Below are 144,179 nucleotides of genomic sequence, written 5' to 3'. Positions count from 1 at the left end.
CAAATGCACTCCCTGTACACTTTTGAGCACAGAGTCTTCTCTCTGTTCATGATCATAGGCTCCGACTCTGTGGGTGCTCCACCCCTAGAGCATCCCTGGGATAAAAATAGTGGGTGCTCAGCATGCACTGGCAGCCCCACTGATCAGCTTCTCCCCTTTGTCCCCAGCGTCTCCAGGCTGCTGGAGGCCCAGCCAATCAGCGCCTCCTCCTCCCTTCCAGCATCTCCCACCCGCTGCGATCAGCGGGAGGTGCGATGGTGGGGTGTGCTCGGGGGAAGGGTGGAATGAGGGCGGGAAGAGGCAGGGTAGGTGTAAGGCCTTGAGGGAAGGGGTGGAGTGGAATGGGGGAAAAGCAGGGCCATGATCCCACTTCTCTACAGCACTGGCCACAAGAGCTGGCCATTGACGGAAGGAGCAAATGTTGCACCCTACAACCACCCTATTATACAGTGATGCAGCAGGCACAATCGCCTTGCACACCATGGAGCTGCAACAGTAGTCCATGCCCTTATAGAACAATCCTTCCCCTTAGTCAGCAACTGAGCTAAACTGTCAGATGGGTAAGTTCTTAAAAACCAGTTTATAATGACATTCAAACAAAAATATTGCCTTGTCTTCCATGGGCCCGAGCATAGCAAGAGGCATGAGTAGCATGTAGACTGTCATTGGGAGTGGATGATTTAAATAATACTCACCAGGTTAAGCATAGTAAAACGGGCACTCCTGGCATTAGAAATACCATGGGCTGATGGTATCGTCAGACTGAATTAGACTGCATGACTGCTGAGTCACTCTTCAAAGTTTCCATGTGTTCCCCCGCCAATGGAAAGAGGGAGGAAGGACAGAACAAGGGGCAACATTTACACAAGTGTTGAACCAGTAACACAGAAGCATCAGCACTGTTCTAGTCAGCCTGGTGCTTTCCACTAAAGGAATCTCAAAACAGTCTCATATGATGGCTCTGAGGAGACCTGGACTCCCAGGGTCACAGAAGGAAACAAAACTGTTTGACCAAAAATAAATACACAGACAAATAGAGGAGATGCTCTACCAGCTGCATTTATTTAGTAGTATGTATTTTTCCCTTTATTTTCCAAGCCCACTGGATGGTACTGTATTAACTTGCGGCACGGCACTACCTGGTCTGGCTTCAGGACCATCCACTGCCTCAGTTTCTCAGACTTGGGATCCCCATTAATTTCACTTTCATGTGTCAAATAAAATCCTTCTTGGGTCTGGTTTGTTAACATAAAGTTCAAATGGAAACAAACTCCCACTCACTCATAACTCCTGGTGAAGCTATCCTCCAGTTATACTCCTCACATTCTAGGTTCCTGCTCCCTGCGGGCTTGTACTCCCCAGGCCATCTGACTTTTGATGAATTTTGGAGAGTCTCTCTGAATTTTGAATCCCAATGAAAAAGAAGTATCTAATCTAGAGGAGGGGAAAGAGCAGCTGGTTAATTCAGTACCTTGGGAGTCTTGAGACAGAGGAGAAAAGAGTTTTATTTTTTGCTTACAGATCACGAAAGGGACTTCTTCTAAAAAAGGCAATGGATAAGCCTGCCTGTTAATAGATGGATTCCAACCAACCATGGTATATCAAACATAATGTCTAGTAAGATAATGTATAAGAGAAACTGAAAAGCAAGAGGGAAACATTTAGGCAAAGGCCAACTTGGCTATTGACTTAGGAAAAAGGAGTTCATAACTGGAACTGGGTGAAATATTTCAGTCAAGATTGGGGGGGAAAGGTAGATTCAGTAACACCAAAATGTTTGACAGTTTTGCAGAATTGTTCATGTCAACTCCCACCCTCCACCCCCAAAATTACATTTTGACCTTTTTGAAACAAAATGTTTGTTTTTGGGGTTCAAAAATGCCCTTTTTTGTTTCAACACCTTCAATTAATAGTCAAAATATTTTTTAAAAAATTGCTCAAAATCTAAATCTTATTTTATTTTGGCTCAGATAAAAGGATTTGCTCAACATGAAACATTTTTTTTTTTTTACTTTTTGATGCACTGAAAATTTTTTAAAAAATCATTTTTGTATTGTCATGAAAGAATCCCCCCCCCCCTTTTTAGAATTGCTAGTGAACTGAAAAATCCATTATTTGCACAACTCTAGTCAGGACAATCTATTGGATTCCTCTCATGCTGAAATCTATGAAGCCCATATGATTCTTGGGAAGACACTCCCTTCTGTAACAGACTAGCGTGACTGGCCAGGGAATAACAAGTTGTTGCAAGACATGCTTCTTCCCAAAAAGGAAATCATGAGATCCTTAAACTTTCCCAGTGGTTAATCTTTTATATGTAACTGAAGAATCAGGCAAGCGTGTAACTGGTTAGCGAGGCACATACACAGTATTGCAATCTATTTTACTATTTTATTTTGTTTGTATTTTCTCCATTATAATTTTACGCCTTCTTTATAGATTCTGCTTTTAGACAGCAATGGTGAAATTGCCTGTTGAACAGGATAGCTTTTGGAAAGTAGGAGATGAATGGTTGCCTCATGCCTAAAGCACTGGAGAAAGACTCAAGAGGGCTGGGGTTTCTTTTTTCGTTTTGCCAGACTCTATATGATCATAGCCAAGTGACTTAGCACCAGTTCTGCAAACCCTTATTCATGTAAGTAGTCTTCTTGACATCAGCGGATAAGTGAAGATAACCACTGAGAACAAGCTTTTGTAGGACATGGCATTTACTCTGTGTCCCCATTTGTAAAATGGTGATTATACTACTTACCTTACAGGAGTGTAATGAGGTTTAATTTGTTAATGTTTGCAGAGCACTTTGAGATCCTCTGAGGGAAGGTGCAAAATATTGTTGTTAACTTGAAGGGATGCTACAGCTTATGTCCACAAAAGGAAGAAGGTAAAATGTAAGTGGCATCCTGTTTACTGGTTTTCAGTAAGGAAGTGAAACGATGAGCCTCACCTTGGAGGGAACGTGAGGGTACAGTTTGTGAACACTGCAGCAAAAGGCTGCAAAGTAAAAAGATCCATCACATATACAGAGTCCTTGGGAAAATTACCTTATTTCGTCTCTCCAATCACACAATGTCTTCAGCTGATATAATTCTTGGTTTAGCACTGTGTGCAGCACAGAAGCTATTCTCTTCTTTCTCTGATGAGGATGCCTTCCTCTCCTTCCTCATTTTTTCCTTGATCTCAAAGCAGTCTTTCATGACATAGACTATCTTCCTGAAGCATCTTCAGAGCTGTGGAGGCAGGTCTGGTTTCCTCCCTATCATGGTTTTGCTTCGATCTTAATGCTTTCTCTGAATCTATACTTTCACGCCTCCCACAAGTCTTATGTGTCAGCCTTTTCTCTTTTCTGCTGATCTTTTCTCTTTCTCTCTGCCTTCTTACAGCATTTCTACATTACTTACCTGTCACTTTCAGGATAATGATAGTCAGCTGTGCAGATTTTTGACATCTTTTAATAACCTCCCTATTGCCCCTCTCTCTGCTTGTCTTCACTAAATAACCTTGTGGCTTAATCTCAACTTCCTTCTGCTAAATATCTCAACACCAGGCACAACTCTTGTGGATTTTGGTTCAAATTCTGCTCGTTGGAGCAACATTCCTGAACAGTTGTCCCTTGAACTCATTACCCTTTTGGGGTTTTTATTATAATAAGCCCAAACTAAAGGGGTGAAAAGGAAGGGGGGGAAATGAAAAAAAGGTGAAAAACTAAAAAGTAAACCCCTCTCTTCTACAGCAAAATAGCTGAGGTGGAGGGGGAGAGTTTTGCCAACTCACCAATGTACGTTAGTGCTTCGAACTGTCCTTTTAATTCCTTCAAGGAAAACAGCCACCTTCATGTGTCTTACTACTGTGCCCTATCCATACATAACCCTCCATCCCCATCATGTCTTTCCCCACCCTCTTTTTTTCTCCTCCTCCTGACACAGAAGAGCAGTTGGTGTAAACGCTGTGATTGTACCCAGTAGCTGTCAACTGCATTCTGACAGGTAACATAGTGCATCTCCAGCTGTGATCCAATTGCCAGCAGTGACTCCTGGAGCACTCCCTAGCAGTCCCTAGCAGCATTGGGGTGGTTCTATGATGAGGACAGCTCTGCTACAAAGTGGCCCAGAGAATGAGAAGCTCAGGCTACGTCTACACTACGGGGGGGGGGGGGGGATCGATTTCAGATATGCAAATTCAGCTATGGGAATAGCGTAGTTGAATTCGACGTATCTGATCCGACTTACCCCGCTGTGAGGACGGCGCCAAATAGACCGCCACGGCTCCCCCGTCGATGGCGCTTACTCCTACCTGGGCTGGTGGAGTACACGCGTCGATTCGGGGATCGATTATCGCGTCCCGACGAGACGCGATAAATCGATCCCCGAGAGATCGATTTCTACCCGCCGATCCGGGCGGGTAGTGAAGGCAAGCCCTTAGAGAGCATCAGGACAAAGGCTTAGAAAGCAGCATTGCAGTCTGCATCCTCCGATACCCTAGTAGCTGAGAACGTCATGCCTGCTCATGCCCTCAACCATCCCAAGACTAAGAAATCCCGTAGTAGCTTTGAAATCCAGGTTATCAGCATGGGATCACACAGAACTGTCAAGCAAACTATCAGGGTGGCCATAATATTAAAGTATTTTAAAGCATTGTAGTAGTATGGCTTATTTGATTATTATCTCCTGTGGTTACAATCACACTTTTACCCTCTGCGGATTGCCTTTTGTTATCTAGATTGCAAAGTGACAGCACTGTAGTTACACTGTGTCCCACTAGTTCTTAATGAACGCTCCAATGATATCCCTTATGTTTTAATAAAACAATCACATAGATATAATTTACTGTATTTTTCATAGAGGAGAAGCTATCCCTGGCCATCCGATAGAGAATTTTTTGAAACAGAAAGTTTGGCATCAGATGGAAATTGCTAACTATTTTTGAACATCAGGTGTTTGGATTAGTCTCCATAGTCTTAGAAGATGCAGGCTTAGTGGAAGATGAAAACAAAGAAAGGGCTAAAGTACATATTCATTTGTTATAAGTGAGGTTAATAAGTTTGGATACTGGGCTTCTGAATTTGCATCATTTGGACTATGTTCTGGACAGCTAGGCACTATGCGGTGTGCTACTTCATTAGCAAATACAATCTCACTTTCCCCTTGATGAGAAAGCGAGGCATTACATTCAGATGTCTGCAGTGTGGAAAGCAATGAACAACATGTTTCAAAATCTTAATGGGAGAAATGCCATATTTCCTGGGATCATTAATTCCTTATCTGGTGTATGCATGCCTGCTAACCAACCCCTTTTGTTTACTTCATATTCATCAATTCTGGTCTCTGTTGCACTCTGTACATGCAGATTAAAAATGCAGTGTTTATTGAAATCCAGGAAAAATGCATATTTTTAGTTAAGAAATGGAAAACAAAGCAGCCATATGATATTTACGTTTAGAGCTTAGTTTTTCACAGATGTCTGAACACAAACTTCAGCCCACAATTGCCAAGGCAGTCGTATTCTTCTTCTCTTGGCAATCACAGCTCTGCAGAAGAGTCTCTTCTTTGCTAATGTTCCTTAGTTTATAAACAGGAATGTTGCGGATGCTTTATCAGAGATGGGGCAATCCTAGAATAACCAACCCTCCAACGTGCCACAGGCATCCAGGGTTGCCAGCAAAGATGCCAATTAGTGCCAATTCTAGAGGCGATTTTTGTGATATCAGACCTGCCCACTAGGAACTGAACTGAGATCATGGATTAATTTTGTGTAAACAAGTGAACAGCTGTTTACTAGCAATGGCTTAGAGGATTTGATTGTGGACTCCAGATTCAGGCAACATTCCTGTTAACTTCAATAGTATGTTGCCAGAGCCAGGAGTTCAGTACTGGATTCTCAGTGGCTATAGCCACCCGTGTTACATTTGAGCCCACGTTCTGCAGACGAAAGACTCTGGGTGACATTAGCAATCCCTTGAACCATCCAATCAGCAACATATTTCTTAACCAGTATTTTTCCATATATTAGGAATATAGATGCTTTTTGTGGGCCTGTGAAGCCTATGTATGAGGGCTTCCTGATTTGAAGGAACTAGAAATAAGAATTTTGGTTGCCATTCAAAAAAACCCCAAAACACTAAATTTCTAGGGTGAAATCCTAACCCTACTCAAATCAGTGGCAAAACTCCCATTGATTGCAGTGGTGCCAAGATTTTATCCCTAGCCTCTTTCTTGTGGAGATAGCTTTGAGAATATAAACAGGTGTAAAATGATAACTGTTTGAAAGGAAAAAGCAGCCAGGCTCCACCTCTGTACCAGGATATTGGGGATGAGAAGTGTAAAGGGGACATAGCAAAACCTTTTTACTTGGTAGAATTGATTTTGGCCCTATGAGTTAGCTTTCTGACAGCAGATTCCCTCCTACCTTCAGGTATTTGGTATCTACCACAACAGCTATTATCAGCATACATTCAGCCACAACTTTACACTAAAGAGCAGCAGACAACATATTAGTTTATAGTCTCTTTGGCTGTTAATGCTCTCTGGTGGTAGGACTTTTCAAAATCTAATCAAGGCAATGTGGCTTGGCTTTTAGTCACTGACTCAGAGGTTGAGGCTGGGCTTTTCAAAGGAGTCTCAGCAAGTTAGATTCCCAAATCTCATTCAGTTTCAATGGGGTTTTGGCACCTAACCCCCTTAGGCTTCTTTTGAAAATCTCCACATCAATTAATATTTGATGGGGAGAGGAGGGCGGGGAAACATAATCATTAATGTAATGTTAAGGGTGAGAAGTCAAACACTCAAAAGCCAAGATATTCCAAAATGCAAGACTCAATTAGACCATTGTCTGAATGTTAGAGATTACAATAATCTTCTATATGGAAGTACTATAGTACCAGAGGAAAATTACAAATTTGGCTTATTAATTTATTTTTATTTATATATATTTGTCTTTTTATGTATTTGTACATTGCCTCATACAATAGTATACATGTATAAAATGCATTAAATGTATATAGGAGTGTGTGTGTGTGTGTGTGTGTGTGTGTGTATATATATTACATATTAGTAAAAGTCAGTGGGGCTCTGCAGTAGTCTGCCCAGGCACTGCATTGCAGGATTGTGACCCTGAGTCATACATGATTTATTTAACAGTAAATATTATCTATTTATATATTTTATATCTCCATATAGGTGTGTACACCATCTAGCACAATGGAGCCTCTTGGTATTAGTGCAATATAAATATAGATTGTGGGAGAGAAATAAGAATGGAATTGCAGAGTTCAATTAATTTATAACATTTTTTTAAAACCACTCAGAAAAAGATCAAATAAAATTAAGCCTGATAGTGTATAAATATATGAATTCTTCCACTTAATTCTTGAGAACTTTATTGCGTTTGTAAGAGTTACTGAAAACGGGCTCTGCTAATGTAATGGGAAGGATTGTTTCCTGAGAGCATATGCATCATTTCTAATGATGAAATGCAGCCAGGAAATGTATCTCTGTATTTCTGACAATCATCAAACATTGATCAGATAGATTGCTCCGCATCTTGGCCAATTTTTTTTAAAAGATTCATTTTCCACCCACTCTACGGTCGTTGTTTTATTAAAAGTTGATTTTAGTGTTGATTTTCCCCCCTGAATGTACAATTGTTACTGTAATTGAAGTTAATTAAAACTTGCATGATTGGAGATTTATTCAGACTCTAGCATTTCAACTGGATTGCCAATGTACTTGTAAAATAAATAAGCAAGTGTTATTAAAAACCCCAAACAAACAAACCCTGTCACCATCTTCTCATCTATCTTCTCTTTCCATTTTCATTCTGTCAGCACTCTTTTCTCCACTCTCTGGATTGCACCTACAGTGATTTTTTACACATCTTTCAAAGCTGTCTTGTTACCTTCGAGTTTAATGTATAGAGATATGAAGAATCCCTTGTAACCCATTTATACACCTTTAGTTTTCAGTCTCTCAATCTGCCTCCTGACAGCTTTGGATATTTCTTCCTAGTGCTGCTCATTAAATCAGGTTTTAATGTCTGCAAACTGATATTTCTTACATTTATGTTTCTGTATGTCGGGACTTTAAGCTCTTCTGAATCAAATTTGGCTCCCATGTACAGTGGTGTAAAGCCAGAATGTCATGTTTCAGGGTGAGATGTCCTTCTGTTCCCATTGTGATCTCTCCAAGTGCATCCTCTCACGTTAGGCCTCATGCCTGTTACCTCTCTGTGTGGAATCACCTGATTCTCTGGTTCCTCTCACACTTGGTATCTGGGCTTCAGTAGCCTGTGTACTGCCATTCTTACCCGACTGGTCTGAATGGGTGCAGATACCTGTGATTTTTGTTCTCCCCTGGAACTTCTGACCAGTGGGTTTCAGTGACCGGTGCAGCCTTCTTAAAACAAACATATTGTTTCTTGAGCAACAAATTATTTCAGAGAAAAATAATAAAAACAACAAGAGGTCCACATGCATGTCTAGCTTGCCTTGAGGTCTTCTAATGTAACTGACCAAGGCAGACCCACTTCTTCAGGCACCCCAGCAGGTCTCAGTTTCTCTTCATTTTAGCACTCAACTTTTGTCTGAGAACCCATGTCAATCTCCTACAAAACCTGTATCTCGCTGCATCAGGGAGTGTCCCTTTTAAAACAGGCCAAACCTTTTGTTCTCTGGATCCACAAACTTGTGTCTACTCACTTGACAAACTCATCTAACAAGCACACCGGGGGGTTGAGCTAATGCTCTGTCTCTTGAGTGCTGGTAGATGGATAGGTATCTGGATCCACCTTCTGTGTTTAGGGTGTGCATTTCTTTACAGTCCTATACTGGATTGACTCAAAACATGCACTCATTAAATATCTTTATAATACATAGACAAGCATACGATAGAGCACATAACATTTGTAGGCTGCAACAGCCAACTAAAAATCCATCATAAACTCCAATGAAGTAAATTAATTGACAGTGGATTTACACCAGTGTGAATAACAGCAGAATATAGACCTTTGGACGCTAGTAAGGATTATGTACTCAATGGGCCTGATTATCTGCTAATCATAATAATAGTAAATTATTAATTATTTGTATGGTGATGTGTCACAAAGACCTCAATGAGAGGCTGGGCCCCACTGGGCTAGCGTAGTGGGCCAGCTTACCTCTATTATATTCACTGCTTTGTATTATATTCTGCTTTATTTTTTCAGCAGTAATGCAAGGAACCTACAAGCCTGTATCCTATAAGTCATTGGCTTCAGCAGTTAGCATGAGGCTTGAGGCCTGTGAACTTTGGCATAGATAAACTGAGATAACCCATACGTTTTGGGGAACGGGAAGTAAAGTGTAGGGGGGAATTTTGTCCATAATGACATCAGCCAACCACAGAAACATGAACTAACACCAGCTTCCGGAAGGTTTTGGCTGGAACATATGACCGCAAGAATGCCATGGCAACAAAGTGATGTATGTGATAATGAGTTAAAATCATAAATATACTAATCTATAGAAAAAGGACACCTTTACGTTGGTAAGGGGAGGAAATACAAATAAGGAAGCAGGGAGAAACCCCTAATGAATATGCATTAGACATGGTATCATCAGTGTAACATTATAAAAGTGCTATCCCAGCCTGTGGGCAGGGGGAGAGAGAGATGTAGCCCTTGGGAGGGGCCAGAATGATGGTGAAGATGAGGAAGGTGATGGTGATGAGAAAGATAATGGGTAACATTTCAGGTTGTTCTGCAAGGGATGGTGTGAGTATGGATGTTCACATGTACTTTCTGTAGTAGCTCTATCTACCTTACTGAGTTAGGGTGTGAGTGACTTTGCTAAATGTATCAATACATTTATTTGTAAATATAAAAGAGTTCCTATAATATGAGTGTTACCTCTGTGCACATCAGAGTTCACAACTATATAATAATAATTTTAATAATACTGGGCCTGATCTTGGGACAAGAACCTGTCTACCCTTAAAGTGATAACTCAGAATTCTTATTCATAATCTATAGATCAGGCTACATTAGGCATGCCCTAAAAGCACAGAAAGACATGGTGCTTGCATTAAAGAGGTGTAGACAACAAACAAGTGAGTGTGACACATCATATTCAAGAAAGGGTGTAGTGGATGGGAACAGTAAAGCCCATCAGAAGTGATTCAAGTGAAGTCAGTGGCATTACACTGAGAGAGGAGAAGCAGGCCCTCTGACTAGGATTTCTGCAGGGTCCAAAGTGTCCGAAAAAACACTTTGGAAGTTCAAAATGTGCAGGGTCTCTCTGGGCTCTGCATTTTCACAGGACACTCCAGATCCTCACAAAGGAAGCTCCCCAGCGAGGTGGCTATGTAAGTTTACCTAAACTCCCCACTTCTACGATGTTGGCTCCCACAAATTAAACCTTTTGTCACTCTTCGATTCCATACGCGGAGTGGGGCTCTGCAGCACCCTGTGTACCAGCCATTCTTACTCTGGGTTTGGATACCTGTCTGGGTTTGGATATCTGCAGTTCCTGTTCCTTTATGGGACTTGTGACCAGCGGGTTTCAGTGACCAGCGCAGCCTTCTTACATAAATGTACGGGTTTTCGAGGAACAAATTATTTAAGAGAAAATGAATTAAAACAACAAAAGGCCTACACCCAAGTCTAACTTGCCCAGAGTCGTATTAATGTAGGTGACACTGTCCTACTAATATACCATACTGCATATTCTCCAATCAGACACTGGAGAATGATGTCACGGGAGGCACAATGCTTAGTGCTACTCGGATTTTGCAGAGGAGAGTAGGTTCCTGGAGGACTGGCTATGTGGCTCCAAAGACCCTTGTCCCAGCTGACGTCTCCAAAACGGAACTCAGCCAGGAAGTCATTGCAAGTGGCCTGTTGGTGAAAGATATTCTCTGGCCCTGTGGTAATCTGGGGCTAGAAAGGGGCAGGAAGACGCATTCAACCTATCTGCAAGATACCATTGATATTTTTATACCACGTAGTGGTCTCTTTCCCTGATCCATTTCTTTTCCTCTTCACTGCAGTTGCACTCACATATACATGTTACTGCAGCCATAAGGTTTTAGTAATTCTGCTTCTTGGATAGCCTCAGTAGAGGTTAGGGCAAAGAACAGTGTTTCTGAGGGACAGATAGATAATTTATATGAGCTGCTAACCCACAGGCAGCTCTGCAGCACACTCCTATACAGCAGGTGTGGCTTTCCCTCCTATTTCCTTATGCACCAAGCCAAGTTTCTCCAGAATAGACTGGTCTGCTGCTGATTAGCTGGCTGACCAGGAGCTTGCATGACACGTGTTCAGAATTGGGGCCTCAATCCAGAGATTAAGCAATCTGATATGCTTTTAATAAGAATGTCATCATTAAAATATCTGCTACACAGAACATTATAGAAGCCCCCTTTGGAGAGCTGATAGCAATATAGAAATCAGCCAAGGAGGAATGTGATTCCTGGCTTGGGTAACTTTAAGAACTCCCTCCACTGAACTAGAGTTTCAGCCGTCTTCTACAGCCCGTTTTTAAAAATTGCTTGACTGTCCGATAAAAAGCAGTTGCTGATGCACATCGAGCTCAATATCAAGATTTACCTCAAGGCAAAATATCTAGAGAGAGATCATAAAAGAAGCCAATAGAAGGGTTCTGTTCTATACATTTTATTATGAAAAGGAAAAAAAATATAAAAGATGAAGTTGCAAAGCAGTCCCAATGTCACTGCTATGAACTGCTACCGCACAAGTCAGAAATCAGATTAGATAATCAAATCTCATCACAGTCAATGAAGAAATCAATACGCCAGAAGGGAAAAAAATACATATTTCATTTGATACTGAATTTCTAAATGGTATTTCCAATCCCGTCAAACTTTCTGCTTGCTAGAGGGGAAGGCATTTGACATCAGAGGTGAGTAATAGCTCCACTTATTGACCTGTGATATCAAATGAGGTGAGCATTGAAACTTATTGAATCATTAGACGATGAATTCTCAGCCAGTGTGATATACGACTCAATACATGCACACAATAATTTTATTTTCAGATGCCTACCCTGGTATAACAATACGTCTAATGCTGACCCTACCAGAGCCTGCCTTATATTAATATATATCACTGGACGGTTGTGGAACAAGAAGATCACAGTATTCAAATATAAAGACTTTCTTTTTGGGGTGTTTTTCTACTGGAGTATCTTTGCCTTCATTGACGTGTGTAAAATGAGTGGGTGGTCAAAGTGCAGATCTGAGTCAGAAAACACCCACTCCACAAAACAACATTCCCCCTCCCTCTGGCACAACTAGCACCCGGGCTCGCAACCTCAGCAGAATCGTCAAGAATCCAATATAGATTGAGAGTAAGATATCTTTTCGACCTTGAAGGTGACCCCTCCAGGAAAAACTAGCAGGGCATTGTGGGAAGCTCACACTGCTAAGATCCATTCAGCACTAGTTGTGTGGCCATGGAGGATTTTTTCAGGACTATCATTACAGCACCGGGCATTAGCTCTAAATATACCTTTAAGTATTTTCTGTAGAGAATATTTTTCTATGGAAAAGACAGAAATGTATGTCTAGAGTGTGCAGAGGACTGGAGTATTCTGTGAGTTACAAATGATGCTTGGGGCCAGGGCTCATAATTTATAGCAGATAGACAGTGCAAAGTACTCTGCATAAGGCAAATGTCAGGGCAAAGCCCAGAGCTGACAGAGATTGTAGAAATGGTAGACCTGGTCATACAACAGATTACAAAGATGGACCTTGAGGGCAGATGACTCATAGGAGCAGATCCTTAGCTGGTGTCAATTTTTATAGCTCCATTGTGGAGCTTTGACAATTTACACTAGCTGAGGATCTGCTCCACAGATTCTAGGCACCAAATTCATGCCTGGCTTTGATGGGGTTATTATTATTTGTATGACGGTAGTATCTAGAGGCCCCAACTGAGATCAGGGCCCCATTGTGCTTGGTGAATGTACAGACACACAGGGATTGTCTACATGAACACTTAGTATGCGGCAAGATGGGATGTTACTCTCCCCACCCCTAGCCTGCAGCACAGTGCCACGCACCACAAGTTCTGTAGTCTGCTTTGAGCTCCCTCACTTCGAAACAGGAGTAGTCTAAGGCATGCTAGGGACCTTGTAGTGCGTGGGCAGCATATTCCCCATGGACATTTAGAGCGCAGCAGGCTAGGGTGGGAGATTAACAACCCAGCTTGCCACAGACTAAATGCTCCCATAGAGAAGCCCCTAGTAAGAGACAGACATTGCCCCAGGGATAAATTTGGGCTTTAAAGTTTGTAATTGGATCTTACATAGTGTCAAGTAACAATAATGATAGCAACCCACTCTTTTTACCCATAGATCTCAAAGTGTTTTACAAAGGAGTCAGTAACATTATCCTCGTTTTACTGATAGGGAAACTGAGGCATAGAGAGGTGACATGATATGCCCAAGATGACCCAGTGGTAGATACAGGAATTAAACCCAAGTCTTCTGAGTCCTAAGCTGGTACCTTCTCCACAAGGCTACACCACCTCTCTAGGTAGGCCATTCAATACTAGGCTCAAAGACTTTTTTTAGCTATAGGGAGTCCAAAGCAGCAACCCTTAAACACTGAAGCAGTCCCTATTCATGGGAGTTCTCCCACTGAGGTAAGAAAGGCTCCGATTCAGCAGGATGCTTAAGTAGGTCCTTCTTCTTTTACCAGGACTCTAAATTGAACCTCACTAGGATTCCACTCTCCCACACAGAATATGGGGAATTTGACACTGAGCAAGGATTTCAGGCATTTGGCATAGACATTGGATCAAAATGGGAGAAGAGAAGGTGATCTGCTTTCAGGCAACCAGGGTCCCTGGCCCAACTAAGGAATTCGACAAGAAAACATCACCCAAGGGAGCAGCTCCCTCAAACTGAGAGAGAGTTGAAACAAAGTCTAGAACAGATTTCCTCCCCGAGAGATGTTTGTTTTTCTTTCCACAAATGCCAGTCTCAGTAAACATTAAAACTATATGAAGAGGCAGGAGGGGTGTAAATGCGGGAGGTGGAGGTTACTCATCAGCTGTGGTTGATGTGAGATTTTATATTTTTCATGTGTTTTTATGTATTTCAAAATACCTTATTTTCATAGACACATAACATCTTTGTTTCCAGCTGTTTATGACCCAAATAATTTCCTGTGCCAGAGTATTGTCAGCAGGATGTTAAGATGGTATGTGCCGAGAAGTTACAACACACTGATTTTTGTGGCAATCCATCCATCCATCATACAAAATAAACTCCCCCAATTATTTCTTTCCCACCTGCCATAGACCAGTTTTGCAAAACATCATCTTACCTCCCTCATACAACAAAACAAAAACAACCCCCCGACCTACCCCACAAAAACACACATTTCAAAAATCAAATAGAAAAAGGACCTGACCTGCTCCCATGGAAGCCAGCAGAAAAAAAATCACATTTTCTTCAGTGGGAACAGGATTGCCCCCCCCAAATAAACATCTCCGTCTCAGCCCCTTCCATCCTGAATGCCAGGAATCATAAAGCAAAACTTTTTAAAGAAAAAGTTAACTTGCGCTTACCCTTTGACAACAGTTTGTATTACAGGGATTGAATTTTATTAAGAGAATTGTTTGCCTGCACAATTTGTCTTCCTTTTGGCAGCTCTGGCATAAATATTTAATTTAATTTATGTTCCAAATTAAAAAAAATGTCTCTATAAAAGCTGCACAATACCTGCCCACCATGAAAAAAATGATGCTTATATATTGCTGTGTGCCATTCCCTGTGAAACATCTCTATATGAAAGCTGACCGTTCTTTTATGGCCTGACATTTTAACCCTTTCTAAGACCCACTGGAGGAAGAAACCTCATGCACTAGAAATATGCCTGAACAGTGGAATAGATGCCTACCTTAGGGAAAGCGGCAGTTAACACAGGGATTTTTGCTTTTATAATGCTGTGCACCCAGGTACATTATATTACCTGAAGCCTGGAAAAAATTGATGGAGGAAAAGCATTTCAAAATCAATAACACTGGGCTAAATTCATCCCTGGCATAAACCAATTGGAGTCAGTACTGCTGTCCTCCTTCAGGTAAAACTCCTGTTGAAATCAATGACAGTTTTGCCTGGCCAAGACTGCAGGATTAGGCTCTCAGAAAGCTCCCTGCTTTACTTCACCTTTAGGAGCTCACGGCCATACTTGGTGGGGGCTCATCAAAGGATTTCAGTGCCCAAGTTCAACTGAATTACAACGGGAGCTGGGCACCTAACTGTCTTTGAAAACCTTGTTGTTTTCACAACTGTTATAGCTACTATACATATCCATGTGCTTAAATATGGGGCTCAAGAATCTTTGTTCTAGCACTCCAGCCACAACAAAAGGACACCAATTTTCCCGGGGAAGAATTTTTCATCCCTAAAGGGTTAACTTAACAACAGGGCACCATCAATATGCATGAAATCCTCAGAAGATAATTTTAATGTGTATAATGCACACAGGGTAATTCAAAACAAATTTTAGGACGTTTCGGACAATAAATTCCCTCAGCTAGATCAATGGTTCTGCTGTAAGAGTGCTTATTTTCAATTTAAATTGAGTTTAGCTGAAGAAGGATTTTATAGTCAGAAACGTCCTAAATTTTTTTGAATTAGCCTGTGCATATTTTAATAACAATTAAATTGTCATCTGGTGGCTTGCTATACAACTTATTTTGCACAGGTGAGTTGAGATAAGGTTATTACTGTGCTGTCAGTATACTTTGTCACCATTAAAGCTTTTCTTCTTCTATTGCAGATTCATTTTTACAGAGCTAGGATGAATCTAAGCTTTCGATTTAAATTCTGTAGCATACAAATCAAACAACACAGCTCTACCTTCATATAAGTTCTGAAAACTGGGACTGCATGCCAGATTGTGTGAGTGTGTGTGTGTGTGTGTATGTCAGAGAGAGAGAGAGAGAGAAGAGTATGGTGAAATTCATATCAAAGAAAGTTTTTAAATAAAGTAATTCAGCAATAAAATGCTGAGATAAAGAGGAATTCGTGGAATTTTTCCATGATAAATGACAGTGGTCCCCTTAAAGTTTCTGAAGGCTGCAGATGTGGTAAGTTTTTGCATCTGTGTTGCTGTACTATGTAGCCACACAAATGTAGAGGAGACCTGCCAGTCTTTCAGAATCAGCAGGTGGTAAGAAAGGAGGGGGCATCCTGACAGCAGCAAAAATCAGGACATTTCAGTTCCTGGTCTTCCATTCAAGTCTAATTCAGTCCTCTGGAGAAGTCTAATTCACTGCTTCGGTTTCGAAATGGTCTTTTGATCTCTGATGCATGCTGCAAAACCGGAGCTATTGTATTGCACTTTAGGAGTCTACATTAGCTCTTCAGGTGTTAAATGGGCTCGTGTACAATTCTGCAATGTAGATAATAATAGCCAGTTGCTGAATCTTGCTGAAATCTCATTTACAGCAGAACTTTTCAAGTGTCTAATGATATAGATGATTTTTTAAGTTTTATATCTCAATATTAATTCAGTAGAGCATCATAAATCAGGACTACTCATTCACCCTGAATAAGAACATAAGAACGGCCATACTGGGTCAGACCAATGGTCCATCTAGCTCAGTATCCTGTCTTCCAACAGTGGCCAGTGCCAGATGTTTCAGAGGGAATGAACAGAACGGGGCAATTTATTGAGTGATCCATCCCCTGCTGTCCAGTCCCAGTTTCTGGCAGTCAGAGGTTTAGGGACACCCAGAGCATGGGGTTGCGACCCTGACCATCTTGGCTAATAGCCATTGATGCACCTATCCTCCATGTTCTTAGCCTACATGAAAAGATACAAATTGTTCTAGTGATGTGACTGATTGGATTTAATCTGTAGAACCAGTTTGGTTAACACTGAGCAGGAGACAAAATCCACTTGCAGGTATTAAATGATTAGAAGTCTTAATGGTTAAGATCATGTCTAATATGACAAGTAGTAGGTACCACTGTTTAGAAATAGGGGATTTAATTTAAGGACATAGTTTACACCAGAGAAAAGCTGCCATACCCTGCAGTGGAGGAGGAGTGACATTCACCCCTCTGTTCCATGGCCAGTTATGTATGGCTGCAGCACAGCCCCTCTGTAGCTGCTGCTCCAGAATACGAGGTTTAATAGAAGGCGTGACCCCTAAGTTCTGGGTTCTGGGCCACTGGACCAGCACAGTTGTAGATCTAGCAACCACCACCCCAAATACCTCCTCCATGCCAGGCTGTCCATGCGCTGAGACCTCCCTCTGTGGTGTGCAGAGAGCTTCCCTGCATCACTACCCTCACAGCACATAAACAGCCACCCTGTGAAGCTTAAGTGGAGCAGAATTTCACCGGAGACAAATCTGAGAAGGTTGTGCTGTAGCCTGGCTGGGACGTCCATGCAGCTTTCACTCTCAGTCACCACGCTCCAGCAGATCAAAGCACTGTGAGGATTTGTTGGAAACCATTTGCTGTTTCTCTAGCTTTTCCTGGATGGGGGGAGGAAGTGGAAGGGAATCTAAACATCCACTGGCCTGTGAGGCTGCTGCAGGGCATCCAGCTCCGCTGTCTACAGAGACCTAGGAGTGGGCAATGAAAGGAGCTGATGATGGCTGTGTCGTCAATGCACTGTCATGCAGATTAAGTGAAGATGGATTTTGGTTTGTAATGTCTCTCTCCAGGACTGAGAGATTACGTTCATTTCAACCTTCTAAAGGGACACTCACAACTACTTTTTTAAAAATAGATTTTAACTTTGGGGTTTTTTTTTGTACTTTCCACACTTTTTAATAGCTCCTGAAAGGCTTGATAATAAAATTTCTTTCCCAGTTATGTTCTTGTCTGTTTTCCAGATGTTCTTTTAACCCAGTATTTTTAAGGAATGCAAGGCAGCATGGACCCAATTCATTGTTGCCCTGAACCTTGTGTTTCCATTTATGCCTGTGCAGAGTGAGTATAAAACACTACCATTCTGCGTTGATAGTGGTTTCCACTCACTTTGCACTTTGGTACAAATGGCTAGACTTAAGATGCAAGGTAAAGGTGAACTGAGCCCTGTGACTCTATTCATTTATATGGCCCCCGTCACCACAGTGTGTGAGGGCCCCACATCACCTCTGGGATTTAGGAAAGCATTATTCCCTATTTTACAGATGAGGAACTGAGGCACAGAGTTGTGATCCCATGGATGTTCCTGTCTTTGTTCGTGATGCTTTGCATCACTATGTCTTACACTGTATGCAAGCTCTGTGGGCCAGTTGGTGCCTACCATGCACTTTAAAACCCCTTGTGTCTGCTTTATTGTTTGCACTTCTGATGCCTTTACTGTGAGCCATTCCAGAAGAAAGCAACAGAGAGTCCTGTGGCACCTTTAAGACTAACAGATGTATTGGAGCATAAGCTTTCGTGGGTGAATGCCCACTTCGTCGGATGCATGTAATGGAAATTCCAGAAGAAGCATCCACCACTGCCTTGGTTCCTTTGACTTGCACTTCCATAGCCCATCTTTTCCAGCTTTGCAACTTAGCTTGCAGCAGCACTCAGTGTGGTGAGTTGGCCTGCAATCCGTGGGAAAGCGCAGGTACTGCAGTTACGCCTAGCACCGCAGAAGGGACAGAAAGGGGGGAAATTTAGTTGCACCTTCCTCCTGCCTTGTGCACCCACACAGGGGCCAGTCACAATCTGGCCCTTCGGTTGCAGACTGAACATCAAATAAAGTCTGGAAATGCATAAATTAACCTGCTACAGCAATGTAACTGTGGGTACGCAGCTCATACTCTGAATACTATTTTCTTTTTCTACTGTTCTTGTTATATGCATACCGTAAAATACTAGGTATGAAAAATGTGGCCCTGTGAATTTTGCCGTACAAGTCTCAACTCTTGCTTTTTCTGATTTGTTTTTAGATTTTTCAATAGAAATGTTATGTGGCATTAACAGTTTTCCCCCCCAGAAATCATGCATATGTTTACATATATGAAGAGAACTTAAATACTTCTGTAACTAGATAGTTGGATTAAGTCAAGGGCTCTCAAACCTTTCCCTATCACCCATATATTAATAGAAAGACTGACCAGTGAGCCACCTTCCTTTCCATTCCCAGTTGCTCTGGCCATCTCTGCTCCCATTTGCGATCACATAACATTTCTATTCTATATAGTTGTTATTCTGCCCTCCTTGGTGTGGCATCTGAGTGCCTTCCAGTAGTGCATTAAGTGCAACGATTACCCACAGTCAGGTGTAGTTCATTCTTTGTCTTATCCTCTCCCTCAGAGGGAGAATTGCATGTGCACAGTAGTGGTTTGTTTTGGGAGGGATTTGGGTGTTGTTTTTTAAATGTACATGTTGGTGTTTATGTTGGAGAGGGCAATACTGAAGAAGGGTCCTTGCGTTTGGACTGGAAGCTGGGGACGTGTATGGTGTTCTTAGTTTTTGCGTGAATTCGTTCCACAGGACTGGCCCCTAAGGAAGCTATGTCTCCTGCACAGATACATTTTCCTGTGTGGTAGAAAATTCCATTGTACCTGTTGACCATGATCCTTATTCAGGGTGCTTTAGGGTCTATGCCATTGACCACACTGAATAATGACAAAGACCTTGAAGTTGACTCTATATTTTGTGGGAAGCTAGTGTAGTGAGCCTGTGTTCTCTATGCAGAGAAGATGCAGTACTCTGTACTATCTTGAATTTTCTAAAGGCTGATGGCTTTGTGCCCATACTGCATTGCTGTAGTCCAGATAGAAGGTGACAACAGGCATGTGTAGCCAATGAATAACTTTCCTTTTCATAAAGCCCTGCTGAACACATATATCTGCATTCTTCTCACCCAACTAGTTGACTTTCACACAGCTGATCTTTGAAACACATTGCAGTTTGGCTCTGTGATGTAGTCTTAGTTCCAGCTCATGCAGTTATGGCACAATGAATTGTTAATATTCATCTCCGGTCACCCTGTAGTACCTGATAGGCGTATGTGTGCATTACCTATTGTGTAAGCATTGGAAATTCCATACAAACACATTTAGGAGACAGTATTGATGCATAGGAGACTTGAAAATCACTTTTTCAGTTGGCCCAGAATATTACTGGTGATTGCACATTGGTTATTAAATGATTTATAAACGTGCAAGATAAATCCATTTAAATTAGGAGAATAGCCAAATAAACTATACACAAGGGGCCAGATCCTCATCTGGTGTTGTAAATAAATGAAACTATGCCAGCTTATACCAGTTGAGGGTCTGGCTCAAAATCTGTGTGTACTCTAAAACTTCCAGGCTGATGTAAATGGCACAACACAGTGTTGAGAAAATATTTGACATTTTCTTTTAGCAGCGTAAATATTTTTAATGCTAGCATAAAATACCATTAGTTGTCTATGCACAATTTCCTAGAATCCTTGGATATGGTGTAGCCATTATTTCCATGATGGGACAAACACATACACTGGGCAACTATTGATTTCAGTGGGTTCACTTGGATGAGCTCTCTGGGTGAAATGCACCCCTCTGCTGTGGATCAGCATGAGGTCAATGCTCTACTTAAATCCTACTTACATCCTCGATATAGGACTTCAGTGGAACTCAAGTGGTTCATAAGCCTTGGGTTGACTCCCAGGTTGGGGGGGAATTTCACTTTCTGTGAGAAATGGAACAAATTGTCCTTTCAGTTACACCAGAGCTATTCAACTGAACACACCAGTATAGCTACGAGAGTGCTCTGGCTCAGTGTCCCCAAAATATCCAACACAAGCAGATGTTGGCATTTTTTACCACCCATTGTGTCCTAAACAAATATAATTAATATTACAAAAACAGAGAAAAAGCACATATGCCATTTATGCTTGACTTTGCCATGGTGTTTACGTAATATCCTAAGCTTATTCTCTGCCAGGATCCCAGAAGACACAATCTCTTTTTACTCAACTATGAAGGATTTCATTTCATAAACGTCAGGGCTGGAGAACACTCTTTCTCACTTATTAAGCGTGTGCAGTGGTATAGCTATCATTTTCCTTGGGACAAACTGATGTGTGCTTTTGTTCATTATCCAGATGCATACAGTGGCATGACAGCTGGGCATATACCACTTCGAGGGCATCAGAGGGACAGTATGAGCAAACTGTGCTGAGGCAGGTCTCTCTCCAGTTCACTCTGTGAGGGAGTCAACCTGTTCTCTGGTTTCTTACCATCTGTTTGTAGCAGGGATTTCCCAAACTGGTTGAGCCAACGGAAGAGCCCAAATGCTTTGCCCAAGCACAAATCTTTGCTGGAGCTTAGGAGAAAATCAGTTAACTCCTCTCTCTCTTTCTCCTTCTCATCACTTTACCTTTCGTTGGCACCTACTGTTTCTCTCTGGGTTTTCCCTGCTAACCATGCCCCAGAATACACAGCACCCCTGGGAAGAGCTGCACATGTCACATGCTCTAGGGTTCCTCTGGCACGTTGTGCATTCAAGGGGGAACCTTACCGGTGAGCCCCAGCGTGTCAGATTCAAAATAGCAGCAGCAAGAATGATCAGTTTGATCCTGCACAGTCCTGCATATTTGGAACTGCTCAGGCCCTTTGGGTGTATTCTAATACATTCTAATCTCCTTTGGAGATTTTCTTCTTCTTGTATTTAAAACGTTACATAAGATGTACCCGCTATCTAGTAGGTCAGAAATGTGATTTTAGATTTTAGCCAAGGCTGTGAGAACTGGTGTTAATGACACACAGGACATGTTAAAATAGACTCCTAGATGTGGCCTCCTGTTAAGAATATGATTACAGAAAATGGAGGCCGTTGCTTCCTCTCCCTGCACTGCGGGTAGTAAGGTTATTGCAATGAAAAACAATGCATTGCAATGCAGATTTCATGGATTTGCTTTGGGGTATTGTAAGGTAACAAGACTCTTTTCAATGATTTCTGCTCTGCGTAAGAGCTTTTGATTGTATCGAATGTACTGTACAGTAGCTGCAGAATTCATGAATATTTCACATCAGGAGATAAGCTAGCTGTACAACAAAATTTCTTTTCTTTTTTTAAGTTTTCTCCCCCCGATAGATGCATCTGGCGCCTGCTTAGAAAATGTTCCCTTTCTTTGTAAGTATCTTTAGATTTACAGACTCCGTTCCCAGGATCTAATGAAAATTAAGTTATCAGGAGGAGAAATCATCCCATCTGAAAGGACTTGAGAAAGCACTATAAAGATCCAAACACAGAGCTAGAATGGAGTCCTCTGGGAATTCACCCAGGGGAAGAGCAGAGAAATGGGCGGAAATTCTGAGTTCCTTCGTGTTTTAAGCTGCTTGCACTTGTCTTTCTTACATAACCATTTTCGTTTCAGAATATTCACAGCAGAGCTGGGAAAGGTAGACAGGAATACCAGCCAAATCTAAATATGCTGGAGAAGAGATAAAAATAAAATCTCAGCTATGTGGATGACCTTCACGTGATTAAAACCTTGAGCGGCTGCATGAAAGCATTTCCAATGCAAGTTTTCTTTCTCCTCCTCTCTCTGCCAATTGTAGACCGTTTCTTGCCTGGATCTAAACTGCTTTCCATTTCTTAAGGGGTGGAAGAGCGAGGAGACAGGGTCATTATTTTTGCATGAAGTGTTTAATGTCAACCATAAAAAGAGAGGGCACTTGAGCCCCAAAGGAGTCCATCTGGGAATTCATCCCATGGGGTCTGCTAATCTAGTGACTCTTATTAGTATTCTGTATATGTCAGAATTTTTTTGTCTTGACAGCTTGCATAAGGTGTTTGCTGATACTGTATATATAAAGTGGCTTCTTTAGATACTAAATCCATCCTTGCTACAAGTGGACACAAACAGTAACTGGGGTTGGAGCCAAAGAGAATAGGGAAGCCTTTTGAATCTAGTAGTTAAACTGGATAAATCTAGCCAAGGCAGATTTTTTCCCACTTGATCTGATATTTTTTCAAAGTGGCCACTGGGTTCTTCCATTGATGTGGGGAGGAGTTGAGATGAATGGAATTTTCAGGGGAGAGAGTAGACAGGAAGCCATTGCATTGGGAAAGGAAACTGCAAAGAGAGTGGTTGAGATTCAAAAACAAAACAAAACAAAACAACAACAAAAACCCAGCAATTCCAAACGAGCAACATACACACACACACACACATATCAGCCTTACAAAATTCTACTCACCTATTCACCCGGGGTGAGTACGTTACTTTGCTGGTGCGCATGTAAAATATTTATATTTTTTTCACTATGAGGAGCAGGGGAGTAAATCTTGTGCCTAAACTGGTAACTTTTCACTATCCCTTTGTGACCTGAACAGACAGCCAAAAACTGAGGGTCTAGGAGGTTCCAGTTAAAAGGAGAAATTGGTGATAGATATTTCTTTGCTTCAGTTGTGTTTATTTACAAAGAGTGTATAAAGATCTGTGTTTCTGAACAGAGAACAAATCAAACAGTAGTTAATAGCTTCTTTTGCTCACAGCACCAACAACACTCTTCTCAACCTGTACCCTGACCCAAAAATCTCTCCCAAGGTTTCTTCCAGGGTCAGGCCCTGTGCTTTCAGCTGCTTCTTCAGGCTTTTTGACTCTCTAGTCCTCTGTGTTCTGCCTTTTTATTCACACACCTTTACCCCAGTCAGTGCTCAGCAAAGCCCCTCCACTCACACAGTCTAAAACTCCTGGGCAGGGTCACATAACCCTTTTGTCCTAGGTTGGGGCTGGTGATTAATTTATCCCAACAGTTATGTTTATTGAAGGGTGAATTCACACCCATCAGTCCCAGAGGGGTTTTAACTCACCCCATAACAAAGCTTCACCCAGCTCATAATAAGTCACACATGCACACACAATTTATATACTATAAAACAAAAGACAGTGTCTGAAAAAAGTTATATTGTATTTTTATTCCAATTTATTTTTGCTTCTGCCTTCTGGAGATGGTAGTCACACAAACTGTTATAAGCAGTAGTATTGATCATGCACCAAAAGAAGATAATGTCAATACCCTTATGTGGTTCAGCAAATATCCTCCTATTCAGAGGTACAATACAATGATGGAATGGTGTGAGAGTACCTCAGGTGTGTACTTATGGCTGGGTCCTGATTGTGAGTTCTTCATTGTTGTTGTGCCCCACAAGATTTTTAGCCTAGAATTAATACACTAAGGCCAGGTCTACACTAACCCCCCCACTTCGGACTAAGGTACGCAAATTCAGCTACGTTAATAACGTAGCTGAATTCGAAGTACCTTAGTCCGAAGTTACCGCGGTCCAGACGCGGCAGGAAGGCTCCCCCGTCGATGCTGCGTACTCCGCTCGCCGAGCTGGAGTACCAGCGTCGAAGGCGAGCACTTCCGGGATCGATCCGGGGCACTTCCGGGATCGATCCGGGATCGATTTATCGCGTCTTAACCAGACGCGATAAATCGAACTCAGAAAGCCGATTGCTTACATCCGGACCCGGATGTAAGTGAAGACGTACCCTACCTATAGACTATCCTTCAGATGCAGTGTATGGATACTCTTGCATTCATGGCAGTCATGTGTGTGCATTTGCAAGCTCAATTTATCTCTAAGTCTTAGTACTATTAATATAAAGAATTGTATGCAACACTTACTCATGTGAACAATCTTGACTCATGCAAATACTCCCATTCATTTCAAGGAGTATTGATGGAATTCACACTACATAGAGGGCCAGGCCAAGGCCTTGTATGTCATTTATTTTTGTTTTCACTTTTTATGTAATATATATTATGTGAATATATATTTCCTGTAATACGTCTCACCATAGTATCTGTGCACTTCACAGACATTTACGAATGTATCCTTATGACATATCTTGATGGTAGGAAGCATTGTCCAATATTTACAGATGGGGAACTGAGGCACAGAAAGAATGTATTACTCAAAGTCTATGGCAGAGCTAAGTATAGAACCTGGATCTCCTCACTCTCAATCCAGTGCCTTAACTGTTACCCAAGGTTTTTTGAACCCGACACTAAGGTAATTTTTTTTAGGCAGTTTTAGGAATAAATTGATGGGGACACAGCTTTTTAGCTTGATAAATTATTGGCATAAAGTTTAATGCTTTTACTGACATTTTTTATGAGGTTTACAGCATGCATTTAAAATAGCAATAAAATAAGACGTTAGCATCTGAGCTTATAGAAAACTTCTTTGAATTTTTAAAATTTAATATTTTGACTTTTTTTTTATAGATTGCTTAAAACAAAGCACATAATTTATAGTAACCCCTTGCAAACTAACAATTTTCCTAACATCAATAAGCAGCTCCTAACATCAGCAAAAACTCATAATTAGGAACACTCAGATCCAAGGTCATCTATTTATATTTTTGCCCATTTTTATAGTTTTTATTTTTTTTTAATTTTTTTTTATATTTATTAACAAAACTGCAACTATTTCTTATGCCTATACAAAGCTCAAGATATTCCTGACTACATGGTGTTTTCGCTTCCAGTTAATGGTGGCTAAATGCACAAAATGGCAATGGTATTGTCAAGTCAATTCTCTCATAATACTACCACAAGACCTTCCTCTTCAAGGCCCTGATCTTGCACGAATGAAATCAATGGGAACTTTACCATTGACTTTAATGGATGTAGGGTCAGGCCCCGGATCACTTACATGGAGCATTCCTGGTGCAGAAGGTCTTGGAACAGCCCTCTGCACTAAAGTGAATAGTCAGCTTAGGCCTAGGCATACATGTGTTTTTTTGTAAGCAGTGCATAGTGCCTTATGTGTTATGAATTTTACTTGATAGGACTTAGTAGAGCTGGTTGAAATTTTTTATTGAACGTTTTTCAATGAAAAAACAAGCTGCTTTTTTCAAAACTGGAAAATTTAGTGAAAAGCTTTTTTATCTTTCCAAAAGTTTTCACTTTCCCCCTGAAAATAAAAATGCTGAAAATTCAATTTTTTCTCCTTCCCCATCCGCCTCCTTTTTTTTTTTTTCCATTGGATTTTTTGCCACTGGATTCAAGAGAATGAATTATGCCTATGGTTTTTGGAGTGGGTTTTTCTTATTTTTCATTTTTCTTTTTTCCTTTTTCCTTTTCCCATTGTCTACTTTTCAAACTTCCTCAACTTTGGAAAAGTTACAGAGTAGCAAGAAGAAAAATTTAACTTTGTGAATGTGATATGCTGTAGCTTATCAAAAGTTGAAGATGTTTGGGAAAGTTACGGATTAGTAAAAGGAAGCAATGAAAAGGTAGGAAACCACCTCCTGGCCCTACTTCATTTTAATACAGTCAGTGCGGAAAAAGAGGAATAAAGTGGAGAAAACACAAAGATTTCTAAATTTCAAAAATGTAAACAACCACAAAGAAATATTTTGCAAAATGTTTTATAACAAAAAAACAATTGTTCCACTTTGAAACTTGCAAACTGGAAACAACTTTAAAATTTTGAATTTTTAAATTCAATTATATTTTCATTTTTCAACCACCTCTACTACTTAAGGTGTTTAGGTTATGGTTTAATTGGATAAAGGTTACCGGGTTGGGTCCTGTTTGGATACATTTGGATTGACTGCCTATTTACACAGCATTAATTCAGCTCTCCAAAATATGCACTAATTCGTTTGTAACATCTGGTATGTGTTCTTTGTGCCTCAACTATACCTGTGATATCACTCATCAGAGTGATGTAACGCTCAGATATAACACATCACAGTAATCTCAGAACTTGTACAACCAGGTTAAGACAGAAGAGTTTTAGAGTTTTTTCTCAAAACTTTTCTAAATCAGAAGAATTTTTACACGCACACAAATGACAGGGCAAAATAACTCCTCTCTGAGCTCCATCTGACTGACATGAACTGTATCTACTTTTACAACAAGGAGTCTGGTGGCACCTTAAAGACTAACAGATTTATTTGGGCATAAGCTTTCGTGGGTAAAAACCTCACTTCTACCATGTTGCTTCCTGGCTTGTACTGCTGATCTCTGCATTAGTTCAAACTTTCCAGGAAAACTCTGTTCCTTACTGTAAAATTTCCTGCTATTTGACATAAATGTGTGCTTTACATTATGTTAGCTGAGTTCAGTAGTGTGCTAAATATTTCAAACTGTCTGGATTTCCCCGCTCATTTCAGTTACATGCTCCAAACTTGTCTGGCCACTTATTATGTGCACAATACGCTAAAGGATAGGAATTATGAAGTCAGACTCATTCACGAAGTATAGATGTGTTTTCAGGAGCCAGTTCAAAATTGCCTTTCTTGTTAAAACCTTCCATAACCTTGCTCTGGTCCATCTCATAGACCTTCTATTCTGCTCTCTTTATCAGTCCCTCTGCCTGCCTAGAACAAGTCTCCTTGCTCTGTGTGAAATTAACCCCTCTGCAGAGTACCAGCCTATGTGTCACTTAAGCCTTGTACTGGCCCTCTGCACAGGGGGAAGTTTCATCCTATATTTCCTATTATCCCACCAGTGTTGGGGCAAGAACATTTCCCCTCTGCAGCTCCTTTATCTGTATGTCTTATTGGCTATTTCTTTTCAAGGGTTATTTTGGCCGGTTTTGTTTTGTTTTTAAGTATTCATTCTTTTAAGTTCTTTTTGATTGATATTTTTTAAGTTATTAATGGACTGAGCTCAGCTCAGCATAAAGAATATCCTGAAAATATCCATTTTTACTAGCTGACTGCTCATATTCCTTTTTTAAAAGAAAGAAATGGAATGAATTGCATGCAGGGTAACAACTTGAGTGTCAAGTTTCAGTCCAATGACCCTTATGCTCACTGCTGCTCTATAGAGTGCAAATAAGTACACAACAAGTGGGGTTGAGGGGGCATGTACAGGGCCATGAAGAGCAGAACATCAGCTGTATAAGATGTATGATCCTCTTCTCTGGAAGGTTGCTTCTGAGCTCTCCACAAAATATCTACTTGGCCAGTTATCCATGTGGAGAAAGGAGGTATGGTCAGATGAGATAGCTCTGCACAATATGTTCCTTTAGGAAAGCTGTGTGTCTTACACATAAATTGCTGCCTGAAGAAGCACGATCTCTTCCTGTATGCTCTCCAACTCCCATCAGAGCACAGTCACAGAGTACAGCCATGGCATGGGGCATTCAATGGTTACAGAGTAATGCCATGGATTGAGTGGAGATGAAGATGGGCATAGACAGAGAAAGAGAGAGAGAGAGAGAGTCTCCACAGAAGTGACTGTGGATCTGTGAGACTGAAGCTTGTGAATCCTGGCCTCGGCAAGTTTTGTTTGCCCAGCTGGTCCCATGATCTTGTGGGAGAATGTGCCTCAAATATTGTGCTTACAGAGCCATAGAATTTTCTGATTAATTTGATTCCCTACTTGCATTTTTACTCAGGAGGAAAAAATAGGGACAAATATTATTTAGAACAGCTGAAATATCATCCTTTCTCCTTCCTCACTTATCCCATCAAATAGGGTGGTTGCATTGGAAACTCAGACAAATTTACGCATGGAATTTGCCATACTAGATCAAATCATTTGCCCATCTAGTCTGGTATGCTCTCTCCAATAGTGGCCAATGCCTGTTGTTCCAAAGGAAGAAAAAACACTCCAATTCTGAGCCAGTTAGCCAATGCTGTATGGGGGAGAATGGAACTTCCTTATTTCTGTGGCCAGGAGTTTACAACTTGAAGCATGAGATTAGATTACCTTTGCACACACAAATATCATTAATAATCATTCAGCATGCTTCCTCTTTTTCATCCTGTAGGCCACAGGTTTTTGACCCCTTCCACAGGGACAATAGACTCTGAACACTTCACTATATTTAATACATATATATCCTCACAACACCTCTGTGAAGTGGCAAAGTGCTGTTACCCCATTTTACTGATGCAGAACTGAGCCATGAAGAGGCTAAATGGGTCATACAGGAAGACTGTGGTGGAGCTGGGAATTAAACCTGGGTCTCTGACTAGCTCCCTAACATCATTCCTTTTCTCCTGAGCATCTTGAAGTGCCTTCTCAAGCTGGGTGCTATTATTCCTGTTTTATAGATGGTGAAACTAAGGCACCGAGAGATGAACGTCAGCATTTCAAAAGGAGAAAATGGCGGCTGGAGAGACAGCGGAGGATCTCAGTGTGAAGGGAGGGGTGCCGGGAATGGAATGAGCTACAGGTTAGGGGCTCTTTTTGTTGCGTATATTTTCCTAATTGTAACACTGGCTGATTTTTGCCGATAAAGAATTGCTTCTGCTGATTACTGCTGTGTTATTCCTGCCGAGTCACCCCCTTACTTGCACTTAAATCCATAATAAAGAATTTAAGGCTGCATCTACACTGCTCTGCTGTGAATAGCAGTGAGCCTCAAAGTGCTGCACTGTAACTCCACAGTATGGTGTTGACTAAAAGGTTCCTAGTTTGCATTAATATAGTCCCACTGCATTAACGTGAACTACAAACATTTAGTTGGTGGACGTGGCGTCCACTCAGAGGAAATACAGTGCAACACCTTAGTGCACACTCCCATAGTTCAAACTGCAGGGCAGTGTAGACAAGCCCTAAATGGTTGGCTGGATTTTTTAGAAGTGCTAAATCCCTACAGTTCTCAGTGACTTCAGATGCTCAAGTGAGCTATGAAAATCTCTTGCATTTGCAAAACTGGGCTGGAAATTTCATGAGCGCAGGCCTCTCGTGGGATTTCTGGCACTTCTGTCTCTAGACCTGGCCAGAAATAAGGGGTGGAAAACCTTTCTTGTGCTACATTGTCACCTCTGGATCCAGTCCTGTCTGAAACCCAGAAGAGGAGAGAGCACAAAAAATGTGTGTGGGGAGAAGTATGAAAACAATTCACTCTTTGCGGAAAGGGTCAGTTCAAGTTTGGTTTGAAAAATATGGGGGATTGTTCAGCAGATCCAGTGGTGGGTGTATTTATAGAAGGAAGGAGCCAGATTTTTAAAGGTATTTAGGCATTCTAAGGGACTTGGGCATAGGCAGTCTGGCCTAGCAGTGACAGCTGGGCTGGGTCCACATGTCAGAGATGTTAGTCAATTGGAGGAATTGCTAGAGCCATGTTCAATAAGCAAGAGCTGGAGTCAAATTCAGACCAGTGTCAGAGACCAGAGTCGGTACCAGGCTGGAGTCAAGAGGCGAAAGGCTGGGATCAGAGACAGGTGATGCGGTGAGGTCTGCAGTCTGGTGGTCGTCCAGACAACTTCCTGGGGCACCCTCAGGCTAATCACAGGACTGCAGGGTACTGCCACTCAGTCCTTTGGGCAGTACTTCCTGCAGTGCCTATTCTCCACAGTGCTCCCTGGCTGTGGCTGTAACGTGGTAGGAACGTCAGCTGGCCCAGGCACTCTAAACCCAGTTTCTAGTCCCCACCTCCTTACAGGCACCTAAAGTTATGCACCTAGTGGGATTTTTCAAATGTGTCTTGGTGACAAATGCCCATTGATTTCAAAGTTAGGTACCTTTAAAAATCTCACTGGGTGCCTATCTCTATCTCTAGGTGCTTAAATACCTTTACAAAAATGGTCCAATGTTCCTATTTTCAACTGGTTCACCCAATCGTTAGTTAGATTTTCATTTCTGGATCTCCCCTCTAAAAAGGAAGAGAGAAGAGAACTAGCCTTTTCTACACTTTTTTTTTCAGCAGTAGGGCTGTGCTGATATAAATTGTATGGTGAAACCCCCATACCCCAGTCCAGCAAGGAACTTAAGTACCTGCCTGGTTTTAAAGACAAGTTTGCAGATGACACTAAGCTGGGGGGAGAGGTAGATATGCTGGAGGGTAGAGATAGGGTCCAGAGTGACCTAAATAAATTGGAGGATTGGGCTAAAAGAAATCTGATGAGGTTCAACAAGGACAAGTGCAGAGTCCTGCACTTAGGACGGAAGAATCCCATGCACTGCTACAGGCTGGGGACCAACTGGCTAAGCGGCAGTTCTGCAGAAAAGGATTTGGGGATTACAGTGGACGAGAAGCTGGATAAGAGTCAGCAGTGTGCCCTTGTTGCCAAGAAGGCTAACGGCATATTGGGCTGCATTAGTAGGAGCATTGCCAGCAGATCCAGGGAAGTGATTATTCCCCTCTATTCGGCATTGGTGAGGCCACATCTGAAGTATTGCCTTCAGTTTTGCGCCCCCCCCCCCCCCCGAAAGGATGTGGACAAATTGGAGAGAGTCCAGCGGAGGGCAACAAAAATGATTAGAGGGCTGGGGCACATGACTTACGAGGAGAGGCTGAGGGAACTGGGCTTATTTAGTCTGCAGAAGAGAAGTGAGGGGAGATTTGATAGCAGCTTTCAACTACCTGAAGGGGGGGTTCAAAGAGGATGGAGCTCGGCTGTTCTTGGTGGTGGCAGATGACAGAACAAGGAGCAATGGCCTCAAATTGCAGTGGGGGAGGTCTAAGTTGGATATTAGGAAAAACTATTTCACTAGGAGGCTGGTGAAGCACTGGAATGGGTTACCTAGGGAGGTGGTGGAATCTCCATCCTTAGAGCTTTTTAAGGTCAGGCTTGACAAAGCCCTGACTGGGATGATTTAGTTGGTGTTGGTCCTGCTTTGAGCAGGGGGTTGGACTAGATGACCTCCTGAGGTCCCTTCCAACCCTAATCTGCTATGATTCTATGACATGAGTAGTAACACTGAAGTCAATAAAACTAACTCTGTCCTGTGAGATAGACATGTGGCAAAGTACTTGCTGTATCAAGGTTAGAGTGAAGATGCTCTGAACTGGTCTCTATCCAGAGTAAATTTATCAATGCAGCATGTCTGCACTAAGGGGTCACACTGGGAGTAACTGTTCTAGTACCAAAACAAAAGAAAACAGTGTAGACCCGCCCTTAGATTGTGAGAATATCAATAGGAAATGTTCCCCTGTGATTACTGTTCCCCGTTAGCTAAAAGAGCAAGTACTTCAGTAGCAGAAATTCAAGCAGCATCTTTTGACAAAACTGCAAAAAGCAGCCACATAATTAATCCAATAACCAAATCCCGCAAACTGGTTCAAAATTAAATTATTCCTATTACAGTCTTTTATCAGCTTTTTCACAAGCCTCTTTAAAGGCTGGCACATTTGTAATCACTATGGGCAAGTTTCTGCCATGTGGTCTGGTGTCCTCAGAACACAGCCTGTGAACTGCCATCCTAGTCTAGAAGTTGGCAATGAGTGAGTCTTGAGCGGTGTCTATATGCCATCTTTGCAGCTCTGCAATTTGGCAGCCTCCCGCCTTCATTGTCTTTTAAATAAATGTGAATGGTGCTGATGTCATTTCCCAGTTACTCCTGGGAATTGTAGTTGTGGTAGAATTCAGTTTTAGAGATCAGCGCTTGTAGGGATTATTCAGCTCAATGGATCAAAAACTCTTTTCCAAAAGCCATTTCCTATTGATGCAGTTTCATTTGTCCCTTTATCAATCAGGGATTTGACTGGCAATAACTTCTTTGATTGGCTTTGTCCCAGCTTGTTAAAACTTGTTTGTAACAATAAATGATAGTTTAGTTTTCATTCATATTGTTTGTTGTTGTCTGAAAGTGACGATTAGAATATAGGCTACCAGTATGTATAGTTTGGTGGGTGACTCTTTGCCTTCGCTGCGTTCCCTTGATAATAACACCTGGAGGCAGTAGGAAAAATTTGCTACTTCTTTAAGCTGGGCTACTTTGTTCATCGGGAGTCTCCATTTCCTTCACTGCAAATTTCCAGGTCTCTTTGGTAACATGGGAAGCATATTACCTGAAGTCCACTCTGTAAATCCTTGTGTGAATATTAGTGGCATAGTTCCACTTATAGAGCCCTATCACATGCCTCTCAATGAAGAGAGTAGAAGGTTCCCCACCACCCTGGGAACTTGCACTGTCATATGCAGGTGGAAGGTAAAATGTCACTTAGAGCCTGTTACCTATCTAACCTGTGTTGGTTTTAAAATGTCTTCCTGGATTTGCTCTGTCTTGGCAAGGTGGTCATTTTGCCTCACTGCACATCTTTGGTTTGGGAAGTTCCCACTGTTATGGATCTGGTTGCAGCTGTCATTTGCATGGAAATAACAAAAATAGGAAGTGCCCATATTGATCATTAGATCTGGATTCCCTTGTAACCCAATCCCAGGCAGACTGCAGATATGGGACTGGATACATCAAGGAAGGACCAAGTCTGGGTGTTTGTAAAAGCTGGGAAAAAGGTGATCCTAGGTCTCCCATGGAATTTTTTTTACTATGTATATATTTTGGGCCTAGACCTGTAAGGTCCCCAGGGATGCTTCTCAGCGTACCTAGGACTGTAGTTACCTCCTGCCTCCTGTGAGAGGGAATCTTTCTTGCGGTAGCTGGGTCTTAGCGCCTTTGCACTGCCAACTTTTCAATCCTCTCCTCTGGGCTTATGCCTGCTCTTCCTTGACCTTGCAGGTGAACAGTTCAATCCCCAAGTCCCTTTGCATCAGTCCCCTGTGATATCCAGCCCCTGACACTGGCTACTTACAGAACTTCCAGATCCTCTGCCCCCGAAGGAGCTGTCTACCCCAGTTTTACCTTACAGCACTTGTGAGGATTATTAATAAAACAAGAGAAGGTTTATTTAAGTATGAATAAAGACTTAATTAGAAATGAGGGAGTGGTGGAAAAAAGTGGTCACAATACAACACATAATCATAAAATAGGAACCGGGGTCTACACTTAATTAATGGTTGCCTTTCCAATATAATAAAGTAGATTTTCCACCAAACTCAGTCTTTTGCAGAGCTGGTGGTTTTGGACAAACCAGGATCTGACTGTTCATGAATGCCCCTGGGTCCTCAAGGGATTTCATCAGTGAATAGATGAAGAGTGTCTTTCTCTGGCCTCTGTCATGCTGAAAACAGACCCAAGGACCAACATGGCTACAACTGAAAACGGTCTTTTGTTTCTATTCACAGCCAGGGCAAAACTCCATTTGTTATAATGTTCCTTTTACACTTCTAAGTGGTTTCAACTGTCATTGCCTCCGATACTTTCCAGTTCAAAGTCTTAGGCCTAGTCTACACTGGAAAATTAGGTTGGGTTAATGGCATCGCTCAGGGGTGTGAAAAATCCACACCCCTGAGCAATGTAATTAAACTGATCCAAGGCTAGGTCTACACTACCCGCCTGAATCGGCGGGTAGAAATCGATCTCTCGGGGATCGAATTATCGCGTCTCGTCAGGACGCGACAATCGATCCCCAAATCGACGCTCTTACTCCACCAGCGGAGGTGGGAGTAAGCGCCGTCGACTGGGAGCCGCGGAGGTCGATTTTGCCGCCGTCCTTACAGCGGGGTAAGTCAGCTCCGATACATCGAATTCAGCTACGCTATTCGCGTAGCTGAATTTGCGTATCTTAAATCGACCCCCAACCCCCGTAGTGAAGACCTGCCCTAAGTCTCAGTGCAGACGGTGTTAGTTCAGTGGAAGAATTCTTCCATCCTAGATACTGCCTATTGAGGAGGTGGATTAGCTACACCATTGGTAGAATCCCTCCTGTCGGCGTAGGTAGTGTCTGCACTAAAGTGCTACAGCTGTGCCGCTGCAGCATTTTAAGTGTAGACAAGTGCTTAGTATTGCACTAGGTGCACTAGGCCAAACAACTGAGACTCGCATTGCATCATTGGCCAGACAGGATGGGGTGACAACTCCCTCTTGCCTGGATAGGACATTACAGAGACTAATCTTTACTTTTAACTCCAAGTCCATAAAGCATACTTTCAATACAAATATACTGTTCCTTAAATGTTACCCGTACATACATCTCACAATGATTATGAATCTTGACAAGTTATGAGCTTTCTGTAAATACCTCACATGTTACTCTTTATGAAAAAGTATCCTGCAAGACATGCGTTTAGTGTAACGAGTTTGTCAGGTCTGAGGTGAGAGCTGTTTGCAAAGAACAGGGAACTGTTTGCCACGGGGTGTCTGTGTCACACCCTCACTAGGTTGGACATGGAGATTTCCATGTAAGTTTTGTGTCTCTCATAAATCACAAGCATGTGAGTGTCTTATAGAGGGTTGAATTTGGTGTTATTGAATTCCACACCTAAATCCATTTTTCCTCCATGCACGGTCCTTGCTTGTTACTGCTTATACCAAAATATTAAAACATTTGATTCCCCTTCACTGAAATCTGCTGTTCTGGCTGTCTGCCTAGAGTGTGTACTGACATTACAAGGCAATTACTCTTACCCCCTCCCTGGTATGAGTTAGATAGTAGGCAGATTGTTGAATTTAAAGCTCTGCTGGCTCACTGATTCCCACTGGATTTTGCAGGTTGTCCAGTTACTCTGCCAAGCAGGCAAAGCGCTAGCAAACAAGAGTGAGGGGGAGTTCATCACACCAGTCCCACAGCAATCACTCTGTGAGAGGAGCAGTTGAATCAGACGGAGCATTCATAGGACTTTAGATCCTGCCTCATATTCGGCTTTAAATATTACTAGGCACAATTTTTATTTCAATGTCCCTGCTGGAAGAATCTTCCTTTAAAATATTGTAATGTGTTTGGGGTTTTGCTTTAAAAACAAACAAACAAAAAGACTTTCAGCAGTAAAAAGAACCTAATGCATACTCATGTGTTTGCTGCTTCAAATGTCCCCTTAATAAGTCAAAGACCCTTTTGTGTCTAAACGGTGTGGATAATTCAAACAAATTATCTCTATTTCAGAATCAAAAATTCTGCTTCATTGTACAGGAAATCTCTAAACAATGACCTCTGGACAGATTACGGTGCCTCATTTAAATAAAAAGAGCTTCTATGTAGAGATGCTTTATATACAGTTGCCCAGCAGTTCCTTTCTGCTGTTCCAATTCGGTGACTCAAATATGGGGGCTCTGTTTTCCCCTTTGTTAAACTCAGTGACCTTAAAAAAAAAAAAAAAATCAGCTTTGCAAAATTTGAACCTAATCCTACTTCCATTGAAGAGCATGGGAATGTGGTTATTGACAGCACTGTGAACAGAATCTGGCCCTGCTTGCAGGAAAGATACTTATCTTTGAACTGGATTTGGACTCTGTCCTCCACTGAAGTAAGGCAAGAAAAGATTAGGGCCAAAATGTTCCAAGCAGGTTCCCAGACATCTATAAAATGGTCTGATTTTCAGGAGTGCTGGCCACCCACAGATTCTACTGATGTCAGTGGAATCTGCAAATAGTCCACACTTCTGAAAATCAGGCCATTTCTGTTTAGGTGTATAATAAGCATGGATTCAGGAGTCACACATCTCTATTTGTGATTGCCTATGGGATTTCCCCTTTGTAGGAACTTTTGTTCACATGATTTTCTGATGTGGCCCTTTAAATTTGGCAAAGGCAACCAGCCTTAACATGATCATTCTGCAACTGGCTGTTGTTTGCAGCATCTTTCTCATTCAGCTGGTAAGTGTTTTCAATTCCTGTTGTGTTTTTCCTTAATTTTTCTTTCTGTATTTCTGAAGGGATAGTGCATCCTCACAACACGGAAGAGGGGAGAAGTGAGAATCTGGAGAGGGGAAATTACAGCCGGTCTGGAAAGATGCAGCCATGGCATGAACCAGGGGTTTTGCAATGGGGTTGGAGAAGAATGGGCCTGTGTTAGAAATGCTGTTGAAGAGGTTCATGTTGTTTGTGTGCCCTTGCTGCTGTAATGGAGTATAAAAATGGGCACACAAATGCATACAGACCTCACTCAGGCATTACTTTGTGAAAATTTGTTCCTAAATGACTTTTCCTACTCCCCCGGACCCTGGCTACTGACCCAAAATCCACCATCCTTTGAACAACGAACGCCTTCAAACTCCATCCTGTACCACACACCTGGGGTTGCAACCCCAGTGACAGTGCCTCCCCAAATGATTCCTCAGTTGACTCTCTCAAGTCTCTATCTGTAGATCTTCTCTTGATCTTTACCTTTAACTACGCTCAGTTGCTGCTTCTGTCCTCTGTTGCCTCCACCTTAGCCTGTATCCTCTGGTGCTCTAATCTGCCGTGTTTCCCCTTCTAGATGTACACCATGACAGGGAAATTGTTACCAGGAAGGGATACAGATGAAGAACAGCTGGGAGAAGGCAAGATATGGGATTTGGGTGAATCAGAGACTTAGGAATAGAATCATGGAGAAATATAGGGATGCCAGTGAATGTCGGGGGAGGAGTGTGCAGTATAGGAAATTAAAAAATGAAACCAAATCTTTTAGAACTTCATGGCCTCTTGAGGTTTATCCATCTGTACTAGTGATTTTGCATGGCTTGTGGATAATGCTGACACAAATGAGTGGTGAATGACTTGAAAACACAGCCAAAATTTCCTATTCCAGCTCTGGAGGTAAGAATACTCACTTTATATTAAAAAAACTGACAAACCTGATATTGATGTTATTACTAATCGTCTTTACATATTTCCTGGAAGTAGACAAGCCTGCAGAAAGCCAAACAATAAGAACATATGTGAAAGAGAGATATTTTCCTGTGCCTGTCATGCAACTAGCAATCCTTTGCATTTACAAAGAGCAGTGATCAGAGGTGAGAGATCATTTCAACATCAGCAGTCTGTGTTGAGCACCGTAGCAGATTATGTGAAAGTTCTTTATCTTCATTGGGCATTTTAACAAGGCAATGACTGCATCAAACAGAGTTGCAATAGAGCATGGGAATAGAAGCACTCATAACATAAAGCTTTTCCTCCAAGTCTATAGCAGTTCTGACAGCTGCTAAAAATGTAGGCATGCTCCATAACCCACCTTGGACCCTGCTTTCTGTGGAAGAACCATGTGACATTAACAGAATGGAAATGATCTTCCACCACTGGGTTTCCTTCTGTCTCTCTCTGCAGAGTTTCATCTCTAAAGATCTCCTCCGCTTGCCATGCTGTTCCGGTTTTTTGGACATATAGAGGATGTCATTTTCCAGCACTGTCAATCTTGTATTAAAAAGAAGAAAGTACCCATTTTCATTCTCGTACCTGAAAGGACCACCACTAGAATGAGAAGGTATGTATAGCTCACCCTGTATGCTCTTTCATCCTGCTGACATCGCCAACAATGAGTTCAAACTACAATGGATTTGATATCAGTCCACTGAGAACTGTGCTGAACCCACCATCTCATTTCACCTAGGCCACCAAACATCCTGCATGTGGCCTCTGGGAGCTACTACTTTATCATCAAATAGACAATTAATAGCAATAGTAATGAAACATTCTGTAAAAGGAGATTCCACATAGCATAGCCAGGTATATTAATATCTACCATCGTTTATGAGAAAACATGGAAATTTAGAATAAACTAGGTTTGAGAAAGTGAGATTATGCATTTGTTTCCCCCCCCCCCGCCCCGATGTTTAATTTTCAGTGGCTTGTTGCGAATAAGATATAATCTAGAGAGTGAGATCTGATCTTATGTAGTTTACCCAAAGCCTATTAAACTTGCAAGAAGAAATGACATTACCATCTGCTGTCCAAATAGAATTGATGTGGTTTTATATAGTTCAGATAAATGATGGAAAAAGCACCGAATATTCATTCCCTCTTCTACTGAGCAGCACGATAGATCCATGCACTTAATGTTCTCATTTATTTATTTGGTGACAAATTATCAAGTACTGTATCTGTTTTAGCTAAATGAAGGTCAATTGTGCGTAGTGTACGGTGTTGCTGCTGAAGTGTTTTTGAAAGTATCACATGCCATCGGTTATACTTTGAGTGTTGCAAACAGGATGAGGATGGGGCAAGTAGGCTGACACTGGTATTAATTTTAATCACATTTTTACAGTCTCAAGTATTATCCGGTACAAAGGGGGCATCATCTCTCCACAGTAAGCAGGGCCGGAAGCAGAATGATGATTGTGAAGTTTGTGCTGAGATAATTTTTTCCTATGCGCCATAAATTTAAGAAGTGTCATGTGCTGCCTGTACAGCAGCTTTCCAATTCTACTTTCATGCCAAAATACCGTTGCCTTATAAACTATCCCTTGACAAGTTAGCTCCGTGCCTTAGATACCGTGTGTTGTGATGCTGTGCAAAAGAGAGAGTGAAAAGAATGACCACAGAGGACTGCATTGTTGCTAAAATCTGGTCATACAGGGTAAAATTTTCAATGCATTGAATGGGGATTTAGCTGAACAATTCTCAGTAAGGTGCAAGAGTGTCACATTGATAAATCCCTGATCATATTGAAAATTTACCCCACTGTCTGCCCAGGTCAGGTTAATGCTGTTACAGCTTGGCATTCAATCTATTCTGACATGTCAGGAGACATTCTGATATCCCGACAGCTAAGGAGATACTTGTACTTGAAGTAATGTAAGACAAACTGAACTGTTCAGCCTATCAAGACCCAGATCCAGCTCTTGGGGGATCATTGGCCCAGTGAGATCTCAATAATAATAACATTTTTACAACCCTTTATGTAAAATTATTTTTCACGAGGGGTCAAATCCTGAACCCCTGGATGTTTTGCATTGACTTCAGTGGGATCAGGATTTTACCCAAGCTGTGGAGGAGGAATAGCCCCAAGGGGACAATGAAAACAGAGGAATAGGGCATGAGATTCTGTCTCGACATACACCTCATGCAATCCCACTGAAGCCAGGGATATTCCATGAGATGTTAATTGGAGCAGAATTTGGCTTAGGGCTCCATGTGGGAATGCTCAGCTGATTGTGGAGCAGATGCGTGTAGGTTTGCCAATTTTGGTTGGATGTATTCCTGGAGGTTTCATCACATGAGAATCTTTAATTCAATATTCATCTTTAATTCCTGGAGACTCCAGAACAATCCTAAAGGGTTGGCAACCCTAGATGCATGGGGTCGCACTGCTGCTCAGGTTTGGCCTGAGTACTCCATCGTCACAACGGTGGTGGAATTTGAGTGAGTGGCATTGCGACCTGGCACATGGGGTCACAGCTATAGGTAAAGTGGCCCCAGCGTGATGCAGGCTGCCAAAACTGAGGCATCTCTTTTCACGGATGAGCTGCAAAGCAAGACAGGCCCAATACCCAAGGGCAAAGTTCACCATCAGGGAGGGGTAAGGTAAGGAGCATGGTGGGGAGTCAGGGACTCTTAGGAAGAGATGGTAGGGGGCTCCCTTGAGGGCTGAGGCTCCTGGGGTAGGGTAAGTTTGGGGGATCATGGGACGGGGATCAGGCTAGTGAAGAGGGGGCACCTGAGAGGGGGGAGGGTCAGATGGGGGCAGGGCATCAGCAGAATAACACTAAGGCCCCTTCCCCACTTTAAATGGCACTCAGCACCCCCTGAATTGAGGAGAGTGGCGTGTGGTGGGAATAGACCTTTATTCCCCTTTGCTAGGACCAGTATTGCTCTAGCAATTATATCTACTTAGCTCCCCCTGCATGAGTCTGGACTTGAAACAACTAAAGGTTAAGAAAAAAAAAAGATGATGGTAATCTGACTGCAGTGATGACAGCAACGAGTTAAAAGGAGAGGAAAGAACAAGGATTCTGGCTCAAGAGAAAATCCAGTAGCAATTCTCCACAGGCAGCAAATAATTTGTTTGAGTGCATAATTAATAGATTTGTCAGAAAGTACTTAGATTGTGAAATATTGCAAGTAGACCTATTTCCAGATGGATTAAGATGAATGGGTCCTCCAGCAGAGTATGAAACCTCATTGCTCAGCGGCTGGAGAATTTGCTGCATCTAGATTTGTTTGAGTCTCTGCCTCTTTGCTCTCTTCTTTCTCTTTCTCCTTGGGCTTCTGGGGAGAGGGGGGAAAATGAATAGAATGCTTCTAATTCCAATACTGAACGGTGTCCTTTACCTAAAGGGCATCCAAGCAGACCAAACTAAATCAGATGCTCAATAGGAAACTATTCACTGCACAAGAATATAAAAAAGGGGGACTGTATTAACAAATGCAAAACAGTTAAATTAAGCTCTGCTGCATATCAGAGGTATTTGCTTGCCCATCATAGAATCATTGACAAAAAGCAATTTAAGTCTTTCAGCTTCTGTGCAAATGCTCCAATGTTGGGGGTAAGGAAGAGGAATGATTCCTTCATCATTTCTTACACTAAAGATGCTAGATTAATAATACTTTCTAACACTGTGGGGCAGAAAACAGAAACAAATGTTCACAAAATATTATTTTCATTAACATTTTCCGATTAGCTCTACTATCTAATTATTTCCAACATTATCTCAGTTGTCCTGATTACTTTCTCCCTAGGCCAAACTCCTCAAAGGTATTTAGTTCTAAGTATCTTTGAGGATCTGGACCCTAGCCTATATTTTTAACAACTTGTCAAACAATTCAAATTGTGAACAAGAATGAATTATACATCTAGGAGGTAGCATATATTTTTGTGTCATACCGATGGGGAAAAAAATTAGGGGCCGTGACCAAAATGTTCTAACATGGGTGTCTAGAGTAACATACTGAAGTCCATATTTAAGAACCTAAATAATTGGCATGATTGTCAGAGATGCTGAGCACTCATAATTCTCATGGTTGGCCTGTGGGGACTCAGAACTCAATAGGAATTTAGGTTTCTAAGTATGGATTTAAGTGCCTACCTTTAGACAACCAAGTTTGAAAACTTTTGCCCAGATATTCAAAGTTAATCTCACGATAGTGTCTATATATTTATATGTATTTAAATTATGCTTGCAGTGCCCTGATTTGAGTGTGCAAATTAGGCATTTATTCAAACACACAACCATTTAGGCCCCTAATGGGTCATGTGTGTGCACAAATACCTGATTGATGTGTTAGCATCAGGCACCCGTGCACAGAAATGAGGCACATGCAAATATATACTAAGTTTGGCCTGTAATGCCAAATGAGTTCTAATTATCACTGTTTTATATACCCACTTCTAAAGAATATTTTTATGACATAAAATGTTGAGCTAATCTCAATTTGTGCTTTTTTGACAAGTGTATTTAGCAGCTAAATATGGGCCAATTGCTTGTGATAAAGCCATGTACCATAAGTAGGGCCCTACCAAATTCACAGCCATGAAAAATGCGTCATAGACCGTGAAATCTGGTCTCCCTCCGTGAAATCTAGTCTTTTGTGTGCTTTTACCTTATACGATATAGATTCCACAGAGGAGAGCAGCGTTTTTCATGGGGGTCCTGACCCAAAAGGGAGTTGCAGGGGTTGTCACAAGGTTATTTTGGGAGGGGGGTCACCGTATTGCCATCCTTACTTCTGAACTGCCTTCAGAGCTGGGCAGCTGGAGAGCGGTGGCTGTTGGCCGGGGACCCAGCTCTGAAGGCAGTGCCCCGCCAGCAACAGCACAGAAGTAAGGGTGGCAATACCATACCATGCCACCCTTACTTTTGCGCTGCTGCCTTCAGAGTGGCGACTGCTGATTGAGGGCCCCGCTCTGCAGGCAGCAGCGCAGAACTAATAGTGGCAATACCATACCATGCCATCCTTACTGCTGTGCTGTTGCTCGTGGTGGCACTGCCTTCAGAGCTGGGCTCCCGGCCAGCAGCTGCCATTCTCCAGCGGCTGAGCTCTGAAGGCAGCGACACTGCCAGCAGCAGAAGTGCAGAAGTAAGGGTAGCAGTATCGCAACCCCACCTACAATAACTTTGCGACCCCCCCCCCAACTCCTTTTTGGGTCAGGACCAGTACAATTACAGCATCCTGAAATTTCAGATTTAAATAGCTGAAAACGATTTAATGATGTTGAAATTGACCAAAATGGACCGTGAATTTGGTAGGGCCCTAACCATATGTGTACAGAGCAGCTAAGCCAAGTGTGAATTTGCTTTGGAAAGCTTCAAGGACACAAGAAACCTTGGGAAAAAATCAATAAATGTCCAACAGTATATTAAATCCTTGCAGAGAGCATGGGCTGTTTTTTGTATGACAATAGCAAAAATTACAGTGCTGTAACTAATTTAGATGCAAATTATATGTCAAACAAGTGCTTATTGGCAAAAATAACAGGAGTACTTGTGGCACCTTAGAGACTAACGAATTTATTAGAGCATAAGCTTTCGTGGGCTACAACCCACTTCTTCGGATGCATTCAGACCCTGAGTCTTTGTTAGAGCAGACTGGAGTGTCTGGCTCAGCAAGACGGGGTGCTGGAGTCCAGAGCTGGCAGGGAAAACAGGAGCAGGGGTAGTCTTTGCACATTAGGTGGCAGCTCCCAAGGGGGTTTCTGTGATCCAACCCGTCACAGTGGCTTGTAAGTGGGTTGTAGCCCATGAAAGCTTATGCTCTAATAAATTTGTTAGTCTCTAAGGTGCCACAAGTACTCCTGTTATTTTTGCGGATACAGACTAACACGGCTGCTACTCTGAAAAAAGTGCTTATTGGTACTCCAGAAGCTAGGTATGCAATTCATACATATGTGCACATATACACTCTCTACTGTCCATAAATCCATTTTTTCCCATCAGCACATCAAATCTGTTATATTAGTCAGAGTGAAAATCCTGCCACATATTTTCCTAATCAGAGTCAGTCAATTCAACAATCCAACATAATGACTCAAACCTATAAAATCTCTCCTATAAGTCCACACAAACAACTGTCAATCAAAACAGACAGAATGAATTGATCCTGATGTTTTCCTTATTGGAAAAAAAAACATTCCTTCCTAACTTACTGAGCAAAATCTTTAAAAATAAAAACAAAAAGAGCTCAGCAATAGGTGCTGAATGCAATCACGGCCCAGTCCAAAGCCCATTGAAGGCAATGGAAATCTTACTATTGACATAATATACTTGTGTGGTGTGCAGCCCACTAACTTGTGCACTTTTAGCACTTGAGAGTAAACGGTGGGGAGAAAAATCCCTAGGTTCTGATCTCACTCACATGGGTAATCTATTTCTATTTTATGAGACCATTCATATGAGCAAGAGCTGTTGGACTGGTACTTTATTGTGCAGTGGGTAATTTTTGCTGCCGGGCCATGGGTCTGCATATGAAAGAAAGATTGCTTTTTTCCGATGCAGTTTTGTAAGGGTTTTTTGTTCGGTTGGATTTGGGGGGGGGGGGGGGGGGAAACAAAATGTGTATGTTACAATGAAACAAAGGCAGCAGAAGAAAGTGTCTAAAGTTTCACCTGCTAAGTCATGTTTTTGTGTGCAGAAGTTTACTATCATAATCAGTAGGCAATAAATTATAGCACAGAGACACTCCGGTGATCTGAGTCAAGTTAGGAAGGGGGGCACTACTATTTACTAATATACAGGACCAGAGTTGCATAGGCTGACCAGATAGCAAGTGTGAGCAATCAAGACGGCGGGGGGGAGGTAATAGGAGCCTATATAAGAAAAAGCCCCAAATATCAGGACTGTCCCTATAAAATGGGGACATCTGGTCACCCTAGAGTTGTGTGAAGTTTGGCAGTGTTATGCCACAATACTTCTGGGGTTCGCTGATGAATGTCAGACCCTCCACCAGACAGCTTCCCATAATACATTCCCCATCAGCCTCTCCTCCCACTGCCAAATGGGAAGCAGGGGAATGAAGAGAGACCCCTTGTGAGCCTCCCCTTGAGGAGAGAGAGAAAAGGGTGGGGGGGATTTTTCCAGGGAGCGAGTGACTTGCTGAAGATGCTGAAGGTGGCCACCCAGACAGTGGATGTCTTCCCAAGAAAATAATAACAGGTAGGAAGTCTTCTTTCCTATGCATTCCTAAATGGTTAGGGGAAGATTCAGATACTATGATGATGGGAGCATACACTGGAGAAAATGAGTTTTGGCTACACTCTGAGTGATTTGCTGTCTACTCCTATGTATGGAGCTGACCAACATTGATGATGGGATTTAGTGTGTCTGAGCAATGCTGAGGGTGTGCTTTGCTTGCTTTTATGTTCATGCCCATCATCGTTGTAGAAGCAGGCAGGAATAATATAAAGGCGATTATTTATTTTTAGCTACAGTCTCTGAGAAGCTCAGAAAACAATAAAATTAATGCTGTTCTTGGAGGATCTCAACACATATAATTATTATTTGTATTTTGGTAGCATCTAGGCAAACTAGACTCCCCATTCAAGGACCAGGAGCCCTTTGCGCTAGGCATTCTGTGCGCATGCACACACACAAAACAAAAATATTGTCACTGCCCCAAAGAGCTTACAATCTAAGAATAGGCAGTAAGACTATCGGTGAAAACAGGTGGATACCACAAAACAGGCAGGGGAGCACAAAGTAACAGTGAGACAGTTATGACTAGTATGATAAACAGCAGTCATGGCCCCGGGCATAGTCATTGTCAAGTGTTTTGTAGGCATCACGGTATGAGACTAAAATCAGGGATGGTGCTGGTTTGATTCTAGAAATGCGATTTAAGCCAATGGAAAGGCTTCCATTGACTCCAACAGGAGCTGGATTAAGCCCATGATCCTTTAGGGTCTTATCTGCTGAGTTGCTGAGCATTTGCAACTCCACTTGAAAACAATGGGAGTTGCGGGTGCTAACATCTCTGAAAATCAGGCTCTTTCTGACTGGCAATTGTCATATTGCAGGGTGTGTGCTTTCACACTATGGGAAAATGTTCTTTTATGGCTTAAGAGGGATGTAAAATCTGTCTAGGTTTTGTACTGGCCCTCTGCTCAAAGGTGAATTTCACCCAAAGTTAACATGGAAGGGTGCAAATGCAGTCATAGTGAATTCATTTAAAAATCCAAACAAATATTCAGCTCCATTATTCCTCCAGCTCTAGTTCCACTGGCTGTTAAATTTATTCTGAGCAACTTCAAGAAATTTATCAAATAAGACCTTTTTTTATATAAAGTGTTTTGGACCATAACACAGATTTTAGTGGGCTTTTTTCCCCATCTTTGAATCCCAATTCCTGGAAAGTTGCCTTAGAGCCAGCTAGGCTGTGGAGTTTGGTCCAGGCAGCACTCAGGAAACCCATTTCAGCTGCCGCAGTGAGTTACCAACTTTTACTTTTTAAATAAAAAATCATAACCCAGAGCAGTTGCTTTTTCTTTCTTTCTTTCTTTCTTTCTTTCTTTCTTTCTTTCTTTCTTTCTTTCTTTCTTTCTTTCTTTCTTTCTTTCAGTGAGACCAGAGAAGTTTGAATCTTGCAATAAGAATGAAAACATGGTTAAGCACAGGCTGCATTCATTACAGAAGTTGAGTTTAAACTATGAACATGCCTTGAACATTTAAAAAGGTATTAAACTAAAAGGGGGTTTGGGCACATATGCTTTGGTTGTGGCTCTGTCTTTGGTGAGTTGTGTTAAGGCTTAGGATACACAGGTGCTGGAGGTGTTATTAGTCTTTGGTGGAAAGCTTGCCCACCTCTGGCTCACACTATGCTACGCTCCTGCCAACTTATCTTTATGAAAATAGTCCTTAATATCAATGGGACCACTTTTGTCTAAGTAAGGACTACTCAGGTGAATTAGGGTTTTCAGAACTAACCCCTTAACCATCAACTTTAATCACCAGATTTACACACAATTCTGAAGATCAAAAAAGGCTGTAGGAGATCAGAATCTACAAGATATCTCTTAAAACTGTGCACTCCCTTCAATCCCTCAAACACTTTAAGGCAAATATGGTCCATATTTCAAATAGTGATTATATACATTCAAGCATTATTTATGGCATGTGGTTGCAGTCATGTCTTTTCCCTATAGACCAAAGAGAAATCAAATTTGAAAAATATTCATGGAACTCTTAAGAATGATCTTAGAATCTAGAGGATCTTGCTTATCAGATCTGGCAGGAACCTGTTTTTTTTTTTTTTTTTTGTCTACCTCTGCAGCAGGAGATCATCCGGGTATGTCTCACCTAACCAATTCCCTGCCACCGCAGGGGCCTGGAACATTGGTGGTGCCTTGGTCTCTCCAGTTTCTATAAGAGTTTAGTCTCCCTAGGACTGAATGTTCAGATATTCAAAGAGACAAGTTGGGTGAGGTAATATCTTTTTTTGGACCAATTTCTGTTGGTGAGAGAGCCAAGCTTTCAAGCTACACAGAGTTCTTCCTTGGGTCTTCCTCAGTGTAACTCAAAAGCTTGTCTCTCTCACCAACAGAAGATATTACCTCATCCACCTTGTCTCTCTCATATCCTGGGACTGACACAGCTACAACACCACCACCTACAGATCTTCAAAGGTATTTAGAAGCCTGATTTCAAGGGCAGTTAAGAGCCTAAATATCTTTGATGATTTGGGTCAAAATTTGTTAGTGTAACTCACCAGTTCTCAAACTGTGGGTCGGGCCCCCAAAGTGGGTCACGACCCCATTTTAATGGGGTCACCAGGGCTGCGGTTAGACTTGTTAGGGCCCAGGGCCGAAGCCCATGCCTCACTGCCCAGCGCTGAATCCCTTGGGCTTTGGCTTTGATCCCCCACCCGGGGTGGCGGGACTCAGGCGTGCTCAGACTTCGGCTCCTGCTCCTGAGGTTGTGTAACAATTTTTGTTGTCAGATGCGGGTCGCAGTGCAATGAAGTTTGAGAACCTCTGGCTAACTGAAGTAACTGAGCTCAATAGAGAGGTAACAGAGTGAAACTTAATGGCCTGTGATATACAGGAGCTTGGACTAGATGAGCCAATGGCCCCTTCTAGGTTTGAAATCTGTAGATCCCCGAGGATTAAGATCTGTGCAATCTTTCTTTTGCAAAGATTACACAAAAAAGGAAGTGGGGGAAATATTGTACCTTCCAAATGCATTCTTTCCAACAGTCTGACACAGATGATGTAGGTGGCTGTGTAGAGATCCACATGGAGCTTGTTGCAGACTCTAAATCAGAAAGGAAGGATGGCCTGGTGGTTGGGGCTCTAGCCTGGGGTGTGGGAGACCTGTATTCAATTCCTTGCTTTTCTGCAGACTTCTGGTATGACTGTGAGCAAGTCACTTAGTCTGTCTGTGCCTCAGTTCCCCCTCTGTAAAATGGGGACCACAACATTTCCCTACCTTATAGGGGTCTTGTCAGATGATCAGGTACTACAGTGATGAGGGCCATATGTCTAGTACCTTAAATAGATAAGGGGGCACTAGAACAGCTCTGGGAATAGAGGGTGGCAATTAATTTCTAACTAATAATATAGTTGAATTTTGCCACATTTTCCCCAACTTCTCCCCAAACAGAATTTTCTATTTTCTCAAAGGTAACTGATTTATCAAATAATCTCAATGCATAATTCTCTGCCTCTAGCTCATTTATGAGCAGTTTGTTGCAAGTGTTTGATCTTCAAAATTCAGGCTGTTTTGGTTGGCCGCTGTGATGGAGATACTACCCAGCCAAAGGCCTTGGACTGTGAGAAAGGAGGCTCAGATATTCCATGATAGAACTCTGTACTGGTAGGCAACAGTTAGTGGGTGGGGACCAAAGTCAGCTGGAGCCCATTAGCCTCCCCCGAAATTAGTTTGCCACTTGTAAAGGAGGGAGGAAGGAAGAAAGAAAGTAGGTTAATGAAAATGGCTGGAGAGAGTGCATGCCAGGGTGAGTCTGAGGAAGGTGGGCTGTTTGCAGAGAAGAACCTTCTCAACTGACTGTGAGTTATTTTTACTGTAATCTTGTAATAAGGGAGTCTGGGACATTTCTTGCCCCTGTTCCTGAAGGGGCAACAGCAGACTTGTTTTAGGAATTCTGTTTTCTCTTCACTCTCTTGGAAGAAAGAGAACCTGGACCATGGTTTGATATCTCCCTGCCCCAACTTTGGGCATTGGTTTATTTTAAAGCCTGTGGAGACTGGGTTTGGTTTCCCTTGCGGGCTGTAAAAGAAGCTTCTGTCTGTTTTCTTCACTTGCCTGGGCCCTTCTCTCTTGAAGGTCCACTTGCTCCCAGGCTAAACGTACTATTTCAAATCCCTTCCTGGATGATGCAAACGTGGGGTCAGGCTTCTACTGCAAAGGCTCACAACTATGAACTCAACTTGCTTTCCCCAAATGTTCCGTAGGCCTTGTTTACAATTCATTGTTCTGACCTCGCTAGCCAGAATGCTTAATTCTTATTCTGGGGTCTGATATGTGCCTGGTGTGGTTGCATAATCCTGTGTTGGCTCTCTGCTCAAGAGTGAATAGGTGGTGGTTCTGCCCCCGCCCCATCACTGTTGCAGCATGAAACAGAGGTGGTAGTGATAAAGATGGATGGCTGAGTTGGACTAAGGAGGTTGCTGAGCGGAATGGGGGGAATGGATGGGGGGAGGAGACCTCTGCTTAGGGCACTAATGCATTGCTCAAACTATCTCCAGATCATGGGAACACTCTTCTGTTCCCTTGGAACTGGTTATACTATATTCCCCTCAATATATACACATGCACACACAATCTGAAAAAAACAACTCCTATTAAAAGGTTATATTATCCCCCTTGCTGAGCACCCATAATGTTCTTTAGCACTGAGGTTTGCATGTGTGTACATCCTGGAGAGAGGTGTGTGTACCCCTATGTTAAGAATGGCAAAAATCAATTCCCCAAAATTATAAAAACATATTGGTGCCTTTCATTTGAAGGATCTCCAAGGGCTCTACAAACAGCCAGCCAGTATATACAGTACCACTGAAGTGCAGTCATCTGCATGTTAAACAGAGAAGAGAGGGGAAGACCTGAACAGGACTGCCATGGGCTCCTTGATGTCCACCCAGAGCAGAGAGAACTTGCCTCTGAAAGACATCACTTGCCAATATTAAACTATGGAATTCACCCTACTGCAAAAAGCTGATGGGCTGAGTTCATCATGCCGTGAGTCTCGTTTATATTGTACTCTCCTGCCTTATTCCAGTGCAATTGAATTTATGGAAATTCGATGCCCCTGGAGGTGGAAAGTGAACACCCTCCTTGCTCCATCTTTAACTTGGAAATATCATGTTCTGTCTCCTACAATTTTAATGAACTCTTTTGATTAATAATAAATAATAGGCAAAGTAAATACTTATCTTTATCCCCTGGAATGGTCTCTAGCCACAACCTGCAGTGAGAAGAGTTTGTTCTGACTTTGCTAAACTGTATTATCAATGCCAAAGCCTCTGTTTTAACCCTCCTGAATCTTAAGCCTGTTTTGTCATACATTAGCAACAGGCTAGCTAGGATATTTAACTGCCTCCTGGCAAGCAAAAGAGGCATGAATCACTAGACTGGCTTTTCAGACCGAACTATCCATGGTCTGGCTAGTAGAGGCTGGCTTTGGGGCTTTTTAAATGTATGTCAAGGCTCAATTGTGAGGGAGCACAGAGTGTGCTCCCTTGCCCTGAATTTATCTCAGCAAACAGTCCTCACACAATCTTATGTAAGTTCACCACGGTGTCCTTCATTTACAATGTCTAAGGCAGCTTCCTGTCTCATCACTGTAGGGCTTTTCCCAAGCTTCAATGTACCCCATTGGTATGGGGGGAAGAAGTGGAAGAGGCCTTGCATCTCTGAGATTTTTGTCCTTCTTCTTTTCCTTTCCTGTCTCCCATGTAACAGTCCCCAGCTCATAAGTTGAGTTCTCGCGTTAACTGGCTAATCACCCAGTCCCATCAAGTATCTCCCAATTTGGCCCAGGCAGAGGCATTTAGAAAGTGCACAGCAGTGAGCCAGCCTTAGGCTATTCCCATGCTGTGCAACTGTGGCTTAGAGTGGAGTTGCACAGTCCCAGCAGCCCCATGTTACAGGGAGCCACAGCCTCCCCTTGCTTCCATCCCACATCCTTTGGTGTGACTTGCACCCTAGAGGACCCTAGTGAGAACCAACATTGGCCCTTGGAGTGCCAGGCCCTCTATGGAGTTCCAAGAAGGGAAAGGCTCCTTGTGTACATTCACTCTGCACCTATGCAGGAGCCAGTGAGCAATGAGACTAAATCAAGATTTTGGGGGTGTGTGTGTTGGGGGGAGGAGGAGAATGTTCCAAAAACTTTGTTTAGATATCCTTTAAAAATAACTCCCCCATCCTTCCTCATGGTGAGTAGTAGCTTATTGTGCACATAACTACATCCAAACCAAGGTACTAAAGGAGTGAGGGTAGCAGAATTTACCCCCAAAAGGGGGTTATTTTGTACTTATTCAGCATCCTATCCAACGACTTCACAGCACGTTAGAAACATACTTTAATTGCAAGGGTACAGTTGGCAAGTACTGTTGTACCCATTTAATAGATGGGTAAACTGAGGAATAGAGAAATTAAGGTCATCATTCTCAAAAGCAACCACTCACTTGGAGTGCTTCCTACCAGGCCCCTAGGGAAGTCTTACTTGAAACAAGTGGGGATGGGTTTTTTGGCAGAGTCAAGCAACTCCAACTATAGTTGCTTGGTACCTCTGGCTCAAGTTAAGCCATAAAAAGTGGAGATACCCAATTGGATCAGTGGAGTAGTCACTCTGGAAAATGTGACTTGCCCAAAGCAGCACAGCTGGGAATGGAACCTAGGAATAGAGCTGGCTAGATAGCAAGGAAAAACATTCATGTGCTTCTTTAATAAAATCTGAATCTCCATTCGGAGGGAATGTATTCCTGCTGCTACCCTTCTGTGACCAGCTATACAACTGCGTTTGTTAACCCAGACATCTGGGGAAGAGCTCTTATGACTACATTGCCTACTAAATTCTACCCTCCTCCACTCTTCTGCAGGGGGACCCTCTCCAGCCCATGAAGTGGGGAGCGGAGGGAAGGATTTCCCCCTAGGAAAGAGTTTGAATGCAACACAATGAATTCCGTGGACCAAATTCTGTCCTACCTTAAAGCAGGATTGAGCCAAAAGTTTTTCCACTCACCAGTTCTAGTGGTTATTCCTACTAACAATTAAATCAGCTATCAGCAGTAAAACAAAGGAGATGGATTACCGGTTTGCTGTGTTTACCCCACTCCCACACGCTGACATTTAAGGTGGTTCTATTTCTTGCCATGCTCTAGCATTTTTCAAAATAACAACAAAATAGATGGTCCTCTAGGTTACCTGCTGCTGCTGCTTCCCATGCTGTTGTAAAGAGTCAGCAGGGTTTACATTTTTAAGAAAAGAACAGTCCCCTGAATCTAACATATTTAATAGTTTTCTTGATCACTCTCTACTGGAGAGCATGTATTTCAAGCAAGTCCACATTTTTTCTTTTGCTCTTCATGTCTTGTATTTGAATGCTACTGTGGGTCAGATTCTCAGCGGATGTAAACTGATGAATCTCTGGACTTTGGAGCAAATGGAGCTTCACTGACTTATGCCAGCTGGGGATCTGATGTGTGGACTATCAGGTTATATTTAAAACTTATTCTAAACACAAGGTACTAGAATGATGCAGCAGGACAAAGGGGAAAATGGTGATGTTCTATGAAAAGATTTTGAAGAAAATATTATGTACATTATGCAGAATAACATGCAAATCTCTTAATTCTCTGGATCTCCTTTTGTTATAAAAGAAGAATATTTGAGGCCTGCTTCTTCACTGAGTGCACAAGGTGCAAAGTGGGTGGAAATGCTGCCATCAGAGAGCTCTGTTTGTAGTTTTGCCATAAGCACCGCCCCCTGGAGCAGACTGTAGATCTGCCTCCTTGTTCTGTGGAGCAATACCTTGCGCATGGCCTATACCTGGTACGTTGGTGAAGTTACCCAGCATGTTGACAGGTGGTGCCAATGTTCCAGCAACTTCCCACCCCATCCTCTCTGTGTGAAATGGATTAGCAGCCCTACAGAAGCTGCTCTTCTCCCTGTGCTCTGACTCACTTCCTTGCATATGCTATCCAGGACATATGGGGATGCCTGAAGCCCCCTCACTCCCCTGCTGCTGCACAAGCTGGGCCATGCTCTGTCCCAGGATGAATGGAGAATGCTGCTAGAGTAGCATTTTAATACTCTATACGTGTGTAAGTAACTACACAAGGTAAAAAGCCATGGGAGTCAGTGACTTCACTAAAATGTGGAAAACATTTATAAGATTCTTCAAAATAAGGGGTATGTATAAATAAAGCACTAAGCACTTGAGACAGATACACGGTGATCCATTTATGAAACCAATAGTAAGAAAAAATTATTTTTGTGTTTTAAGACTAAAGGAAGAAACAAATGATTTATGTGCTGGCTGTTGGAAATGTCAGTAAAGATTTAAAAACAGGCAGCAGTATGTCTAAAGTAAGATATTGGGTTTTTTTTTCCTCTTTAAATTACAATAAAACAGGCTCTCTTTGAAATATTCTTCATCTGGATAAAAGTTTCCTGTTAAACACCTGTTAGTGTGGAAGATGGGTGGATTTCTCTTATGGCTTCTTGTTGCTTCTATTCACTATTGGGGAATGGCACCTCCCATAGACTGGTAACAGAATGCTTTACATCTGGAGGAAAAGACTGGAACCTGACAGTATTTTAATGCTTCTAAACTGTTTATTCCTGAAGATAAATGTCTGTGAACTTGACTGTAAATTTCTAGGGGGATCACTCCCTTCTCACACTGTTGTTACCTCAGTGATGTCCACACAAGTATTCAGGACTCACATCAGTGCAAGTGAGACCCTGGGGTCAAATGTGACTTGTACATGAGCTTTATTCTGTGCCAGTGAGTGGCTCTTGGGTGAGGTGGGGGTCTCTCTCTCTTCACACTAGACTTCTTCAGGAAATAAAGATTAGTTGATTAAGGCTGACACAGCCCTTCCCTACCCACCTCTTTGCCCATGAAATGACTAATGCAAAACAAACATCAAATGGGCGAGAGTAACTTATACACTAGTAAGATGCTTATTCCTATTTTTAGTGGGATCAAAATATGACTTTGACATCACACCAGTCTATGTTGTGTGTGTATTAAGGGACACACATGATGTGGTAGTTAACAGAACATAAATATTGCCATTCTGGGAAGAAGTGCACAGGATTCCATCCACCCATTAATTCTCAACCAATCTTCTCTTGGCTCTGATAGTTGAGGTTTCTCTTAGGAAAACAAAGACCAGGACTGAGGGCAGGTCTACACTACCCGCCTGAATCGGCGGGTAGAAATCGATCTCTCGGGGATCGAATTATCGCGTCTCGTCGGGACGCGACAATCGATCCCCGAATCGACGCTTCTACTCCACCAGCGGAGGTAGGAGTAAGCGCCGTCGACGGGGGAGCTGCGGAGGTCGATTTGCCGCCGTCCTCACAGCGGGGTAAGTCGGCTCCGATACGTCAAATTCAGCTATGCTATTCGCGTAGCTGAATTTGCGTATCTTAAATCGACCCCCCCCCCGTAGTGAGGACATAGCCTAAGATTCTCATGCTGTTCCAGGAGAAGTCACAAGGGGCACTAATGTTCCATTCTTTTCCCACACCAGCCTTCTCTTCCAGTAACTTGACTATGCTGTAAGCTCAAGACATACGTCTTAGGGTAGCATTTTAGTATTTGAGCCTCATGCTCGGCTAATGGGGTTCTCATTTAACCAGACTTTTTAGTGCTTCTTAGAACTCAGTTTTGCCTCATCTTATGATGTGCCTAAATTCCTGTTAATACTGTTTCAAAACCACACAGGCACAGGGCAAAATCATGCAGGGTCAAAGAGAGAGTCAAAGCCCCCTAGTCATGCCATAGAGGAGTTGAGTGGGATTCTAGTCTTGCACTGTCACTATTGCTAGCCTGAGGGAGTGGCTAACATGACAGTCAGTTACCACAATGCCAGAGTATTCATGGCCCGTTCGCTTGGGGGAAGGGATGCGCACTCCACAAGGGCAACCTTTCCCCTTGTGCAGACATACAGCATGGGTCTATGAATCACGTAAAAGCTCAGTTTGGGGGATTTAAATGGGACTTAAGACATATATTGTGCAGGCTGTCTGCTCAGCAGGGGAAATAGTGCTCTCCTAAGAGCATGTATGGAGTGCTACAAAGCACCTTCCTCTCGCACCCCAGTCTGGCCCGTGCCCCCAAAGGCTCAGAAGTCCTCCATGTCCCGAACACAGTTCTGCTCCCTGCTTCCCCTCAAAGCTCATTATATTAACAAGATATTGCCCATGCTGCATATTGGTCTGGGTTTGAAAAACAATCTGTATTAAAAGTTACATAAATATATAATATGTGAAAACAAACTTCCTGAATAATAAATGTATTTAAAGACTACAAACTGCTCCTCAGGAGTTTGTTCCAGTCACTTGGGTAAATAATGCATGTTTTATAACCTTCAATGAATGCTCTTTCTTTCTCTTTAGGAGAGCCATGGAAACTAAATACAAAATACTAGCTAAATGACATTCAAGGAATGGCACAAACTGAAAATGCCACACCGACTGACATTCTCCCTAACTTGCACTACTGAAAACAAGACTTATTCTGAAAGATTATTGCTTTAAGGATAGGATTTCAGCACAAACATTGAATTTCAGGTCTTGTCAGTTTTGCCAACCTTAATGCCACTTGAACAAAGATATATATTCTTTAAAAAATTGTACATATTTTAAGAGCTAATTGTGGGCCAGATCCTCAGTCTAAACAGCTCTAAATAGACTTCAATGAAGTAGCATATCTTGCCGTGAGGAAGAATGGTCCAAGTGGTTAGCACGGTTGCTGGGGACTCTGAAGCCCTTGGTCCAAGGCCTTGTTCTGCCACAGATTTGTCTAAGGTCACACAGGAAGTGGCTTAGCCTCACTGCCTTCAATTCCTGTCTGTTAAATTGGGATGACTGCACTTATTACCTCCCAGGGGTGTAGTGAGGATAAACACATTGAGAAGGGTGGATTAAACTAATGGAGGCCATTAGTTTAGAAGTTATTTACATATTAAATCAGAAGTAATTTACATGTTAGATGGGTACCACATCATTCCCAGAAGTTGCCCTAAGAGGCATGGACTCAGTCACCATGCTGCACCACAACTGCTTCCTCCTCCCTCCTGGGAGGGTGGTAGCACACAGCTGGCCTTTACCAGAGGTAAACTACCACTTCATGCTCTGGCTAATGAATGTGTGGAGCCAAACTTCTGCCAGTTTCTTGTTTCTCCCCAACCAGATGCTCTGTGGAAGTGAAGCAAGGCTACACACAGAAGCCCCAAACCCAAGGAGGCTATGTAAGAGAGTACTTTAGGCCTGGTCTAAACTAAAAAGTTAGGTCGACCCAACTATGTTGCTCAAAGGTGTGAACAATCCACATACACCTCCTCCCTCCCCACCCCCCGAGCGAAATAGTTAAGCTGACCTAACCGACAGTGCCGACAGCAACACGTCAGTGGAAGAATACTTGTCAACTTAGCTACTGTCTGTCAGGGGTGGTGGATCACCTGCACTGACTGGAGAACCCATTCCTTCAGTGTAGGTAGCATCCACACTGAAGCACTACAGAGGCAATAGTGTTTCAAGTGTAAACAAGCCTTTACTCCCTTACAGGGCTGTACAGACTGGGTGAGAATCTAGCCTTGTATGAGAGAATACCTGTTATACTGTTGGGTGCCCTTGCTCCAATTAGGGAGGACCTACATTACCGCAGTTACACAAATCACCTCTTCATTTGTATCCCATCCTATTACTTCTCAGTTGGGAATCCACTAAGTGTACCACCTAGGTCTCAAGTCTTTCCAGGTGACTGGAAGGAAAGCTTTTGAATCAGATGGAAGACTCAAAAATAAATAAATTAATAATAATTAAAAAAAATCAAGCCTTCAAGCGTCAAGTTGGACTATTGCAAGAATGACATTTCTGCAGAATTCTTCCTGTTTGCACATTCATCGCATATGGGTGTGTGTGTGTGTGTGTGTGTGTATATATATATATATACTCATCTTGTTCTGATTAATAGTCATGCTAAATTAGCATGACATGATAATGAAGTGGATTGGTATGAGTCAAGGGGTGTGGGTGAAGAAATACTTCAATGGGACTATTAATCAGAACAAGATGAGTTTCTAATTTGTAACCCCCAAATACCAACTCCAATACACTGTCTATCCCCTAGTAATGAACTTGTGTCTGGCTTGCCTTTGTTTTTTTCCAAATTTTAGCTCCCCTTGTCTGCTTGATAGAAGTGGAGAGAGAATTGATGTTCACTGGTAATCTGTAGACACTGGCTCCTTCCTGCCTGTTTTTGTTCTCCCTTCTTTGGTGTACTTTGTAAACTAATTAAGTTTCACAACATCCTTGTGAGGTAAGCAAAAAATCCCCTCATTTTACAGATGAGGAAACCTGAGGTTTCCTCATCTGGCATAGGCACAGACCTTTCAACTTTCTTTAGCAGGTGCAGACTTCTGTAATTTAAGCCATATTCTGTAATTTTATTAAGTCAACGAAAAATAAAAAACCCACAACCAAAACTTAGGTTAATATCTACTTATCCCTTATTAAGAAAGTTACCTGTCCTGTCCCTCCAACTGATGTGGAACATTCATTTGCAAGTAAACATTCATTTGCAACTCCATTAGAACGCTAACAAGGTGGTGGTTTTTGTTGGTTGGCGGCAGCCTCAGGCCTGTGCCACAAGTATGACTGCATTGTATTGGTCAGCTACAATGTAACTGAATTAAATACTGCAGGTTATGGAGTCCCCACCCAGCACCAAATGAAACCTATGTAACGTGCTGTGCATGAAACAAGTTACATTAGTCCTACAAAGTATAGGAATTATGCTTCATATTGTCAAACGCCATCAACTGACAGTCTAACTAGCAACTTCACACTTGTAGACATAGAGTACCCTTGCAGCAACAGCTCTTTGGGTCTGGTTTTATTAGTAAAATAGAGTAGCCACTCTAAAAGTTTCTCTGGCTTAGACAGATTCTACCAGTGTGAGACAGTCCCCTACACTTAAAAAAAAATAATGACTGCTGGAACCAGTGACCCTAAGTGTGATTCCCCTAGTTCCAAAAACAACCTGATATGAACTGTGGCTGATCCTGGAAACCCATCTGCTCTTTCCCCTAGATGTCTAATCCCAGCTCCCTTTTTTTCAAGATGGACTCTAGTGAGCCACACCTGCTGCACAATGAGTTATCATTCATTAATTTAGTAGTGCTCTCTGCAGGGTTCCAGACCTGCTAACGAGCTGTGGTAATGGGAGACTGTGCCACTGTCAGCAAAGAATAATAGCCACTGGCAGCCCCACAAATTGGATTGCCTGCTTTTCATCACTCTTCAGATATTGTCCCTGTTCATCTGCTGTTTCTCCATGGTGTGGCACCAACACCATTGACAGAACACTTTTCTGTCAACCCCTCCCTAGCTGTCAGTTCCACTCCCAGTGTGCTAATTGCTTGCGTACATCTTAGGTTTGTTTGTGCTCATTTCATAGTCTGTGTATCTGATTAAAAGTGGATTTTGGGTGAGGAGGGGAAGGGAGTAGAATAGAGCTTTCCACATTTTATTTCAAAATGAGCCCTAGAAAACCCAAATTTGACCTTGCTTACTGCCCCTATCTTGGGAGGGAAACACTCGAGACATGCCCAGATCATCAGACTTGGTTCCAACTTCACAACAATACTCCAATGAAATGGCAAAGACCAAACACAAGTTCATGGTTCTCTAAAGCTCGTATGCAGATCCTCTCAACTGAAACACTCAGTTTTGTGCAGCAGAAGCGTTGATGCTTTGGCACTGCAAACAGGTGCATGTCTTACCTGTGAGAGTTAACCTATGGCAGTTTTGATCTCCTGTGGGGAAGCTTGCCTTAGCATTTCTAGGGCCCTGTTTTTCAGTCTGCATGGCAGAACCCCAGATGAGGAAAAATACCCTACAACTGTGGTTTTAAGTGTATGTTGGGATTGTGAAACCTTGACCCCCTTTGAAGTCAGTGCCCAAGCTCCCATTGCCCTCAACAGGAGCAGGATTTCACCAGGTGTTTGCATTCATAACTATGCCATGATACACATTGTGTAATCAAAACTTTGCATTATTGGGACCAGAACTCTCCATCAACCACCTACCCTGCTGCAGGGTGCTGCTGTGCTCCTCCGTCCACTGTCCAGGAGATGGCTCTCCACCTTTCATCAGCTGCCTGTATTTTGGGGTGCAATAGGGTTTCCCATTCCCTTCCCCCCCTGGTCCCATTGGCCAAGCAGGGGAGGTACTCTAGGGATCCCTGTTTCATTGTCTGTGAGGAGTAGAAGGCTCCTTTCCTTCCCTTCCCCTCCTTCCTCCATTATCTCTAGTGTTTCACACTGAGGGGAGGGGAGAGATGGATCAGACAGGGACAACCACTCCTTGGCCTCCTTACTGCTTTGTTGTTCTCCATTTCTGACTGCATGCTTTATTTCTCTCTCTCTTTTAAAGCATGTTTGATTCTAAACTTTTTAGAGCAGGGACTATAGCTCTTTGTTTGTACAGCCTCTAGTGCATCACTGGAGACAAATATTGAATATGCTAGAATCAAACTTCTTCAATTTTCTCAATACCTTGTGGGCTCATCCCTTCCTCCTTTCCAGACTTTGTTTTCTTCTCCTCGAGAGATTTTTATCCCCTAACATTGCTCTGTCATTCTTTTCTTTAAAACAACCAAAACACTTGTTATAAACAAGCTAGGGAAATTATCTTGCTTCTCGGCCTGTGTGTTCAGATCCATCACTTTCTGCAGCATTTTGTACTGTCTATTTTGCCTTCCGCATTCATTGGGGATACTAACTGTCTTAGCACAGAGGCCGTAATAGCAAGAGGCATGTTAGATGTGTCCATCTATTCTCTGTTCTTCCAGAAGGGCATAAAGAAGAGCCCATTTTGCATCTCATTTTGGAGGTAGAACAAGTTGTACCATGAACTTAGAAAAAGGAAGCAGAGGTTGGGGAAATGCTGAAAGATGACAGCCCTCCAGGGCTGGGGATTTGGGTCAGAGAGAGTCTTGATTTAATCTACTCTAGAAATTGCTAGACAATTGTAGCATAACCAAGGGCAGCTGATGCAATGGGAGCACATTTTCAGAGTTCAAATTATGAGGTTGTTTATTCTGCAGTGGTTGAGATCTGGGTTAGGCTGATTGTGCTCCTAGAGTTTTAAATCAACCAGCAGACATTTGTGGCCTCGAGGTAAGAGACATAAACACTTGCCAACTTACCAACTTGACACAATTGCTCTGCCTGAAAGGGTAGCCTCACGGAGAAGCAATGGTAAGCATTCTCTCGGCTTTTTCAGGAACGCACAGGCAAGCACACACTCCTCCAAGTGCTAGGAGAGCTGCCCCTTCCTTTAACTCCCTTATGAGCATCACACGCAGGGGGGCGAATAGGCTAAGCTCCAGAGAATCACAGCTCTTACCCCCCCCCCCCAGCGCAGCGGGAAGGCAGTAAGTTTCCAAGCTGTTCTCAGTTGGGAAGGGAAGTGTTCTTTACTCTCACATGTGCGAACAACAGGATGAAGGAGAGCACTACAGCAGTGCAGCAGCCATGTGTGCAGTCTGAAAGTATCTCCAGGCACACACAGCCTCTTGCGGCTCAAGTGCTACATTAATAAGGACCTTACATGAACCTAGGTAGAAAGGGAGAGGAATATCCCTAGAGAGCAATGCTAATGTCGGGGGAAAGGGCGTCTTTAGCTGATCATACGGTCTGGCACTTCATGTGGTAGTTGAGGAATAAGAGGCAAGGGAAATGTTTCACTTTGACATCTTGGTCTGGGCAAATCAGCATTTCAATTGCTGCAATGTTATTCCCAGGGGAACCTCGCCAGCACAGCAAAGGGTAATTAGTGCCACCAGGAGCAAAACAGGTGGCCCACAGGTCAATCAGTAATGCTCATATGTAATAGTACAGATCTTTAGAGATGTCATGGCTATTTCTGCAAACTTTACCCATCTTTGGAAGGTATCTCACTCAATTCTTCCCCAGGGAAAAACAAAGCAGAACTGGATCTGAAATACCCATTTTGACCTAGGGGGGGGAAAAATGCTCTCCTGCATTGCTTCTCAAATATCTGACATAAAAATCAAACATCACACACACAAAACACACATAAATTCAGGGACACCCACTAGAAAAAGGAATAATGAAGGCTGGAAAATGCTGTAAATTTTAGAGGTTGTGAAAGGAAGCAATTGTTATATCAAAATCTGTCATAACTTCACACTTTTCAGATCCTAGAGAGATCAATTATGGCAGAGAAAAAGGGAACTTTAACATGAAAAACCAAGGGCAGTTAGGAGGTTATGCCCACTTTTTAAAAGTGGAATTATAGTCAGAAAAGTGACTCTGTTCAAATGACATTGTGGGCTATAGATTTATTTTTTTTCTCAATCGCTGTCATAATAAATTTACTACTTTCTACAAGTGAACGAATGACTTGCTAGCTCTGCAAATTCTTCCGGAAAATTAAGCTGCATTCTCACTGTTAATAACACGGCGAATCTGAAATAGTCTGCTGTTGGAACCTAGCAAGCAATTTTGTTGCTACACAACCCAGAATTGAATCTGGCTTAACTCCCCAATAACTATATCTGTTATTCAGTAGTAACCTTTGGTTTTGTCAGTGAAGTAGATATGACGGCAAGAGAAAAATTTTATCAACATTATGATTATCAGGTTACTCTTACCTGCTTTTATCCTAATTATTGTCGTGTAAATATATAAATACCTGTAATAATGTGTTGTGTAAGTTTAAAATCAAAGGCTAAAACACATGAAACTTAGTTTCAGGTTTTTAAATCTAGAAACCACTCTAATCATGTTAGGTCTAGTTCCTCAGATCTCGTTACCCTTTCAATAAAAGGAAATTTGTCCTGACTTAGAACATACATGCTTTTTCTTTTCTTAAAAGGTGAAGTTTGTCATAACTACATGTTTGTAACTGTTAGAGAGTAGGCCTTCTCTTTTTTTTGGGAAAACCCTTGTGTGAATCTTTTTGGAAACGTAACACCTGGGAATGCTATCTCCAAATGAATCAGGACTGTACAATACACTACTTTGAAATGTTTCCACAAACTTAGATTCATCCCTTTCTATGCCCCCGAAACTTCCCATTTTCATAAAATTCTGCAGAAATAGAGACATTGTCACAAACAGGACAGATATGGATTTCCCAACAAAATGCTCAAGTTGTCGTTGTATTTTAATTTTTATTATGACTATTTTGCACACCTCTGTTTTGGGTATTGGCTCTGCCAGATGTGTTAAGACAAAATCTGTTCAAAACTCGTGGTTATGAAGCCATCTTCGAATGAAAACAAAATAATTTTAAATCATGCAGACTCAAACAGTCTTGCACAGATCTAAACAACTTTTGTAAAATAGAGGTGAGTAAACAACTAACCAGGGATTTATTGCATGAATTTTTAGATACTTTTCTGTCCTTGACACTTAAAATAGTGTTTGAGGGGGAAAATCTGCAAGATTGTACAGATTTTCACTGAAATTAGACTGGTTTTGTGAAATGGAAACAGTGAAAACTTCACTCTGCATTACCTGAATTTATTGCCAATAGCTCAGGCAGAACTCATTATTTGAGTTTCAATTGTGGAAAACATTCCTATTCAGGAAGGGGGCATTTGAAGGCAATAGGATTTAAACATATGCTTAAAACTACGCATGTGCTTAAGCACCCTTCCTTAGTAGGGATGCACATAAGTATGTGCTGAAGTGCCTTACTTATATGAAAGACACTAAGGTTGAGAGTTTTCAAAACTACCCCATTGAAATTCCACTGTATTTATATGATTACCCAATAAACTCCCCGCAGTACAGGGGACTTGGCCAGAGACTCACTCACACCTGGAAACTGTTTTATTCACTGTTGGACCCAATCAGGGCCGGCTCCAGGCACCAGCCTACCAAGCATGTGCTTGGGGCGGCGCTCAGGGTTGGTTTTTTGTTTTTTGTTAAACATACTGGGGCTGTTGGGGTGCCTGGCGGTGCTCCGGCCCGAGAGCGGGGCCGCGGCCGGGCTCGCCGCCCTCCTCCCGGTGCTCCGGCCAGCCGGGGGGAGCGGGGCCCCGGCCGGGCTCGCCGCCCTCCCCCCGGCGCTCCGGCCGGCCGGGGAGAGCGGGGCCGCGGCCGGGCTCGCCGCCCTCCCCCCGGCACTCCCCACCGGGGGGTGGGGGGCAGCAGGAGGCTTTTTTGCCTGGGGCGGCAAAAAAGCCAGAGCCGGCCCTGGACCCAATGAAAAAAGTTCTGTGAAAATTGCACAAAGCTAGAGGGAATTCACAAACTTCAGAGTTTGTGCAATTATAAATCTGATAGGTTGCAGCTGCTGTCAGTATGTTGATAGGTTGTGCTCATGAAACTGAGAGCTGTGCAGCAGAAGAGGACACTTGTAAAGGAACATGGAACTTAACTGAGCCATTTGGATGCTTGCCCACATTTGAACCTATTCAGGGATTCTTCTGAGTTCGCTTCCTTTCCATACCACCTCTCCTGAACAGTCCTTGGTATTTCTATTCCTTCACTCCCAAGGTGAATTCTTCCAGGAGAAGCCAGATAGTCTGTTCTCTGTGCTTCTACATGTCAATGATTGCCTGATTACATAATGCTGCTCTGTAGGAGGAGTTTGCTTATCTAATAAATAGTAACCCAAATGCTTCCTTTTATTTTCCTTAGATTCCAGGGCCAGAAGGGACCATTGTGATAATTTTTTCCATGGCCTCTGTTCCACAGGAGGTCAGAACTTCCCCCCAGATAATTCCTAGTGCTTTAGAAAAACAGTCAGTCTAATTTAAAAATTATCAGTGATGGATAGTCCACCACAACCATTAGTAAATTATTCTAATGGTTCATTACCCTGACTGTTAAACAATTTTGCCTTATTTCCAGTCTGAATTTGTCTAGCTTCAACTTCCGGCCATTGGATTCTGTTATACCTTTCTCTGCTAGATGGATGAGCCCATTAAATATGTATATCCCATGTAGATACTTAAAGACTGTAAGTACTGCATGTTGCCCCTTAACCTTTTCTTTGTTACACTTAATAGACTCAAAGAGCTCAGTCACCATAAGGCATGTTTTCTAATCCTCTAATCACTCTTCTGGGTCTTCTCAGAGCCCTCTCCAATTTATCAACATCCTTCTTGTTTGTGTGCACCAGAACTGGACACAATATTCCAGCTTTGGCTTGTACCAGTGCCGAATATAGAGATAAAATAACCTCTGTACTACTTGAGATTCCCCTGTTTATGTATTGCAGGATTGCATTTGCTTTTTTTGGCCACAGCGTTGCACTGGGAGCTAATGTTCAGCTCATTAACTACTGCCACCCTCAATTTTCTTTCCAGTCACTGCTTCCCAGGATATAATCCCCATCCTAGAAGCCTGGCCTACATTCTTTGTTCCTAGAGGTATACATTTACATTTAGCCTTGAGTCCTATATCAGCTGCTCCATTATCTTGCCTGGGATCAATGTTAGGCTGAAAAGCATATAATCACCCAGGTCATCCCTTTTACCCTTTTTAAAAATTGGCACAACATTAGCTTTCTTTGAGTCTTCTGGAATTTCCTCAGTGCGCCAAGACTTCTTGAAAATCAACACTGATGGTCCGGCAAGCTCCTCAGCCAGCTCTTATACAAGGGTCTAATGTAGTAGAAAAATGACACACACATATACAAAGAGGTAATATACAAAATATTGAATTTCGTAGAGCAAAACATGAATCTCTAGGATTGGGGTTATGAATAAGTAATGCTGCTGACTGCTGTAGAAATTACTGCTTTACTACAAGAAGGCCAGCAATCTGCATTTCCTTTCCGAAGAGGTTGAATGGTATTGTATTTCCACTGCATAGTGCCAAGAAGGGTTTAGGTATCTTATTTAACCATGTTATTTCCTTCACTGGGGTTTTTTTTTATCATGAGAGCTTCCATCTGAGTCAAAATGCTAAAGCTTTCCCTCAACTTCAGACAATGAACCTTACGTTTAATATAAACTTAAAATGGGATTTTCATACTATAGCAAACCTGAAATAACAGAACACTCAAACAATAGCGAGATGATCTTTGTCAGTAACTTTCTGTTGCAGAAAAACTAATCTATGCCCCAGCTCTCCTTCCCCGCCTTTTTTAAGAAGAAACATAATGTTAAGCATCTAGATTCAGGCACCTAAAAGCAATGATCATCCAGCAGCTCCTATTGGCCTTGAGTGTTAGTAAATTGACTTCAGCAGGAACTATTGGATGCTGAGCTCTCTTGAAAATCAGGCTGTTCGAGAACTTTGTTTAGTTCTGTTTGTGAACAACAGAACTCCCATATAGTGTTAGTTTCAAGCTCAAAACACTGTCTTCTTAGAGACATTACTTTGCTTGTGACTTTCCTGTAACCTCATTCACCATTCATCGGTGTACATTTGACATCATTCATATTTCACTGCGACAAGCTCTCTAAATTCTAATACAAAATACTTCTTTAAAATGTCCTTTTGTGTGATGGTTATCGAGTTTAGGCATCATCATCATTAAGTTACTGTAACTTAATTCATTATCATGAATAATACATACCTTTTTTGTGAATGACAATGAAATATGTAGTCTTTTTCCAGGCATTGATATTTTTTTAGGCACAATATATCTTTTGATGCATGCCACCTTTCTGTTCTTATTTATTTTCCTTAGAAATCAGTTCTACATGGCATGCTTGCATTTAACAACTTCCTGCTCACTCAGCTCTCTTGCATAGAAGGAATTGTATCTTACACTTTCGTTTTAAGTCTTTCCCAAAACCAAAGTTTGGGAAGATGTGCTTTCAAGGGCTTCCTTTCAAAGCTGGTCAACAGAGCCAAATTAAAACCAGAATGAACATAGCCAGCTCCCATGAGATGAGGTGTTCCTGTTGTCAGAAGAATGGGTGGCCACTGGGGAAGGCATTGTGATCAATTGCAGTGGTTCTCATCCCATCTCCCCCCCCCGCCCTTCCTTACCAAGACCCCATGTTGCAAGAGAATTTTGGGACACACATCCAATCCACCCTCTAATGACAATAGTGTTGAGAACCCATGATCTAGTGGCTTGAGCAGTGGACTGGGGACCAGGTACCCTTGCAAATCTAAACATATTCCTAGCAGTGATTCAGCAAAGTACTTAAGAACGTACCTTAAAGTTAGACACATACTTAAGTGTGTGGATGAAGTTCCTGCAGTTGATCCTTGCCTTTTTATGTTGTACCTGCATGTTGGTATAGCTATTGTTTTGTACTGAGGTAGCACCCAAAAGTTCCACTTTGGTTTGGGGCTGCATTGTGCTGTCTGCTGTACAAATGTATAAAAAGTAAGAGCCCAGACCTCATAGCTTATAATCAAAGACCCCAGTTCTGCAAGGTGCTGCATGTGACTAGACTTGCACATACATTGCTCCTGGGGCTCTGAGCAGGCATAGGGGTCTGACTGCACAGAGGATATTACAAGATCATTACTTAATTTTAAAGGGTTACAATGACCTCAGAAAGGAAACAAGTTTGATAACATTATTCAGAGTATCTGTCAGAAAGGGAGGCCAGTGGTCTTTTTGTGTGTCTAAAATCACTAACTAGAGAATCTCTCTGCAAAGCCCTTCTAAAAAGGGCTTCAAGTGTATGGTTTGAAGAAGTATTTCATTTGAAATGGGGTTACTGAATATGCTTTGAACCTAAAAAGTCTAGGTTAGTGAATCTGACTTTTTTCTATAAATTCTTCTATTTTACTGTGGGATATATAAAGTGCTACAAAATGCATCTCTTCATAAATCTAACAGTTCTCGACTTCAGACAAAAGGCCAAACTTTTCTCAGCCTAACTGTCTTATAAAATTCCAGTCTGTAAATGTGAGTTCCTGTGTGTGTGATGGACACCCCATCACATGACTGGAAAGGGTTAAGATGGCCAGGCAGGCCAATTAACCTCACAGGCTGCACCTGGAGGGGGAGCCAGGGCACAGGGAATTGCTTGAAAGCAGACTCAGCTGGGCAGGAACAGAAGGGGCCTATAAAGCCAGGAAGCTGGCAGAAGACAAAGGTTGCTGGGAACAGCTGTAGCTACTCTCTGGGAGGAGGGCTTGGAGCTGGTACACCCAGAGAAAGGAGGGGAACCAGGGTTTGTAGGAAGGAGTCCAAGGAAGTGGTGACAAGGGCTATGGGAAAGCAGGCCATAGTTGCAGGTATAGGGTCCCTGGACTGGAACCAGGAGTAGTGGGTGGGCCTGGGTTCTCTTACTGGCTACTGTGGAAGTGGCATCATCGTGTAGTGCTGGAGAAGACTGCCTGAGATGGTTTGCATTGAAGGACTTTGGGTAACCCACGTAGTGACCCAGCCAGAGGTCTGAGTCATGAAGAGGAGGCTACTGTTCCTCGAGTGAGGGGGGCTGCACTCCATTTTCCTCAAGAGACAGAATGCATATTTGATTTCTATAATGCTTTATCTCATCCATCACCACTAAAGTGTATCGTGTTATGGCACTAAAGATGGTTACTAGCACCATTACAAAACTGTTTACTAACTGAAATGGAGGCTTATCCAAAAGATGTTTTTTTGCTTAGGTGGGTGATCTATAATTTACCATAATGAAAATATGATCAGGGCACTGGGGCAGTTGTCCTCGCAAAACTTCCATAACAGCTGTAAAGACCAGAAGTTAAGACCTTGCTTTATATCTCAGCTGAAAAATGATACTTCCAACAATGCCTACCTCAAGTAGAGCCATTAATTCAATTTTAATTCAGAATGAAGAATGCCATCTACTGACTCACTAATACCACTTCTCTTGAGCCCCTGTTTCTTTTGGGAGGACTCTCCTCCAAGTACTGACTGGGCCCAACCCAATTCAGGCAGACACCTAAGCTCAAAGTGAAAGACCTGCTTAAGTGCCCTTCCTGAATAGAGATGCCTTTGTGAATCTGGGACCTTAGCTTGTAAGAGATAACAAGTTCATAGCCCTAGGTGGTATTGCTGCTTCCTATAAACTTATGTAATTATGTAAGTGTCTTATTAATAATTCAATTATTCCATTAGTTTTTATGTTAAGGTATAAATAGCACTAACTGAGTTAATGTATGCATATTTCAGTCTATAAACTCAATAGTTTAAAATGCAATGTTCAGACTTAACATGGTAATGGCTTATAAAATGTGATGTCTGTAATGGCTCTGGAGTAACCAGTACACTGATATGTCTCACAAGGTAGTGTATAGAAGATGCACTTATTCTCGTAGCTGTGAATAGTTTATCCAAAGACTCCATACTCAGGAAGTAAGAGGGTTCTGTCGGAGGGAGTGGGTAGGGGTAAGAGGCAGGTTCATCGTGGGCATCTGTCTAATGCCAAATAGCTACCACCCCCAGTGTTGTGTGTTGTCTGTTCTGAGATGGCAGTGCTGATGATAGTGGGTCTAAGAATGAGGAGGTAATACAGTTCCCTTTCGAGGTGGTGGGAGGTGGCTTTGCCAGGAACACCCAAAATAATCCTGAACTTCAAATGCAGTGTAACACTTGTACAGTGCTCTTGTCCTTGAGTGGATGACTTCCATCTCCATGCATTGTGCCTGTTGCTAATAGGGCTATAAGCTAGGAGTGTGATATTTCCCCCCCTTGCTTGTATATTCACACTAGTTCAACGAGTATAAACAGAAGTGTAGTCTTGGCATCATGGGCAATGGCTGAGGAGGCACGGCTTAGCTGTGCCAAGTAAGTATCCACTAAATTGTGCCTGGACTGCACTGTACCTATGCTACCATGACAAGACTGGTATTTTTATTCACACTAGCTTGATAAGAGCTAGTGCAAGTATGTGTACGTGAGTAGGGGAATAACAAACTTTCTTGGAAAATTTACTAGAATAGACTTCCAAGAGGAATTGTATATTAGCATTTCCAGTTTCAATCCTGATTAGAAACGGGGAGTGAAAAAAGAAAGCAAAAAACATTTCAGAATCATAGAGATTAGATTCAGGTTTGGTTGTATAGATAGGTCAATGAATTTTTATTTTTCCGTATCTATCCTTACATGATACCTTGCTATATCTCCCTTCAAACTTTTCTAGTTTGGTTTTGAATTCTATGTTTTGCTGCCTTTAGATATCTTTTTCTGTTTGGGTGTCTCCATTGACCTGAATTATGCTCTCACTTACCCACCTGGCTTGCCGACTTGTGAGTTATTCACTCTGACAATCCTTCCTAGAAACGATTCTGACACAGCTGGATGAGATGAAACAAAGCATTGCCTCTAAATATGTGTTAATGCATCTATATGATCATCTAAATACTTGAATGGAGAAATAAAATATGAAACAGCCAGTGCAGTACAAATGAAAGGCATTTACTTCCAGCTTACAAAGCTATTAGCAATAAATGATGTGAATTTTGCAATAGAAAAGTGACATGGACAGGAGAGGGTTACTTTCAAACAACTTACCAATGGCTCAAACAACATCCTACACTCTCACTAGCACATAGGTAATGGACAGATACTAGACTGCCTATGTCTCTTCCTCTTGATTTTTAAACAATATTGGCTTTCTCTAGGAGTCTTCTGTTAACATGAATAGTCATACCATGGGTATGACATACTGGGGAAAATCATCTGAAATTTTAGTGGTACCTGCCATTTCTGCTGCTTACAGCTCTCCAGTGTTGACATTGGCCCATCAAAGCATTTAATTAAACTTACATTTTAATACTGTAACTGTTGAATCAAGACTTATAGTAAAAAGAAAAGTTGCTTTACAAATAACAATGTAGAATTGGTGCTTTCAATTACTCCAAGTCCTTCTGCTTCCTTGGCTACATACAATTGTTTTCATTCCTATTACTCTGGGTCAGTGATGGCAGAACCCAGAGGAGCTGTGGTGCTGATAAAAGGCCAGCTCTTGATTAAAAATTTCCCACTGTATCTGCTCTTACAGAATGAAAGATGATAGAAATTATTTTAGTATAAGAGGAATGATTAAAAATGAAAGTTAGCCACCAAAAATGTCTACCACCACCTATAGCACAACAATCTATTTTTTTCATATGCTCTGAAACCTAAAAATACACTTCCATTTTTAGGCTATTATGTCTGAGCGTGGAGCTTGGAAATGATTAGTTGACCAAATGTGACAAGCATTACATGTATAAAGCCACAGGGGAGAGATAGGCCTTACTTGTAAGTAGCTATAACATATCAGGTAAGTTTGGATTGTGAGGTTTTTTTTTATTTTTTTGGTCCTTTTGCCCTGCTCTGTGCTGGGTAACATAACTTATTGTGTCTGCTTTCTTCGGTGTCACTACTTCAAGGAAATATGTCCAAGCTAGTGAATTTCTCAAGTGTGTGTGCCCCCACTCTCTCCCCCCCCCCCAAAAAAAGTGAGTAGAAGCCGTGTAAAAGCTAATTTTGCTGCATATTGACTTTCCTTGAGGAGATGATTTTATTACACCCACATATAACCCATGCTTGTCCTCTCAGGCCTTGTCTTCATTAGAAGAACAGATATTTTCGGCACATGGTAAATACCTAGTACTGGCATTTTATCTTAACCAGTCGACAAGCTGTAGTGTTAACATATCTTGTCTGCAATATGACTTTAAGAAAAATAGATTTTTTTTCTCCTCCTAGTGTAGACATTATGGTGTTCAGTAATTGCTCTGGGCCCAGGGTGTTTGAAAGAGATCTTCTTCACTGATGCAGTTCCCCAACTGCCTTGGTATAACTCAACATGAGCTTCTGCAGCACCCCTTCACCAGACTTCCTGGGAAGCTAAACCACTTAAAGTACTGTTCCCAGTACCTCAGACATGTCCTAAGAGCGGTTATTGGCCAAGCACAGACCGGTCCCAGTTAAGCATGGAACAGAGGAATTCTAGGAATGTAGTTTCCAAAGGGAATCTAGGCATTGTTGGCTGCTTCTAGGCCTCCCGGGAAAGAGTTCTAGGGTATATAAGAAGAAGCTTTATCTTGGGAGAGGCCAGACCAGGTGTAAAGCTCTCCACCCAGAGGAGTTCAGAACAGGCTGTGGGAGAAGGCAGGATCTAGAAGTATTGGGGGAGGGTGAAACAAGTGAAAGAAGCCTTGGGGAATGCAGTACAGATGTGGGTTTAATGCTTGAACTTTGTTTAGGGATACAGGTGGGCATTTTGAGAGCGGGAAGACCCTTCACTTCCCTATACCCAGGGGAGAGACCCTGGTAAAAAGACTTCTCAGTCTGGGGTGTGCTGTAGGAATGTGTCTTTTGTTTTGACCCTGTTGTTTGTTCCTGGGAGAGGCAGAATTATGGCTTGGCCAGTGGGCTAAACCCCATCTACTCAAAAGCAAGGGGAAACTGAGGGACGTTAGATGGGGAAACTGAGCATGTTGTGACAGTGGGTAAATCATTCTGTTGGTAAATCATTTTTGGAAAACTGGGTCCCAAAGCAGATCTTGCATAACCGTGTGAGTTATAGATGTTACATGAAGCATGTGAGTTGCAGATAGGTATTCAGCTTGCACTTAAGACTATATCAGCATTTTTATCATGACCCAGTATAATGCCTTAAATTTCCCCGCTCTGAGGAATTGAGAGCACACTGTACTGTGTCACTATTGATTTATCTATAGTCCCATGTAGCATTCTCTTTGATACTCATCCAACCTACCACATGCAAACAGAAAGTTCTCAATACCAACTGGAAAGTGAACTTTATCAGTCAGTATTGCCAATGTAACACTGGATTAAAACTGAGTAATAGGTCTCAAAATGTAATTGTAAATGTGGAATGGTCATTGAGTAGATGTGTTTCCAGTGGGTTCTCACAGCGATCAGTTCATGGCCCTATGCTATTTAATATTTTTATCAGTGGCTTGGAGGAAAACATAAAATCATCACTGAATGTTTGCAGATGACACAAATTGGACTGGTCAATAATGAAGAGGACAAGTCACGGATTCAGAATGATCTGGATCACTGGGTGCAAGCGAACAATATACATTTTAATACAGCTAAATGTAAGTGTATACATCTAAGAACAAAGAATGTAGCCATACTTACAGGATGAGGGGTTATATCTTGGGAAGCAGTGACTCTGGAAAAGAGTTAGTGATGGATAATGAGCTGAACATTAACTCCTAGTGTGACACTGTGGCCAAAAGAGCTAAAGCTATTCTGGGATGCATACCCAGGGAATCTCAAGTAGGACTAGAGAGGTTATTTTGCATCTGGCACTGTTGTAACTGCAGCTGGAATACTGTGCAGTTCTGGTGCCCACAATTCAAGGAGGCTGCTGATAAATTGGAGGTGGTTCCAAAAAGTCACAAGAATGTTTTCTAATTCTTTAAACATGTCTTTATAGTGGTTGAGCTCTTTGTTAACCTGCTCTTTGAGTCTGTTTAGCTTAAGGGGTGACTTAATTACAGTCTATAAGTATCTACATGCAGAACAAATATTTAATAATTGGCTCTTCAGTCTAGCAGAGAAAGGTATAACACAATACAATGGCTGGAAGCTAAAGCTAGACAAACTCAGACTGGAAATAAGGTGTACATTTTTTAATGGTGAGAGTAGTTAACCATTGCAGCAATTTACCAAAGGTTCTGGTGGACTGTCCATCACTGGCAATTTTAAAATCAAGATAGGATCTTTTCCTAAAGATATGTTCTAATAATTATTTGGGGAAAGTTCTCTGGTCTGTGTTCTACAGGAGGTCAGACTAGATGATCACAGTGGTCTCGTCTGGCCTTGGACTCTAGGAATCTATGGAAAACACACTGTGCAATAAGGTATTGGATAATGCCAGTGTCTATACACACACACACACTTGGATTAGTGATGGGCAAGTATCTTCTTATTTGGATTCTGATATTCATGCTGAAGGACTGTACTATTTGGAAGCTATTCAGATCCCAAGCCTGAATATGAATTAACCTGTCCCTCCCTACATAGGTCCATCGGAACCTTTTTCACAAAGATCCCATTTCCCCCCAACAGGCTCACTATGATAACCAAGTCTATTGATGCCTGTTAGGTAGGGCTGAATCTGTGCTGGTAGTTGCCCATGTGCTATTTGTCAGCAGCAGATCAAGTGGATGAAGGAATAGCTGTGATCTGAATACTACACCTCTGTCATATAGTGTGAATAACTCAGCTATCCATAAAGTGTAGGCTGCTTAAGCTTTCTCCTCCATGACTAATATGAGAATGGAATATTGAAAACACTCTCCGTGACGTCATAGCTAACTGGAAGAAAAGTGTGTTCTGAGAAAAATCTACAGGTCTTGTGTAATTGTTTAGTGCTGGGCAGAGAAAGATGTATCCACTTCAGTGAGGATTTTGATATTTTTGAAACTTGATTTCATTTCTATTTGGATCAAAACTTCAAAATTCTCCACAAAAAGCAGTGGACATCTGACTCCAGAGATGTTCACCACCCACGCTGCCCCAGAGCCATAGACCCTGGAAACTCTGGGATTCTTGACTGTGAGGGGGTCTACCTAGTGGGTTGCCCTTGAACTGTGAAATCTAGGTTCCTAAGGATCCGGGAGCTCAGGTTGCTGGAGAGCTGGGCAGGTGAGTTGGCAGAAACTAGGTCAAGTTCCATGGGGTTTTGCTGTTGCTTCATTTTTAAATGGAAATGTCTCTGGAATATTTTGATTTTAACAAATTGGCAAATTCCAATGAAAAAATACAGTAGAATGTTGATTATCTGGCTCTTCGTATTAACCAAACAACCAGTGCACACATAGGATCATTACAACGCTTTAAAACATAGCCCCCTTCTTTATTTATGGTGTACGCGAACTGTTCTTTCTAGTAAAGAGTACAGTACCAATTTTTAAAAATGCAGAAATAATAAACTCAAGCAACTCAAAAATAGTAAAGGATTGCTGCTGTTGCAACTTAAAAGGATCACTTTATTTTTAAAAACTGGTACTCTTTACTAGAAGTAATGCTTCTTGTGCACTGTAAATAAAGAAGGGGGTTATGTGTTAATGTTTTTCTGGGAGAGGTCAGCTAATTTAAAAGCAACTCTGAATTTTAAAATAACAGATAGAAAACTCTTTGCTGGATTATCTGAGCTGGCATTGGTCCCAATTAAATGGGATAAATGGGGCTCTGCTGTACTTCACAGAAATTTTTCCAGTCAGGTCTAGTTTTCATCCCGCCCCCTTCCATTCAGTTAACCTTAGAAGGTCCAGGAGATCTTAATTATCTCACATCGCATGGGAAAGGTATTTTAAAACACAACGTAGTCACTAGACCAGGGGTCGGCAACGTTTGGCACGCGGCTCGCCAGGGTAAGCACCCTGGCGGGCCGGGCCAGGCCAGTTTTATTTACCTGCTGACACGGCAGGTTCGGCCGATCGCGGCCCCCACTGGCCGCGGTTCGCCGTCCCGGGCCAATGGGGGCGGCGAGAAGCCGCGGCCAGCACATCGCTCGCCAGTGGGGGCCGCGATCGGCCGAACCTGCCGTGTCAGCAGGTAAATAAAACTGGCCTGGCCCGGCCCGCCAGGGTGCTTACCCTGGCGAGCCGCGTGCCGAACGTTGCCGACCCCTGCACTAGACCCACCTTTCATGTGATTTCCTGGCATTTCCAGTGATGTTCTCAACCAGAACCAGGAAGTGCAGATGCGATGGCTGCTATCTTGGTCAACACAGCGGACCTCCAGAGCTGAAAGTGTGAACTGCTACAGCTTGAGTTAGAGTAATATGACTGATAGATCCCTGGCTTGGGAGCCTTGACTCTAACAGTAAAACACACTAACCTAATGGGTACCGTGGACGTCTCTGAAAATGAGAGTGGGAGAGGGTAGGGAGACAAAGAAAGCTAACCACTCTAACTGAACAAAAAAAGTTTCAATTTGAGATCTGAGTGACCTGGAGCTCTAAATCAGCTTGCTAATTGGGTGAAGGAAGGTGTCAGAATAGTGTATCTGTAAACTAACTTTAGAATACATTAAGCCCCTAAAGCAAAGAATATGTGCTGCTTTTTAATGGAATGTTGAAAGCAAACAGAAACCCCTAGTATAAGCTTAATTGAAAATCAGAGAGTTTTGGCATACACAGGTTTGACTGGTATATCCATGAGCTGACATGGATATTACAACATCCTGTATTTAAATTATCATTGAGCTAACAGAGTAATTCATAAACAGGGTCTCTATCTGCCTATGGGTTCTGACCCAGATTTGTTGATACATTTTTTTAAATTTCTGCTTGTTCACACTAAGTCTCCAGAAATGTCTAGTGCAGAAGACACTTAAGTTTTTAGAAATGCATAGTGAAGGTTGCCCTCTCCTTCAGGATATGTCTTTAGGCTGGGCAATGTTATTTCCCATAAAAGTAGCAATTTTTATGTTCTTTTCTTGGAAACTCATCTTTGATAGCAGTTCAATAAAAAACATCATTACTGAGACCAATAAACCTAAAAGAGTAAAGATCCGAGTTCAGATGTTCCCATTTCCCTGCTGCCTCTTGCACTTTCTCAAGTAATCAATTGGAAAGACATGTCATGGCCAGGTTCTCAAAAGCATTTACAACTTTTTATTTAAAAAACCCAACTCCTAGTCATTTAAAATAAGACAGACATAATAAGGGAGAATATCATAGGTATTTTCACTGAAGAGCTGGGAAGTTTTGGGACCTATTTCTCTTCTTACTTACACTGGTACAGCCTTAATTGAATAAAGGGGAGCGGACAGATTTTTGGTCCTGTGGGATCTGAGTCCACTCTGATACTTTAGTTGAGCTACTGCTGATTTACAACTTTGTAATTAGACCAGATGTTCAGTTGGGGTAAATGAAATTTGCCCATTTATACTAGCTGAGTATCTGAATAGCATTGATTTGAAGATCTTCTGTCAAAACGGTCTTTTGATGGAAATCTCTGTTTTTGACTAAATGAAATTCTTGAAAAAGTCTCTGAGGAAAATTTCAACTTGATCACTGTAATTTTGTTTAAAACCTTTTTTTACTATCTCAGGTACTTTCTCCCCTCTCTAGCCATTGAACATGGCATAAGGTTAAATCACTGATTACTTTGATCAATTGGTCCTTCAGCCCTCATATAGATTGCACCAATCACAACATGTCTTCCATTCTGCTCTTATCCTGGCCTTCCTGCTCCATGTGCGGCCATGTCTTTTCACAATAAAATCTTCCTATCTCTTTGGAGGTCGGCCGAGTGGTCGTTTCAGTTCCCGTGGTTACCACTCGGCGACAGCTGCAGTCAATCAGTTATCAGTGAGCTTAGCTATATGCCCGGACTATCGCATTTTATTATACCTGCTTTCAGCAATGATGTCTTGCACTCCACTTTGCTGTCTGATCGCTTCACTAGGGACTCGGTTGTGGATTGAAATCCCCAGTCCTCAAAGTGGCGCAGCAGTGACCCTGGCTTGTCTGACAGCGATGATTGCGGAGTATATTCTCCAGTAGGTCCTACCATGCTATTAAGGTGTCAGGCTGCCAACCCAGGGAGGGGACCGTTGTCGTTCTTCTCGAGGTTTGGTGCTAGTTAAGCTGGGGAGGTAAATGTGCCACTGACAGCATAGCCAGCAGGTGATTGAAGAAATGGTTAAAACAACACAAATAACATTAAATAAAGGCCCAAAATCAAACTTTCTTTTTTTGTTTTTGTTTTTCTTTGCAAAAGTTAAAATTTTCCACTAAAAGTCCACCCATTTCCTGACCACCTTTAGATCTGATTTAATTAGAAATAGGGTGATGTAAAACTGGTCTGGCTGAGATCACCAAAATAGATTTAGGGCTAGACCTGGGTAAAATGACTATCCTCACTTGCAGAAATCATGGGTTTTGTGGCCAGGTGACACTTCCCATTTGATTGGGGCGGGTGGATGTGTTTTGATTCTGCATTTACTATGAAAAATAGTTTGCACAGGCAAACAAACGCCTTCCATGTTGGGTTTGGAGGGAAAAAGTTGCCAAAATGGTGGTCTTATCCTGAGATAAAATCATCTTCAGTGGTAACCATGGAAAAACCATGTGCATTGGCAGAAATAGTGAAATTCTGCGTGAACAGAAGTTGCAAATTGTGACCAGTACAATATCTATGATGTGAAAAAGATAGCACTTTACACAGCTATACTAAAGTCTCTACCAGTGTTTGACACTTATATTGCCTGTTCAAGTATATTTGACTACTGTGTTACAATTAGAGCAGGCCAAATAATATTCATAGAACTCATTATATAACTAATGTTGCCATTTAGCTAGGGTGACCAGACAGCAAATGTGAAAAATTGGGACGGGGGTGGGGGGTAATAGGAGTCTATATAAGAAAAAGACCCCAAAATCGGGACTGTCCCTATAAAATCGGGACATCTGGTCACCCTACATTTAGCAGCAAATAACTTTCAAATATCTGCCCCCTCTCCCACCACTGGTATTTGACTAGGAGGCTGCCTCCTTAAGAGAAAATGGCTTCACCTGAGAAGTAAGACTGCACGATATATTATGGCAAGCTTGTTGTTTTGTGGTTCACCATCACTTGTATTTGTTTAAATCTGGTTAGATGATTACCAAAAAAACCCATCTAGCCTGGATGTGTGTGGGCGGTGTGTACGTACAGCTAGATTTTCCATTGAGCTTTGTCTGCTTATGCTAGTTTATGATCTGTTCCATAATATGAATGTCTCTCTCTCTTTTTTTTTTTTTCATTGTCTCATTGTTTTTAGATTCCTTCTCTGCAGGAATAATGACCAATCTACTAGACACATTTACAGGGTGGGATTCTGGTCCCTTGACTATTCAACAAATCTTACCCCACAGGCAGTCCTGTCAAAATGAAAAAGACTCTGCATAGAGGTAGATACTGCTCAGCATGAGCAGATTACTGGAATCAGGCACATAAGTTGCAGTTTTAATTATTTTTTTCCCTTTTTATTATGTAGCTAATAGAATCTTTTGTGAGCCTTGGGTGGGGTTCTATGTACTCCACTGAGTTACCTGCTTTTTGACTGTTTGCTTATCTGCACATTGTGATTTTTGTCAGCTAGTGTCTTTCTGCTAAATCTTGTAAGTATCAGGATAAAGTTTTCCTAATTTTCTTTACCTCATAGTTCAGACATACTTTCTAGAGCTGGTTAGAAAACATTTCCCATGAAAATACATTCAATTTTTTCCTCTCTTTTTGTCATCTTCATTCTGAGGGTGTTTTTTTTTAAACCACCTCTTAGTGGCCATTTTTGTGTTATGTACTTGAATATTTTCCCTTAAATTCCTTATTTCCACCATGGGACTCTTGGTAAGAACATGAGTATTACAATTTGTCCAAATTCTGGCTTTGCTAGTTCAGTTCCACCTGCTACCGTTTCAGTTGGAATCAATATGTAGAGATGCTTTAGTCAAGCACAAGTTATTGGGCCCAGTACAGGAGTAACCGGATGACAATCTATGGTCTACGTTGGACAGAAGTTCAGACTATAAAGTCTAATGGTCTCTCCTGGCCTTGATATTTGTGAAGCTAGGAATGTTCCTCACTTCCTGCTCTAGGTGATTCTTTAGTGTTCTGGGCTGTTAGACAGCTGCTGTCTCATTGCAGAGAGATCATTGCAGTAGTTTGACATAATTCTTTCGTATACAAAAGTCTTACTCATGCTGAATCGTATCTTATTCCACAAGTAGTTTTACAGATTTCAGTGAGACTTCTCCTGGAGCAAAGGGACTACTAAGGATATTGGAATCTTGCTGATAAGGTTTTCGTAGTTTGTGAAGCGTTGTGACATCCTTTGGCATGAAAGATGGTATATGAATTAGATACCATTTGTTCTTCCTAGAGATGGATACTCTGTACCGTAATCCTCCGACGAGTTTTAGAACAAGTGCTGCTTTGCATCGCTGCTTTGGGTGTTCCATGGAGAAAAGGAGGGGAACTTTCCAACAGAATGGTGGTAGTAGTCCATCTGTATTCTGTTTAATTAGAGAGAGTCTTGAATAGCTCTTCCTTCTGCGGGGTGGGGAGATGGAGAGATGATCCCTGAAATTATTACAGCCTAAATCATAGAGAATTTCAAGAAGTCCACCAAAATAGTAAATATCAGGTTTCATCTGCAAATGAATTTAACTCAAAATGATGACTGACTGCATATTGCTTAATAAAACTTCCTTTATAACAAGAAGGGGAAACAGGGACAATTCTCTGAATATAGTATTCATTGGAAACTTTTTTTTTGTTCCTAGATTGTCCATGAGCAGATTTATTCCTTTATTTGAAGTTATTCATTGTATCACCTCTATGACCGACTTTTGGTCTGTCGTGGAGCCACTTGACATTTCAGTCGAAATATTTTCCTGCTAAAAAATGGGGTTTGTCAGATGACATTTCTGGATTTTAATGGGAAATTTCAGAAACTGAATTTGTTTTGTTTTGAATCAGAATTGTCATTTTGGATTTTTTTTAAAGACATTTTGAACTTTCATTCCCTCCACCTTTTTTCCTTGTTGCCACAGGGTGCAATAAGGTGAATATCTTCTCTTCTTTTTTCACTCTGTAACTTCCCATAAATTTGGGAAGCTTTGAAATTTTAGAACAGAAAAAGAGGACGGAGGAGTAAAAAGCTGTGTATGTGATATATAGATATAATAAACCTAGACCTACTTTGTATTGCACTCACTGTCAAAAAGCAGGAAAAAAGGGGTGGGTGGATGAATTTGAATTTTGGTTTTCAAAAACAAAATCTAAATTCTATCTCGAACTTTTTTTAAAATTTAAAATTTGTCCCAGTGGAGGGACATCACTGGTTTACAGCTGTTGAACTTGCAAATATTTAGTATTTGAGCTGTATGGTTCCTTACCTAAGTCACATTGTATGCTTGTTGCCAGGCAAACATAACTCTTAAAATCAGGTATCCAATATGAATGTTTGGAAGTGAATTTTAAACTCCCTCTACAGAGAATAAACTCCAATAGTGAATGTGTTTGTCAGTTTTGTGGGAAGCAAGCACAGAAGAGGGAGCAAATATAAATGGGACCAATTTTATAAAAATGTTACTCTTTTATTGAAACTCTTGTACTTGCCCTCCTCTGTTCCATCAACTGTGACAAAAGATTGTATCCCTTATTTCTTGGTCTAAATGGGCAGTTCAATTGAATTCAGTGGAGCTTTGTCCACTTCCAGCAGCAGAGAATATGACTCGGGAATGTCTTCATGGCCTAAGCCTCTGTACTTAATTTGCACTGCTGTGGATTTGAGAAAGCAGATGCCATGCCTAGATGATATGGTGATGGAATCGCTTAGATTACACAGACATATGTTTTTTATAAATTTGTTTTATCACTTTAAAATAAAAAATACACAATTCTCCTTGCGTTTAAGAGCCAAATTCTCTGTTAAACCAAAATAAAAAGAGGAACTCCATTGAAACCAGATGTCTGGGCAGCTCATTGAACCATCAGCATTCTGCTGGGTTTCCATCAGCATAACACAGCAAAAAATGGCTGTGATACCCAGTATCAAGTTGACAGGGTAGCAAATCTTTTTCAACTAAGTGTTACCATTTGACAAACAGTACTTACAGAAGAAGTGCCAACAACCTTAAACTACACAGTAGTAGCATGAATGACAGCGCCAGCGCCATGTGCACTAAATGTTATGTGAAGAATAAAATAAGAATTCTGCATTAATCAGTGACCCATGTCCACCATTCATACTTCACATCAGTGAAAATGAAAATTTCTACCTTATGCTGAGGCCTGAACAAAGCTCAGATTTAAATGACTTGTGGGGGGGGGTTTTAGCCAGGGGAAATCATAATGGAGCCAAAACTGCAATACATCTAGGCCAAATCTTACAGACATCAGAACCCTTTGCATGCTCATTTTTTGTATTGTTCTCATTCCCTGTGTGGCAATGACTTGTGCTGACACTTGCCTGTTTGTATGGGCGCATTTCTTAGTACCAATGGAATTAAAAGTTGCTAAAGGGAGAGCTGAGGTCTGTGTCTTGAAAGCTTTGGAACTCTTTCTTATGCTGACCTCTGGAAAGTGACTGATAACATGGCAAGCTTATGTTTTCTACATGATTTAGAAAAAGCATCCAGTTGTGTCCTGCTGTTACATTTAACTCCTGTTCCCACTATTGTCATGCCACAACATGAGCCTTATTCTATTCCCAGAACTCAGTGGCACAACTCCCATTGTGTTCAGGGAAGCAAGATCCCCACCAATTTTTCTTGAATGAGTACATTTGGCATGGCCAGGCATACGTCTCGACCTGTCCAGGCCCAAATGTGTGGCAAAGTCCCAGAATGAGGGGAGAAAGAAATCATTTGTTCAGAATTTTTTTCTTAAAACTCATTCCTTCAGTATAAACGAATGTTACTTCACTTTCATGATTCTTTATTTCCAGTGTAAATTTTCAGTAATAAAAGTGCAGGGGATCATAAGTTTGTTTGAACTTTAGGATTTGTGTGGTGATCTTTGAAATGAGCATGTTATATTCTTGCATGTAATCCAGACCTGTCAACAGTTGTGTCACTGCCTGTCTTGTAACCCTGAGTGCCTCAAGACGCCCTGCTGTTGTGGTTCTCTTGTCTGGACACTTTTAGCCAGCATACAAGCATGCCGTATCTTGAATGTCAGGGCTGCATAGCGCACCAGTTCGCTGCTCTGACCCCAGCAGCCTGCCTACTACACAACTTCCCCACTCTAGTCTTTCACCCAGTTTCCTTATGCAGGGATGATCCCAACACACTCCCAATCCTGATTTTTCTCAAAACTGTGCACTCTGCAATGTCCAGCCCTCCCCTGGATCATTCAGAGAGACCTTAAGGTTTGTTTATTCCTTTGAAGGTACAATACTCAGCAGCTTGCCACAATAACTGGAGTTAACATTCACTTTAAATCAAACACAGCACAGAGTTGGTTTAAATTAAAAGTAAAACAATTTCAAAGGCCTATTTGATAACCATAACTCCACTTGTCTTGCTGGGCCCTTTCTGACACCTATATTATAAGCTCTGGGTCTGTCTTAGTTATCTTTCTATAGCACAATAGGGTCCTCAGTCATGACTAAGTTTCTTAACGACTGTTATACAAATTGGTTTTATCCCTATTAAATAATACTACTAGGTTCTACAGAAATTACATAATACTATTATATAGGTTCTACAGGAATTTCTCTTAACCCATAGCATTAAATAGACAATGATACCCTTATAGTGTGTTAAACCATCCTATGGAATTCAATAGCAGGAATATTTTTCTTTATTTAAATTCTATGGGGAAGATCCTTAGCTCATGTAAATTGTCATAGTTCCATTGATAGCCTATACCAGCTGAGGCTCTGCCCCCCATAAGACTTTTCCACATGGGAACCCTGGCCCATAGGATTAATCACTCTTCTCCATCTTAAAAGCACCTTTTCTCCTCTACCCTAACAGGAACACAAGACAACAGAACTGTAGCTGTTTGAAACTTAACAGTTTCACTGCCCAGAGGTTCATGCAAACACTTTCTTCAGTCTTGATCCATGTGAGTTTGCATTCACATTTCTTGAGGTTGTCTGTTTTGGATTAGAATTTACCCAAAATCTCAGGGGAAACCATCATTTTTTGTGGGGTGTTGCATAGAAATGGCACATGACTTCAGTGTAAAATACTGTAAATCCAATGTAGTTCACTCAAAACTAGTCTTGGGTACACTCAACAGACTTACGTCTTTTGTAAAACCTGGTCTGTGCTTCCATTTGTAGCTACATAGGTTTTAGGTCATTAAAAGCTTTTTGAGTTGTGTGTTTTGTTTTGTTTTTTAAATTGAAAAGGCATCTAACAAATGACAGAAGTGTGTGAATGAATGACAGAGAAGTGAGTGCTGATTATCTCAATATATAGCAAAATTTAAAACCTAGAACCAAAGTCCACCTTTGGAATAGTAGTCATACAGAGGGTAATAGAAACCTGAAAATAGAATTTCTGCTCTGCAAGATTGGGAGGCAGGGACTGTACAGAAGCACCAAGTAAAAATCTTAAACAGTTGTATGAACTGAAAAGAAAAATAGTTGACCTGGAGAACAGATCAAGAAGAAATAATATTGTACAAGCACACTAGCTTCCAAGAAAAGGGGGAAAGGGACCCAAGAGACTTCAGTCAAAAAGCATTGATTGAACTACTGGACTTGCCTGATGGATTTAATTTTGAGACTGAAAGAGTATATGGCTTATCTGCACTCAAACCTACAGCTATAGAGCAAAGAGCTTTTATAGGGACTTGTACACACTGCCTCACAATTTGGACTATGCGGGTGTGAATAGCAGTGCACACTCCCCCATGTGGACACTGGGCGCAAACTAAAAGGTTCTTAGGTTGCATTAAGGTAGTCTTCTTCAAACAGGCTACCTTAATTTGAACTAGGAACCACCTTTTTGTTTGTGCCCACGGTGGCCACACAGGCAATTTAGAGCATCTAGTAGTCCAAACTGTAGGGGAGTATAGCCATAGGTAGATGGCTCAAGTCTACAGCCAAAGAGAACTTTCTGTAAAAAGACAAAAGAGGCAGGTAATTTTCTCTTTCTTGTCACTTTGCACTAAAAGTTGTGATGTGCATTGGTAGTACTATATAATGTGTGTATTGGAGCAAGTAAAACATACAGGAAATTACTTTTCTTAGGGCTTGTCTAGACAGAATTAGCGCACAGCAAGCTGGTGTGTACATCTACTAACTGGCTGTGTAGACCCTGCTGCCGTGTGCTAAAATTTCCCTAGTGCACTTTGACCTACACTCCAGCTGACCGTGCACTAGCTCTCCATCTAGACAAGCCCTTAGTCTCCACCCTTTCTTAAGACCAACTCCAAAGCAACCCCAAATACATTGTCATCTATTCTACTGTTACTAAAAAACATTAATAGAAAATAATAGATTGGTTGTTCAATTGAGTGGTTTCTTACAGCCAGTTTCACTATAGGTGTATAGGACACAGTTACAGCCGGCTAGAGTTAGACTAATGGGTTATGTGTACACTTACTCTGTCACTGCATAGATACGTTAGGCCAATGCATTGGATTTCACAGGAACACAAACTAAAGGAAATATATTAATTTAATTAATTAACATATCTTTGTATCTTTTTGTGGTTTTTATTTTCCCTTAGACAGCTATTTGAGACCAAATTAATCTGATCTCTGGTTTTATGTCTATCATCTATATTGGAAGAAGATTAAATGTCATGATGATTGGATCCCACTGGGAGCCCAGGAGGGAAAAGTTTGAGAAAGTTGTAGGCAAGTTGGAAAAGCCCTTTAGAGAGAGAGAGAGGGAGTGTGTGTGTGTGTGTGTGATCACTCTCTCTCTCTCTCTCTCTCTCTCTCTCTCTCGGTTATTTTGGTGATAGCAAGAAGCTTTGTTGTAGTAGCACCTAGAAACCCCAAGCAAGATTAGTGCCTCTTGTGATAGGGGCTATTCATAAAGGGGTAAACATTAAAAGGAAGAACATATGAAGGACAAGGAGAAAAATCAAATATACGTTATCATACATATATGTATTGATGCAATTACACATCTCTCACATGTAAATCTTTCCCCATTGCCCTTCCTCCAGCAACCTCTCAGCTATTTAAATGTTGATTGATTTCTTGTACACATTGCAGGCAAGAATGAAGTGTTTTTGTATAATTGTCATTCCTGAGAATTATAATAAGTTTATAAATCTGATCCTGTTGTTCTGGCACAGCAATTTCAGTTTTTTGAGACACATTATTTCAGAGGTGTTCGTCTTCTACCAGTTACAGCATTATTTCTCTTTCATGACTAATAGCTCACTTGTGTAACCTGGTGGAATGGGTCCACTCCTCTAGTGGCAACAAAAATATTCCTTCACCTAAACATTTCTCCTCAGAAAGCTTGAATATCAGGGTTGAGCATTCACTGCTTGAAACAAGAACAAGCAACAACTGTATTGACATAGAGAGAAGGAAGAAAAGCCCATGGCAGGCTAAATCTAGCCCTTTTAGCTACTTAGAGTTCCTTTTTTGTCTCCACCGACTAGCTGAAGGAAGGTTTTTTGTGTTGTTTTTTGTTAGCATCCCTAGGCTTTCCTCATAATTCTGCCTGGGCCTTCAGGCCCCATCCTTGCTCTCTCAATTAACTCCCAGAAGTGTTAGGAGTGGGATAACAGAGCATCTGCACACTCTGTGTATCTACCTATGCCTAGCATTGGCACAAGCATTGCTTTCAACAAGTGATCCAATTCATTATATGCTGTTTACCTCCAAAATGAAGTGTGTGCTACTTTTTATATTTCAGCCAACATAGATAGCAAAACAAATTGACCATATACAGTTGGCATGTTATTTATGACTGTCAGCTGTTGATCTTCAAATTATTTGAAGATCGTTTGCTATCTGTTGTTATCACTTTTCTGGTGTTAGTGCCATAAGTAACATTATCAATTTATTTGCTTCTTATCATCTGAATGTTGCCGGAATGGCTATTTTTTGTGTGACATCAGGGGAAACAATGGGAATATATCAACTATCATGTTTGTAGTTATTCTATTATGGCGTTATTGTACCCTAGTTAGGTACTGGACAACCTGCACTGGACCAAGCCAGGAATAGGTTTAACTGACTTGGGGACTGTGTCTGAAATGGCCCTGTTCTGTAGGGCATAAAAAAGGGAGGAGAGAGACTTCATCACTGAGCTGCAGATGATAGCAGTATCAAACGTCCCAAACACAGCCCAAAGTTTCCATTCTTCAGAGCACACACCATATTTGCTTTGCGATGCTAGTAAATATCCAGGGGAGAATCCACTGACTGCTTCTATAATGACAAACATTATAGTTCTCAAAATTATTAGTTTTAGTTTGATTGGTTTATAACCCATTCAAAACCAAACTAACAAAACTCTAATAAAATCATGCTAAATTGATTTTATGTGGTCTTAATATCATTCTCATCCTGTACAGATAGATCCAGTTAAGGTCCCTGTAATGATATTTATATGCAATGTATTATTCAGCTACTTTGTAACTATATGTCTGAAAGTCTCTATACCAGGGCATGGTCCCTCATAAACAAAGGAGCTCAAGCTAAAATCTAAGCTGTGTGGAAGCTTGTCAGTTTGTTTTTAGCTAAATTTTGTTTAGTGATCACCTTGTGTTTAAGCAGATTTCTGAATACTTATATCATGACAGTCTCAGTTCTGCTCACTAAAATAGGTAGAAAAATTCCATTGACTTTAATGGGTGCAGAATCAAGTTTAGAATAAGGGCTCAGTATAACATTACTTCCGTCTACTCCGAGTTGATGTGTATGTTGGAACAGCTGCTTGGTATTTGCTCTACTTCGGGTGAAATTCAATCCAGCTGTAGAAGGCCTGATAGGCTGGATGGAATGTGATGTCATTAGAGAGGTGAAATCACTCCTATCTTTCCACTCCCCGCTACTCCCCCAAAACCAGGGTTGGGGTGTAGGGCTACTCCCCATGTGTTGAAATAGCTTCATTTGCCCCCTTTGCCAGTTGCAAGGTGTGGAATACACATGGATATGCAGTCCCTCCCCAGCCTGTTCTCATTGTGGCCTTCTGCACCAGTCTATTAGGAAATGGATGGATGATAAAACAGAAAATATCATAATGCCACTATACAAATCCATGGTACAGCCCCATCTTGTATACTGTGTGCAGTTCTGAGCTCCCCCTCTCAAAAAAGAGAGAGATTAGAATTGGAAAAGGTACAAGAAGAGAAACAAAAGTGATTAGAGGCATGGAATAGCTTTCATATGAGGAAATATTAAAAAGACTGGTACTGTTCCACTTAGAAAATTGATGACAGAAGGGGGATATGACAGTGTTCTATAAAACCATGAATGGAGTGGAGAAAGTGAATAGTAAAGTGTTTACCAATTTATGTAACACAAGAACCAGGGGTCACCCAATGAAATCAGAGGCAGACAGTTTAAAACAAACAAAAGGAAGTACTTCTTCAAATAATGTACAGATAACCTCTGGAACTCATTGCTATTGGGATGTTCTGAAGGCCAAAAATATAACTGGATTTAAAAAAAGAAGTAGATAAGTTCATGGAGAATAGGTCCATCAATGGCTATTAGCCTAGATGGTCAGGGATGCAACCCCATACTATGGGTGTCCCTAAATCTCTGATTGCTGGAAGCAGGGACTAGATGACAGAGGATGGATCACTTGATAATTGCCCTGAAGCATCTGGCACTGGCAATTGTCAGAAGACAGGACACTGGGCTAGAAGGACCATTGGTCTGACCCATTATGGCCATTCTTATGTGGGTCCTATGTGTAGGCACTTCTCTGTGGCAGCTAAGAGAGTGTACAGATGCCTTTTTGTAGATGTTCCACCAAGAAAATCCCTACTTTTAGGTCCTACATGGGACACCGGGAGTTTCTCCATGCTACGAGTGAATTTCACCCTAATTGAACAGCTTGTTCTTGATAGAAATATCCCTTCTTTAAAGGCAGAAGCAACTTCTTCTTCTGGAGTGCTGGGTCTCTTGGTGGGTACCCTGTCAACAGAGGTGAGATGATAAAGTTGATAAGATGCATGAATACTGACTGTGTCTTTCTAGTTTTATATACTGCATCCGAAATTCTCCTTAGATTAATCATCCTCATCTCTCAACAATGGGGCAAATCAGTAACCTGAATGTTGAGTAAAAGGGCATATCTTCCTTGATGCTGAAGCAAATGAGATCAGCATGCATGTATCAATATAAGTTTGTGTCTCTTAGCACAGTGGTGTTGTTAGCACCTGGGTACCCAGAGCCTATTGAACATGAGTGCACAATTGCTTTTTTATGATTATTACAATGAAGATTTATTTTCTTTTAACTCTAACTATTGCCTTCAGAGAGCACTCTCTTTTAATGGATGTACAGAAGTCGTAGGCTCTTGGCAACTATATTTAGTCTCAATATTAGGGTATTTCTCCATTTTGTACCCTTTTACAGCTCTCATAAACCATCTGCCAAAATGCTGAGATCCGCATAGGAGATAAACAATTTAATGGTGGTCTCCAAAATGAGGAGGTCTGAGACACTGATATATCTTGAAGGATATTATTAACTTGTTATCTGTGTTTTTAAGTGGCAAGTTGTGCAGTAATATCTGATGTATACATACTATGACCTATACTGCATTATACTCATTGTTCCTGGTGACCAAATGCAAAGAGGAAGGCATGTCCGTGTACAGGAAGAAACCTGGAAGAAAGTAATGTGTACCAAGAGCAAAACAAAAGTACTTCCCTATTCCAATACTATGTGCAGGGACTAGATCTTTTATTCTCAGGTTCATTATACAATGGATCAAATTAGCCAACATCTTAAGGTCCTGATTCCGCTGCCCTCACCCACTTTGGGGCAATATCTTAGCTAGCAAGTAAGTCCATTGCTTCCAATGGGAGCAAGGGATTAAGATTATGGAACTTTTTGTAAATAAAGGTGTGCAGAATTAGGGCCAAATTCTGTAAGCACTACTATTGCTGCTGCATTAATTATGGGCAAACCTTAAATTTTTCTTTGGTTTGAATAAGTAGCAATAATTTATACTATTTTGCACTTAGAGTGCCCTTCATTCAAGGATCTCAAAGCAACTTGAAAATATTTAATTAAGCATCTTATGAGGTATGGTAGGCAAGTATGCATACAAAACTCTCACATATTTGCAACCTATCCACTCTGTCACAGACAGCTGAGTCTGCTTAAATAGAGTGGAGCTCTCACAAGAAGAGGCGTATTTGCAAGATTTTGTGTCGGATGCTTCTGGTTTCTGGCCATAAGGGGAATTGCATGAGAGACTTTCTCACACTATTATGACACTTCTGTTTCCAGTCCCACTCAGAAGCAGGAAGTACGCAGGCACATAAAATGAAGCTAATGAGCTTCAAAACCAATCCTGTTTGTGTCTTGCTGTAGTAGTAAGTGAAGCTTAGAGTTGGCATTTCCTTCGTCTAGAAACTGACCCAACCCCAACCTGGATCTAAACTTTGAGGCTGCATCAATGATTTATATCATGGCATAGAGAGTACACTTACAAAGTTTGCAGATGATACCAAGCTGGGAAGGATTTCAAGTGCTTTGGAGGATAGGATTACAATTCAAAATGATCTGGACAAACTGGAGAAATGGTCTGAAGTAAATAGCATGAAATTCAATAAGGACAAATGCAAAGTACTCCACTTAGGAAGGAACAATCAGTTGCACAAAATGTGAAATGACTGCCTAGGAAGGAATATTGCAGAAAGGAATCTGGGTCATAGCAGATCACAAGCTAAATATGAGTTAACAGTGTTAACTTTTGCAAAAAAAGCAAACATCATTCTGGGATATATTAGCAGGAGTGTTGTAAGCAAAACATGAAGTAATTCTTCTGCTTTGCTGTGTGCTGATTAGGCCTCAACTGGAGTATTGTGTCCAGTTCTGGATGCTACGTTTCAGGAAGGATGTGGATAGATTGGAGAGAGTCCAGAGAATAGCAACAAAAATGATTAAAAGCCTAGAAAACATGACCTATGAGGGAAGATTGAAAAAAAAATTGGTTTGCTTAGTCTGGAGAAAAGAAGACTGAGAGGGCAAAAGATAAGTTTTCAAGTATGTAAAAGGTTGTTACAAGGAGGAGGGAGAAAAATTGTTCTTCTTAACTGCTGAGGATAGGACCAGAAGCAATGGGCTTAAATTGCAGCAAGGGAGGTTTACGTTGGACATTAGGAAAATCTTCCTGTCAGGGTGGTTAAGCACTGGAATAAATTGCCTAGGGAGGTTGTGGAATCTCCATCATTGGAGACTTTTAAGAGCAGGTTAGACAAACACCTGTCAGGGATGGTCTAGATAATACTTAATCCTGATGTGAGTGCAGGGGACTGAATTAGAAGACCTCTTGAGATCCCTTCCAGTCCCACACTTCTGATTCTATAATATATGGAGCCACAATTTTTTTTTTTAATTAACAGGCATTTATTAAGAAGAACAGCAACTAGCTGCAAACAAAATAAAAGTGGCTTCCATCTTTGGTCCGTTCCTGGAGACCATTCTCTCTTCTGGAACTCCTAACACAGCATGGACACATCTTGTGGCAGAGCAACCTAACTGCAAGTAAATACCATTACAGGCAGAAATCCAAACGCTGCTGCAGACCAGTATTTCATGGCTGGATCCTATCTCCATAATGGACTGAGCTTTAAAGACCTGGAATCCAGATGTAAATTTTACAACTTGGACTGATCTCTAAGGGTATGTCTACACTGGAATAAAAGATCCATGGCATGGCTGTGACTGGCCCAGGTCACCTGACTCAGGCTTGGATGGTTCGGGCTGCGGGGCTGTAAAATCGATATGTAGATATTCGAGCTTGGGCTGGAGCCTGAACTCTGGGACCCCAAACAAGGGGGAGGGAAGCTGGCAGTGAATGATTGCCTGTTTTGTTCATTCCTTCTGAAGCACATGGCATTAGCCGCTGTTAGAAGACAGGATACTGGGCTAGATGGACCATGGGTCTGACCCACTATGGCTGTTATGTCTGAGTTTTGGAAGTCCTGATTAAAGCACCTCTGAAACTCAGACCCACAGTTTTCACTGTGTACAAGTAGTTCAGAAAAATAACTTAGTCATGCAGTCAGAACAAATTGCCAAGGGTGCATGGGAAGTAAATCAGAGGGGATGCAGGAGGCTCATGTCCTGGTACATATCAGTGTATCAGGATCTGAAGCAGCATCCGTATTCTGTGTAATTTTATGCTGCCTCTGGACAGTGCAGTAGTGTAGATCTTAGATAAGGATTACGGCCTATAACAAATGCTAAGATCTTGGACTCTCATCTATCATCATCTTGAGAAAAAGCATTTGAAAAAGGACCTGTAGCTGAACTTCTGGAGGATGAAATCATTAAAGATTCATATCTCCCAGAGTTTTAATCTGGTTTGGACTATGTTGACCTTTATTTATTCAATTGCTGCGATTTCTCATCTTGCAGAATTGAAGTCACAAAAACTGCTCTTGACCATGGCTTGGAAAAGTTTTCTGAACTTAACTTACACATAGTCAGTGGATCTAACAGTTCAGAGGCTTTCTTTAGGTAATCATCCCTCCAAAATGAGAAGTTTATCTGAATTTATATAAACCCCTTTCATCCAGAAATCAGATAAACTACTTCTACAAATGGGTTTTTAAACTCTACAGACAAGAAAATATCTTAAAAATCAGCTTGTCAGAAAACAAGGAAAATTGAAGACTATACAGTAGAAACCTCAGAGTCACAAACGTCTTGGGAATGTTTGTAACTCTCTGAAATTCTTTTTCTAAGCAAAAGAATAAATGGAGACAAATTAGAAGTCAAGAATTATAACATTCAAAAACCAGTTAGAGAACACATCAACCTCCCTGGACACTCAATAACAGACTTAAAAGTGGCAATTCTTCAACAAAAAAACTTCAAAAACAGACTCCAATGAGAAACTGCAGAACTGGAATTAATTTGCAAACTGGACACCATCAAATTAGGCCTGAATAAAGACTGCGAGTGGATGGGTCACTACAAAAACTAAATCAATTTGTTAATCTCTGAGGTGCAACAAGTACTCCTCATTGTTTTTACAAAAACTAATTTCCCCTTGTTAAATACTCACACCTTCTTGCAACTGTTTGAAATGGGCCACCTTGTTTACATTGGCCTTATTAGCACTACAAAAGTGATTTCCACCCCTTCTTATCAACTGTTGAGATAGCCCACTTCCAACTTAATTGAATTGGCTCATTAGCACTTGACCCCCCCTCCCTACTGAATGTTCCACTCCATGCATCTGATGTAATGGTTTTTAGCCCACGAAAGCTTATGCCCAAATAAATTTGTTAGACACTAAGGTGCCACAAGTATTCCTCGTTGTCTTTGCTGAAATGTTTGTAACTCTGAACAAAACATGGTTGTTCTTTCAAAAATTTATAACTGAACATTGACTGAATACAGCTTTGAAACTTTATTATGCAAAAGAAAAACGCTGCTTTCCCTTTATTTGTTTTTTTTTCTTTAAATCTCTACTGCTGCCTGATTGTGTACTTCCAGTTTCAAATGAGGTATGTGGTTGACTGGTCTGTTCAGAACTCTGGTGTTTGTAACTCTGAGGTTCTACTGTAGCTCTTTTTTTTTCTGTTTATCCTAATTTCAAACCTTCCAACATTTAAAGTGGCTAAAGCTGGACACAGCACCAATCCAATCTGACCCGTCCACCTCTGCAGAAACAGAAGGGTGGGTGGGCTAAACCTGAGTGGTTCTGTGACCCTGAGTACCTTGTCACAATGCCACTGAGTTTGGGGGCCTCTCAGTGGGCAAACTGCCCTTCAACCAGGACAGGGAGTTTGGGGGGTCACAGTGGGACAATCCTGCGAAACATGGAACTTCTGGGAGGTGTGCACTCTAAGTGATCCCATTGAGATAAATTTTATCCCTTTCTTTCCACCAACTAAAGTCAGAGCCTCATGACAAATCGTCAGCAGTGATTAAGTACTTCAGAAAAATCCAAACCTCTCGAGTCTGCAAATGGAACTAAATCTTACAAATACAGGGTTGCAAGTCTTCCAGTACCTTTTGATTCTGGCTGGGCCAGAAATAAAGCTAGAATAATAAGCCTTTTTTTTCCCATTTCACTTTTGACTCTGGCCCTAGCTTGACAATGCAGAGATATTAAAACTGAGCTGGGACAAAGTTATCCAAACGGCTTCAAACCTTAGAAAAGATTTAGCTTGACTTCTGTCAGAAGTCTGGATTTGTACGTATCTTTTCATCCAACTGATTGACCGGTTCCTAATAAATGTCCACTTTCCTTTTTGTGTGGTGGTGTTGCTGTCCCAAGAACTGTGACTAATCCCAGAATTCTTGTAATGGGCTCCCTTGATTTAGGACTGAAACCAGGCAATTATGTTCCATTGTGATTACAATAATATATATATAATATATATATATATATATATAATCAGAGAACCATATGGCGCACAACACTGGCCCAGTAGGAGGCTGATGCTTCTTCTACCTTAAAATACTCAACTTATATGTTTATCAGGAGAATTTTGCCTGCAATACAGCACATGGTTCTTTGCTATCTGTCAGCAATGAGTTTCCTTCCATTACAGAAAAGAATCAGCATGTGGTTAAAATGGGGCACTAGTTTTCCAAATAAAAGGGCAAGCCAGACTACACACAACTGAGGGGTCTTGGAAGGGTTTGCATCTTGGTAGCAGGGTGAGAAATAGTTGGTGGTAATAGATGGAGGGAGACAGCAAGCTGAGGTTCCTTATTGAATCCACTTCTCTGTTAGCGGAGCACGTGAAAGGAAGCTAGTGAGACAAGCAGTTATAGCTATAGAGACAAGCAGTGCCAGTCTTCTTTCCCTTGATCCCCTTTAATGAGACTTTAATGTCCCCAGCCTGCTGTGAAGTGATGCAGGAGTTCCTGAGCATTCCCCCTTCTAGTGATTGGAAGCAGGGAGCTATACATGAAAAATCTGTTTTGTCTCATCGAATCTTTCTCCCCTCACACTGTTCATGTCAACTTCACGCAGGAAATAGGTTAAGTGTGGCCACAATGTCAGTCAAATCCTCATCTGGTGTAAATTGATTTTAGCTCTGACTTCAATAGAGCTACACTGATTTCACATCTGTTGTGGTTCTGGTTCTGTATTTGTTTTAATTTTGCATTGTTTTCTTATACATTTTGGTTTATATTCCAAATAGCTAAGGATTCACTGGGTTTACACATGAAAGAGAAATAAAATTCCATGTGAACAGATACCTGATTGTGCAAATATGTATTCTATGTCGCCTGAGCTGTCCTAAACTCTGGATTGGAATTCATGTGCTGATGGGGACACACTCAAACTTCACAGCAGATTTTATCTCTATAATGGGCTGATTCAATCCCTATATTGGATTGCTCTTGAACTTTGAAGATTTAGATTCTCTCTCTGCAACTGGGCCCAATTTCTAGTATAAAATAAGTGTGTAGAAGTTTCCTCCTAATCAATAGATAACCCATAGGTGATAGCTATATATCTATATAGATAGATAGATATATACCAGTATACCACATACAGCACTTCATTATGCTATTTCAAACTGTGGATTCCCTATACTGTGCTTGGCTATTTCTGAACGTATCTTGGCTTTGTATCACTTTGGATGGCCACGCTCTTTGCAATGACTCGACATTCTGTCTGGCTCTGTTGCTGTGTTTGACTCTGGGAGCCACTCAGTGCCAACTGGCAGAGGGCACTCCATACCATAACTCTCACCAGGGCTGACACGCTCATTACCCCCAACACGCTATTAGCATAGTCTCTATCTAAAAGGTGTCATGTAAAGTATCGAATGAAAAACTGGCAACACGCTGATCCTTAAAATCATTGATGTACATATGTGGGGGGGGGGGGGGGTACACAAAGCATTATAAGTGCCTGCTGGAAATATGGTTTTAAAAATTGGTTTGGCAGTGCATAGAGCCCAGGCTTCCCTAGACAAAGGAATGTGAATCTACTTGTCTGGCCAGCTTGCTCACAGAGGACAAGGAAAAGAATATTTACATATAAGGTGAATAAAGCCATCAAGCTAGCAAGTGGAGGAGATGACCGTTAATGATCATGACATTCTGCACCCCCAGGAACCCTTCTTGGCTCTTGAAACAGAGACAATGAGCTTTGCGGTAATAATGACATTGGAGTCATCCATCACCTAGGGGACAAAGGGGAGTAGCACCCTCTGCGTTCATGAAAATTGGATCCTCTTGGCTCGGGAGGCAAGAATAGCTGGAAACTGACTATAAGTGAGAAATCCGCTCAGACAAAGATTGTATCTTGCTGAAGTTAAGTTTTAGTCTCTGGAAAGCGGGTTTTGTTTTGTTTTGTTGGACTTGTAACTGTTTCTTTCCTTCTTAACTATTAACACTTAAATTTCTGCTCTTCGTTAATAATCTTATTCTTGTTTTTATTACAAAACCATCGCAGTGCTATGTATTAAACTGGAGAGTGAGTTCTCACCACGCCTAACAGGCTGATGATCATGCTCTCTCTTTTGAGGCAATGAACTTAACTTCTGTGAGCACCCAATGAGAGGGATTGAACACTACAGTGAGACGTCTCTGGGGAACTTGGGAATTGGGATTCACTGGTGGTTACCTGCAAGGTCTGGAGTCCTGTAGAGTTTGCAGGCAAGCCAGATAAGCTGGTGTGTCATGGAGCTGACACATAGCTTAACAGCAGCAAAGTTCTCACTGAGCTGAGGCTGAGAGAGGCAATACAGTGGTTCACAGTTCTGGGTACCCCAAGCAAGATGTGATGCTGTGTCCTTTGCTGTAGCTACCAGCAGTCTGGCTTCGCTGCGGAGTCTGAATGTAATTCATTATAGAAGTACAGAGGGCCAATGCAAGGCCTATGCAGTATTCACCACTTAAGCCCTTAGGACTTGAGGGATGCATAGATCTTGTGCTGTCCCTCTTCCACCCGTGAGAAGAGTCCCATCTCTCAGCATATGCATTGCAGCATAGGAAATGTCAGCTTGAAGTCAATTAGCTTCCTGATGCTTTAAAAGGGATGACATTTTTTCCTGAAAATGACTGGAAAAATTACCCATCTGTCATAAAATGATGGCTTATTTTTCCTGCCTGTCTCAGTTCTATATCATGCAAGCTTTGATACAGATAGATTAGTGAAAAACGACTTTTATCCATCAATTACAGGGCAATATTTTTATAACTGTGATCCCCCCGCCCCTCAGTTGAACATGTCACTGCAGCACAATGGCAAAGCTATAGCTTCACAAGCAAAATAAATTCAGGATTGTACATATTGCAATAAAAAGAACGCTGTTGCTGTCTTGACTTTGGGGATGATTCCACTTCTTTTGTTAACAGATTGACAAAGTAGGGCTTGCCTTAATTTTTGGTATGGGTGCAACTCCTCCTGTAAGTGCTGGATGCTCTCAGTGAAGACTTAATCCAACTCCCATTGAAATCCATGGGAATCTTTTTGTCAACTTCAGTGATGGTAGGATCAGGCCTTATATTCCACTGGACAGTGCTGAGAAACCTCAAAAAGAGACCAATTTTTACTTTGCCTTTCCCCAGGAAGATGAGATTTCTGCTGACAGATAGCACTTTTTCTCAGTATTAAAACCTGTGTCTTTTCCCCAGGGTAACTCCTGGCTCCAATGAAATCAGTGGCAAAGCTCCCATTTGCTTCAGTGGGATCAGAATTCCATGCTTGGATTTTACACCCATGCTGTTGCTGAAGGTATTGCTTTTGATTTTCAAACTAAAAGCAAATCTGAGCTGCAAGAGTGACTTGGTCCAAAATAGCCTGTATTTGTGTCTTTCAGACATGTTGCAAAAAACCTCTAGCTGAATACGTGGACTGTAGGGGATTGAGGTGTCCTCTGGGAAGATGGCTGGCTGGATGAATTCCTGTCTAACTATTAATGTTGCTGGGGTTATGTTGTTAAATTTAATTGTGCTAGGAGGCATAGATCCTTATACAAGCATCACCCCCCCCCCACCCCCCTCCACCCCGTTTAAATGGGATGAAATAAAATACCACAAACTAACATTCAACGGTTCAGGTCAGTCAGCTTGTCCTACATTCATGGTAGAGATTCTGCCCGAACCCTCATGGCTGACATATGTGCATGTCTTTCTACATACACCCTTCCTTCCCCTCTGCACAGCTCAAAGCATTATGCAGAGGCTTGTGTCTTGTAAGTCAACTTTGCCAGGGCTCAGACAGTAACTAAAAAGTGTTTGATGGGTGGAATTTCTAAATCTGCCAGCATTTTTTACAGACAGTCTCTTCATTGCGGGAGTTGCAGTTTCTGTCTGTCATTCCCACCCATTTTCTCTTGCCTAGCTCCTGGCCCATGAGTGGGACACCTAAGCATTATTGCAACAGAATATCATGGCCACTCCACATGCTCTCTTCCAGGCACTTCTGTGCATTACTCCATCTGTGCTTTAGCCTGGCACACACTGTTGTGCTGCGTTATGAGGGGGTGTATTGCACCAATATGAGCTATGCAAACCTGGGGAGCTGGGGCTTGGTACAGAACTATAAATCACTTTTTTTTTCAGCTTTGCAATTTCCTTAGTATATTTTACAATAGCAAAGAAAAACAATGCTGTGGTTTAAACTGTTTGTCTAGCAACTTTGTCACCCCAAGAGCAGGCTATAGAAAAGGTCAAAGCTCTAGATACTCAATGTTTTCTTCCCTTGTTCGCAGTGAGTGGGACCTTAACTTTACAATGAGCCCCACCGGACTTAATTCTGACTTCAGGTACAGCCCTGAGCCAGGGGTAAGCTACGCCAACCCAGAAGTAGCCACAGGTTTGTATTGTGTTGGAGCCACAATCCCATTCCTTGTTCTTGTGGGATAGTAATATGCTGTTGGCCTTTGCAGAAATAAACTACTAATCCTTCCCCACATGCTGGCTCAGCCACTCTGGCCAGTGAACTGGGGGAATGGAGCCAACACATCACCCCTTCCCCAACCTTCTGCTCCAGGAAGAGTGTAACCAAGCAAGTAGTTGCACTTACTCCTATATCCCTGCATTCATATTCTGGGTAGCCCACGTTAGCATCAAAGGGGGGTTCTTATTTCCTTGCTCAGGGATAGAATCAGAATCTAGCCCATTGAAATCAATAAGGTTCATCATGGAGTAAGATACTACTAGCAACAGGTGGCGGAGTCTGGCTGCTAATAGCCAGCTATGCCTCTCTTGGGCTTTGTTGCTCAAACAGGGCTGAAGATCTCTCTGCAGCACTTTTAACCCTGGCTAGACGAGGACCGGGGAGTATGTTCATGGCTTGCCAGGCTGCTTTTTTCATTCCTCACCACAGGATCTCTTTAGAGGGTCATGGACATCAGCCAAGTGTCTGTATCATGTTACCTGCCTTCGTTCTTGGCTATAATGCTTTCTAATCTGCTTTGCTCAGTACATTCACTGCCCAACACAGCCCGAGGGATGGAGGAGGTCATAGTGTCTCTTTTCACATCTCTAATTCTCGCAATCTGCTACATTACATTTACGGTGATGCAATTCCCACAAGAAGAAAAGACATCTGCTCCCATGTTTTCCTGTCAGCTTTCGAAAGTTTATCTAAGAAAATGTGCTTCTCTTTTATGGCATATTTGAGAGGGAAGTCTCTTTCCAGTAGTTTCCATGGTTTCAGTTTAAAATTTTAGTGTGTCTAGACACAGGATATATGTTTAGGAATCCTTTAAAAGATCAGCTTAATTTTGTGTGACTAAAGATGATTTTGGTATGATTCTCAAGCTTGATTAGCTGTATGCATGCGGTATGTGCTTCATTCCTGTGACTACTAGTCCGGGTAGTATTAACTCTGACATGGGATGACATTTTAGGGCAAGAACGAGTGTCTGGAAAAATTTATACAAATGCTAAATCATTTATCAGTGATAAGATAATGTTTTCTGTGGATATTTCTCTCATTGTAAATGGCCATCAGCCATGCAATTTGTTATGAGCCATTGAGAGATGACAGGCAAGGGGTAAGTTCTGAGATTTGACACTTCCTGGGCATTCTGGAAAAGGCTGGTAAATTTTGCTAACGATCAGGCCAAACCAGGGCACCCAGGGAGGAGGGGTGAGGGGGGGCAAGTTGGGCAATTTGCCCCAGGCCCCGGGCCCCACAGGGGCCCCCACAAGAGTATAGTATTCTATAGTATTGCAACTTTTTTTTATAGAAGGGGCCCCTGAGATTGCTTTGCCCCAGGCTCCCTGAATCCTCTGGGCGGTCCTGGGCCAAACAGAGAATATATTATGAGTAAGCAATAGAAACGAAAGGGAGTTTGCTTGCAAGGAGACTTATCTCCTATTCTCGTCATGCTATCTATCTAACTAGATATCTAGCATTTAAATAACTAATGGAAATTTAGTAGCTAACTGTAGGAGTCAGTCTTGGAGTAGACCTCTTGATACTAAATACAATAGACATCAGTAAAGATGCCTTTTAATGATCCAAATATATATATATTTTTTAGCGTGTGCATAGTCGTCTAGACAAGTGATTGGATCATCAGTGGCGTGATGCAGTTCTTCTAGGCCACCGCTGAACCTAGTCAGCAGGCATTCCTCGAGAACGTGCATCATCACATAGGCCACAGCTGCACAAAGGGCTGTCACGAAGGCCCCAGCGATACTGGTTGGCTGCACAGAGACCTTGCCTGGTCCAGAACCTGGTCAACAGGGACCATTGATGATGGGGCAGATCAAAACCAGGCAGGCAAATTGTGGGGTCGGCAACGAGGGAGTGGTTGGGGATTATAACAGATATCCATTCCTCTCGCCAGAGTGTTTCCACCCTAAACATCCTGACGTGGCGGATGAGACCATAATGGGCGACGTGATGGCAAATGTGCAGCTGGTGATTCTAAAAGGTCATTGTGCAGTGGCAAGTCTGAGTTGGCGCGTACTTTCTCCAGTAACCTGCCAGTGGCAACCTCTCATCTGATATGAGGAGGAGCAATATTGCTCAGAACTGGAAGCCATAAAAGTGGAGTTGGACACAGGGTGCTGGAGATGATACACATGGCAGCATGTAACTGCATATCCACGAGTTTGGTGTGTGACGATCAACTCCAAACTGGTGCGCAGTACTCCGCCACTGAATACGAGGTGGCAAGAGCTGACGTCTGCAAAGTTGGAGCATGAGCACCCCATGATGAACCTGCCAGTTTGCTAAGACAATTATTGCGCATCTTAACTTTAGTGCCCTCTTCTTCAGATGGGCACGGTAACTCAGTGTATGGTGTAAGGTCACACCTAGATAGACCAGTTCTACTTCATGCTTCACCTTCTGACCATTCAGATAAACGTTCAGTTCTCGGGTTGCGCTGGCGTGATGAAGATGGAACAAATTGGAGACTGTTTTTATGACGCTTGGCTGGAGGCGCTAAGTCTTACAGTAGTCCTCTAACTTTACCATGTCCCGATTTTAAGGTGGCATCAAGCTCGTGAAACGTCCAGGCCCGGGTAGTGCAACAGATATTATCTGCGTAAATGAACTTTCATGACTCCGTTGTTGGCAGGTCATTGATGTAAAGCAGTGTTTCCCAAACTTGGGATGCCACTTGTGTAGGAAAAGCCCCTGGTGGGCTGGGCAGGCCAATGGGAGCTGCTGGAATTGGCGGCCAGTACATCCCTTGGCCCGCGCCATTTCCAGCAGCTCCCATTGCCCTGGAGCAGCGAACCACGGCCAGTGGGAGCCGCGATCGGCCAGACCTGCGGACGCAGCAGGTAAACAAACCTGCCCAGCCCGCCAGGGGCTTTCCCTACACAAGCAGTGTCCCAAGTTTGGGAAACACTGATGTAAAGGTTGAACAGGTTTGGCGAAAGCACAGAGCCCTGGGGTAACCCATTACTCTGTTGTCGCCAAGCACTTGTCTTCTCCCTCATATGGACTCTGAACTGCCTATTGTGGAAAAACAGTTCAACGAGGCCTGTGGCCCAAGGTAGCAGGACCCGTGATACCTTCATGAGCAGGCCAATGTGCCATACCATATCATTTTAGCTTGATGAAAACAGCGCCTGTTTTCAGGTTTCTCTGGAAGCCATTTTCAACAAATGTGGTCAGCGCGAGTACTTGGTCACATGTGCTATGGCCTTGGTGAAAGCCAGCTTGGTCAGAGCTCAAAATTCTCCCCACATCTGCTAATATGTGCTGTCGGACCAAGCGCTCCAGTGCCTTGAAGCACAGTGACAATGATGATATGGGACGATAGCTTGATGCTTGACTTGGGTCCTTTCCAGGCTTTAGGAGGTCAATGACTTTTGCGGTGTACCATATCTTCGGTAGTCTACCTTCACTGATGACCCTGGTGAAGAATTTCACAAGCCAAAGCCGCGCATGGGGGCCAAGGTTTTTCAGGAATTCTGGAGATATGTTGTCATAGCCCGCAGCTGTTTCACACTTGATGCTACCCAGTGTCTGTTCCAGCTCTGTTACAGTGAATGGTTCTGGGCAGCTTCTGATCTGGTGTACATGTTTAAACATACACCATTCATTCCTCACTTGTCTTCACACCTGTTCCTCCAAAGGTGCTCTGGCCACTTTAAGTAGGTCCAATAATTGGAAACATATAACTCAATATGCTAGCATTTACATATAATAAGATGTACCTCAGAGATGAAAATTAATTTGTTAATGTTTGTACAGCATGATGCAAAGTGCTATATGAGCACTAGGTATGTTATTGGCCGATTAAATTCAGTACACATTTGAATACTTTGAACACAGCTGGTACTGAATCTGAACCTCCCAACCAAATATTTCCAGATTCTGGACCAGGGTGAGAAGGCTTCACATCTGGACCCAAAACTGGAACCATATTTTGCCATCTTAATGCAAAGCACAGCTAAGCTATAATTTCCTTTTCTTGGGTATATCTCCTTGTTTTTGCTAGTATTACTCTTGATTTTACATGCAATAAAACTAAGAAAGGAGAGGGGAAATAAAAAAAAGTGCAAAAATTACAACCCAATCTGTAAAAGAATGGGCCACTTCTCAGCAAAGACATTATGAAATTTAAAGTGTAGGTTCTTTTTCAATATATCAGGCAAACACTTTACATACAGTTCTGGGCATCTAGCCAAAATGTGAAATCCAAGAGTTATATCCAACAGATACTATGAAAGGGTAACAGAAGTTAGAGATATCCAATTACCTTTGAAAGTACAACATTCTATACCTTTTATATCTATGTCTTTGTTTGGGGGGTGAATAGGAAGGTCATAGATGAAAACCTTAAAGCTTATTTGAAAGGCGTTCGTATCCTTTTTTTCAATTTTTATATTGCAATTTTTAGCTGTTTCTGTCAAAGTTACCTAAGTGGAAACTAATACACTAAAAGGAAAAAAAAAGTCATGGAGTGCCAGCCTTTATCATTTAAAACTATTTTAACATAATGTTCCTTGAGCAAGCTGCTCTTGTAATGGAATTGTCTATGGGTATGAAATATTAGGCCTTCTTTTGTCATAACGAAATTGAAAGCCAACAAATAAGAGAGGGGGAAGCAGTTTTTCCATTTTAGCCATTTGAAATGCCTCTGTGGGTTGGCATGACCCAGTTTTCTGCTCCATAATATGCTGCAGTGTGAAACTCTGTAATAATACTTTTTGCACTTACATAGCAACTTCCATCCAGATATCTCAAAGAACTTAACACATTAATTAAGCTTCCCAACTCCCTGTGAAGTACTGTAATTATATTATATTCATTTTACAGATGAGGTAACTGAGACACAAAAAAGTTAAGTGACTTGCTCAAGGCCATAAACTGAGTCAGTAAGGAGAGCTGGGAATAGATCTGAAGACTCCTGGATTTCACTCCTGTTTTCTAACCTCTAAAATACACCTACTCAAAATAAGGAAAATGTGGTGATGGAGTCCAGATTAATTCTGGCCAGGTGCTACTGCAATGTGTTTCTTTTAATCAAAGAAATTGTGTTCTTTATCAAGAGAGTGCATAAAGTAATATACCTAGATATCTGCCCTGCATTATTTTCTTCTCATTAACTGATCTGTCCATGAGCTAAGATTTTTTTTTCTAATAGTATCACACTGAAAATGCATGATGAAAAATAGACACTCTAGAGTTCTTGCTGCTATTGCTGGTTTTGCATCTAATTTAGCAATTTCCTTTTTATCTCACACTGTATAAAGAAAGATACAGAACATCCATCTGACTTTCCTTCCCTCCCCACCATCCCCTCTCTGTTTAATGGTTTATTCATTATCAAAGAAACCAATAGTTTAGGCCAATTTGCATCACCAAAAGATGCAGCTAGGACCGTAATCGCTGTATCAGCGTGATTTCCCCATATGCACAGAATTATGTTAATCCTTGTTCTTCTATTTTTCCCCCCGCTACACTGAATATATTGGTAGGCTCATGGCTACTAGACCAAATTCTGTCTTCAGTTGTGCTTCTGTAACCCCAATGGTGTCTTACTATTACATATGTTACAAATGGAGCAGATGAGATTCAGCTTTAAGCACTGTGCTGTCTGAAACTGCTCAGAGTCTACATGACACATGCTATAAGTATGATACCACCAGTGCCTTGTCTATATTAGCACTCCCACCATCCATCATCAATACAGCTGAATCAGTGGTAGCAACCATAGGAAATTTTGGACAGAAAATACTGCCATATATGTTCTCTCTGAAGAATTTACTCTTTGGGAGCTGCCACAGGAGGGGATGCTCCATAGTGCACCTGTGGGGCAACTGTTGTTCTGGAGGTTCTCCCTGTCATAGTCCATAAGTTATGACCATATTCTCGGACCATGGTGATCCATGCCATAAGCTTGGCATCCATTCTAAACAGTTAACTAAGGATAACAAAACTCAGAACTTGGCTATCTTCACCTTTAAACAAAGAACTAAAAGGCAAGCACTTACTTGCAGTACTTGAAAGCAAGGCCCTGAACTGGGCCTGAGGTTCTGGGTTAGCAGTGAGGAGGATCTCCTCTGTCCCAGTCTCAACCCACATTGCCCCTGAGAGAAGCAGGCAAGCTTTTTAAACTGGTGTTCTGGATCCCTGTTGGTCAGTGTTGTTTCTGGTGCTTCTAGTCCTCTGGAGAACTACATCTTGTTGGTAGCCAGTCTGAGTGGGTTTTCTTTGAGCAGCGGAATGTCAGGGCATTGGTGGCTCTAGCAGGAGGCATAGAAGGCCTGATAGCCTCTGTCACAGGAAGTTTATTGGGTTCTGGACACTCTCTTATATACATAGTTCAATTATGGCTCAAGTTAATCACTTATCCAACTCTTCAGGCCTTGGAATTTCATGGAAGAGCCTGTTTCCTGAAACTAACAATTTGTAGCTCATGGGAAAGCTGTAGTATGCAGAATACAGAGGAGGACAAAGGCTCTTCCTGGCTTTCAACATTAAAGAATTAATGTGGACTAAAAATATCCTAATCAGATATAAGCAAAAGAAACCGCTGATTCATACCACTCAAAATACCTGCTTTGTTGTTCTTTTTGAATTCTTAATGGTGAAATCAAGGTGCTGAACAGAAATAGAAAGTTCAATGGATTCCGATGGAAAAGACAAGAACAGTTATTTCGGTGGAAGTTCATCAACGATTCTATGTGATAACTAGGGAATAGCTTGAGTCTCCACTCTTATACCGGTTTGACACCAGTTTACTTCAATGCAATGCAATTTCTCCATTCCATTTCATTGGAGTATGTGTTTGTGAGATTCCCCAGGGTACAATCTCTACTGATGAACAGCTGTCTCCTCAATTCTCCAACCTGGGGTGCATTTTACACTGCTTTGCCGTGAAAGCAACCACTCCTGGTCTGCCTCCAGTATGTGAATCACCCCCAGCTATACTATCCGAGAGTTATAGCCAGCTAGCCACCCATGAATTACATTACAGAGCAACACCAGCAAAATCCCAGTCTTTCCCCTAGAAATGTGCATCTTGTACTTGTCCAGCACCCTCCTGGATGATACAAGCTCATATAAAGTCTGTCATTTCATTTCATTTCATTCTGCCTAGTCTAATGTTAAAGGACTTGAGCCACAGAGCTTCCACAAGTTCACTGACCTCCCTCTGAACTCTTTTCTTCATATTCAGCCAAAATTATTCTTGTTTTCAATTCTAGTCCATTACTCCTGTTTATATCCCTTGAACCACCATGAACAACCCTGCTCCTTCCTTTATACTCTTCAAATATATATCCCAGATCAGTGTATTTCATTCTTTTAATATACTTTTTCTCATACAGTAGACGCTCGTTAGCAACATATCGCTGCCCTTCTGCTATGTTGCTCCTAAGAAGCTGTTGATGTTATGGGAAGTGTTGTCTGACTAAAGGCATATGAAGAGTTAAGAGTATTTCAGAAGGGGTGGGGCAGCTGAGTTGGGGGCGTGGGGGAGTAGGCAGGGGAACCCTGGGTTTAGCAGAGGAGCCCCCAGTCAGCAAAACAACTGGATGGGTGCAGCTGCCAGGGATAGGCTGAGGATGCTCCTGCTGGGAGCTTCATGCTCCACCCTGTGGAGGGAGGGAGGGAGGGAGGGATGGATGGATGGATGGGGAGGGCACGGTGCTCAGCCTGCAATGGAGGGGTGGGGTGTGGCTCCTAGCAAGGACAGCAGACACGGGAGCGGGGAAGGGGACAGGTCAGTGACCTGGGGAGGGAGGTACCCTGACCCCCCTTAACCGGGTGCATGTTGCACCCCATTGGGTTCGGTCACTTGGCCCCACTCCTTAAAGACTCAGGGACACTCCAAGCTGGTGCAACACCCGTGCTCTTTATTTTGTGTCCGTTTCCCACTATTCACAGTCTATTTACACGGCTTGGCCTCACACTGGCCAGACCAGTAACAGACTAGGAGGCTCCTTCTTCCCTCTGAGCTTGACCTTCCCCTCCTGCTCTCCACCCCTCCCTCTTCCACTTCCTCCCAGCCTTTTAGCTCCTGCTAATGAGGCTCCCAGGTGCGGGCGGTTCCCAGGCAAGCACTGGCTGTTTACCCCGCCCCAATCCATTCCCCCTGATTGGGGCTGGGGTGGCAGGAGCTGATTAAGGGCTTTCCTAGCAGTGCCCTGCCACACCCCCACTACAGAACAGCACACCCGCACCCTGCTGCCAGCAACCGAGATGGAGGGGCAGCTCAGTAAAAGGCAGGAGGTCCCCAAAACTCCCCACTGCAAAACAGCAAAGCCCTCCACCCGCCTGCAAGCCAGAAGCTGGAAGGGAAGAGGAGGAAAGCTTTCAGCTGCATCTTTGCTGTTCCCCTGACCCCAGCTTCTGCCACCCCTGAAAAATCTCTCTCTTCCAGACTCTTCCCCCCAAACTGCCCCCTACATATGGTCTTCACACAGGTTCTGTCAGGCAGGGCAAGTGGACGGGGCTGTGTGCCCTGGAGCTGCATTGAAGGGCCAGTGTCGGGAGGGGAGTGGAAAGGCGCAGGTTTTTTGGAGGGGGGCAATGCCCCTACATGCCCCCCATTTCTGCCCCTGGATGTGATATCACAATGTCACACATGTTGCTCTTATGAGGCGGTTGTGTTTGTGTTATCGAGTGGACAATTCACAGTAGGGAAAGTGTTCCCAGGGGAAATGTTGCTCGTAAGTGGCTCTTACAAGTTGTTGTTGTAAACAAGCATCTACTGTATATATTTCAGCTAATGTAATTCTATCTGAAGTTTTTAAAATCTGGTTTCTTCCTCTATTTTGGTAACTTCCAAAGTTAGGGTCAGATCATATCCTCAAACCATAGATACAACAACCCACTGAAAACAATAGGTGTAATTTGGGACTGATTCAATTTATTCTTCAATGGTGGCCATATATCATTCCACATTCTGTATTGCACTGCATAGACCTACTGAGATAATATATCCTTTGGGTCAGGAGCTATTTTGCTTTCCCATGGCGCATACATTTGAGGCTATTCAAATAATAAATAGGCTTGCATGGTGCTGCCGCATTGTGAGAGGCTGGGTTTTTCTACACTGGGAAGATGAGTGGTATTTTAAAACATGTTAATGTATACCTTTTAACTAAGGCCTGGTCTACACTACGAGTTTAGGTCGAATTTAGCAGCGTTAAATTGAATTAAGCCTGGACACGTCCACACGACGAAGCTCTTTTTTTCGACTTAAAGGGCCCTTTCAACCGGTTTCTTTACTCCACCTCCGACGAGGGGATTAGCGCTGAAATCGGCCTTTCCGGGTCGGATTTAGGGTAGTGTGGACGGAATTCGACGTTATTGGCCTCCGGGAGCTATCCCACAGTGCTTCATTGTGACCGCTCTGGACAGCACTCTCAACTCAGATGCACTGACCAGGTAGACAGGAAAAGCCCCGCGAACTTTTGAATTTCATTTCCTGTTTGCTCAGCATAGAGAGCACAGGTGACCACGCAGAGCTCATCAGCACAGGTAACCATGATGGAGCCCCAGGATCGCAAAAGAGCTCCAGCATGGACCGAACGGGAGGTATGGGATCTGCTCGCCATATGGGGAGACGAATCAGTGCTAGTTGAACTCCGTAGCAGTAAACGAAATGGCAAAATATTAGAAAAAGTCTCAAAGGCCATGAAGGACAGAGGCCATAACAGGGACGCACAGCAGTGCCGCGTGAAAATTAAGGAGCTAAGGCAAGCCTACCACAAAGCCAGAGAGGCAAACAGAAGGTCCGGGACAGAGCCGCAGACATGCCGCTTCTACACGGAGCTGCATGCCATGCTAGGGGGTGCAGCCACCACTACCCCAACCCTGTGCTTTGACTCCATCAATGGAGAATCACGCAACAGGGAAGCGGGTTCGGGGTACAAGGAAGATGATGATGAAGACAATGAAGATAGCTCACAGCAAGGAAGCGGAGAAACCGGTTTCCCCAACAGCCAGGATATGTTTATCACCCTGGACCTGGAACCAGTAACCCCCGAACTCACCCAAGGCGTGCTCTCAGACCCAGAGGGCGCACAAGGAACCTATGGTGAATGTACATTTGTAAATATTACACATGGTTTAAAAGCAAGCGTGTTTAATGATTAATGATTAATTTGCCCTGGCAATCGCGGCCAGTACAGCTACTGGAAAAGTCTGTTAACGTGTATGGGGATGGAGCGGAAATCCTCCAGGGACATCTCCAGAAAGCTCTCCTTCATGTACTCCCAAAGCCTTTGCAAAAGGTTTCTGGGGAGGGCTGCCTTATCCCGTCCGCCATGGTAGGACACTTTACCATGCCAGGCCAGTAGCACGTAGTCTGGAATCACTGCATAACAAAGCATGGCAGCGTATGGTCCCGGTGTTTGCTGGCATGCAGACAACATCCATTCCTTATCTCTCTTTGTTATCCTCAGGAGAGTGATATCATTAACGGTCACCTGATTGAAATGGGGTGATTTTATTAAGGGGACATTCAGAGGTGCCTGTTCCTGCTCGGCTGAACAGAAATGTTCCCCGCTGTTAGCCATGCGGTAGGGGGGAGGGGTGAAGTGATCATCCCAGAGAATTGGGTGTGTGGGGGGTAGTTGGGTTTGTGCTGCATGTTAACCCGGAAACCGCAGCCCCTCCTTTTACATTGCAAACTCATTTTAAATGGCCAACCCAACAGGTGCTTGGTATGGGAAATGAGGGCGCTGCTGTTTGAAACCATTCCCACATCTTATGAAGGTTAAAAAAGCCAAAAGACTGTGGCTTACCATGGCTGCCTGCAAGCCGAATTCTGTTGCCTGGCACTGCGTGAGTGATCTCTCACACCAAACCGGCAGGCCCTCAATATAAGAGGAAAAATGCGACCTTGTAACGAAAGCACATGTGCTGTGTAATGTGAACAGCAAAATTTAACATGAAAGAGTGTACCCATTGTTCTCTAAAATGTGTCTTTTTTAACCACCTCTCCCTTCTCCTCCACCAGCTGCAAATGTTTCTCCTTCGCAGAGGCTAGTGAAGATTAGAAGGAGAAAACGGCGGACTCGGGATGATATGTTCTCGGAGCTCCAGATGTCCTCCCACGCTGACAGAGCACAGCAGAATGCGTGGAGGCAGTCAATGTCAGAGTGCAAAAAAGCACAATATGAACGAGAGGAGAGGTGGCGGGCTGAATCGCGGGCTGAAGAGAGCAAGTGGCGGGCTGAAGAGGATAGGTGGCGTCAGCTTGCTGACAGAAGGCAAGAGTCGATGCTCCGGCTGCTGGAGCATCAAACTGATATGCTCCAGCATATGGTTGAGCTGCAGGAAAGGCAGCAGGAGCAGAGACCGCCGCTACAGCCCCTGTGTAACCAACAGCTCTCCTCCACAAGTTCCATAGCCTCCTCACCCAGACGCCCAAGAACGCAGTGGGGGGCCTCCGGCCACCCAGCCACTCCACCCCAGATGATTGCCCAAGCATCAGAAGGCTGGCCTTCAATAAGAGTTAAAGTTTTAAAGTTTTAAACTGCAGTGTGTCCTTGTCCTTCCTTTCTCCCCCACCCCTCCCGGGCTACCTTGGCAGTTATCCCCCTAGTTGTGTGATGAATTAATAAAGAATGCATGAATGTGAAGTAACAATGACTTTATTGCCTCTGCAAGCGGTGCTCGAAGGGGGGGAGGGGAGGGTGGTTAGCTTACAGGGAAGTAGAGTGAACCGGGGGGGGAGGGTTCATCAAGGAGAAACAAACAGAAGTTTCACAGTGTAGCCTGGCCAGTCACAAAACTGGTTTTCAAAGCTTCTCTGATGCGCACCGCGCCCTGCTGTACTCTTCTAACTGCCCTGGTGTCTGGCTGAGTGTAATCAGCGGCCAGGCGATTTGCCTCAATCTCCCACCCCGCCATAAATGTCTCCCCCTTACTCTCACAGATATTGTGGAGCGCACAGCAAGCAGCAATAACAATTGGAATATTGGTTTCGCTGAGGTCTATCCAAGTCAGTAAACTGTGCCAGCGCGCTTTTAAACGTCCAAATGCACATTCTACCACCATTCTGCACTTGCTCAGCCTATAGTTGAACAGATCCTGACTACTGTCCAGGCTGCCTGTGTACGACTTCATGAGCCATGGCATTAAGGGGTAGGCTGGGTCCCCAAGGATAACGATAGGCATTTCAACATCCCCAACGGTTATTTTCTGGTCCGGGAAGAAAGTCCCTTCCTCCAGCTTTTGAAACAGACCAGAGTTCCTGAAGACGCGAGCATCATGTACCTTTCCCGGCCATCCCACGTTGATGTTGGTGAAACGTCCCTTGTGATCCACCAGGGCTTGCAGCAGCATTGAAAAGTACCCCTTGCGGTTTATGTACTCGGTGGCTTGGTGCTCCGGTGACAAGATAGGGATATGGGTTCCGTCTATCGCCCCACCACAGTTTGGGAATCCCATTTCAGCCAAGCCATCCACTATGACCTGCATGTTTCCCAGAGTCACTACCCTTGATATCACCAGGTCTTTCATTGCCCTGGCAACTTGGATCACAGCAGCCCCCACAGTAGATTTGCCCACTCCAAATTGATTCCCGACTGACTGGTAGCTGTCTGGCATTGCAAGCTTCCACAGGGCTATCGCCACTCGCTTCTCAACTGTGAGGGCTGCTCTCATTCTGGTATTCTGGTGCTTCAGGGCAGGGGAAAGCAAGTCACAAAGTTCCATGAAAGTGCCCTTATGCATGTGAAAGTTTCGCAGCCACTGGGAATTGTCCCACACCTGCAACACAGTCTGTGCTTGTTTCCCGGGCCCAGAATCGGCGTTCCACAGCATGAACCTGCCCCAGTAACACCATGATTTGGACATTGCTGGGGACCATACTTAGTGAGAGGTCTATGTCCGTGTCAATTTCCTCATCACTCTCGTCGCCGCGCTGCAATCGCCTTCTTACCTGGTTTTGCTTTGGCATGTTCTGGCTCTGCATATACTCCAGGACAATGTGTGTGGTGTTCATAGTGCTCATAATTGCCGCGGTGATCTGAGCGGGCTCCATGATCCAAGTGCTATGGCGTCTGGGCTGAAAAAAGGCACTAAACTATTGTCTGACGGAGGGAGGGAGGGGCGAGTGATGACATGGCTTACAGGGAATTAAAATCAACAAAGGTGGCTGTGCATCAGGGAGAAACACAAACAACTGTCACACAGAATGCTCCCCCCCAAAGATTGAACTCAAAACCCTGGGTTTAGCAGGCCGTTGATTTCACGGAGGGAGGGGGAAGCAAATGAATACAGAACAAATCTGGTCCATCTATCTTTTACATCTTAGGCTGGCAGCAGACGGTGCAGCATGACTGATAGCCATCGGCATCTTCTGGGTGCTTGGCAGAACATGCTGCAGTACGATTGCTAGCCATCATCGTCAAGACGGTTCAATAGAACTGCCGGCAGGACTGAGTCTCCAGGAGACAAAACATGTCTGCCCAGGTGCCTCTGACCGAACTCACTGAGGAATACGACGATGATGGATACCAGTCGTAATACACCATCTACTGCCAAAAGGCAAGGAACTGCTGCTGTATAGCAATGCAGTACCACGTCTGCCGGCACCCAGATGACATATGGTGACGGTGAGCTGAGCTGAGCGGGCTCCATGCTTGCCGTGGTACGTCGTCTGCACAGGTAACCCAGGTAAAAAGGCGTGAATCGATTGTCTGCCGTTGCTCTGATGGAGGGGGAGGGGCCTGACGGCATGTACCCAGAACCCCCCGCGACACTGTTTTGCATCATCAGGCATTGGGATCTCAACCCAGAATTCCAATGGGCGGCAGAGACTGTGGGAACTGTGGGATAGCTACCCACAGTGCAATGCTCCAGAAGTCGACGCTAGCCTGGGACGCGGTCCGCCGACTTAATGCACTTAGAGCATTTTATGTGGGGACACACACAATCGACTGTATAAAAACGATTTCTATAAAACCGGCTTCTATAAATTCGACCTAATTTCGTAGTGTAGACATACCCTCACACTCTTTAAAACACCACTTGACACCTGGTGTAGACAGGTACAGCCTTGTTTAAGAACCTCAGGATAAACATTTAACTTGCAATAGTCTCCAAGAGGCTGTCTTGGTACCCAGGAATCACTGGAGTGCAATGATACTCTAGCCACTCCCACTCTTCCTGTGACGTATCCCTATGCTGGGAGCTGCAAGGATCAATGTGGTATAAAGGTGGCAACATCCCTTGAAAGTTCCCCTACACAAGGGGAATCCTCAGATGGCCACTTGAGCTGGTTTTAAGTCTGCTTTGTGCCACTGAAGTGGTGCTGAGCAGATTTAACAGGATCAAGGATTTGGTGCTATGCCTACATCCTAGTGCTAGAGTTAATCCACTGTCTAGCTGTTTCATTAACCGCACAATCAGGCACTACCGCTTTCACAAATAATCTTATTGGCTAATGTACCAGCTGATCAGCTATAGTCTATACTATTTAATTTTATTTAACCACTGTGAAGTATTGGATGGGCTCATTATCATGAAATCTGTACCAGCTGTAGATGAGAGGGTGCATTTGTAATTTGAAACCTTCACTTCTTTGGGATATGGAAATAAGGGTTCCAGCTTAGGGCCAGGTTCTGGTGCCATGAGAAGGGTGAGTAACATGCAGTCACTCCTGCATTTTCACTTCTGGTGTTCCTATCCTCCCCTTTCTTCTAACTGTGTTTTATGTGGCTGAGCCTCTTTAGAAAATGGATATATGGTCTCTTTCTATATTTTAGTGTAGGGTTTGGTGTTTGGGGTTTTTTTTTTAAAGCAAACCAATGCAATTTGTCTAGGGAAAGAATGCAAAATTATATTCTATAAAAAAGGCTCTGGTTAAAAAATGTAAAATAAATAAAATCACCAGTTCAGACACTTAACTCCCTCTCATTAGGATTTAAGTCAGTCTTACAGAGGCAAAACTAAGAAAGGGTTAAATTTAATTGCAATAGGCCTAAATAATGGCATAGAACTAATTGGTGTTGATCAAATGGCCTACTTTTTTTCACCATGACTAATTAGCATGGAAATCAACATTAATGCTGACTTCATCCTTTTAAAATAACTTACCCCTGATTTTTAGGGCTAATTAGTACTAACCTTATTAGGGTAGGTACTAATTATTGGAGGCCTATAAATTTCTTACTCTTAGCTGGACTATTGTGTTACAGTCACGCAGAAGAACCTGACCATTTGAGGGCAAAAGGGACAAATAAAGGTAAAGAGGAAATGTAAGATAAGGGTGAAGAGGGCAGTTCCTTCCAAAAGCTCTAGGTGCTTTGCAATATGTTGGTGAACCACAGTGAGATGCATTTTAATTAGATTCTATGTTGAACAAAAACCATGGATCTGATCCCCCTGAATCATGGGGAAGTTTGGATTTGGTGCTGAACTTTATGGCTTGGGATCCTCATTATTTTAATATGTTGCACGAGTGAACTAGCAAACACTTTGTATTTTATTAATAATAAATGTATGAATACAACACAATAATAGGTAATCCTCATGTGGTCTGATCCAAAGCCCATTAAAGTCAGGAGTCTTTCCACAGATTGCAATGGGGTCATCAAGCCATATATGTTGCAAGAGCTGCCTTTGGGCTACTGGGATATCCATTTCACTGTAACTGATGATAGAGATATTAACGCCCTTTGTGCCATTGAGATTCTGGAGTGCTAATTTACAGAAACTTCCTAAAGGCTACCTGTGGACTTTGTCAGGTCCCAGAATTTATGCGCTACTGTGTCGTCTCTGTCTGGTGCCATGTCCTTTGAGCTTTCCCCCCGCAGCTCCGTAGCACGCCTTCTGTGTCTGTGAAGGGGACAGTGTAAGGAGCTGACAGCAGCCTGCACTAGGGCTATTCCTCCTCGGCTCATTGTGGTGCATTTTCAGCTCCTTTATGTTAGTGGAGCAGCATATAAGAGTTGGGTCAGGGGGCAGAATCTCTCCCTTAACTATGAATTTTGAATGGTTAATTTTGCTAGGCACTTATATAAATACTTTAGATAAATTTGGAAAATTTGCTAAAATATGTTTCCACTGACAGGGCAAACTATGGTTGTCCCTGTGCATGTGTTTATGAAGGGCTGATAAGTTACAGGTTTTCCCTCCTGCAGGAGACAGCCATAAGATAACTGGTCAGCAGGGGAAGGGGTGGGAAGACAGACCCACCATTGCCAGACCCAGTGGATCTGCAGATTCATAAAACATCAAACCTCTCCAAGGCCCCAATCCTGCAAAGAGAGCTGTGCGGGTGGACCTCTGTATCCACCATGAGCTCCCTTTGAAGTCAATGGTAAAGGGTAGTTTCTGAGATTGGGGCCTGACAAAGTAGCATTCTTAAAACAGGCCAATAAAACAGAGTTGATATAATTGATTTGAACGCCGTATATAAGCCTTGGGCGAAGTTTTTGCCCCGAGAGGCTAATGAGGAAACTACAGAGTGATGGGATGAGAGGTGAAGTTCTATCAAGGATCAGAAACTGATTCAGAGACCGAAAACACAGCAGGAATAAATGATTAATTTTCAGCATAGCGGGCAGGGTGTCATGATGCTTTATTTAGCGTGTTGAACACTGGTCTGGAAAACGGGGAGCACAGTGAAGGGGCAATGTCTGCAGATGATGCAACATTCAAGACTGCGTGGAGTTTCAGAGGGACCTAACCAGGCTGGATGAATGGGCAGCACCGTGGCAAATGAAATTCAGCACTGTTGTATGCAAGGGAATGCACATTGGAGGGAATAATTAGAACTTCTCGTACACGTTGTTGGGTTCTAAATTAATAACCATTCAGTAAACAGACCTAGGCTGTCACTGCTTAATTACTAATTCTGCTTCAGGGCCACGTGTGTTACTGGCCCCTCAGCAGAGTGCAGGGGGTGGCTTGTAACCCTGTTCCCATGCAGGACTATCAAGCTTAGTCCTTGCACTTCTAGAGAGTAAGGCCTGGGAGGATCTAGTGCTGATGGTATCACGAGCCTGCACAAAAGAGGGGTGGGGCAGAGCTGTGGTCTCACCCTCTTCCCATGCTTTCCATCAAAACCAGTCCTGCGCAGGAAAGGGCACATAGCCCACCCTTTGAAAGGTGTTGCAGGGACCTCTGCAGCCTGTGCTCCCCAGCGTTCCCGGAGGAAATCTAGCTGACCCAGCCAGAATGCCTCCAGAGGCTCCCGCCAATGCATGTATAACACCGACAGACCCCGGTCGTCGGGGGGTGGGATTGAATGTGAGACCTCTGGAGCGAAATGCATAAGCCTCTACTACATGAGCTAAAAGCCATGTAGCCCTTAGCTAAGGCTGTGGCAGACTCATTAATCGCTAAGTGGTCTCGGTGCCACTAGAGGGGCAGAGCACCACACCCAGGAGGTGTGTGGGTTACACATGGTTTGTCTCTACCTCCCAATCCAGGCTATGACTTATCAGGCACAACAGAGCTCTCCGTGTACAATACATACAGTGCAGCATATGTAGTCTTCAATGCAAAACTGAGGCTGAAAAAAAAGATTGGAATTTTCTAAAGCATAAAAAAGTTACCACCAATAAACAAACGAACACTTATTACAGAACGTTTTCATGAAATCTCCCAGGGCGCGCCATGTTGTGTTATGTCACAACATGATGTAAGAATGCATCGACTGTTTCTTTTTGAACTGTAGCGGTGGCTATTGATTTCAATGGCAACTCTTTGATATTAATTATGTCTAGGAATGCAGGGAGTCAGCTGGTCCCCTACTATTCATCAGAAGCACATGAATGCAAACAGTGGGATTCCATATACTTTGAGTAACCTCTTCTCGAAAAGTCACAGCTACATGTAAACCATTTGCATGGTAAAAAGATTCTGATGTTTCTTGTTCCCATTCATAGACATTTTGTGCAGGGGCTCAACAGCGTCCCACAGCTGGCATTCCATTACGGTGGGGAACCTTGACACCACTTCAAACGCCTTTTCAGTTTTATTATAGTGTTTACTCTCCTTCTACTGACTAAAATCAATATTTGGATAAATGGCAAATCAAATGTATGGTACCAAACCAAATCCTAAAAGAATCCAGGAGCTTCATGCGGGATCCTAATTTGTATAAGAATGTTTCCTATTGAGTCCTGTTCAATGAGATCAGGATTTGACTTAAATGAAAGTCACTTTCCCCTGAAGCGCTTACACAGGGCGGTCTACGTGGTGGGGTAATGCACTCTCTGGTGATGTGATTTCTAAAGCACACTATCACATTGCACACTAATTGGTCCATGTAGACCCTGCTGGTGCACACTCAAGATTCTCTAGTGTGCTTTAATGTAGTACTATTTCAAACAGCACTACATAAAAGTGCACTGTCTATATGGAGCAATTAATGTGCAGCACGTTAGTGTGCTTTAGAAATCATACCCCTATAAAGTGTATTACCTCACAATCTAGACAAGCCAGCAGTTGTTGTTCAGTCCTCACTCAGGCAAAACTCCCATTGACTTCAGTGTTTTGCCTTAGTGGGGATTCAAGGGCATAAGAATGACCATGTTGGGTCAGGGCGATTGGTCCATCTAGCACAGTAACTTGCCTTCTGACAGTGGCCTGTACCAGATGATTCAGGGGTAATGAACAGAACAGGGCAATTTTGAGTGATCTATCCCATCATCCAGTCCCAGGTTTTGGAAGTTGGAGGTTCAGGGACACTCGGAGCATGAGGTTGTGACACTGATTGCCGCTGATAGACCTATCCTTCATGAACTCATCTAATTCTTTTTTGAACCCAGTTATAGCAGATCCTCAGCTAGTGCCAATTGTCATTGCTCCAATGATTACTCTGTTAAGGCTAAAATCTCTAGAAGCCCTTGGTAAAAATCGCACTGACTTCAATGGGACAAGCATTTTACACTTGGTGAGTGCACTAATGTGTAGTCACCATTTGGAAAACACTCCATCTACACTGCCGTGCTGTGCTTGAAAAGCTCTGAGGGACCCTCTTGGGGAAAATACTGCCATAGAGTTATTAAAGCGAGGGTCAGTGTAATTCCCATCTGTGCCAACACTGTTTTTTATCCCTGGGGTTTATTAAAATCCTCTTGACATGCACTATTATGTTGGGTTGGGGTTTTCTGGATACATTTTGTGCAAAAGGCAGGATTTTTTTTTTTTATAAGTCCTGGGAAAGAGCCTCCAGCCTTCCCTATCAGGTCTAAATAGTCCCCTGCAATTCATAGTGTGCAGTTTAAGCATGGTGTTATCCTGGCAATATGCTCAGTATATTTTTCAGGAACAAAGTGTAAATATAGCCAGTAAATGAACTTCATAGTTTGCTGGCCGAGTTCTGTTGCCCGCCTTCTGCATTATAGTGAGAAAAACACATTTTTGTTTACTTGGGGGAAGGAGACAATGGTTTCTCCAGTCGCTTTAATAGGACCATTGGAGTTGCGTGGCTAATCCATATAATTCTTTAAAAGTGTTGAGATTAATATATTGTAAATGTGTGTGTGGGGGGGAACCAGAGCGATGTTTATTTGTGGGGATAGAACAGGGGTGGGCACACTATGGCCCGCGGGCCGCATTCGGCCCACCAGCCGTTTTAATCCGGCCCTCGAGCTCCTGCTTGGGAGTGGAAGCAGCAGCATGGCCCCCTCTCCGGTTCCTACATGTAGGGGCAGTCAGGGGGCTCCACTCTGCAAGCTGCGCCTGCCCTAAGAGCCGCCCCCGCAGCTCCCATTGGCCGGGAACCACAGCCAATGGGAGCTGCAGGGGCAGTGCCTGTGGACAGGGCAGCATGCAGAACCGCCTGGCTGCACCTCCACCTAGGAGCCAGAGAAGGGGCATGCCGCTGCTTCTGGGAGCCGCTTGAGGTAAGCACCACCTGGAGCCTGCACCCCTGAGCCTCCCCCTGTGCCCCAGGCCCCTGCCCTGGCCCTGATCCCCCTCCCGCCCTCCAAATCCCTAGGTCCCAGCCAGAGCCCCTCCTACACCCCAAACTTCTCATCCCCAGGCCCACCCCAGAGCCCGCACCCCCAGCTGGAGCCCTCACCCCCCACCCCACTCCTCTGCCCCAGCCCGGAGCCCCTTCCCGCACACTGAACTCCTCATTTCTGGCCACCCCGGAGCCCTCACCCCGTCCCACACCCCAACCCCAATTTTGTGAGCATTCATGGCCCGCCATACAATTTCTATTCCCCGATGTGGCCCTCAGGCCAAAAAGTTTGCCCACTCCTGGGATAGAAGAAGAGCAATGTGAGCGTTGTAGGAAGAGGTCAGTCTCTTTCCTGGGGACTAACTATATCCAATGCAACAAACGACAACTTCATGATGAAATCTCAATGCAAGAGCAGAAAGGAAATAAAAATGAGCACCTATTCTGTGATAGAGCTGTACGGTAAGAAATACATCACAGCAAATAAACTCTCACACATTCTTTCAATGACTCAGGAGCAATTCAGCACATTTTTTTTTCCCCAGAGAGAAAAACACCAGAGTTTCTCAAACGTGGGATAATCTTCAGAAGGGCAGTTTAGCAATAACTGACACATCAGTTCACGGTTTGCTGACTGTGGGTTTGGGAACCTTGATATGCCAAGTTTTTGCTCGAGGCACAGCGAGTTTGTGAATACTTATGTCAGCACAGAATGATGGGAATGTGATCATTAACATTCAGTGACACTGGTGGCGTGTGTGTCATTCTGTAAATGATGCATCGCAGGTAGCGTTAATACACTGTGTCGACTAGATACTTTTACAAAACCGTTTCTCTGACTCCATGCCTCCCACACTTTGATCAATAGTGAATCGGGGGGGGGGGGGGGGGTGAGGTTTAAAATTGATCTGATCAAAATGGCTTGAGCTGGATCATGCTGCAGCCTGATTCCTCACATGTTCAAGCGTTAACCGACCAGGAAAACAGGAGAGACAGAGTTGTAACTGACACTTGGCTCATTCTAAAGGGACCTGAAAATATCCCTTGTATGAATAGAACTCCTAGAAGAGGGAATACCACAACATTCTACAGTGAAAACACTGCAGTGAGCGAAGTGTGTTGGACCATTGCTAAAGAAAACTGTAGAAGTGAGGGATCGCCCGGGGCGTAATTTAACACCTTAGGTTAACAAGTTTGATTCAAACATACATGTTGTTGGGATTCACATTCTACCCAGTCAAGACTGAGGGAGTGGGGGAGGGGGCACAAGAGGGGCAAGCAGCATAAAAAGAAGATCAGAAGAAACTGCAATGAAAAATGGAGCAGAGTGTGAAAAAAAGGAAAAAAGTGGGAAAAGAGCAGAGAGATGGTGTGAGACACATTGTAAAGCAGACTACATAAGACCACATCATCAGCTGATGTAAACCCATCGAAATCCTGCTGAGGATGTGACCCCCTGAATCTTTTTTTAAAATTCCGCTTTAATTTTGCAGTATTTTTAGAAAAAGAGGAAAAATCATATAATGGTAGAAATGGAGACTCCACATTTTTCAGATTAAATTACTACTTTGTTCAGGCATTTTTAAAGAGCTAAATTATCTTGCTTAAATGCACTCTGATGTTACTTGTACTGTGGTAGTGCCTTAGTCTCCCTGATAGTCTGTTATTGGCCAGCTGCATTCTGTACTTTTAAAAAAGTACCTATCTGGTGGTCTATTATGACTTCTCTTGCCACTAGCATATTACTCAAGTCTTAATTTGAAAGTGGTATTTCATGAGCTATATAATCTGTATGGGTCAGAATCTGTGGTGGTGTAACTTGGTGTAGCTCTACTGACTTCAACTGAGTTATATGGATTTCCAGCAGCTGAAGGTCTGGCCCTTTCGCTGAAAGCCAAGAGTACAGTTTTGCCAAGGTCACAGGAAGCCCCCTTCAAGTTGGTAAAGCAAAATGTCAGTGATTAAATATTTCAGAGACAGGAGGCATAATCCAGCCTGGCATCTTGGCTGTCTCTCTTTGAGCTCATGCTGGCTTCTGCCAGCTTCCTTCCCGGGAGCCTGTTTTCTACCGTGTGCCCAGATCATTACCTCGCTCCTAACACTTAATACTCTCCATAAGTTGTTGCAATTATCCTAAACAAAAGCAAACTTTAGTATAGAAAATCAAGGAAATCCCCAACTGAAAGCTAATGGCAAATGAACTCATCTGGACAGTCACTATGGGAAGCTGGACGGGGTACCCAGATCACAACTCTTTGCAAGGTTTTCTGCTGGAATAGGGACTGGCTGCAGAACACTTGCAAAGCAATAAAGCCTGAGATCTGGAAATCCTGTCCTACCCTTATCACCGCTTGTAATTCCTGAATTATCTTTTCCCCGCTCCAAAATGAAGTTATCCAACTTTAAAGCACTGCAATATCCGGTGGTGTTTTCTACTTACAATGGGTGAAATTAGCCCCTGTGTAGAGACTATTCACCACTTAAGTCTTCAAAATAACATGTAAGTGGATATAAATGGTCTATAGGCCTAGTGCTGCCCTTCTGCATAGGGGGTGAATTTTACCCTTGAAGAACAGAAACCACCTTAAGTAGTTATCCTTTCCATACAGCATCAGATGGCTCTGCTTCAGCCTCCAATATTAAATATATTCCACAATGGCAACAGAATTGCACTATACCATCTTAGGTTGTTTTGGGGATTGTGTATAATTATCTGGGTATTTTTTCGTAAATATAAATATATTCTTCTTTAAGAGCATCTGTGGCTTCCCCATAATGGAAAATAAAGGGGATGAGGATGTAATCCATGCTGAATACATTAAAATGCATTAGCGGAAAATACTGATAGGACTTGACAAGCCAAGGACTTGCTTCTGATGCCTCTGGCTTGGTTGAGTAACTGGGAAAGGGATCCAAAGAGCCACCAGCATTGTTTAAGCTCATGTGGCTCCAGGTAGATCTTACTAAGCAATCCTGGATAATGTACAATTTATTGACTGTTTGGAAGCTCATGGGGCCTTGAAGCCTATTTAATAGGTGCCTCAAAGCAACAGCTCTCCCATAATAATATTGCTATAATACAACAGAGTGCTATTGTTATAATGATGTATTACTGAAAACATGGTTACAGCCAGAAAATCACCAAGGGAGCTCATAAAATGTTGTTTAACCTTTTGTTAATTTAAAGGCTCCAATGTTATCTAATTTATTTATTGTGTGAGGAAAGGGTTTGAAGTCAATTACCCAATGGATTGTGAGATCTGCATACAGGCTTCAGCTATGCAATACATTATTAATGGTGCAGGGCAAAGATTTAAACTTTAAAGGCTGCACCTAAAAGCTGACAAGGTGCAGCCATCATTTGGTTTCTAATAGTGTGACTTCTAATGCAGCTCAAATGTGCCTGGCATAACCAGCCAATGCTGTTCCCAGTGAGAATAGGAATTGCCGGAACCTTTTGCTTTAGGTCCACGTCTTTCGGTCTTTATTCAGGCAAATCTCCCATTGAAATCTATGGGTGTTTTGCCTGAGTAACCCTTATAAAAACATTACAGTATTCAATAAAGCTCACCCCACAGACTCCAGTTTCACTATGGTACAACAGTGTTTTGCAACATCACTGTGGAATACTGTAATATTTGTAGTGCCAGACCCTCAGGTGGTAGAGGCTGACATGGTTCCACTGGCTTTGTCATTGTCAAAGTCGATGGAACTATGTCAGTTTGCTCCAGCTGAGGATCTGACACAGAATACCTAAGCTTGTTAAGAGGAGGACTAGAGTGAGGGAGAGATCATTGATGGAGGGGGGGAAGGGGGCTTTTGTTTTGTTTTTTCACTTGTGGGAAGTGCCCAAAGAGTACGGTGATACGCATCAGAGACGAGGTACAGATATAGAATTTAGTGTTTAAAAAAATGGGGAAATGCACAATTTGGCCCATAGTTACTAGAATGCATTACACCGGCTTCTCATTTAAAGTGTCAAGCCGACTGATCTTGCTAACATGGCTGAGCTGAGTGTGATCCATTCAACCTAAGCTGTTGCGTTCTGAAAGGGCTACTTACTACCTTTACTGGCTATATCAAACATGAGAAAACCAACAGTTATTTTTTGTCTTCTGCAGAAGTACAGAGAAGCTCACTTAGGGCTTATACGTGTGTAGTGGGGGCAAAATCCCACCGTTCCACACGTGAAAAGCCAGCATTGTAGACATACCCTGTGTATGAAATTAGAGGGCTAACACAAGGGCTTAAGTCTGCTACTTGATTGTTTGAACCTTTTTAAATAGGAGGCTAACACATACTCTTGTCCACATGTGAATGGCCATCCATTCATATGAACATTCAAAGGAATAGCAAAGGGGAACATGGGCATGGGCCAGTCAAAGAGAAGTTTGGGATGTAATGAATGTTTGCCAGTGCTATTTTGTAGCCTTCGACCAGCTCCACTTTAAATTAGTATGTTCATTAAGTACCAACCAATTTTTATATGACTCTTTATGGTCTTTGCAACATTTAAATGAATTGCTATTAAGTTAATAAGAGAATTACCCTCCCCCCACATCCCTCCCAAAAAAACCCAAACCCCACCACCATTGCAATTCAGTGCATTTCAGGAATTCATTAATTCTCTATTCCATTTTTGATTAGCCGAGTTAAGTTTATCGGGGTATTTCTCTCCGTGTAGGCATATGGAAACCTCACTGTTTTGTAAGTGTAAGGCAGGACTGCTTCCATTCTGAGAGAAGCAGCTGTCCTTTGGGATTTTGACTGTGTGCGTTCCGAGGGGAAGGAGGTTCTGCATTGGCCCTTGTGAGATTTTTACTTCTAGTTTTTCTTAGCTTTGGTTGTACCCAGTTAAAATTGTTCTGGTTAGGAACGTTTGTATGCCAAGTCAAAGAGAATGTTAAGTTATGAATGTATCACTTTAGATAGAGGCAGCTGGGGTTCACAAAATATTAGGTGAATGTACAAAATATACCCCACACATACTCCTTATGCTTTGGATAGTATGGCCTTTTGGAAGCATCTTTTAATTGGAATGATTTTGTCATTATATGTAATCCAAGGGTATGTCTACACTACGGGATTAATCCGAATTTACAGAATTCGAATTTTGGAAACAGATTGTATAAAGTCGAATGTATGCGGCCACACTAAGCACATTAATTCGGCGGTGTGCGTCCATGTACCGGGGCTAGCGTCAATTTCCGGAGCGTTGCACTGTGGGTAGTTATCCCATAGCTATCCCATAGTTCCCGCAGTCTCCCCCGCCCACTGGAATTCTGGGTTGAGATCCCAGTGCCTGATGGGGCAAAAAACATTGTCGCAGGTGGTTCTGGGTACAGCCTCACTCCTCCCTCCATGAAAGCAATGGCAGACAACCGTTTCGCGCCTTTTTTCCTGGGTGAACACAGCAGACACCATACCACGGCAAGCATGGAGCCCGCTCAGCTCAAGACTGCAGTCATGAACATTGTAAACACCTCGCGCATTATCGTGCAGTTTATGCTGAACCAGGACCAGAAAAACGAGGCAAGGAGGAGGCGGCGACTGCAGCGCGGCGACGAGAGTGATGAGGCCATGGACATGGACATGGACACAGAATTCTCTCAAACCACGGGTCCCGGCGCTTTGGAGATCATGTTGTTGATGGGGCAGGTTCTATCCATGGAACGCCAATTCTGGGCCCGGGAAACAAGCACAGACTGGTGGGACCACATAGTGTTGCAGGTGTGGGACAATTCCCAGTGGCTGCGAAACTTTCGCATGCGTAAGGGCACTTTCATGGAACTTTGTGACTTGCTTTCCCCTGCCCTGAAGCGCCAGAATACCAGGATGAGAGCAGCCTTCACAGTTAAGAAGCGAGTGGCGATAGCCCTGTGGAAGCTTGCAGTTCCAGACAGCTACCGGTCAGTCGGGAATCAATTTGGAGTGGGCAAATCTACTGTGGGAGCTGCTGTCATGCAAGTAGCCAAAGCAATCATTGAGCTGCTGCTACAAAAGGTAGTGACTCTGGGAAATATGCAGGCCATAGTGGATGGCTTTGCTGCAATGAGATTCCCTAACTGTGGTGGGGCGATAGATGGAACCCATATCCCTATCTTGGCATCGGAGCACCAGGGTACCCAGTACATAAACCGCAAGGGTTACTTTTCAATGGTGCTGGAAGCACTGGTGGATCACAGGGGACGTTTCACCAACATCAACGTGGGCTGGCCGGGAAGGGTTCATGACGCTCGCATCTTCAGGAACACTACTCTGTTTAAACGGCTGCAGCAAGGGACTTACTTCCCGGACCAGAAAATAACCGTTGGGGATGTTGAAATGCCTATCGTTATCCTTGGGGACCCAGCCTGCCCCTTAATGCCATGGCTCATGAAGCCATACACAGGCAGCCTGGACAGGAGTCAGGAGCTGTTCAACTACAGCAGGGGTCGGCAACGTTCGGCACGCGGCTCGCCAGGGTAAGCACCCTGGCGAGCTGGGCCAGTTTTATTTACCTGCTGACGCAGCAGGTTCAGCCGATCGCGGCCCCCACTGGCCGCGGTTTGCCGTCCGGGCCAATGGGGGCGGCGAGAAGCCGCGGCCAGCACATCGCTCGCCCGCGCCGCTTCTCGCCGCCCCCATTGGCCCGGGACGGCGAACTACAGGCTGACCAAGTGCAGAATGGTGGTGGAATGTGCATTTGGCCATTTAAAAGGTCGCTGGCGCACTTTACTGACTCGCTCAGACCTCAGCCAAACCAATATCCCCATTGTTATTGCTGCTTGCTGTGTGCTCCACAATCTCTGTGAGAGTAAGGGGGAGACGTTTATGGCGGGGTGGGAAGCTGAGGCAAATCGCCTGGCTGCTGATTACGTGCAGCCAGACACCAGGGCAATTAGAAGAGTACACCAGAGAAGCTTTGAAAACCAGTTTCATGACTGGCCAGGCTACCGTGTGAAAATTCTGTTTGTTTCTCCTTGATGAAAACCCGCCCCCTTTACTGACTCATTCTCTGTAGGCAACCCACCCTCCCCCTTCGATCACAGCTTGCTTTCAAAGGAAATAAAGTCACTATCGTTTAAAAATCATGTATTCTTTATTAATTGATTATAAAAAGAGGAAGAGAACTGACAAGGTAGCCCGGGTGGGGTTTGGGAGGAGGATCGGAGGGAAGGAAAAGGCCACTAAAAAAAGGTTAAAATAATGACAGCCATTTGCTTGGGCTGTCCACTGGGGTGGAATGGGAGGGTGCACGGAGCCTCCCCCCCCCCGCGTTCTTACACGTCTGGGCGAGGAGGCTATGGAACATGGTGAAGGGGGAGGGGGGTTATACAGGGGCTGTAGCGGCACTCTGTCATCCTGCTGCCATTCCTGAAGCTCCACCAGACGCCGGAGCATGTCTGTTTGCTCACGCAGCAGCCCCAGCGTTGCATCCTGCCTCCTCTGATCTTCCTGCCGCCACTTCTCATCTCGAGCGTCTCTCCTCTCCTCACGTTGGTCCCTTCTGTCCTCACATTCACTGGCATCTTTCCTATACTTTGAAACCGTGTCCTTCCACTCATTCAGATGAGCTCTTTCATTGCGGGTGGATTCCATGATTTCCGCGAACATCTCGTCTCGTGTCCTCTTTTTCCGACGCCTTATCTGAGATAGCCTTCGGGACGGAGGAGGGAGGCTTGAAAAATTTGCAGCTGCTGGAGGGAGGGAAAAAAGGAGAGAATTTTTTAAAAAGATACATTTTACAGAACAATGCTTATACTCTTTCACGGTGAACAACACTATTCACATTACATAGCACATGTGATTTCTGTGCAAGGTCGCATTTTGCCTCTTAATATTGAGTGCCTGTGGCTTTGCTGCTAGAGATCACAGACGCAGGTCCGGGCAACAGAATTCGGCTTGCATGCTGCCATGGTAAGCCATTGTCTTTTGGCTTCTGCGTCCTCCTTTCCCACATACCAAGCAAAGCCCGTTGAGTGCTGCGGTTTTCCTGTTAACCTTCAGCAGCAGAAAACAAACTAACCCCCCCCCCATCCAATTCTCTGGGATGATCGCTTTATCCCTCCCCCCACCGCGTGGCTGGTATCAGGGAAGATCCCTGCTAGCCACACGTGAAAAGCTTAGCGCCAATCCCCCCCCGCTGCCCCCCCCCGCGCTTGGCTTACTACAGGGAAGGATTTCTTTTCAGCCACAGGCAAACAGCCCAGTAGGAAGGGCCACCTCTGTTCCCTTAATTAAATTCCCATATTTCAACCAGGTTACCATGAGCGATATCAGTCTCCTGAGGATTACACAGCGAGATAAAGAACGGATGTTGCTTGAATGCCAGCAAACACCGGGACCATACGCTGCCAGGCTTTGTCATGCAATGATACCAGATTACTTGCTACTAGCATGGCGTGGTCAAGTGTCCTACCATGGAGAATGGAATAAGGCTGCACTGCCCAGAAACCTTCTGCAAAGGCTTTTGGAGTACCTCCAGGAGAGCTTCATGGACATGTCCCTGGAGGATTTCCGCTCCATCCCCAGACACGTTAACAGACTTTTCCAGTAGCTGTACTGGCCGCGAATGCATCCCAAGTCCTCAGGGCAAATTAATCATTAAAAAACGCTTGCTTTTAAACCATGTTTTATATTTTAAAAGGTAAACTCACCTGAGGTCCCTTCCATGGGGTCATGGTCTTGGGTACTGGCTTCGGAGGCTTGGGAGGGTACTTCAGTCAGGCTAAGAAAAAGATCCTGGCTGTTGGGGAGAACGGAGTGCTGTGTGCTCTCCGCAAGCTCGTCCTCCTCCTCCTCCTCCTCCTCCTCCTCCTCTTCCCCGTCCGCAGAATCCTCAGGTGTGGCTGATGAGATTACCCCCGCCTCAAAATCCACTGTCATAGGTGGGGTAGTGGTGGCGGCCCCCCCTAGAATTGCATGCAGCTCAGCGTAGAAGCGGCATGTCTGTGGCTCTGACCCGGAGCGACCGTTTGCCTCCTTTGTTTTCTGATAGGCTTGTCTGAGCTCCTTGACTTTCACGCGGCACTGCTCTGAGTCCCTATTGTGGCCTCTCTCCATCATGCCCTTGGAGATTTTTTCAAAAGTTTTGGCATTTCGTCTTTTCGAACGAAGTTCTGCTAGCACTGAATCCTCTCCCCATATAGCGATCAGATCCAGTACCTCCCGTACGGTCCATGCTGGTGCTCTTTTTCGATTATCGGCCTGCATGGTTACCTGTGCTGATGAGCTCTCTGTGGTCACCTGTGCTCTCCTGTGCTGGGCAAACAGGAAATGAAATTCAAATGTTCGCAGGGCTTTTCTTGTCTACCTGGCCAGTGCATCCGAGTTCAGATTGCTGTCCAGAGCAGTTACAATGGTGCACTGTGGGATAGCTCCCGGAGGCCAATACCATCGAATTGCGGCCACACTAACCCTAATTTGAAATGACAATATCGATTTCGGCGCTACTCCGCTCGTTGGGGAGGAGTACAGAAATCGATTTTAAGAGCCCTTTATTTCGAAATAAATGGCTTCGTTGTGTGAACGGAAGCAGGGTTAATTCGATTTAACGCTGCTAAATTTGAATTAAACTCATAGTGTAGACCAGACCCAGGAGTTGACAACTGTAAGGGACCAACTCTGGCTTTCCCAGCATGTTTGTCTTAAAGGGTTTATAGGCAGAACAGATCCTGCTCCTTTTCTTTGTGCTTCTGGAAAAGGCGCAGCCACAATCCTAATAAAGATGCACCCTGCAAGTACTGGGGCTGTATAGCACTGGCAGCGGTGTTAAATATCCCTCCTCTTATCGTCTAGATGCGATAAATCGATCCCCGAGTGCAGTTCACGTCGACTCCGGAACTCCACCAGGGCGAGAGGCGGAAGTGGAGTCGACAGGGGAGCCGCAGCCATCGATCCCACGCCGTGAGGACGGGAGGTAAGTCGATCTAAGATACGTCGACTTCAGCTACGCTATTCTCGTAGCTGAAGTTGTGTATCTTAGATCGATCTTTCCCCCCCACCCCAGTGTAGACCAGCCCTAAAAGACAGCTTGCCTCGCTGGGGTGTTGCCCTATCCAACGTCGGCTTGCAGGTCAGAGCCAGCGCTCTGACACCTTAAGCCTCCAAAAAGGAGGTTTTTCTCATGCCACGTTTTCTATAAAGCATTCTGCCTGTCTGTTTTCTGTAGGCAGAATTTTGCTGGGAACTGCTAGTGGCCCAGTGCCCCTCTACACCCCTCGGCATCATGTTCAAAGCTTCTGCAGCTCTAGTACGGCCCTGTGAGTTAGTGTCTAGAGAATGTATTCAATGATAGAAGCTTATATCGTACAGAATTCTCGTGGCTGTTCAGACGCTCCTCTACTTCTTCCTAAAACTAAGATTTCTATCTCTCTCTATTGGAAATGGTGAGATACCCATCTTTCTTGGCTCAGCTGTTTCATCTTTCCAGAGTAAAAGCAACCACCCAATTATACACACCCATAAATTAACTTGACAACCCACATACTGGAGCTGCCACGCTTCCCTGAGCTGTTTAAATTGTTCATGAGTTCTGAATCCCTACAAAATAGAGGCTGGGAAGGAACATTACAAGCCCCAGTGGAAAGTGTTTCTTCCTTATTTTCAGACTTATCAACAACACATTCTGTGAGGCGGTAGTTATGAGCCTCTGTTTCTCAGTGGAGTCATTATGCTAAAGAAGCCTCCAGTGCGCTCTCTTATAAACATATCTTTAATAAGAAGGCTGAGTTCTCTGGTGGCTCTTTTATCATATTCTGCATGACATGCTGGATTCAGAGGTTTGGAGGTTGCCGAAGTTCACAGCCTAAAATGTGGAGGCTGTTCCAGTCCTCTTCCCCATTTTGAAATGAGAGAGAATTTTGGCAAAATGTAAACCACAAGAGTTTTCAAGTATTTGTGAAGCCTCATCTATACGTTTATTGTTGAAATAATCCCAAACTCAAATTTGAAGCATGCTAGCAACTTTGTACAGCTTTGTTGCCTACAGCTTGCCTGTCCTTAAAACTTTCCCTCTCACCAATCAAAATATGAAATGCTCTGAAAATTTTCAGAGTAACATTCCATGCATTGTTAGCTCCTAATTCCATTAACTTTGCCTTTTATGTAAATACGTATTCTAGTCTGCAGAACCCTTTCACTTGTATCCTATTTGATTTGATTGTGATCATTCAGATCAGAAGATCTAGATTGGATAATGGCCATTTCTGAGGTGATGGTTCCAAAACACATGCTGGAGGTGGCTGCTATTGCTGGGATCAGAGGGTATGAACTCCCTTAGGTATGCCACCAAAGGCTAAATAATTAGAAAGACTTTTGAGAGGGCTCACTGTTATTGAGGTCAGATGATTTTACCTCCCTTAGGCCTTTTGATAGTCTGAGGATTTGCCCTGATTTCACTCATCAGCATAGCTGCGCTAGTGCAAATCCTCTGATTTAAGAAGGCAAAGTTTCTGTTTACACTGGTGGTGCTTAACTCTCTGAAGACTGGGGTTAGATGCACTGATGCAAATTGCAGCTTACAGCGCTTTACCTCGTCTGTGCTAAAGGATTGCACTGGTATAGCTGCATCCGTGGCTGGTTACTAATGACTAAAATAAAGGCAAATTCTCAGTGTATGAAGAGGCCTTAGTAATCCCACAGAAAGCTATATAATTTAGAATGGCCTGCTTGCATGAAATTGTAGCTCTGTGCTCCCTTGATCCCTGTGCTCTGCAAGGCACAGTCAAGCTCAGTATTCCATTTGGATTTACAGAAGTAGCAAAGATTCTCAGAGGTTTACAAAGGATTTTGTCTGTTCAGCCATGCCTGCTTCCTTTACAGATATAACATTTGTAACTCCCCCTTATATTGTAAATACCCAGGATTGCTGCAACTCAACTTCACACTGTGTAATGGTAAGATTTCTTTCTCTAATAAGGTTTTCCTTTTTGGTGCCATGTATAAACATTCAAATCCAGAACTAAATTCTGCTATTCTGAAATGTTTGCAGAATTTAGCAAACTAAAATCCCAATAATGCGAGAAGAAATGTGGACTGGCCTATTATTTGTATTAAGGTAGCTCCTTGAGGCTTTACCTGAGATCAGTACATTGCTAGCGCTAGGCACTGTACATACACATAGTAAGAGAGAGTCCCTGTCCTGGAAGAGCTTACAGTCTAAACAGATAAGTCAAAGAGTGGGAGAATGGAAGTTTTATTATTCACATCTTACAGATGGGGAACTGAGACATGGAGACTAACTGACCTTTATGGAATTTCTTGATAAACTCTAATCCTTCACAAGATGTAAATTGTGCTTGCAGAAACCAGTACCACAACAATTAATTTTGCCCTGCTAAGCCACTGTCGGCAACTATTTTCAGCCTCCCTTTTGTGCATGCATTAACTTCTAATGAAAATCAATGCGACTTAGGCACCTACCTGCCATTTGAGCCTTTCAAAATCTCTCCCTACAGCTTTACCTAAAAGGAACTTTCAAAAACATAAGATGTAAGCTGTCTCAGCATCTGATTTAAATATTGCCTCTCAAAATTACAAAAGACCCAATATAATAACCATGGACATATATGGAGGGGCATCCATTGACATCAGCAAATCCTGGATTATGCCTAGAAAGTGGGTATTGAGAAAAGGACATGCTTCTTTAAAATCTGATGCTGATACATGTAGGTAACTATTGTGGAATTTTTAGAAAATTATGTGGGAAAAGAAAACAAAACATTAAGGAATTTCGGTAGGGTGATGGTTCACCATATCCTGTCATCCCATAAGAAGAAGTAATGACACGTAAAAGCTCCTGAATATTTCTGCAACTGGAGCTGTTACTGACAAAATAACACAGCATGCTCCCTTTCTGCCTGGATAGAGCTTAGCTTCTTTACAGTCTTTACAACATGAGCGGTAGAATCAAGAATCTATCTTGCAATCCATTGTATTACAGTTCCTACTCCATCTATAATGCTGTGAATTGTACTGTTAGTCTCACACAAATAGTAGACCTAAATCAAAATGATCTAAAGCAACCTCTCTGTATTTTAGCGATTTTGTTATCAGTTTACTTTCAGATCCCAGCACTCTAATTCCTAATTGACTTTGTCACATTGTGAGAATGACACAGTTTTTCAGCTGACCTAGAGCCCAGATATTTCCAGCTCCTAAAGAGCAGAGACTCATTAGCTAATGGAGGATATCACAGTTGGGAAAGATTTTCAGATCTTGTTAGGTGACTCTGGTTTTCAGCCCATAGGCCCTGGATAACTACTGGAACAGCAGAATCCACTGTATTGCAGAAAGCCAAATTTATCATTGGAAAGATGAAATATTCTGTTAGAAAACATGTGGCTTTGGCAAATGCAAGTGAAGGACAGGATCCTTCTCATGGGAGTTATACTTGTCAGTGAGCCAGGGCTTTTCACATAAGTAAGAGTTTTCAGGGTCATGTAGGATGACCAGACAGCAAGTGTGAAAAATTGGGACGGGGGTGGGGGGTAATTGGCACCTGTATAAGAAAAAGCCCCAAATATTGGGACTGTCCCTATAAAATCGGGACATTTGGTCACCCTAGGGTCATGCAAAGAGCTGAGATTTCTTCAAGATTGGGAGGTCCCAAATATAAAAGGAATCATATATTGACATCATCCATGAGTAAGTCATTGTGACAAGGAGAACTTAGTACAATATCTTGTAACATGATTTATAAAACAAACAGTAAACAGCATTAAATTTTGAATTTGTCTTATTTGTTAATGTGACCAACCTGGAGAAATGTATGTACTACAGCCCTCCCTTAATAAAACACTGCTCTTGGGAGTCGGAGAGAAATTGTGTTTTATCCGGAAGAAGGAAAGTTGCAAGCAGGATCTGAAACATTTTCGTTTGGAACCTAAGTGTTGCCCAAGGTAAAACTGCACAATGTTAAAGCAACGATAATTGGCTCCTCCTGGCTTTCCCCATTGAAAGAAATTGAAATTCAATTGACTTTCAGTGGTGATAGTGGTGGAGCGGCAATTGTCATTGCTGTGACATTGTATATTTCTAGATCAGGCGGCTCTTAGAAGCCAAGCAAAAAATATTGTTGCAAATTAGGAAATGATCTAAGAATGCATTTAATGGAGGGAGGACAGCATATATGATGAATACCATATGCTGTGTAGCAAGGTTACGTGGCTGAGGTGTTTATCTGGCCAGAAAATGGTTATTTAAATGATATTTTGAGTGTCCTTTTGTTTTACAAGTAAATACCGATGTTGTAGGCTAAACAAATATGACTTTAAGTGCCAAAGAGTTCACTAGCCCAGGGTACAAACATTACCAGGTATACAGAGAGTATAATCAAGGGGTGGTGGTTTTAGTAAAATATGATCTCCATCCTCTCGCTGCCCTGAAAATCCCAACTAACCGCAGTTGCTCAGTGTCTCCCCCTTGCTGTCCCTAGTCCCTCAAAAAAGATTATTTCCCCTTCCCCCCATTAAAATTAATGCATTATAAAGAAATTCTATTTCATATTTTATTACCATTTGTATTAATAAACATGTTATAGCACCATAATTTTGCAATACGTTTACAGCCTAAGGTGATACAGTCTAAATAAGAAACATAGAGCATGAAGATCAAAAACTAAGGAAGTTGATAGGGACAGGAGGAAAAAGGGTTCAAGCAAATAAGTGTGACATTAGATCATGAGCGACTCTTATAATTCTATTGGGGTGAGGCAGCCATGTTTGTTGTAGAATGGTCAGAGCCAGTGTTCAGTTCATAGGCGCTGAAACTAGTAATGCTGGGGGTGCTTCCACATCCCCTGGCTTAAGGCGGTTTCCATTATATACAGGGTTTACAGTTTGATTCAATGGCTCTCAGCACCCCCACCATACAAATTGTTCCAGCACCTGTGATTCCATTCCAAAAGATGTTGGGCCTGCGTCTCCATTGCCAGGCATCTTGTGTCGTCATTTGCACGAGTACAAAGTGGACATTGTTTTACACTACTTTGCACCAGTGCAAATAACGACACAAGACGCAGGGCAATAGAGAATTGGGCCCATTGTTTCTCGCTGTCAGAGTTACTTGAGAAAGTGTTGCACAAGTAACAGAGTAATTATCTGTTATACGGTTTGGACCAAAGAGAACCCATGTGGTTTCCTACATGTACTTCCATGTAGTGTATGAGTAAGCAATACTAATAGTGCTGACCCTTACTAAAACTCAGTAGGAGTTAAAAATAGTAGGACTGCACAATCAATTTAGGTCTAGTTGTGAACCTATTACAAACCTCAGAAGTATTTAAACTGCTGGAAATGAATGTGAGCAGCAGTCAGTGTGCAAGCGGAGGGAAAATATAAAATACATTTTCTTCTTAGGGTTCTGTTAAATGTCTCACTTTCTCAGCCAATCAGTCATGTGTACCATTGGATTTTTTGTTTTGTTTTACAAAATGACTAATGCTCCTCAGTTCTGTGGCTGTGCTGTTCAGCTTTGAGCCAGCCTGGTGGAGAGCCGGGGCTACAGACATCTTGTGTTTCTACAATCCACTCTCTGTCAAATTTCTGGTGCTGGGGTCCTGGAACCCCAAATTATGCAGCAGAAGCCATCATAGATTCAGCCCTGGGTTATCTCCATATTTCTATGATATCCACGGGGTCAACTTCAAGGAAGAAGCTTAGCAAGGTAGAAAAACCCCTAGAGAGCTATAGCAGCAGCAACACTTGGCACTTTAGGTTTTTCTTTTCCCATCAGTCCCACCCTCTCTTTGTCTTAGGCTATGTCGGCACTTACAGCACGTAGAGTACATACACTGCATACCCCTGGCATAGGTATAAATAGCAGTGTAGATGGTGATGCACTGGTTAGGCAAGTAAAGACATTCCAGAACCTTATACCTTATACAGCTCCCTGCGCACACAAGCAGTGCCGCCTATGTCTACACAGCTATTTTTAGCAGTGTATTGCCCTGCTGTCTCCCCACTGCTGGAGCCTTTCCCTGATGCCTTCTTCTTGCCAGAGCCTTTCACTGCCGCATGTAGCTATGCACTGCAGCGTGGACATAGTCTGCTTTTCACTCAGGTATGTAGCTACACCTACCCTACATGCCACTGTTGGTGTAGCCAATGCATTAGTATATTGGACAGGAGGTCTGAGTAAAAGCTGCTCTGTATCATATTTGCTTCTATTCAGAATTTTAAGGAGCAGGACATTACAAACAAAGATGAAGCCTTCATCTATTCAGTCTCCAAACAAAAGAACCATTGTGCTGAAATTTCATAGAAAGGTAAAATATTGTGGCATATGATATTGCCTGGCTTTAGGTAGTGAACATTTTCAAGTGAAAGTTCATGAACACTTTTACCATAGACTCGTAGAAATGTAGGGCTGAAAGGTACTTGAAGAGGTCATGTAGTCCACTCCCCACAGGCTGAGGCAGGACCAAGTAAATCTAGACCATTCCTGACAGGTGTTTGTCCAACCTGTTCTTTAAAACCTCCCATGGTAACCTATGCTAACATTTAACTATCCTTACAGTTAGAAAGTTTTTTCCTATTATCTAATCTAAATCTCCCTTGCTGCAGATTACCCTGATAGTTTCTTGTCCTACCTTCAGTGGGCATGGAGAACAATTGATCCCCGGCCTCTTTGTAACCGCCCTTAATATATTTTAAGACTGTTATCAGATCCCCTCTCAGTCTTCCTTTCTCAAGACTAAACATGCCCCATTTTTTTCACCTTTCCTCATCGGGCAGGTTTTCTAAACCTTTTATCATTTCTGTTGTTCTCCTCTGGACTCCCTTCAGTTTGTCCAAATCTTTCTTAAAGTGTGTGACCCAGAACTGGACCCAATATTCCAGCTGAGGCCTCACCATGCTGGAGAGGAACAATTACCTCCTGTTTCTTGCATGTGACACTCTTGTCAATACACCCCAGAATGATATTGGCTTTTTTCACAACTGCATCACATTGTTGACTCATATTCAATTTGTGATCCATTATAACCCCTAGATTCTTTTCAGTAGAACTGTCCTAATCAGTTCTTCCCAGTTTTGTAGTTGTGCATTTCATTCTTCCGTACTACATGTAGTATTTTGCACTTGTCTTGAATTTCATTTTGTTGATTTCAGACCAATTCTCCAATTTATCTAGGTTGTTTTGAATTTTAATCCTATCCTCTAAAGTGCTTGCAACCCCTTCCTGCTTAGTGTCATCTACAAATTTTATAAGCATGCTCTCCACTCCATTATCCAAGTCATTAATGAAAATATTAAATAGTAACAGATCCATGTGGGACCCCACTAAATACATCCTCTCAGTTTGACAATGAACCATTGATAACTATCCTGAGTAACCGGATAGTACTCAGCCTTACTAAAGGCTTACTAAAGGACTCAGCCTTACTAAAATCAAGATACATCAGGTCTACTACTACTTCCCCACTATCCACTAGGTCAGTAATCCTGTCAAAGAAGGCCTTAGGTTGGTTTGGCATGATCTGTTCTTGACAATTCCATGTTTCACAGGAACATCATAATTGCCAGAATGGATTAGCTCAATGGTTCAATTAGTCCAGTATCATGTTTCCAGCTGCAGTCAGTATCCAATACTTCAGAGAAAGATGCAAGAAATCCTGCAGTTATAGAATAACCTGACCACGGGAAAAGTTTCTTCCCAGCCCATATTAATTAGTGAAAGGTTTCTGCCCTGAAGCAGAAGGGTTTAGATCCATTCCCAAACTCTTGTTTTTAATCCTTATAACTCTGGATTTCTCCATTATCCAGATAAGCATCTAAACAGCTTTGAATCCTAAGCTCCTGGCTTCAGTGATGTCTTGTAGTGATCAGTGAGCAAGAAGAGAAGGAAGCAGGATCATGTTCCGGCCCCACCATCCCCTTAGTGGTTTAATTACTGTTTTCACTATTCTAGTGGAGAATATTTAATCAGAGTTCTTCCATTTTATAAAAAAACATAAAAATGGTGGTTGGTGGAGGTATATTTGGTGATTGTGTTTTGTTTCCCCATTTACCAGTGAACAAGTTCACTGTGTGAAATATTTTGCTCATACAGTATTCCATCTTGTATTTCCTCGCTGCTCAGGGTAACCTTCAATCAGCATATTCTTTGGAATGAGCTTGAAGTGTTTGTTCTATATTTTATGTTGAGCTTGGGCTCCTGTCTGTTGCTGACAAATGACTTGTTAACATATTGTTTCTGAAGCGCAATTTGCATTTCTGTGAACCAGGGATTAGGCATTGTGTGTAGATTAGGAATAATTTATGTCTAATTAATAATGGATATTTTTTCTCTCCTGCCTGAGATTTTGTTTTGCATAATATGAGAAGAGCAGAGTACTCCCTGGTGATGACAAGAGAAAGCATTTCTCAATTGCAAATAACATGAAAACATTTAAATAGGAGGCAACCGATGTTTTAACCACTTGAGTGCTGACTGGTGTGTCAGTTATGTCCAGCTAGTGCCCTTCCTTTTGGAGGCTTGAATATTGCTGGCTGTTACATTTCCCCTACCTTTGGTTCACTTGAATGGTTGTCCCACAGAAAACCAGTGCTGGAACTTGTACCTTTTGCCATTTGAGAAATGGCTTTTCTCAGCAAATGTACATGGAGAGAGTGAACAAATTTTATTAGGCTGTAATTTGTTCCTTTCAAAGTTTTCTCACCTGTTAATAACAATCCATGCTGCACTGTACAACATATATATAATGTAATGCACTCTTAAAGGAGAACCTACCATAAGCTTTCCTTACAAACAATCCATTTTCCTGTCAACCTAGATAATACATAAAAGACAGAGACTAAAAGACACTAAAGTTCCCATTATTGTATTATTATAAGTATTAGATTATATTTTTAGGAATCATTTGACAATTTTATAGCTTTCGAAAATTTTTTTTATCTGTGATGATTGTGGGATAGTCTTTCTGCTGAAAAGGCACCATATCAGAGAGGAGAAATTCTGTGCTATAAAAATTACAATAATTTTATTATTAGTCAGTGTGTCTGACGAAGTGGGTATTCACCCACAAAAGCTTATGCTCCAATACATCTGTTAGTCTTAAACGTCCCACAGGACTCTCTGTTGCTTTTTACAGATCCAGACTAACACAGCTACCCCTCTGATACTTGAATAATTTTATCAGCAACTTTACAATTGGGGAAGGACCAAGAAGAAAAAATTCATTTAATGACTGGGAAGTCTTTTGAAATTAATGTTCATTCTCTCCTTCATTAAGAAACAAATGGGTTGTAAAGTGGGTTAATCAATAGAACCTTTTTGCAGGGTGGGGATGGAGCACTGGAAAGAGCGGTTATTTGGCTAAGATGTTAAACGTAGGTCACTGGTGTCAGTGGAGGTGTAAAATGAAAAAGCAGGGGATAATCTCAGTGCCCTTGTAAACATTCCCATTCTAAATAAAGCATGTTCTAATATCTAAGGCTGTGTGAGCTGCTCAGGAGCACAGTGGGTGCACTCCAATGCCTAGTGAAGCCAAGGAAGGACGTTGACTTCAGTGGGCATTGGATTGGGACCGAGCCTGTATTTATCTGGGATTTATCGTTGGTGTTCACTTCAAAGTCAATGGGAGTTAAGCGGGTAAAACCTATGCAGTTCTTTTGAAAATGTAGCAGTCTCTTGACTGCTTCACTAATTACTACCAATAATGAGTTAGTCAGTAGTGCAGAGTGTATCCCTCTTATGTTGCCCAGTGTAGAGAGTAGCAAAACTGCCATGTGGAAGGGAAAGGCGGTTTCAAAGATGGTTACTTTCTTTAGATAGCTACTTTTATGTCCACCACAAAAACTGGGGGCAGGAGAAGGGGAGGGGCAATGGAATAAGGACAGTACTCTTTGGTATATTCTACCCTCTCCACAGACAAAAGCCCACCTTATTCTTGGGATCAGTCATTATAACTATCCCTGTGCACTATATGAGCCCTCTGAGGCTCAATGTAAGGCACAAGGGCTAGGCACTAATTCATTGCCAGCCTGATTGCAAGCTGGACGTCTCTCTCCTGTGAGGGTCAGGGGGTATGTCTGAGAAAAGTGGAATGAAAGCCCCTGTACTAAGGTAACTGGGAATCGGTGGGTTTGTCCTTATGGAAAAATCCCACAATCTAACAGAGATTAAACCAAGAGGGCTTTATAGAAATGTTTTGATAGATTTTAAGAGAAAGTTATAATTTCTATAGGCCTTTTTGGGGCCCTCCAATAGGATTGTAAAACGGGGATAAATTCTCTCCTGACTTGTATAGGATTGGTACCAAAAAATCCAGTAGAAAGGTTAGTATTTCTGCAGGACTTTTCAGTAAGGAATTACTGAAGAACCCCATCCTGTGCAGCTTAATCTCTCCTTGCCCCCTCTTTCAACTTCACTACTGTCATCTCTGATAAAGGACAGATGTCATCTCTGAGGCCCAGATTATGCATCATGTGATCTACAAGCAATTAGTCATCACTGCCAGGCTGTATTTCAGTGTCCAGTAGGCAGGCAGGCAGGCAGGTGGGTTAATTCAGTAGCTATTGTAAACCAAAGTATTTCATGTGGGTGGAAATAGTTTGATTTTTTTCCCCATCAGTGTGAGGAAGGGCTGGCTGTTGTATTTTACGTGGTAGCTCACTGAAGAGATAGGGTAGCTGGAGGCCTACAGGCAGTGCAACAATGACAGAAGGATCAGCCTTATAAGGTCTGAGGATAGTTTTGCAGTTAACTCCTTAACTACAGTAAGATAAAATCATCTCTCTATCAAGTCAATACCAACTAGAATTGTGACCCAACCTATCACCCAAAAGAGTGCCGGACCCTTAGAACTCCACCTCTCTTGCAGGAAGGATTTTTTTCCCCACAGGCACTTGGTGACATTTACCTAATGAACTGAAGGTTCTTTGCAGGACAGGTGGAATTCTAAGGCTCCAGGACAATACCCGATGTATCTTGTCCAAGAGCCAGGCCTCCATAATAGTATACTGAGAAGCAGCACGCACTAAAGTTACCTCAACAAGCTACTCAAGGAAAGATTGCTCTGCCCTCCATCCAAAGAGTGGCTAAATGCCACAATTTGGCCCTCAAATACTGAACACACCCTAACCTAATACACCTCTACCCCGATATAATGCGACCCGATATAACACGAATTCAGATATAATGCGGTAAACCAGCGCTCCAGGGGGGCGGGGCTGCGCACTCCGGCGGATCAAAGCAAGTTCAATATAACGCGGTTTCACCTATAACGCAGTAAGATTTTTTGGCTCCCGAGGACAGCGTTATATGGGGGTAGAGGTGTACATGTTAACTTGCAGAAAGAGCCTTGTTTTATTAAGGTGGTGCTGACCTCTGTTCTAATTTTATTTTAAAGATTGATTCCTTTATTGATTACTGTTGTAGGAGTGCTCTGTAAATCAGATTGATGTGGATGCAGGGGAAACTGGCAATGATTGTGAGGAGAGTTCTCCCACTGGCAAACCTGGAGTTGGGAAAGGTGGTGCCAGACAATCTAGCTTCACAAATCTCCTGAGGGCAGGTGGTAGAAGAAGGATAGGACTCAGAGTGAAACTATACAAAGTGAAAGAGCTATGAGGTCACCAAGTCATTTCAAAGCCTATATAGTTTACTGAAAATATTCAGTTTAATTTATAGGAAGAGACATGTTACAGGAGTGTTCTACAAGTGAGATGTCTGTATATAGGTAAATAGTTAATAGTTCCTGGGGTGCAGAGGACCAATGAAACTTGTGCACTGCAGCTGTTCACATCAGCTCATAACAGGGCATTGTTTGAAAATCATCTTCTAGTGACTCTCACTTCCTCTTTTTTGTATTGGGTACTGATCCGGGTTGTTCTGGAATACAAAATGTTTGCTCTCACGGTAGAGTGCTTCAACTGATAGGGAAAAAAACAAAGTTACTTGCTTCATGGCATATTCTGCCTGCTTCCTTTTTAAAAAATGTGAAATCCATATAACCATTCCTCTACCAAAAAGGAATATGACTTATTAATGCCCTAAACCAGAACAAAGTGAAAATATACATTTTTACTTCAGTATCATATTCTGCATAGCTATAAAATGTGCACACAGAGCGTAATGCATACCTATTCTAGTACTGCTGAGTTCTAGTCAGTAAAAGTATTTTAAAATTCTTATAAACATACATCTCATTCTCAGAGCTCCCTCAGGAATTTTTTTTAATGATTGGTTTAGTGGTAGTGAAAGTTAGTGTATTGGTAGCACTAAAGTCTCTGCGTCTCAACAGAAGAGGTATAGAATGAGCAACATAAGATCTACCGAAGTAACCTGTAGCGTATACAAGGTCAAATTGACTTTCCCAACGTCACACAAGATTAGAAGATGAGTGAATAATTATTTTTTCTTTTGGTGGCAGAACTGAAAAATCAGTGGGCAGGGGATCATTTCAGGTCAACTCAAAATTAATTTTATTTTGTTTTTTCTTGCTGAAACAAAAGGGGGAAAATTCATCTTGGGTCAAGTGAAACTTTGTTTGATCTGGAACAACTTTTCAGCTTTTCATTTTGTTTAGTTTTTGGATTTTTTTACACTCCTTTAAAAATAAATCTAACTATATTTGGAAACAAACTTCAAAAATGTCAAAACATTTAGACTTTTTCTTTATTTTAAAAAAAAGTTATTTCCCCCCCCCCCACACCAAATTAGTGTATAGTTTCAGCTGACCCAAAACTGCAGTGTTGTGTGAATAAACAGTTTGACTGAAAACTGTCACCCTGCTCTATAGGGAACACACACACTCCCATAGGAGCTGCCCAATCATGTTAATTTCTTGTGAAATTGAACCTCACAGAGGGCACTCCAAGAGGGCCACTAAAGACTGGTGCATAAATGCAAAGGTCCATGAAATTCTGTGACTGTCTAACTCATTTCAGAACCTTCAAAGTTTTGGATTGAGGGAAGTTTGGATAATATCTTATTTTATCCAGACCTATTAGCTTATCCTTTTTCAGCAAACTGTGCTGACTCAGACAGGAATATGGCAATTATCTGTCACTGTTTGGACATGTAAAAAGCACATGAATCATGGCTAGAGAATTCTCTACTTCTCCAACAAGTACTCTCATACTTATTCCCAGGCTGCCCCTTGCCAATGGGGAAATTTCCTAGTAAAAATCCATAAGCCCACCACCTTGTCCTCCAAGTCCCTCCTCAAAATTTACCTCTTCCATAATGTTTAAAATAAACTGCAAACTGATCATGGCCACAAACCCAGAGAGCTGTGACTGCCACCCAGCTCAGATTTTAGTACCATCCTGTTATGGTTATTACCTGTCTCCCTAAACCCACACCGGCCCAATTATTTGTCTCTCCCACCCTTAAGGGCTTGTCTTTAAATTTGTATGTTCTTTGAGGGAAGGGATTCTCATCTATTCTGTTTGTACAGCAGTCACGGAGAGCACAGGCTTGGGGCCCTGGAACCTCTCTGAATGAAGTTCAGATAGGGCTCTTCTTGCAGTGTGACAACCCCTCAGGGCACATTCTCACTATGGCCATCCTCCTTGGCTTCAGCACCTCCTGGGTCTGATCTCGGAGCGTTCAGCACCCCTGTGCACACTGTGAGCTCCCTGCAGTGAGTCTGCCTGAATGGGACACCTGGGGAAGCCTTACATGGCCCCAAAGGGCCATGCACCCCAACTTGGCAGTCAGCAGTGACTCTCAGCCAGCATTGTAAAACAGAAGGATGTATTAGTTGTCTGGGAGGCCGTGTAGAACAGATCTTGTTCACACAGAAATTAGGAACATTCAGGGGGGGGGATCCAGAGTCCTGGGCTCTCTCCCCACCCCAAGTCCCAAACCAGGAGACTGACTCGCTTCCAGCAGCCCATTCTCAGTCGCACCCAGTTGTCCCTCCTCCATCCTTTGTCTGGGAAAGAGACAAACAGGTCGCCTGGCCTCCACCTCTTGCTTTGTTTTCCAACACCTCCAGCGGGCTCTTGCAGAGGATGGGCCTCATCCATCAGTTACCAGGATACAGAGTGTCGGCCGTGTCTGTGCCCAGGCAGCCAGACAGCTGTCCATCTGCCCTCTAGGGGTATCTGCAATGATCACAAACCCTTGTCCCACCACTAGATACTTGAGAAACACAGGGGAAACTGAGGCACGCACATTATTCAGACAAAACATTAAGAACGTTCCCACTTCTAACACAATAGAACCCAAGCTGGTTGTGGCCTTTAGGTGCTACTGCAATACAGATGTTAAATATTACCATATTGATAAAGAGATCAGTAAAATGTTATGAAAGGAGACTTTCTTACTGTAAATGTAGAGCTGGGCAAGGGACAGTAATTCCATTTTGTGGAAGATTTCAATATTTTGAAATTTGATTTTGTTCCAACTTGGGACTGAATGGGATGGGAGCAACCCTAGGAGCCCCAGCTCAGAGGTAGCCCAGTTGGCAGGCTTCTGAGGATCTGGGCAAGTGAGCTGGCATGAAACCAGGTAGGTTTCCAGTGGAATTTCATTGAAATTGAACCTCTCCACAAAGTATTTCCATCAGGGCCGGCTCTAGCTTTTTTGCTGCCCCAAGCAGCAAAAAAAAGCGCCGCCCCCCGAGCCTCCCCGCCGAGCGCCGCCGGACCCCCCCCCCCAAGAGCGCCGAGCCCCGCGCCGCCCCCCCCGCCGACCGCCGCGCCGCGCCACCGGAGCCCGCCCCCGCCCCCTGCCGAGCGCCGCCGGAACCCCCCTCCAGCGCCGCCCCCCCCGCCGAGCGCCACGCGCCGGAGCACGCACCCCCGTGCCGAGCGCCGCCGGACCCCCCCCCCCGAGCGCCGAGCCCCGCGCTGCCCCCCCCCGCCGAGCGCCGCCCCCCGCCGAGCGCCGCGCCGCCGGAGCGCCCTCGCGGAAGGCCGCGCCGCGCTCCCCCCGCCGCCCCTTACCAGGTGCCGCCCCAAGCATCTGCTTGGGTGCCTGGTGCCTGGAGCCGGCCTTGATTTCCATTTCCACAACTCGTTAGTTGAAATTATTCTGACGAGCTCTATGTAAACAGTGCTCTGTACTCATTTGTCAATATATGATGGATCATTGTGTAACCAGATACAACATAGTGGCTTCCTTGACCTTTTGTCCAGGTGTGATATCATAGAAAAATGAAAAGCACTCCGTGTGTTTATGAAAGCATATATTGTTTACCAAGTGCTTCATGAAGTATGTGGAAATTGGAGGTTTGGCTCCTGTTGAAAATCTTTCCTATGTGATAGACCCCTGTTCAGTACAGATAGGATCCAAAGCATCTATTGTAATACGGGGAAGAGCTGACTGCCCCTTGCATTCTAACCACTGTGTTTAATAAAACCTGACCTGAAAAAATAATTCATTCATGAAGGGCATCACTCAAAGTTTTAAAGTGCAGGGGATAAAATGATTGCTTTTAAATATCTCCATCTCAGGTGCTTTAAGAGAGGAGTTTGGCATTTTTGATTTTCCTTTTTATGAGTATTCAAGGCTTGTAAAGAGCACAATGCCCAAAACCCACTATAGAGTCAATAAGCGTGCAGGCCTCTGCGTTGAGAAAAGAACTTAGTGTAAATTGTGCCTTTTTAAAACAAATCATGGTTTTCACTGACAAAGGGACAGCTTTTGTAAAGAAATGAGCATGAATGTGTGTTGAAATTGACACTCAATGAAGATGCTTTCCCATTATTGACTAGCTCATTTGGGCTGTAGGTTGACTTCTTGAGAACGTATTTCTAAATGATAGGAGCACTTGATATTATCCAGAACAAGTATTGTGAAGGCCTTTATGGTTACACCTTCTGCTTGCTATTCACATGACCTCTATAGGGAAGGGGTTCAAAGAGCCTTTCTGCTTGCTGCAGCATGTTTGCTCTGGCTAAACTATGCCAAGTGTTAATAATCAGTAGCATTCAGACACACGGCAGAGTTTAGAAGGGGAAAGGGATTCCCCAAACATCTTGGGACATGAGTTAAAGGGTTCATTCCTGCAGTCTGTGCTCATTTGATTCATTCCATTGAGGTCAATGGGACATGGGACTGTTTATGAGAGCAAGAGCTTGTCTAGGTGGCAAGTGAGTGCGTGGTGGCTGGGGTGTAAATCTACAGTGCACTAGTGTACCATGAACTAATTGTCCACGGCACACTAAAAGTCTGCTAGTGTGCGTTGGGCTACTCCTGTTTCAAATGGGAGTAGATCAAAGTGCACTAGGGAACTTTTAGTGGTGTGGCTGTAGGGTCAATGTGGACAGTTAATGCTTTGAAAGCTATTGTGCTGTAGACTTACACCCCATCGTGCTGTCTAGACAAGCCCCAATATATAGTTATGTGAGCAAGGGTTGCAAGATCTGACACAAAGATAGTTTAAGTGCCACAACTTGTAAGAGTGACTTACGGGTGACTTAATTGTTTTATGAATGTGTACAAGCTGCATTATCAGAGAGTAGCTGGTTGAACCAAAGAAACTCCAGACTAAGTATTTCATGTCTTTCTGTTGATGTTTTCCATTTGAAATCAATGTTCTACAGTCTAGATTATATTAGATGCTAGTTTGTATCCATAGTGTGTGTGACACCCTGACAGCCCAATATTCACCACTGTCATGTAATTAGGATATGTTTTGTACAAAGTTTGTCTGGTGAGGTATCATTCTCAAAGTCCTGATCTGCTAAACATTACTATCTCATTGGATTGTATAGGTTATCATCGTATGGGAAGTTATGAAGTTTGGCTACATACGTGTTACTGAAACACATTGTAAGGTTGAAAACACCCACAAGCAGCCTTTCAGGTACAACAGTAAAAAAGGCCAAACAATGTTAATGGCTTATTGAGGAAATGCACACAAGTACAAGGGTTACCCCAGGAACTGCGTACAATAGAAACATCTCAGCGATAGCACTACACAATGGGAACGATTTGGCCCAGGTCACAGCAAAAGAACTTTCCAGCAAGTGGGAAGAAGATATAAAAGGGGGACAATGACATCATGAGGGTACCTCACTCTCCCTGCAACAGCACACCAGGAAACACCTGAGGGGCAAGGACTGAACTGTGGGAAGTGATGTTCCCAGGCTAGAGGGATTTTTAGGCTATGTATGAAAACCTGGGAAAGCCAAGGCAGCTTGTGCCTTAAGAATCTGCCAGCCAGTTTATCACTCAGAGTGAGAATTTGCTAATGTATATCCTACCAATCTAGTGTGTTAAGCTCAGTTTGCGGTTTTTGTTTTACTAAAGTAATCTGCTTTGATCTGTTTGCTATCCCATATAGTCACTTAAAATCTATCCTGTGTAGTTAATAAACTTGTTTTTGTTTATTCTGAAACCAGTTTGTGGAATTCATAGCGGGGGCAAAAAGCTATGCATATCGTCTCCTACATTGA

Source organism: Emys orbicularis, chromosome 6 (genome assembly GCF_028017835.1).
Source record: "Emys orbicularis isolate rEmyOrb1 chromosome 6, rEmyOrb1.hap1, whole genome shotgun sequence".
NCBI lineage: Eukaryota > Metazoa > Chordata > Testudines > Emydidae > Emys > Emys orbicularis.
This window is presented reverse-complemented; position numbering follows the sequence as displayed.